We start from the raw sequence: 144,179 nt of genomic DNA, 5'->3' as shown, positions 1-144,179 counted from the left end.
CGTGCTCATTGCGGGCTTTCAGTCACCCTCACCCCTCTTGAGATCTAGTCTTGACCGCCGCGATCGCTACCTTGATTGGTCTGGCTCGTCCAGAGGTTACCCTGTTCCAAGTAATTAGGTTGGCCTTCTGAATTTCTGCGCCACCAGGACAGAGTTCAGAAATCCGTCTTAACACATCTCATGCTATAGGAAGGGTCTCAGGTTTGGTAGAAGCATTGAGATATCACATCTCATGCTATAGGAAGGGCCTCATGATTGGAATGGGAAGGAGTTGGATATCACATCTCATGTTATAGGTAGGGACTCAGGTTTGGTATTAGAAGCACTGAGATATCAGATCTCATCCTTTAGGAAGGGACTCAAGTTTGGTATTTGAAGGAGTGAGATAATAAATCTCATCCTATAGGAAGGGTCTCAGGATTGGAATGGGAAGGAGTTGAATATCACATCTCATGCTATAGGAAGGATCTCAGGTTTGGTAGAAGCCTTCAGATATCACATCTCATGCTATAGGAAGGGCCTCATGATTGGAATGGGAAGGAGTTGGATATCATCTCATGCTATAGGAAGGGTCTCAGGATTGGAATGGCAAGGAGTTGGATATCACATCTCATCCTATAGGAAGGGTCTCAGGTTTGGTAGAAGCATTGAGATATCACATCTCATGCTATAGGAAGGGCCTCATGATTGGAATCGGAAGGAGTTGGATATCACATCTCATGCTATAGGGAGGGTCTCAGGTTTGGCATTAATAGCATTTAGATATCACATCTCATGCTATAGGAAGGGTCTCAGGATTGGATGGGAAGGAGTTGGATATCACATTTCATGCTATAGGAAGGGTCTCAGATTTGGTAGAAGCATTGAGATATCACATCTCATGCTATAGGAAGGGCCTCATGATTGGAATGGGAAGGAGTTAGATATCACATCTCATGCTATCGGAAAGGTCTCAGGTTTGGTATTAGAAGCATTGAGATATAACATCTCATGATATAGGACGGGTCTCAGGATTGGAATGGGAAAGAGTTAGATATCACATCTCATGCTATAGGAAGGGTCTCAGGTTTGGTAGAAGCATTGGGATATCACATCTCATGCTATAGGAAGGGTCTCAGGATTGGAATGGAAAGGAGTTGGATATCACATCTGATGCTAAATGAAGGGTCTCAGGTTTGGAAGGGGAAGGATTTGGATATCACATCTCAAGTTATAGGACGGGTCTTTGGTTTGGTATTAGAAGCATTGAGATATCATATCTCATGCTATCGGAAGGGTCTCAGGATTGGATTGGGAAGGATTTGGATATCACATCTCGTTATAGGAAGGGTCTCAGGTTTGGTAGAAGCATTGAGATATCACATCTCATGTTATAGGAAGGGTCTCAGGTTTGGAATGGGAAGGATTTTGATATCACATCTCTTGCAATAGGAAGGGTCTCAGGTTTGGTATTAGAAACATTGAGATATCTCATCTCATGGTATAGGAAGGGTCTCAGGATTGGAATCGGAAGGAGTTGGATATAACATCTCATGTTATAGGAAGGGTCTCAGGTTTGATATTAGAAGCACTGAGATATCAAATCTCATGCTAAATGAAGGGACGCAGGATTGGAATGGGAAGGAGTTGGATATCACATCTCATGCTATAGGAACGGTCCAACTTTGGTATTAGAAGCATTGAGATAGCACATCTCATGGAAGGGGCTCAGGATTGGAATGGGAAGGAGTTGGATATCACATCTCATGTTATAGGAATGATCGCAGGTTTGGTATTAAGAGCATTGAGATATCACATCTCATGCTATAGGAAGGGTCTCTGGATTGGATCGGGAAGAAGTTGGATATCACTTCTCATGCTATAGGAAGGGTCTCAGATTTGGTAGAAGCATTGAGATATCACATCTCATGCTATAGGAAGGGCCTCATGATTGGAATGGGAAGGAGTTGGATATCACATCTCATGTTATAGTAAGGGACTCAGGTTTGGTATTAGAAGCACTGAGATATCAGATCTCATCCTTTAGGAAGGGACTCAAGTTTGGTATTTGAAGGAGTGAGATATCACATCTCATGCCATCGGAAAGGTCTCAGGTTTGGTAGAAGCATTGGGATATCACATCTCATGCTATCGGAAGGGTCTCAGGATTGGATTGCGAAGGAGTTGGATATCCCATCTCATGCTATAGGAAGGGTCACAGGTTGGAATTCGAAGGAGTTGGATATAACATCTCATGCTATCGGAAGGGTCTCAGGATTGGAATGGGAAGGAGTTGGATATCACATCTCATGCTATAGGGAGGGTCTCAGGTTTGATATTAGAAGCATTGAGATATCACATCTAATGCTATCGGAAGGGTCTCAGGATTGGATTGGGAAGGAGTTGGATATCACATCTCATGCAATAGGAAAGGTCTCAGGTTTGGAATGGGAAGGAGTTGGATATCACATCTCATGTTATAGGAAGGGTCTCAGGTTTTGTATTAGAAGCACTGAGATATCAAATCTCATGTTGTATGAAGAGACGCAGATTTGGAATGGGAAGAAGTTGGATATCACATCTCATGCTATAGGAAGGGTCTCAGGTTTGGAATGGGAAGGATTTGGATATCACATCTCTTGCAATAGGAAGGGTCTCAGGTTTGGTATTAGAAACATTGAGATATCTCATCTCATGGTATAGGAAGGGTCTCAGGATTGGAATCGGAAGGAGTTGGATATAACATCTCATGTTATAGGAAGGGTCTCAGGTTTGTTATTAGAAGCACTGAGATATCAAATCTTATGCTAAATGAAGGGACGCAGGATTGGAATGGGAAGGAGTTGGATATCACATTTCATGCTATAGGAACGGTCCAACTTTGGTATTAGAAGCATTGAGATAGCACATCTCATGGAAGGGGCTCAGGATTGGAATGGGAAGGAGTTGGATATCACATCTCATGTTATAGAAATGATCGCAGGTTTGGTATTAAGAGCATTGAGATATCACATCTTGTTAGGAAAGATTTCGTAATCGTAGGTAATTTTCCTTCCATGTGGCAACCCCTAAACTTTTTGCTGTTGTTTTTCACCTTGTTCTTGACTTTGCCAGAGAAGTGCAGCCTTCTGCCGCACTCCTCTGGGCTTTCGCTCCTTTTCTTACGGGGAAACTGACATGCCCTTAAGACAGTCAGTACCGGGGAACGCTGTTTCCCGTAGTTTCTTTTATCATGTTGCGGCTTTAGTGCAACATGACACAAGAGGGCACTGTAAGCTAAGTTACAGCTCTCTTGGGTCTCTAGCCTTCTACAGGCCCTAGATACTCGTTTAGGATTGTATTTGATCGGTGCAAGTGATTCAGGGACGGGAATGGTGGCAGCGATCGTTTCTTTATATTTTGAGCTCCTTTTGGCGTTCTAAGCACGTTTTCTGCGCTTAACCCAAAATGGTGGCCTGGCTCCCAAAATGGCCAGACCACGAGGCTCCTTTGTCCTGTCCACTGACCGTCTTGCTCCCTTCACCTTCCCCAGGTCGAGCGACCCGGGGCCTTCCTTATTTGGGCATGTACTTTCCCGCGAAACACGGATGCTTTCGCGGGCTTCTACATGTCTTTGGTGTGCCTCCAGGGTGTGGGCTGGGATGTCTGGTCCCAATACACATCCTGGGTGCCAGAGAGTCTAGGGTGGTGTGAATGCCTGGGACCACCGTGGTCCGTGATTGGTCCACGAATGGTGTGAGTGTTGATGAGCGGATCTCCCATTGGGTCCCCTCCGTTTTGGCGCGAAGGGAACCGTGGATAAGAGGGGGCTGAAAACACCACTACCATGTCGATCTCCTGAGTTCTCACGAACGAAGGAATACAGGAGCCAAGTATCCTGCAACCAAGAGGCTGGACCGAGGAATCGCTGGGGACCCGCTGAAGGACTCCTCCTTTGCACTGCTGTCGTCCTGTGAAACCCTTTCCTCCTTTGATCGAACCAGAAGGCCTGTACTGGTGCTTCGACCTTTGGAATAGCAGGAACAGCTATTCTCGGCGACTTCATCATCTCCTGCCAGTAAGCCTTCGGAAGCGTCTCTGGGCCATCCAGTTGACTGACCAGCTTACACGGGAGTCCTGCTCTGTAACCGCCGCCAGGTCGTGTTGTATTTCGAGTCCTTGTCACTCTCACACGCTTAGTACACTTGGCGTTCCCAAGTCTGAAGTGAGTAGTGTACATTTGGCTCAGATACACACGGCCGCTCCGTTGCCCTGCTGTGGTGACAAAACTGTGCAGGTTTCTTCGATTGGGACGTCTTTTTTCTCTACACGACGACGAGGCATTCCCGGCTCTTCTGAACCTGCCAGCTGCTGAAACTAACGTGGAGAAGCCTGGGTCTGCTTGCATCGGGGACCGGTGAGTAGTTTAGCTAGGATCTGGTCGCCCTCCTGCAGGAGCCCATTGCTTTTCCCCGCTGTGTAAAACAGCACCCTTTTGCCGTACTCGCGCTCTGCTTCTGCCCACAGTGGGGGCTGCGCTTGAGTCGCGGAACTTGTTCTCCTTCATTTGTGCACTGAACTGAACTGCCTGAGTTCCTTAGAAGAGACTCTCCTTTTGCCCGTTGGCACCAGCGTGTGCAGGTACTTTTGAGCACAAGGCTCCACTCTTCGCAGGGATCGGACTTCCATCTAGTTAGGTGCCTCTGAAGGCGAACTGAGTCTAAAGCATTGTATCGCACTGCCTGTTTTCCTTCCCTTGCAGGTGGACTACACATTTCGTGCATATAACGCTTGCGACTGTCGTATTTGTATATATATTGTGTTGATATGGTATGTGTTGGCTTAATATTGTGATACTGTGATTTTCTCGCTGCGGTCATTGTTTTAAAGGCCTTAAAATAAATGTGTATATATTTTTAATATAACAACTGTTTGGAGTAGTTTGTAAGTGATCTTGCTTTGCGTGCTCATTGCGGGCTTTCAGTCACCCTCACCCCTCTTGAGACCTAGTCTTGACCGCCGCGATCGCTACCTTGATTGGTCTGGCTCGTCCAGAGGTTACCCTGTTCCAAGTAATTAGGTTGGCCTTCTGAACTTCTGCGCCACCAGGACAGAGTTCAGAAATCCGTCTTAACAAATTGGTGTACAGCGGTGGGATACGACTGAAGGTATCCAGTCTTGCGCACGAACTAAGGCATTTCAGGTTTTTCCAACCAGGACACGTAGTGAATTGTTGTAGTATAACTTTAAAAAGGCCATAGTCCTATCTAACAGTATGGAAACAAATACCTTGTTAACTTTAAATGCTTCCAAATCAGAAACATTGAAGAAGATGTGTGCGGAGAGAGGTGTTTCCTCTCAAGGCACGAAATTGGAAATGATCCAAAGAATCGTGGCGTGGCAAGAAGCGCAGCTTGACGCTATAACTTCTGAGGACAGTGCAGAAGGTGGTGGGGCTGCTCTCACTGGTAGAACTGACGGTTCTGCCGCTGCACTGATCCATCGCGACCACGAGGACAGGGAGGACGAGATGTCGAATGTTTCCTCTGCCAGTGCTGATGGGGAGGCTATGCTTGAATTCAAGAAGCAAGAGCTGCGGTTTAGGCAGCAGGAGCTTGAATTCAGCATAGCCAAACTAAAAATCGAACAGGCAGAAAAACAAAAAGACAGGGATCACCAGTTGGAACTGGCCAAGCTTCAGTTTGCAAATGGGTCCAAGGGTCCTGGACATGGGTCTGGGGCTTCCTCTCATCCACGGTTTCCGAAAGATCTGCTCAGTGTGTATGAAGAAAGGAATGACATTATGGACTGGCTGAATGCGTTTGAGTATGCATGCGAAGTTCAACAAGTTGACAATGCTGATAAAATAGCATGGTTACTCAGCAGACTGCCCCATTCTGGCTGTAGTGCCATTATGGAAATGTCGAAGGCTGAGCGAGCTGATTTCGCAATGTTAAAGCAAACTCTCATTTTAAAGTTTGGGAAGACTCCGGCCCAATATTTGAAACGTTTCAGAGAGTATAAGAAAAAGGAAGGTGGTACTTGGGTATCTTATGTTACTGAATCCTTGAAAAACTTAACTGGCTGGGTCGAAGGTTATAAGGTTTCTACCTTCGAAGGCATGATAAATCTTGTCATGCTGGAACACATTTTTGCTTCTTCTTCCCCGGAGCTTAAGCAGCATTTGGCCGATTCGAAGGAGATAGATCCTAAGAAGCTGGCCATTGCAGCAGACTTATGGGTGTCACATCGAGTGTCCCATAAGGACAAAACTTATCCTGGTAAGCAGGAGGAAGGGAAAAAGTCCAAAGATATGGAGGGTGGAGAATCTGCTAAATCTTCTTCTCATAAGGGCCACAAAAAGAAAAATAAGGGTAAGACACAAGAGAACTCACAGGGTAGTGGAGGACAGCCTCCGAAACAGAACTCTGGTTACAATAAGCCTCCCTATGTAAACAGACCCAATGGATCTTGTTTTGCTTGTGGAGCAACTGACCACGTGAAGGGGGATCCCCGTTGTAAGGTTAGACCTTTGGGGGTCCACTCCGCTAATCTGGCCTTCTCCTCCTACGAGGAAGAAGAGATTACAGGAGCATCCTTCTCCTCAGACTCATTTCCCAGCGGGATAGAGGCTGAGGTAGTTTTAGTGTCCCTGGGTTCCTGGGAGCCTAAAGTCGCAGAGGCTTATGCTAGGATTCCGGATAATACCAAGCACTACTTTAAATACAGTGTGCTGATCAATGGAGTAGATACTCCAGCTCTTAGGGATAGTGGGTGCAGCCGCACTGTAGTGGATTCTACCTTGGTAGACTCAGAGGAAGTTGCCAGAGCTACTCTGATGCCCACTAAGTTGGCTGACGGCCCCCTCCGTATGTTTCCCGTAATACCTGTAAATCTTACTTTAAATGGTACAGCAGTCAGGATTCCAGTGAGCATTCAGAGAAACGTCCCGGGAAAGGTCTTGTTAGGTAATGATCTCAGAGCTTTAGGGCTCGTAGGAGACACTGCCGAAAGACCCTACACACGGTCTCAAGCACGGGCAGCATTGGCCAAGTCCAATACGCCGCCCCAGCCGAAGGGGAAACCCAAGGCGAAAGGAGTTGACAAGTCAAGACGAGGGAAAGAGAATATTCCCCCGAGCTCGAATACCACTGCGGTGGAGGAAGTTGGTCAATCGCCCGGGCCTGACGAGGAGGTGGCGATGCCTGAAGTATTCGACCCCAACGATCATCCTGAACTAAAAGACTTGTTAGTTGAAGGAGGTCCTGATAGGGACGAATTCAGTAAAGGCCAACGTGAGTGCCCATCTCTGGAAGGCCTAAGGAGACAGGCCTGCTCCCAGCTTGAGGGTGAACCTCCTGGGACGCATAGGATTTATTGGGAAGGTGGACTCCTGTATAGTGAGCCCACAGAGTCTACAGAAGGAGACCATAGGAGGTTGTGGTTCCCCTTGCTGTTAGGCCCTTCCTCCTGCAGTTGTCGCATGAAGTTCCCCTTGCTGGTCACCTTGGTATGAAGAGGACCAAGCAAAGGTTATCCATGCACTTCTACTGGCCCAAGATGGGGGTGCAAGTAGAAAGTCACTGCAGGAGTTGTACCTCCTGCCAGTTGTCTGGTAAGGTTGGCGCGACAATCCAAGCTCCGTTGGTACCGCTCCCAGTTGTGGGGGTACCATTTGAAAGGGTAGGGATCGACATCATTGGTCCCCTTGACCCGCAAACATCCTCAGGCAATAGGTTTATCCTGGTGCTGGTCGACCATGCAACCAGATATCCTGAGGCCATCCCATTGAAAACTGTAACTGCCAAGTCAGTTGCAGAAGCTTTACTCGGCATATTTACTAGGGTTGGCTTCCCTAAAGAAGTTGTGTCGGATCATGGCAGCAACTTTATGTCGAAGTATAGGCAGGCTATGTGGAAAGAATGTGGGGTCACCTACAGGTTCTCTTCTGCATACCTTGGTCTGGGGGGCGTTTCAACAGGACGTTAAAGAGCATGATTGGGGCTCTGGAGGAGCCTCAGAGAAGAAAATGGGATCTTCTTGTTTCATGCTTACTGTTTGCCTACCGAGAGGTACCACAGGAGGGTGTTGGCTTCAGCCCCTTCGAACTTCTGTTCGGTCATCCCATACGGGGAACCTTAGCCATTGTCAAGGAGGGATGGGAGATGCTCACTCCCCCTGTTACTACCAACGTAGTTGATTATGTGCTAGGGCTCAGAAAACGGATGGTACTTCTTATGGGCTTGGCTAGTGATAAATTGAAGGCAGGGCAAGCGCTGGTGAAACATTGGTACGACCAGAAAGCTTCCCTCATCAACTTTACACTTGGTCAGCAAGTCCTGATCATGAATCTCATAAGGCCTCGAGCTTTCCAGGACAAATGGTCAGGCCCTTACCCAGTGGTGGAGCCCCTGGGTGAGGTTAACTATTCAGTGGACCTTGGAAGGCCTGAACAGGCTCCAAAAGTGTTTCACGTGAATAGGCTGAAGGCTTTCGTCCCAAGCGTCAAAATCGCAGCACTGCTACTGGCTTCAGATGTTGAGGAAGAGGAGTCTGAACCTCTCCTCGACCTGTTCCCAAGCAGTCCTTCAGATAGCTCTTTTGAGGGTGTCCGAGTGGCCCCTCACCAAAATGGACAAGGCTCAGTGGTTTACCTTGGACATGAAGTAGGTGGAGGGAGGATACAGCCTCTTCCCAGTAAAGTACAAGCAGTACAAGACTGGCCTACCCCCACTACGCAAACCCAAGTGAAAGCCTTCTTAGGACTCACGGGGTATTACCGCAATTTTGTGGCAGACTATGGCACCATAGCTGCCCCTCTGACTGCCCTCACAACTCCGAAGAAACCCAAGAAGGTAACTTGGACCGAAGAGTGTGAGAAGGCCTTCAATGGCTTAAAAGACTCCTTGTGCCAGGCCCCTGTCCTCAGGGCCCCTGATTATCAAAGACCTTTTATCGTGCAGACGGACACCTCTGACACTGGGATAGGAGCTGTACTATCACAAGTAGATGAGAAGGGTAAGGAACACCCTATCGGTTTTATTAGTCGCCAGCTTAAGGACAGAGAGCTCAGATGGTCCACGGTAGAGAAAGAATGTTTCTCTGTTGTGTGGGCCCTAAGGAAGCTGAGGCCCTACCTCTATGGGACCCACTTCACTGTGCAGACTGACCATAAACCGTTAAAGTGGCTAATGAACATGAAGGAGGAGAATCCAAAGTTGCTTAGGTGGTCCATAAGTCTACAAGGCTTCGACTTCACTATTGAGCATAGGCCAGGTGTCCAACATAGCAATGCTGATGGGTTGTCCAGAATGTTTAACCGACCTGAACAAGAGACTCATCCAGAGGTGGATTAGTTCCCCCTGTCCATAGTCTGGGAGGGGCGAGTGTTAGGAAAGATTTCGTAATCGTAGGTAATTTTCCTTCCATGTGGCAACCCCTAAACTTTTTGCTGTTGTTTTTCACCTTGTTCTTGACTTTGCCAGAGAAGTGCAGCCTTCTGCCGCACTCCTCTGGGCTTTCGCTCCTTTTCTTACGGGGAAACTGACATGCCCTTAAGACAGTCAGTACCGGGGAACGCTGTTTCCCATAGTTTCTTTTATCATGTTGCGGCTTTAGTGCAACATGACACAAGAGGGCACTGTAAGCTAAGTTACAGCTCTCTTGGGTCTCTAGCCTTCTACAGGCCCTAGATACACGTTTAGGATTGTATTTGATCGGTGCAAGTGATTCAGGGACGGGAATGGTGGCAGCGATCGTTTCTTTATATTTTGAGCTCCTTTTGGCGTTCTAAGAACGTTTTCTGCGCTTAACCCAAAATGGTGGCCTGGCTCCCAAAATGGCCAGACCACGAGGCTCCTTTGTCCTGTCCACTGACCGTCTTGCTCCCTTCACCTTCCCCAGGTCGAGCGACCCGGGGCCTTCCTTATTTGGGCATGTACTTTCCCGCGAAACACGGATGCTTTCGCGAGCTTCTACATGTCTTTTGTGTGCCTCCAGGGTGTGGGCTGGGATGTCTGGTCCCAATACACATCCTGGGTGCCAGAGAGTCTAGGGTGGTGTGAATGCCTGGGACCACCGTGGTCCGTGATTGGTCCACGAATGGTGTGAGTGTTGATGAGCGGATCTCCCATTGGGTCCCCTCCGTTTTGGCGCGAAGGGAACCGTGGATAAGAGGGGGCTGGAAACACCACTACCATGTCGATCTCCTGAGTTCTCACGAACGAAGGAATACAGGAGCCAAGTATCCTGCAACCAAGAGGCTGGACCGAGGAATCGCTGGTGACCCGCTGAAGGACTCCTCCTTTGCACTGCTGTCGTCCTGTGAAACCCTTTCCTCCTTTGATCGAACCAGAAGGCCTGTATTGGTGCTTCGACCTTTGGAATAGCAGGAACAGCTATTCTCGGCGACTTCATCATCTCCTGCCAGTAAGCCTTCGGAAGCGTCTCTGGGCCATCCAGTTGACTGACCAGCTTACACGGGAGTACTGCTCTGTAACCGCCGCCAGGTCGTGTTGTATTTCGAGTCCTTGTCACTCTCACACGCTTAGTACACTTGGCGTTCCCAAGTCTGAAGTGAGTAGTGTACATTTGGCTCAGATACACACGGCCGCTCTGTTGCCCTGCTGTGGTGACAAAACTGTGCAGGTTTCTTTGATTGGGACGTCTTTTTTCTCTACACGACGACGAGGCATTCCCGGCTCTTCTGAAACTGCCAGCTGCTGAAACTAACGTGGAGAAGCCTGGGTCTGCTTGCATCGGGGACCGGTGAGTAGTTTAGCTAGGATCTGGTTGCCCTCCTGCAGTAGCCCATTGCTTTTCCCCGCTGTGTAAAACAGCACCCTTTTGCCGTACTCGCGCTCTGCTTCTGCCCACAGTAGAGGCTGCACTTGAGTCGCGGAACTTGTTCTCCTTCATTTGTGCACTGAACTGAACTGCCTGAGTTCCTTAGAAGAGACTCTCCTTTTGCCCGTTGGCACCAGCGTGTGCAGGTACTTTTGAGCACAAGGCTCCACTCTTCGCAGGGATCGGACTTCCATCTAGTTAGGTGCCTCTGAAGGCGAACTGAGTCTAAAGCATTGTATCGCACTGCCTGTTTTCCTTCCCTTGCAGGTGGACTACACATTTCGTGCATATAACGCTTGCGACTGTCGTATTTGTATATATATTGTGTTGATATGGTATGTGTTGGCTTAATATTGTGATACTGTGATTTTCTCGCTACGGTCATTGTTTTAAAGGCCTTAAAATAAATGTGTATATATTTTTAATATAACAACTGTTTGGAGTAGTTTGTAAGTGATCTTGCTTTGCGTGCTCATTGCGGGCTTTCAGTCACCCTCACCCCTCTTGAGACCTAGTCTTGACCGCCGCGATCGCTACCTTGATTGGTCTGGCTCGTCCAGAGGTTACCCTGTTCCAAGTAATTAGGTTGGCCTTCTGAATTTCTGCGCCACCAGGACAGAGTTCAGAAATCCGTCTTAACACATCTCATGCTATAGGAAGGGTCTCAGGTTTGGTAGAAGCATTGAGATATCACATCTCATGCTATAGGAAGGGCCTCATGATTGGAATGGGAAGGAGTTGGATATCACATCTCATGTTATAGGTAGGGACTCAGGTTTGGTATTAGAAGCACTGAGATATCAGATCTCATCCTTTAGGAAGGGACTCAAGTTTGGTATTTGAAGGAGTGAGATAATAAATCTCATCCTATAGGAAGGGTCTCAGGATTGGAATGGGAAGGAGTTGAATATCACATCTCATGCTATAGGAAGGATCTCAGGTTTGGTAGAAGCATTCAGATATCACATCTCATGATATAGGAAGGGTCTCAGGATTGGAATGGGAAGGAGTTGGATATCATCTCATGCTATAGGAAGGGTCTCAGGATTGGAATGGCAAGGAGTTGGATATCACATCTCATCCTATAGGAAGGGTCTCAGGTTTGGTAGAAGCATTGAGATATCACATCTCATGCTATAGGAAGGGCCTCATGATTGGAATGGGAAGGAGTTGGATATCACATCTCATGCTATAGGGAGGGTCTCAGGTTTGGCATTAATAGCATTTAGATATCACATCTCATGCTATAGGAAGGGTCTCAGGATTGGATGGGAAGGAGTTGGATATCACATTTCATGCTATAGGAAGGGTCTCAGATTTGGTAGAAGCATTGAGATATCACATCTCATGCTATAGGAAGGGCCTCATGATTGGAATGGGAAGGAGTTAGATATCACATCTCATGCTATCGGAAAGGTCTCAGGTTTGGTATTAGAAGCATTGAGATATAACATCTCATGATATAGGACGGGTCTCAGGATTGGAATGGGAAAGAGTTAGATATCACATCTCATGCTATAGGAAGGGTCTCAGGTTTGGTAGAAGCATTGGGATATCACATCTCATGCTATAGTAAGGGTCTCAGGATTGGAATGGAAAGGAGTTGGATATCACATCTGATGCTAAATGAAGGGTCTCAGGTTTGGAAGGGGAAGGATTTGGATATCACATCTCAAGTTATAGGACGGGTCTTTGGTTTGGTATTAGAAGCATTGAGATATCATATCTCATGCTATCGGAAGGGTCTCAGGATTGGATTGGGAAGGATTTGGATATCACATGTCGTTATAGGAAGGGTCTCAGGTTTGGTAGAAGCATTGAGATATCACATCTCATGTTATAGGAAGGGTCTCAGGTTTGGAATGGGAAGGATTTTGATATCACATCTCTTGCAATAGGAAGGGTCTCAGGTTTGGTATTAGAAACATTGAGATATCTCATCTCATGGTATAGGAAGGGTCTCAGGATTGGAATCGGAAGGAGTTGGATATAACATCTCATGTTATAGGAAGGGTCTCAGGTTTGATGTTAGAAGCACTGAGATATCAAATCTCATGCTAAATGAAGGGACGCAGGATTGGAATGGGAAGGAGTTGGATATCACATCTCATGCTATAGGAACGGTCCAACTTTGGTATTAGAAGCATTGAGATAGCACATCTCATGGAAGGGGCTCAGGATTGGAATGGGAAGGAGTTGGATATCACATCTCATGTTATAGGAATGATCGCAGGTTTGGCATTAAGAGCATTGAGATATCACATCTCATGCTATAGGAAGGGTCTCAGGATTGGATCGGGAAGGAGTTGGATATCACATCTCATGCTATAGGAAGGGTCTCAGGTTTGGTAGAAGCATTGAGATATCACATCTCATGCTATAGGAAGGTCCTCATGATTGGAATGGGAAGGAGTTGGATATCACATCTCATGTTATAGGAAGGGACTCAGGTTTGGTATTAGAATCACTGAGATATCAGATCTCATCCTTTAGGAAGGGACTCATGTTTGGTATTTGAAGGAGTGAGATAATAAATCTCATCCTATCGGAAGGGTCTCAGGTTTGGTATTAGAAGCATTGAGATATAACATCTCATGATATAGGACGGGTCTCAGGATTGGAATGGGAAAGAGTTAGATATCACATCTCATGCTATAGGAAGGGTCTCAGGTTTGGTAGAAGCATTGGGATATCACATCTCATGCTATAGGAAGGGTCTCAGGATTGGAATGGAAAGGAGTTGGATATCACATCTGATGCTAAATGAAGGGTCTCAGGTTTGGAAGGGGAAGGATTTGGATATCACATCTCAAGTTATAGGACGGGTCTTTGGTTTGGTATTAGAAGCATTGAGATATCATATCTCATGCTATCGGAAGGGTCTCAGGATTGGATTGGGAAGGATTTGGATATCACATCTCGTTATAGGAAGGGTCTCAGGTTGGTTATTAGAAGCATTGAGATATCACATCTCATGTTATAGGAAGGGTCTCAGGTTTGGAATGGGAAGGATTTAGATATCACATCTCTTGCAATAGGAAGGGTCTCAGGTTTGGTATTAGAAACATTGAGATATCTCATCTCATGGTATAGGAAGGGTCTCAGGATTGGAATCGGAAGGAGTTGGATATAACATCTCATGTTATAGGAAGGGTCTCAGGTTTGGTATTAGAAGCACTGAGATATCAAATCTCATGCTAAATGAAGGGACGCAGGATTGGAATGGGAAGGAGTTGGATATCACATCTCATGCTATAGGAACGGTCCAACTTTGGTATTAGAAGCATTGAGATAGCACATCTCATGGAAGGGGCTCAGGATTGGAATGGGAAGGAGTTGGATATCATATCGCATGTTATAGGAATGATCGCAGGTTTGGTATTAAGAGCATTGAGATATCACATCTCATGCTATAGGAAGGGTCTCAGGATTGGATCCGGAAGGAGTTGGATATCACATCTCATGCTATAGGAAGGGTCTCAGGTTTGGTAGAAGCATTGAGATATCACATCTCATGCTATAGGAAGGGCGTCATGATTGGAATGGGAAGGAGTTGGATATCACATCTCATGTTATAGGAAGGGACTCAGGTTTGGTATTAGAAGCACTGAGATATCAGATCTCATCCTTTAGGAAGGGACTCAAGTTTGGTATTTGAAGGAGTGAGATAATAAATCTCATCCTATCGGAAGGGTCTCAGGATTGGAATGGGAAGGAGTTAAATATCACATCTCATGCTATAGGAAGGATCTCAGGTTTGTAGAAGCATTGAGATATCACATCTCATGCTATAGGAAGGGTCTCAGGATTGGAATGGGAAGGAGTTGGATATCATCTCATGCTATAGGAAGGGTCTCAGGATTGGAATGGCAAGGAGTTGGATATCACATCTCATCCTATAGGAAGGGTCTCAGGTTTGGTAGAAGCATTGAGATATCACATCTCATGCTGTAGGAAGGGCCTCATGATTGGAATGGGAAAGAGTTGGATATCACATCTCAGGCTATCGGAAGGGTCCAGGATTGGAATGGGAAGGAGTTGGATATCACATCTCCTGCTATAGGGAGGGTCTCAGGTTTGGCATTAATAGCATTTAGATATCACATCTCATGCTATAGGAAGGGTCTCAGGATTGGATGGGAAGCAGTTGGATATCACATTTAATGCTATAGGAAGGGTCTCAGATTTGGTAGAAGCATTGAGATATCACATCTCATGCTATAGGAAGGGCCTCATGATTGGAATGGGAAAGAGTTAGATATCACATCTCATGCTATCGGAAAGGTCTCAGGTTTGGTAGAAGCATTGGGATATCACATCTCATGCTATAGGAAGGGTCTCATGATTGGAATGGGAAGGAGTTGGATATCACATCTCATGCTAAAGGAAAGGTCTCAGGTTTGGAAGGGGAAGGATTTGGATATCTCATCTCAAGTTATAGGACGGGTCTGTGGTTTGGTATTAGAAGCATTGAGATATCATATCTCATGCTATCGGAAGGGTCTCAGGATTGGATTGGGAAGGAGTTGGAAATCACATCTCATGTTATAGGAAGCGTCTCAGGATTGGAATGGGAAGGACTTCGACATCACATCTCAAGTTATAGGAAGGGTCTCAGGTTTGTTATTAGAAGCATTGAGATATCACATCTCATGTTATAGGACAGTCTCAGGTTTGATATTAGAAGCATTGAGATATAACATCTCATGATATAGGAAGGGTCTCAGGATTGGAATGGGAAGGAGTTAGAAATCACATCTCATGCTATAGGAAGGGTCTCAGGTTTGGTAGAAGCATTGGGATATCACATCTCATGCTATAGGAAGGGTCTCAGGATTGGAATGGAAAGGAGTTGGATATCACATCTGATGCTTAAGGAAGGGTCTCAGGTTTGGAAGGGGAAGGATTTGGATATCACATCTCAAGTTATAGGACGGGTCTGTGGTTTGGTATTATAAGCATTGAGATATCATATCTCATGCTATCGGAAGGGTCTCAGGATTGGATTGGGAAGGAGTTGGATATCACATCTCGTTATAGGAAGGGTCTCAGGTTGGTTATTAGAAGCATTGAGATATCACATCTCAGGCTATCGGAAGGTCTCAGGATTGGAATGGGAAGGAGTTGGATATCACATCTCTTGCAATAGGAAGGGTCTCAGGTTTGGTATTAGAAACATTGAGATATCTCATCTCATGGTATAGGAAGGGTCTCAGGATTGGAATCGGAAGGAGTTGGATATAACATCTCATGTTATAGGAAGGGTCTCAGGTTTGTTATTAGAAGCACTGAGATATCAAATCTTATGCTAAATGAAGGGACGCAGGATTGGAATGGGAACGAGTTGGATATCACATTTCATGCTATAGGAACGGTCCAACTTTGGTATTAGAAGCATTGAGATAGCACATCTCATGGAAGGGGCTCAGGATTGGAATGGGAAGGAGTTGGATATCACATCTCATGTTATAGGAATGATCGCAGGTTTGGTATTAAGAGCATTGAGATATCACATCTCATGCTATAGGAAGGTCTCAGGTTTGGTAGAAGCATTGATATATCACATCTCATGCTATAGGAAGGGCCTCATGATTGGAATGGGAAGGAGTTGGATATCACATCTCATGTTATAGGTAGGGACTCAGGTTTGGTATTAGAAGCACTGAGATATCAGATCTCATCCTTTAGGAAGGGACTCACGTTTGGTATTTGAAGGAGTGAGATAATAAATCTCATCCTATCGGAAGGGTCTCAGGATTGGAATGGGAAGGAGTTGAATATCACATCTCGTGCTATAGGAAGGATCTCAGGTTTGGTAGAAGAATTGAGCTATCACATCTCATGCTATAGGAAGGGTCTCAGGATTGGAATGGGAAGGAGTTGGATATCATCTCATGCTATAGGAAGGGTCTCAGGATTGGAATTGCAAGGAGTTGGATATCACATCTCATCCTATAGGAAGTGTCTCAGGTTTGGTAGAAGCATTGAGATATCACATCTCATGCTATAGGAAGGGCCTCATGATTGGAATGGGAAGGAGTTGGATATCACATCTCAGGCTATCGGAAGGGTCTCAGGATTGGAATGGGAAGGAGTTGGATATCACATCTCATGCTATAGGGAGGGTCTCAGGTTTGGCATTAATAGCATTTAGATATCACATCTCATGCTATAGGAAGGGTCTCAGGATTGGATGGGAAGGAGTTGGATATCACATTTCATGCTATAGGTAGGGTCTCAGATTTGGTAGAAGCATTGAGATATTACATCTCATGCTATAGGAAGGGCCTCATGATTGGAATGGGAAGGAGTTAGATATCACATCTCATGCTATCGGAAAGGTCTCAGGTTTGGTATTAGAAGCATTGAGATATAACATCTCATGATATAGGACGGGTCTCAGGATTGGAATGGGAAAGAGTTAGATATCACATCTCATGCTATAGGAAGGGTCTCATGTTTGGTAGAAGCATTGGGATATCACATCTCATGCTATCGGAAGGGTCTCAGGATTGGAATGGAAAGGAGTTGGATATCACATCTGATGCTAAAGGAAGGGTCTCAGGTTTTGAAGGGGAAGGATTTGGATATCACATCTCAAGTTATAGGACGGGTCTGTGGTTTGGTATTAGAAGCATTGAGATATCATACTCATGCTATCGGAAGGGTCTCAGGATTGGATTGGGAAGGATTTGGATATCACATCTCGTTATAGGAAGGGTCTCAGGTTGGTTATTAGAAGCATTGAGATTTCACATCTCATGTTATAGGACAGTCTCAGGTTTGGTATTAGAAGCATTGAGATATCACATCTCATGGTATAGGACAGGTCTCAGGATTGGAATGGGAAGGAGTTGGATATCACATCTCATGCTATCGGAAGGGTCTCAGGTTTGGAATGGGAAGGATTTGGATATAACATCTCTTGCTATAGGAAGGGTCTCAGGTTTTTTATTAGAAACATTGAGATATCACATCTCATGCCATAGGAAGGTCTCAGGTTTGGTAGAAGCATTAAGATATCACATCTCATGCTATCGGAAGGGTCTCAGGATTGGATTGGGAAGGAGTTGGATATCCCATCTCATGCTATAGGAAGGGTCACAGGTTGGAATTGGAAGGAGTTGGATATCACATCTCATGCTATCGGAAGGGTCTCAGGTTTGGAATGGGAAGGATTTGGATATAACATCTCTTGCTATAGGAAGGGTCTCAGGTTTTTTATTAGAAACATTGAGATATCACATCTCATGCCATAGGAAGGTCTCAGGTTTGGTAGAAGCATTAAGATATCACATCTCATGCTATCGGAAGGGTCTCAGGATTGGATTGGGAAGGAGTTGGATATCCCATCTCATGCTATAGGAAGGGTCACAGGTTGGAATTCGAAGGAGTTGGATATCACATCTCATGCTATCGGAAGGGTCTCAGGATTGGAATCGGAAGGAGCTGGATATGACATCTCATGTTATAGGAAGGGTCTCAGGTTTGGTATTAGAAGCACTGAGATATCAAATCTCATGCTAAATGAAGGGACGCAGGATTGGTATGGGAAGGAGTTGGATATCACATCTCATGCTATAGGAACGGTCCAACTTTGGTATTAGAAGCATTGAGATAGCACATCTCATGGAAGGGGCTCAGGATTGGAATGGGAAGGAGTTGGATATCACATCTCATGTTATAGGAATGATCGCAGGTTTGGTATTAAGAGCATTGAGATATCACATCTCATGCTATAGGAAGGGTCTCAGGATTGGATCGGGAAGGAGTTGGATATCACATCTCATGCTATAGGAAGGGTCTCAGGTTTGGTAGAAGCATTGAGATATCACATCTCAAATTATAGGAAGGGCCTCATGATTGGAATGGGAAGGAGTTGGATATCACATCTCATGTTATAGGAAGGGACTCAGGTTTGGTATTAGAAGCACTGAGATATCAGATCTCATCCTTTAGGAAGGGACTCAAGTTTGGTATTTGAAGGAGTGAGATATCACATCTCATCCCATCGGAAAGGTCTCAGGTTTGGTAGAAGCATTGGGATATCACATCTCATGCTATAGGAAGGGTCTCAGGATTGGAATGGGAAGGAGTTGGATATCACATCTCATGGCAAAGGAAAGGTCAGGTTTGGAAGGGGAAGGATTTGGATATCACATCTCAAGTTATAGGACGGGTCTGTGGTTTGGTATTAGAAGCATTGAGATATATCTCATGGTATAGTATGGGTCTCAGGATTGGAATGGGAAGGAGTTGGATATCACATCTTATGCTATAGGAAGGGTCTCAGGATTTAAATGGGAAGGACTTGGACATCACATCTCATGTTATAGGAAGGGTCTCAGGTTTGTTATTAGAAGGATTGAGATATCACATCTCATGTTATAGGACAGTCTCAGGTTTGGTATTAGAAGCATTGAGATATCACATCTCATGGTATAGGACGGGTCTCAGGATTGGAATGGGAAGGAGTTGGATATCACATCTCATGCTATAGGAAGGGTCTCAGGATTGAAATGGGAAGGAGTTTGATATCACATCTCATGCCATAGGAAGGTCTCAGGTTTGGTAGAAGCATTAAGATATCACATCTCATGCTATCTGAAGGGTCTCAGGATTGGATTGGGAAGGAGTTGGATATCCCATCTCATGCTATAGGAAGGGTCACAGGTTGGAATTCGAAGGAGTTGGATATCACATCTCATGCTATCGGAAGGGTCTCGGGATTGGAATGGGAAGGAGTTGGATATCACATCTCATGCTATAGGGAGGGTCACAGGTTTGATATTAGAAGCATTGAGATATCACATCTAATGCTATCGGAAGGGTCTCAGGATTGGATTGGGAAGGAGTTGGATATCACATCTCATGCAATAGGAAAGGTCTCAGGTTTGGAATGGGAAGGATTTGGATATCAAATCTCTTGCAATAGGAAGGGTCTCAGGTCTGGTATTAGAAACATTGAGATATCACATCTCATGGTATAGGAAGGGTCTCAGAATTGGAATCGGAAGGAGTTGGATATCACATCTCATGTTATAGGAAGGGTCTCAGGTTTTGTTATTAGAAGCACTGAGATATCAAATCTCATGTTGTATGAAGAGACGCAGGTTTGAAATGGGAAGAAGTTGGATATCACATCTCATGCTATAGGAAGGATCTCAGGTTTGGAATGGGAAGGATTTGGATATCACATCTCTTGCAATAGGAAGGGTCTCAGGTTTGTTATTAGAAGCACTGAGATATCAAATCTTATGCTAAATGAAGGGACGCAGGATTGGAATGGGAAGGAGTTGGATATCACATTTCATGCTATAGGAACGGTCCAACTTTGGTATTAGAAGCATTGAGATAGCACATCTCATGGAAGGGGCTCTGGATTGGAATGGGAAGGAGTTGGATATCACATCTCATGTTGTAGGAATGATCGCAGGTTTGGTATTAAGAGCATTGAGATATCACATCTCATGCTATAGGAAGGGTCTCAGGTTTGGTAGAAGCATTGAGATATCACATCTCATGCTATAGGAAGGGCCTCATGATTGGAATGGGAAGGAGTTGGATATCACATCTCATGTTATAGGTAGGGAGTCAGGTTTGGTATTAGAAGCACTGAGATATAAGATCTCATCCTTTAGGAAGGGACTCAAGTTTGGTATTTGAAGGAGTGAGATAATAAATCTTATCCTATCGGAAGGGTCTCAGGATTGGAATGGGAAGGAGTTGAATATCATCTCATGCTATAGGAAGGGTCTCAGGATTGGAATGGCAAGGAGTTGGATATCACATCTCATCCTATAGGAAGGGTCTCAGGTTTGGTAGAAGCATTGAGATATCACATCTCATGCTATAGGAAGGGCCTCATGATTGGAATGGGAAGGAGTTGGATATCACATCTCAGGCTATCGGAAGGGTCTCAGGATTGGAATGGGAAGGAGTTGGATATCACATCTCATGCTATAGGGAGGGTCTCAGGTTTGGCATTAATAGCATTTAGATATCACATCTCATGCTATAGGAAGGGTCTCAGGATTGGATGGGAAGGAGTTGGATATCACATTTCATGCTATAGGAAGGATCTCAGGTTTGGTAGAAGCATTGAGATATCACATCTCATGCTATAGGAAGGGTCTCAGGATTGGAATGGGAAGGAGTTGGATATCATCTCATGCTATAGGAAGGGTCTCAGGATTGGAATGGCAAGGAGTTGGATATCACATCTCATCCTATAGGAAGGGTCTCAGGTTTGGTAGAAGCATTGAGATATCACATCTCATGCTATAGGAAGGGCCTCATCATTGGAATGGGAAGGAGTTGGATATCACATCTCAGGCTATCGGAAGGGTCTCAGGATTGGAATGGGAAGGAGTTGGATATCACATCTCATGCTATAGGGAGGGTCTCAGGTTTGGCATTAATAGCATTTAGATATCACATCTCATGCTATAGGAAGGGTCTCAGGATTGGATGGGAAGGAGTTGGATATCACATTTCATGCTATAGGAAGGGTCTCAGATTTGGTAGAAGCATTGAGATATCACATCTCATACTATAGGAAGGGCCTCATGATTGGAATGGGAAGGAGTTAGATATCACATCTCATGCTAACAGAAAGGTCTCAGGTTTGGTATTAGAAGCATTGAGATATAACATCTCATGATATAGGACGGGTCTCAGGATTGGAATGGGAAAGAGTTAGATATCACATCTCATGCTATAGGAAGGGTCTCAGGTTTGGTAGAAGCATTGGGATATCACATCTCATGCTATAGGAAGGGTCTCAGGATTGGAATGGAAAGGAGTTGGATATCACATCTGATGCTAAATGAAGGGTCTCAGGTTTGGAAGGGGAAGGATTTGGATATCACATCTCAAGTTATAGGACGGGTCTTTGGTTTGGTATTAGAAGCATTGAGATATCATATCTCATGCTATCGGAAGGGTCTCAGGATTGGATTGGGAAGGATTTGGATATCACATCTCATTATAGGAAGGGTCTCAGGTTGGTTATTAGAAGCATTGAGATATCACATCTCATGTTATAGGACAGTCTCAGGTTTGGTATTAGAAGCATTGAGATATCACATCTCACGGTATAGGACAGGTCTCAGGATTGGAATGGGAAGGAGTTGGATATCACATCTCATGCCATAGGAAGGTCTCAGGTTTGGAAGAAGCATTAAGATATCACATCTCATGCTATCGGAAGGGTCTCAGGATTGGTTTGGGAAGGAGTTGGATATCCCATCTCATGCTATAGGAAGGGTGACAGGTTGGAATTGGAAGGAGTTGGATATCACATCTCATGCTATCGGAAGGGTCTCAGGTTTGGAATGGGAAGGATTTGGATATCACATCTCTTGCTATAGGAAGGGTCTCAGGTTTTTTATTAGAAACATTGAGATATCACATCTCATGCCATAGGAAGGTCTCAGGTAACAAACCTGAGACCCTTCCTATAACATCAGATGTGATGTCCAAGTCCTTCCCATTCCAATCCTGAGACCCTTCCTATAACATGAGATGTGATACCCAACTCCTTCCCATTCCAATCCTGAGACCATTCCTATAGCATGAGATGTGATATCCCAATGCTTCTACCAAACCTGAGACCTTTCCGATAGCATGAGATGTGATATCCAACTCCTTCCCATTCCAATCATGAGGCCCTTCCGATAGCATGAGATGTGATATCTCAACGATTCTACCAAATCTGAGACCCTTCCTATAGCATGAAATGTGATATCCATCTTATTCCCATCCAATCCTGAGACCCTTCCTATAGCATGAGATGTGATATCTCAATGCTTCTAATACCAAACCACAGACCCGTCCTATAACTTGAGATGTGATATCCAAATCCTTCCCCTTCCAAACCTGAGACCCTTCCTATAGCATGAGATGTGATATCCCAGTGCTTCTACCAAACCTGAGACCTTTCCGATAGCATGAGATGTGATATCCAACTCCTTCCCATTCCAATCATGAGGCCCTTCCTATAGCATGAGATGTGATATCTCAATGCGTCTACCAAATCTGAGACCCTTCCTATAGCATGAAATGTGATATCCAACTTATACCCATCCATTCTGAGACCCTTCCTATAGCATGAGAAGTGATATCTCAATGCTAATAATACCAAACCTGAGACCCTCCCTATAGCATGAGATGTGATATCCAAATCCTTCCCATTCCAATCCTGAGACCCTTCCGATAGCCTGAGATGTGATATCCAACTCCTTCCCATTCCAATCACGAGGCCCTTCCTATAGCATGAGATGAGATATCTCAATGCTTCTACCAAACCTGAGACCCTTCCTATAGCATGAAATGTGATATCCAACTTATACCTATCCATTCTGAGACCCTTCATATAGCATGAGATGTGATATCTCAATGCTCTTAATACCAAACCTGGGATCATTCCTATTGCAAGAGATGTGATATCCAAATGCTTCCCATTCCAAACCTGAGACCCTTCCTATAGGATGAGATATGATATCCAACTCCTTCCCATTCCAATCCTGAGACCCTTCCTATAGCATGAGATGATATCCAACTCCTTCCCATTCCAATCCTGAGACCCTTCCTATAGCATGAGATGTGATATCTCAATGCTTCTACCAAACCTGAGATCCTTCCTATAGCATGAGATGTGATATTCAACTCCTTCCCATTCAATCCTGAGACCCTTCCGATAGCATGAGATATGATATCTCAATGCTTCTAATACCAAACCACAGACCCGTCCTATAACTTGAGATGAGATATCCAAATCCTTCCCCTTCCAAACCTGAGACCTTTCCTTTAGCATGAGATGTGATATACAACTCCTTCCCATTCCAATCATGAGACCCTTCCTATAGCATGAGATGTGATATCCCAATGCTTCTACCAAACCTGAGACCTTTCCGATAGCATGAGATGTGATATCTAACTCTTTCCCATTCCAATCATGAGGCCCTGCCTATAGCATGAGATGTGATATCTCAATGCTTCTACCAAATCTGAGACCCTTCCTATAGCATTAAATGTGATATCCAACTGCTTCCCATCCAATCCTGAGACCCTTCCTATAGCATGAGATGTGATATCTAAATGCTATTAATGCCAAACCTGAGACCCTCCCTATAGCATGAGATGTGATATCCAACTCCTTCCCATTCCAATCCTGGACCCTTCCGATAGCCTGAGATGTGATATCCAACTCTTTCCCATTCCAATCATGAGGCCCTTCCTATAGCATGAGATGTGATATCTCAATGCTTCTACCAAACCTGAGACCCTTCCTATAGGATGAGATGTGATATCCAACTCCTTGCCATTCCAATCCTGAGACCCTTCCTATAGCATGAGATGATATCCAACTCCTTCCCATTCCAATCCTGAGACCCTTCCTATAGCATGAGATGTGATATCTCAATGCTTCTACCAAACCTGAGATCCTTCCTATAGCATGAGATGTGATATTCAACTCCTTCCCATTCCAATCCTGAGACCCTTCCGATAGGATGAGATTTATTATCTCACTCCTTCAAATACCAAACTTGAGTCCCTTCTTAAAGGTTGAGATCTGATATCTCAGTGCTTCTAATACCAAACCTGAGTCCCTTCCTATAACATGAGATGTGATATCCAACTCCTTCCCATTCCAATCATGAGGCCCTTCCTATAGCATGAGATGTGATATCTCAATGCTTCTACCAAACCTGAGACCCTTCCTATAGCATAAGATGTGATATCCAACTCCTTCCCGATCCAATCCTGAGACCCTTCCTATAGCATGAGATGTGATATCTCAATGCCTCTAATACCAAACCTGCGATCATTCCTATAACATGAGATGTGATATCCAACTCCTTCCCATTCCAATCCTGAGCCCCTTCCATGAGATGTGCTATCTCAATGCTTCTAATACCAAAGTTGGACCGTTCCTATAGCATGAGATGTGATATCCAACTCCTTCCCATTCCAATCCTGCGTCCCTTCATTTAGCATGAGATTTGATACCTCAGTGCTTCTAATACCAAACCTGAGACCCTTCCTATAACATGAGATGTTATATCCAACTCCTTCCGATTCCAATCCTGAGACCCTTCCTATACCATGAGATGAGATATCTCAATGTTTCTAATACCAAACCTGAGACCCTTCCTATTGCAAGAGATGTGATATCCAAATCCTTCCCATTCCAAACCTGAGTCCCTTCCTATAGCATGAGATGTGATATCCAACTTCTTCCCATTCCAATCCTGCGTCTCTTCATATAGCATGAGATTTGATATCTCAGTGCTTCTAATACAAAACCTGAGACCCTTCCAATAACATGAGATGTGATATCCAACTCCTTCCGATTCCAATCCTGAGACCCTTCCTATAACATGAGATGTGATATCCAAATCCTTCCCATTCCAAACCTGAGACCTTTCCTATTGCATGAGATGTGATATCCAACTCCTTCCCATTCCAATCCTGAGACCCTTCCGATAGCATGAAATGTGATATCCAACTCCTTCGAATTCCAACCCGTGACCATTCCTATAGCATGAGATGGGATATCCAACTCCTTCCCAATCCAATCCTGAGACCCTTCCAATAGCATGAGATGTGATATCTTAATGCTTCTACCAAACCTGAGACCTTCCTATGGCATGAGATGTGATATCAAACTCCTTCCCATTTCAATCCTGAGACCCTTCCTATAGCATGAGATGTGATATCCAACTCCTTCCCATTCCAATCCTGAGACCCGTCCTATACCATGAGATGTGATATCTCAATGCTTCTAATACCAAACCTGAGACTGTCCTATAACATGAGATGTGATATCTCAATCCTTCTAATAACAAACCTGAGACCCTTCCTATAACATGAGATGTGATGTCCAAGTCCTTCTCATTCCAATCCTGAGACCCTTCCTATAGCATGAGATGTGATATCCAACTCCTTCCCATTCCAATCCTGAGACCCATACTATACCATGAGATATATCTCAATGCTTCTAATACCAAACCACAGACCCGTCCTATAACTTGAGATGTGATATCCAAATCCTTCCCCTTCCAAACCTGACCTTTCCTTTGCCATGAGATGTGATATCCAACTCCTTCCCACTCCAATCCTGAGACCCTTCCTATAGCATGAGATGTGATATCCCAATGCTTCTACCAAACCTGAGACCTTTCCGATGGCATGATATGTGATATCTCACTCCTTCAAATACCAAACTTGAGTCCCTTCCTAAAGGATGAGATCTGATATCTCAGTGCTTCTAATACCAAACCTGAGTTCCTTCCTATAACATGAGATGTGATATCCAACTCCTTCCCATTCCAATCATGAGGCCCTTCCTATAGCATGAGATGTGATATCTCAATGCTTCTACCAAATCTGAGACCCTTCCTATAGCATGAGATGTTGTTAAGACGGATTTCTGAACTCTGTCCTGGTGGCGCAGAAGTTCAGAAGGCCAACCTAATTACTTGGAACAGGGTAACCTCTGGACGAGCCAGACCAATCAAGGTAGCGATCGCGGCGGTCAAGACTAGGTCTCAAGAGGGGTGAGGGTGACTGAAAGCCCGCAATGAGCACACAAAGCAAGAGCGCTTACAAACTACTCCAAACAGTTGTTATATCAAAAATATATACACATTTATTTCAAGGCCTTTAAAACAACGACCGTAGCGAGAAAATCACAATATCACAATATTAAGCCAACACATACCATATCAACACAATATATATACAAATACGACAATCGCAAGCGTTATATGCACGAAATGTGTAGTCCACCTGAAAGGGAAGGAAAACAGGCAGTGCGATAATGCTTTAGACTCAGTTCGCCTTCAGAGGCACCTAACTAGATGGAAGTCCGAGCCCTGCGAAGAGTGGAGCCTTGTGCTCAAAGTACCTGCACACGCTGGTGCCAACGGGCAAAAGGAGAAGCTCTTCGGAGGAAGACAGGCAGTTCGGGTTAGTGCACAACAGAAGGAGAACAGGTTCCACGACTCAAGCGCAGCCTCCACAGTGAGCAGAAGCAGAGCGCGAGTACGGACAAAAGGGTGCTGTTTTTACACAGCGGGGAAAAGCAATGGGCTACTGCAGGAGGGCGACCAGATCCTAGCTATACTACTCACCGGTCCCCGATGCAAGCAGACCCAGGCTTCTCCACGTTAGTTTCAGCAGCTGGCAGGTTCAGAAGAGCCGGGAATGCCTCGTCGTCGTGTAGAGAAAAAAGACGTCCCAATCGAAGAAACCTGCACAGTTTTGTCACCACAGCAGGGCAACAGAGCGGCCGTGTGTATCTGAGCCAAATGTACACTACTCACTTCAGACTTGGGAACGCCAAGTGTACGAAGCGTGTGACAGTGACCAGGACTCGAAATACAACACAACCTGGTGGCGGTTACAGAGCAGGACTCCCGTGTAAGCTGGTCAGTCAACTGGATGGCCCAGAGACGCTTCCGAAGCCTTACTGGCAGGAGATGATGAAGTCGCCGAGAATAGCTGTTCCTGCTATTCCGAAGGTCGAAGCACCAGTACAGGCCTTCTGGTTCGATCAAAGGAGGAAAGGGTTTCACAGGACGACAGCAGTGCAAAGGAGGAGTCCTTCAGCGGGTCACCAGCGATTCCTCGGTCCAGCCTCTTGGTTGCAGGATACTTGGCTCCTGTATTCCTTCGTTCGTGAGAACTCAGGAGATCGACATGGTAGTGGTGTTTCCAGCCCCCTCTTATCCACGGTTCCCTTCGCGCCAAAATGGAGGGGAGCCAATGGGAGATCCGCTCATCAACACACACACCATTCGTGGACCAATCACGGACCACGGTGGTCCCAGGCATTCACACTACCCTAGACTCTCTGGCACCCAGGATGTGTATTGGGACCAGACATCCCAGCCCACACCCTGGAGGCACACAAAAGACATGTAGAAGCCCGCGAAAGCATCCGTGTTTCGCGGGAAAGTACATGCCCAAATAAGGAAGGCCCCGGCACGCTCAACCTGGGGAAGGTGAAGGGAGCAAGACGGTCAGTGGACAGGACAAAGGATCCTCGTGGTCTGGCCATTTTGGGAGCCAGGCCACCATTTTGGGTTCAGCGCGAAAAATGCGCTCAGAACGCCAAAAGGAGCTCAAAATACACAAAACGATCGCTGCCACCATTCCAGTCCCTGAATGACTTGCACCAATCAAATACAATCCTAAACGAGTATCTAGGGCCTGTAGAAGGCTAGAGACCCAAGAGAGCTGTAACTTAGCTTACAGTGCCCTCTTGTGTCATGTTGCACTAAAGCCGCAACATGATAAAAGAAACTACGGGAAACAGCGTTCCCCGGTACTGACTGTCTTAAGGGCATGTCAGTTTCCCCATAAGAAAAGGAGCGAAAGCCCAGAGGAGTGCGGCAGAAGGCTGCACTTCTCTGGCAAAGTCAAGAACAAGGTGAAAAACAACAGCAAAAAGTTTAGGGGTTGCCACATGGAAGGAAAATTACCTACAATTACGAAATCTTTCCTAACACTCGCCCCTCCCAGACTATGGACAGGGGGAACTAATCCACCCCTGGATGAGTCTCTTGTTCAGGTCGGTTAAACATTCTGGACAACCCATCAGCATTGCTATGTTGGACACCTGGCCTATGCTCAATAGTGAAGTCGAAGCCTTGTAGACTTATGGACCACCTAAGCAACTTTGGATTCTCCCCCTTCATGTTCATTAGCCACTTTAACAGCTTATGGTCAGTTTGCACAGTGAAGTGGGTCCCATAGAGGTAGGGCCTCAGCTTCCTTAGGGCCCACACAACAGAGAAACATTCTTTCTCTACCGTGGACCACCTGAGCTCTCTGTCCTTAAGCTGGCGACTAATAAAACCGATAGGGTGTTCCTTACCCTTCTCATCTACTTGTGATAGTACAGCTCCTATCCCAGTGTCAGAGGCGTCCGTCTGCACGATAAAAGGTCTTTGATAATCAGGGGCCCTAAGGACAGGGGCCTGGCACAAGGAGTCTTTTAAGCCATTGAAGGCCTTCTCACACTTGTCGGTCCAAGTTACCTTCTTGGGTTTCTTCGGAGTTGTGAGGGCAGTCAGAGGAGCAGCTATGGTGCCATAGTCTGCCACAAAATTGCGGTAATACCCCGTGAGTCCTAAGAAGGCTCTCACTTGGGTTTGTGTAGTGGGGGTAGGCCAGTCTTGTACTGCTTGTACTTTACTGGGTAGAGGCTGTATCCTCCCTCCACCTACTTCATGTCCAAGGTAAACCACGGAGCCTTGTCCAATCTGGCATTTACTAGCCTTTATGGTCAAGTGGGCTTTCTGAAGAGCCTGGAGCACAATCCCGAGGTGTTTCACATGGTCTTCCCAGGTGGCACTGAAAACTGCTATATCGTCCAGATATGCAAGACAGAATTCGTCCAACCCATTCAACACATGATTCACAAGCCTCTGGAAAGTGGCAGGTGCATACTTCAACCCGAACGGCATTACCCGGAATTGGTAAAGGCCGTATGGAGTAGAAAATGCTGTCTTCTCCTTGGCATGCTCTGCTAAAGCTATTTGCCAATAGCCAGCAGTGAGGTCAAACGTGCTGAGGTACTTGGAGGCACCCAAAGTATCCACCAGCTCATCTGTTCGAGGCAAGGGGTGTGCATCTGTCTTGGTGACAGCATTCAGAGCCCTGTAATCCACGCAGAACCTCAATTCAGAAGTGCCTGCCTTTGGAACCAAAACCACAGGGCTGGACCAAGGACTACTAGAGGGTTCAATCACCCCAAGGTCTAACATCTTGTTGACCTCGGTCTTAATATAAGACCGTACTTTGTCTGACATCCTGTATCCCCTACTTTTGGTAGGTACACTGTCTCCTGTGTCTATGTTATGTTTGCACCAAGGTGTCAAACCAGGCGACTGTGAAAACAGGGGGGAAAACTGCCTAAGCAAACTTTTCACCTCAGCCTGCTGATCAGAAGTCAGGTGAGGGGCCACTCGGACACCCTCAAAGGAGCTATCTGAAGGACCGCTCTGGAACAGGTCGGGGAGAGGTTCAGACTCCTCTTCCTCAACATCTGAAGCCAGTAGCAGTGCTGCGATTTCGACTCTTGGGACGAAAGCCTTCAGCCTATTCACGTGAAACACTTTTGGAGCCTGTCCAGGCCTTCCAAGGTCCACTAAATAGTTAACCTCACCCAGGGGCTCCACCACTGTGTAAGGGCCTGACCATTTGTCCTGTAAAGCTCGAGGCCTTATGGGATTCATGATCAGGACTTGCTGACCAGGTGTAAAGTTGATGAGGGAAGCTTTCTGGTCGTACCAATGTTTCACCAGCGCTTGCCCTGCCTTCAATTTATCACTAGCCAAGCCCATCAGAAGTACCATCCGTTTTCTGAGCCCTAGCACATAATCAACTACGTTGGTAGTAACAGGGGGAGTGGGCCTCTCCCATCCCTCTTTGACGATGGCTAAGGGTCCCCGTACGGGATGACCGAACAGAAGTTCGAAGGGGCTGAAGCCAACACCCTCCTGTGGTACCTCTCGGTAGGCAAACAGTAAGCATGGTAAAAGAAGATCCCATTTTCTTCTCTGAGGTTCCTCCAGAGCCCCAATCATGCTCTTTAACGTTCTGTTGAAACGTTCCACCAGACCATTGGTCTGGGGGTGGTATGCAGAAGAGAACTTGTAGGTGACCCTACATTCTTTCCACATAGCCTGCATATACTTCGACATAAAGTTGCTGCCACGATCTGACACAACTTCTTTAGGGAAGCCAACCCTAGTAAATATGCCAAGTAAAGCTTTTGCAACTGACTTGGCAGTCACAGTTTTCAATGGGATGGCCTCAGGATACCTGGTTGCATGGTCGACCAGCACCAGGATAAACCTATTTCCCGAGGATGTTTGCGGGTCAAGGGGACCAACGATGTCGATCCCTACCCTTTCAAATGGTACCCCCACAACTGGGAGCGGTACCAACGGAGCTTGGATTGTCGCGCCAACCTTACCAGACAACTGGCAGGAGGCACAACTCCTGCAGTGACTTTCTACTTGCACCCCCATCTTGGGCCAGTAGAAGTGCATGGATAACCTTTGCTTGGTCCTCTTCATACCAAGGTGATCAGCAAGGGGAACTTCATGCGCCAACTGCAGGAGGAAGGGCCTAACAGCAAGGGGAACCACCAACCTCCTATGGTCTCCTTCTGTAGACTCTGTAGGCTCGCTATACAGGAGTCCACCTTCCCAATAAATCCTATGCGTCCCAGGAGGTTCACCCTCAAGCTGGGCGCAGGCCTGTCTCCTTAGGCCTTCCAGAGATGGGCACTCACGTTGGCCTTTACTGAATTCGTCCCTATCAGGACCTCCTTCAACTAACAAGTCTTTTAGTTCAGGATGATCGTTGGGGTCAAATACTTCAGGCATCGCCACCTCCTCGTCAGGCCCGGGCGATTGACCAACTTCCTCCACCGCAGTGGTAGGCGAGCTCGGGGGAATATTCTCTTTCCCTCGTCTTGACTTGTCGACTCCTTTCGCCTTGGGTTTCCCCTTCGGCTGGGGCGGCGTATTGGACTTGGCCAATGCTGCCCGTGCTTGAGACCGTGTGTAGGGTCTTTCGGCAGTGTCTCCTACGAGCCCTAAAGCTCTGAGATCATTACCTAACAAGACCTTTCCCGGGACGTTTCTCTGAATGCTCACTGGAATCCTGACTGCTGTACCATTTAAAGTAAGATTTACAGGTATTACTGGAAACATACGGAGGGGGCCGTCAGCCAACTTAGTGGGCATCAGAGTAGCTCTGGCAACTTCCTCTGAGTCTACCAAGGTAGAATCCACTACAGTGCGACTGCACCCACTATCCCTAAGAGCTGGAGTATCCACTCCATTGATCAGCACACTGTCTTTAAAGTAGTGCTTGGTATTATCCGGAATCCTAGCATAAGCCTCTGCGACTTTAGGCTCCCAGGAACCCAGGGACACTAAAACTACCTCAGCCTCTATCCCGCTGGGAAATGAGTCTGAGGAGAAGGATGCTCCTGTAATCTCTTCTTCCTCGTAGGAGGAGAAGGCCAGATTAGCGGAGTGGACCCCTAAAGGTCTAACCTTACAACGGGGATCCCCCTTCACGTGGTCAGTTGCTCCACAAGCAAAACAAGATCCATTGGGTCTGTTTACATAGGGAGGCTTATTGTAACCAGAGTTCTGCTTCGGAGGCGGACCTCCACTACCCTGCGAGTTCTCTTGTGTCTTACCCTTATTTTTCTTTTTGTGGCCCTTATGAGAAGAAGATTTATCAGATTCTCCACCCTCCATATCTTTGGACTTTTTCCCTTCCTCCTGCTTACCAGGATGAGTTTTGTCCTTATGGGACACTCGATGTGACACCCATAAGTCTGCTGCAATGGCCAGCTTCTTAGGATCTATCTCCTTCGAATCGGCCAAATGCTGCTTAAGCTCCGGGGAAGAAGAAGCAAAAATGTGTTCCAGCATGACAAGATTTATCATGCCTTCGAAGGTAGAAACCTTATAACCTTCGACCCAGCCAGTTAAGTTTTTCAAGGATTCAGTGACATAAGATACCCAAGTACCACCTTCCTTTTTCTTATACTCTTTGAAACGTTTCAAATATTGGGCCGGAGACTTCCCAAACTTTAAAATGAGAGTTTGCTTTAACATTGCGAAATCAGCTCGCTCAGCCTTCGACATTTCCATGATGGCACTACAGCCAGAATGGGGCAGTCTGCTGAGTAACCATGCAATCTTATCAGCATTGTCAACTTGTTGAACTTCGCATGCATACACAAACACATTCAGCCAGTCCATAATGTCATTCCTTTCCTCATACACACTGAGCAGATCTTTCGGAAACCGTGGATGAGAGGAAGCCCCAGACCCATGTCTGGGTCTTGGACCCATTTGCAAACTGAAGCTTGGCCAGTTCCAACTGGTGATCCCTGTCTTTTTGTTTTTCTGCCTGTTCGATTTTTAGTTTGGCTATGCTGAATTCAAGCTCCTGCTGCCTAAACCGCAGCTCTTGCTTCTTGAATTCAAGCATAGTCTCCCCATCAGCACTGGCAGAGGAAACATTAGACATCTCGTCCTCCCTGTCCTCGTGGTCGCGATGGATCAGTGCAGCGGCAGAACCGTCGGTTCTACCAGTGAGAGCAGCCCCACCACCTTCCGCACTGTCCTCAGAAGTTATAGCGTCAAGCTGCACTTCTTGCCACGCCACGATTCTTTGGATCATTTCCAATTTCGTGCCTTGAGAGGAAACACCTCTCTCCGCACACATCTTCTTCAATGTTTCTGATTTGGAAGCTTTTAAAGTTAACAAGGTATATGTTTCCATACTGTTAGATAGGACTATGGCCTTTTTAAAGTTATACTACAACAATTCACTACGTGTCCTGGATGGAATAACCTGAAATGCCTTAGTTCGTGCGCAACACTGGATACCTTCAGTCGTATCCCACCGCTGTACACCAATTTGTTAAGACGGATTTCTGAACTCTGTCCTGGTGGCGCAGAAGTTCAGAAGGCCAACCTAATTACTTGGAACAGGGTAACCTCTGGACGAGCCAGACCAATCAAGGTAGCGATCGCGGCGGTCAAGACTAGGTCTCAAGAGGGGTGAGGGTGACTGAAAGCCCGCAATGAGCACACAAAGCAAGAGCGCTTACAAACTACTCCAAACAGTTGTTATATCAAAAATATATACACATTTATTTCAAGGCCTTTAAAACAACGACCGTAGCGAGAAAATCACAATATCACAATATTAAGCCAACACATACCATATCAACACAATATATATACAAATATGACAGTCGCAAGCGTTATATGCACGAAATGTGTAGTCCACCTGAAAGGGAAGGAAAACAGGCAGTGCGATAATGCTTTAGACTCAGTTCGCCTTCAGAGGCACCTAACTAGATGGAAGTCCGAGCCCTGCGAAGAGTGGAGCCTTGTGCTCAAAGTACCTGCACACGCTGGTGCCAACGGGCAAAAGGAGAAGCTCTTCGGAGGAAGTCAGGCAGTTCGGGTTAGTGCACAACAGAAGGAGAACAGGTTCCGCGACTCAAGCGCAGCCTCCACAGTGAGCAGAAGCAGAGCGCGAGTACGGACAAAAGGGTGCTGTTTTTACACAGCGGGGAAAAGCAATGGGCTACTGCAGGAGGGCGACCAGATCCTAGCTATACTACTCACCGGTCCCCGATGCAAGCAGACCCAGGCTTCTCCACGTTAGTTTCAGCAGCTGGCAGGTTCAGAAGAGCCGGGAATGCCTCGTCGTCGTGTAGAGAAAAAAGACGTCCCAATCGAAGAAACCTGCACAGTTTTGTCACCACAGCAGGGCAACAGAGCGGCCGTGTGTATCTGAGCCAAATGTACACTACTCACTTCAGACTTGGGAACGCCAAGTGTACGAAGCGTGTGAGAGTGACCAGGACTCGAAATACAACACAACCTGGCGGCGGTTACAGAGCAGGACTCGCGTGTAAGCTGGTCAGTCAACTGGATGGCCCAGAGACGCTTCCGAACGCTTACTAGCAGGAGATGATGAAGTCGCCGAGAATAGCTGTTCCTGCTATTCCAAAGGTCGAAGCACCAGTTCGACGCCTTCTGGTTCGATCAAAGGAGGAAAGGGTTTCACAGGACGACAGCAGTGCAAAGGAGGAGTCCTTCAGCGGGTCACCAGCGATTCCTCGGCCCAGCCTCTTGGTTGCAGGATACTTGGCTCCTGTATTCCTTCGTTCGTGAGAACTCAGGAGATCGACATGGTAGTGGTGTTTCCAGCCCCCTCTTATCCACGGTTCCCTTCGCGCCAAAACGGAGGGGAGCCAATGGGAGATCCGCTCATCAACACACACACCATTCGTGGACCAATCACGGACCACGGTGGTCCCAGGCATTCACACTACCCTAGACTCTCTGGCACCCAGGATGTGTATTGGGACCAGACATCCCAGCCCACACCCTGGAGGCACACAAAAGACATGTAGAAGCCCGCGAAAGCATCCGTGTTTCGCGGGAAAGTACATGCCCAAATAAGGAAGGCCCCGGGTCGCTCGACCTGGGGAAGGTGAAGGGAGCAAGGCGGTCAGTGGACAGGACAAAGGAGCCTCGTGGTCTGGCCATTTTGGGAGCCAGGCCACCATTTTGGGTTCAGCGCGAAAAATGCGCTCAGAACGCCAAAAGGTGCTCAAAATACACAAAAGAATCGCTGCCACCATTCCAGTCCCTGAATGACTTGCACCGATCAAATACAATGCTAAACGAGTATCTAGGGCCTGTAGAAGGCTAGAGACCCAAGAGAGCTGTAACTTAGCTTACAGTGCCCTCTTGTGTCATGTTGCACTAAAGCCGCAACATGATAAAAGAAACTACGGGAAACAGCGTTCCCCGGTACTGACTGTCTTAAGGGCATGTCAGTTTCCCCATAAGAAAAGGAGCGAAAGCCCAGAGGAGTGCGGCAGAAGGCTGCACTTCTCTGGCAAAGTCAAGAACAAGGTGAAAAACAACAGCAAAAAGTTTAGGGGTTGCCACATGGAAGGAAAATTACCTACAATTACGAAATCTTTCCTAACAGATGTGATATCCAACTCCTTCCCGATCCAATCCTGAGACCCTTCCTATAGCATGAGATGTGATATCTCAATGCTCTTAATACCAAACCTGCGATCATTCCTATAACATGAGATGTGATATCCAACTCCTTCCCATTCCAATCCTGAGCCCCTTCTATGAGATGTGCTATCTCAATGCTTCTAATACCAAAGTTGGACCGTTCCTATAGCATGAGATGTGATATCCAACTCCTTCCCATTCCAATCCTGCGTCCCTTCATTTAGCATGAGATTTGATATCTCAGTGCTTCTAATACCAAACCTGAGACCCTTCCTATAACATGAGATGTTATATCCAACTCCTTCCGATTCCAATCCTGAGACCCTTCCGATAGCATGAGATGTGATATCCAACTCCTTCGAATTCCAACCTGTGACCCTTCCTATAGCATGGGATGGGATATCCAACTCCTTCCCAATCCAATCCTGAGACCCTTCCGATAGCATGAGATGTGATATCTTAATGCTTCTACCAAACCTGAGACCTTCCTATGGCATGAGATGTGATATCTCAATGTTTCTAATAAAAAACCTGAGACCCTTCCTATAGCAAGAGATGTTATATCCAAATCCTTCCCATTCCAAACCTGAGACCCTTCCGATAGCATGAGATGTGATATCCAACTCCTTCCAATTCCAACCTGTGACCCTTCCTATAGCATGAGATGGGATATCCAACTCCTTCCCAATCCAATCCTGAGACCCTTCCGATAGCATGAGATGTGATATCTTAATGCTTCTACCAAACCTGAGACCTTCCTATGGCATGAATTGTGATATCCAACTCCTTCCCATTCCAATCCTGAGACCTGTCCTATACCATGAGATGTGATATCTCAATGCTTCTAATACCAAACCTGAGATTGTCCTATAACATGAGATGTGATATCTCAATGCTTCTAATAACCAACCTGAGACCCTTCCTATAACGAGATGTGATATCCAAATCCTTCCCAATCCAATCCTGAGACCCTTCCGATAGCATGAGATATGATATCTCAATGCTTCTAATACCAAACCACAGACCCGTCCTATAACTTGAGATGTGATTTCCAAATCCTTCCCCTTCAAAACCTGAGACCCTTCCTTTAGCATCAGATGTGATATCCAACTCCTTTCCATTCCAATCCTGAGACCCTTCCTATAGCATGAGATGTGATATCCCAATGCTTCTACCAAACCTGAGACCCTTCCTATAGCATGAGATGTGATATCTAACTCTTTCCCATTCCAATCCTGAGACCCGTCCTATATCATGAGATGTTATATCTCAATGCTTCTAATACCAAACCTGAGACCTTTCCGATAGCATGAGATGTGATATCTAACTCCTTCCCATTCCAATCATGAGGCCCTTCCTATAGCATGAGATGTAATATCTCAATGCTTCTACCAAATCTGAGACCCTTCCTATAGCATGAAATGTGATATCCAACTCCTTCCCATCCAATTCTGAGACCCTTCCTATAGCATGAGATGTGATATCTAAATGCTATTAATGCCAAACCTGAGACCCTCCCTATAGCATGAGATGTGATATCCAACTCCTTCCCATTCCAATCCTGAGACCTTTCTGATAGCCTGAGATGTGATATCCAACTCCTTCCCATTCCAATCATGAGGCCCTTCCTATAGCATGAGATGTGATATCTCAATGCTTCTACCAAACCTGAGATCCTTCCTATAGCATGAGATGTGATATTCAACTCCTTCCCATTCCAATCCTGAGACCCTTCCGATAGGATGAGATTTATTATCTCACTCCTTCAAATACCAAACTTGAGTCCCTTCCTAAAGGATGAGATCTGATATCTCAGTGCTTCTAATACCAAACCTGAGTCCCTACCTATAACATGAGATGTGATATCCAACTCCTTCCCATTCCAATCATGAGGCCCTTCCTATAGCATGAGATGTGATATCTCAATGCTTCTACCAAACCTGAGACCCTTCCTATAGCATGAGATGTGATATCTCAATGCTCTTAATACCAAACCTGCGATCATTCCTATAACATGAGATATGATATCCAACTCCTTCCCATTCCAATCCTGAGCCCCTTCCATGAGATGTGCTTTCTCAATGCTTCAAATACCAAAGTTGGACCGTTCCTATAGCATGAAATGTGATATCCAACTCGTTCCCATTCCAATCCTGCGTCCCTTCATTTAGCATAAGATTTGATATCTCAGTGCTTCTAATAACAAACCTGAGACCCTTCCTATAACATGAGATGTTATATCCAACTCCTTCCGACTCCAATCCTGAGACCCTTCCTATACCATGAGATGAGATATCACAATGTTTCTAATACCAAACCTGAGACCCTTCCTATTGCAAGAGATGTGATATCCAAATCCATCCCATTCCAAACCTGAGACCCTTTCTATAGCATGAGATGTGATATCCAACTTCTTCCCATTCCAAATCTGCGTCTCTTCATACAACATGAGATTTGATATCTCAGTGCTTCTAATACAAAACCTGAGACCCTTCCTATAACATGAGATGTTATATCCAACTCCTTCCGATTCCAAACCTGAGACCCTTCCTATAACATGAGATGTGATATCCAACTCCTTCCCATTCCAATCATGAGGCCCTTCCTATAGCATGAGATGTGATATCTCAATGCTTCTACCAAACCTGAGACCCTTCCTATAGCATGAGATGTGATATCTCAATGCTCTTAATACCAAACCTGCGATCATTCCTATAACATGAGATATGATATCCAAATCCTTCCCATTCCAATCCTGAGCCCCTTCCATGAATTGTGATATCTCAATGCTTCTACCAAACCTGAGACCCTTCCTATAGGATGAGATGTGATATCCAACTCCTTGCCATTCCAATCCTGAGACCCTTCCTATAGCATGAGATGATATCCAACTCCTTCCCATTCCAATCCTGAGACCCTTCCTATAGCATGAGATGTGATATCTCAATGCTTCTACCAAACCTGAGATCCTTCCTATAGCATGAGATGTGATATTCAACTCCTTCCCATTCCAATCCTGAGACCCTTCCGATAGGATGAGATTTATTATCTCACTCCTTCAAATACCAAACTTGAGTCCCTTCCTAAAGGATGAGATCTGATATCTCAGTGCTTCTAATACCAAACCTGAGTCCCTACCTATAACATGAGATGTGATATCCAACTCCTTCCCATTCCAATCATGAGGCCCTTCCTATAGCATGAGATGTGATATCTCAATGCTTCTACCAAACCTGAGACCCTTCCTATAGCATGAGATGTGATATCTCAATGCTCTTAATACCAAACTTGCGATCATTCCTATAACATGAGATATGATATCCAACTCCTTCCCATTCCAATCCTGAGCCCCTTCCATGAGATGTACTTTCTCAATGCTTCAAATACCAAAGTTGGACCGTTCCTATAGCATGAAATGTGATATCCAACTCGTTCCCATTCCAATCCTGCGTCCCTTCATTTAGCATAAGATTTGATATCTCAGTGCTTCTAATAACAAACCTGAGACCCTTCCTATAACATGAGATGTTATATCCAACTCCTTCCGACTCCAATCCTGAGACCCTTCCTATACCATGAGATGAGATATCTCAATATTTCTAATACCAAACCTGAGACCCTTCCTATTGCAAGAGATGTGATATCCAAATCCTTCCCATTCCAAACCTGAGACCCTTCCTATAGCATGAGATGTGATATCCAACTTCTTCCCATTCCAAATCTGCGTCTCTTCATACAACATGAGATTTGATATCTCAGTGCTTCTAATACAAAACCTGAGACCCTTCCTATAACATGAGATGTGATATCCAACTCCTTCCGATTCCAATCCTGAGACCCTTCCTATACCATGAGATGTGATATCTCAATGTTTCTAATAACAGACCTGAGACCCTTCCTATTGCAAGAGATTTGATATCCAAATCCTTCCCATTCCAAACCTGAGACCTTTCCTATTGCATGAGATGTGATATCCAACTCCTTCCCAATCCAATCCTGAGACCCTTCTGATAGCATTAGATGTGATATCTCAATGCTTCTAATATCAAACCTGAGACCCTCCCTATAGCATGAGATGTGATATCCAACTCCTTCCCATTCCAATCCTGAGACCCTTCCGATAGCATGAGATGTGATATCCAACTGCTTCGAATTCCAACCTGTGACCCTTCCTATAGCATGAGATGGGATATCCAACTCCTTCCCAATCCAATCCTGAGACCCTTCCGATAGCATGAGATGTGATATCTTAATGCTTCTACCAAACCTGAGATCTTCCTATGGCATGAGATGTGATATCCAACTCCTTCCCATTCCAATCCTGAGACCTGTCCTATACCATGAGATGTGATATCCAACTCCTTCCCATTCCAATCCTGAGACCCGTCCTATACCATGAGATGTGATATCTCAATGCTTCTAATACCAAACCTGAGACTGTCCTATAACATGAGATGTGATATCTCAATCCTTCTAATAACAAACCTGAGACCCTTCCTATAACATGAGATGTGATGTCCAAGTCCTTCCCATTCCAATCCTGAGACCCTTCCTATAGCATGAGATGTGATATCCAACTCCTTCCCATTCCAATACTGAGACCCATACTATACCATGAGATATATCTCAATGCTTCTAATACCAAACCACAGACCCGTCCTATAACTTGAGATGTGATATCCAAATCCTTCCCCTTCCAAACCTGACCTTTCCTTTGCCATGAGATGTGATATCCAACTCCTTCCCATTCCAATCCTGAGACCCTTCCTATAGCATGAGATGTGATATCCCAATGCTTCTACCAAACCTGAGACCTTTCCGATGGCATGAGATGTGATATCTCACTCCTTCAAATACCAAACTTGAGTCCCTTCCTAAAGGATGAGATCTGATATCTCAGTGCTTCTAATACCAAACCTGAGTCCCTTCCTATAACATGAGATGTGATATCCAACTCCTTCCCATTCCAATCATGAGGCCCTTCCTATAGCATGAGATGTGATATCTCAATGCTCTTAATACCAAACCTGCGATCATTCCTATAACATGAGATGTGATATCCAACTCCTTCCCATTCCAATCCTGAGCCCCTTCCATGAGATGTGCTATCTCAATGCTTCTAATACCAAAGTTGGACCGTTCCTATAGCATGAGATGTGATATCCAACTCCTTCCCATTCCAATCCTGCGTCCCTTCATTTAGCATGAGATTTGATATCTCAGTGCTTCTAATACCAAACCTGAGACCCTTCCTATAACATGAGATGTTATATCCAACTCCTTCCGATTCCAATCCTGAGACCCTTCCGATAGCATGAGATGTGATATCCAACTCCTTCGAATTCCAACCTGTGACCCTTCCTATAGCATGAGATGGGATATCCAACTCCTTCCCAATCCAATCCTGAGACCCTTCCGATAGCATGAGATGTGATATCTTAATGCTTCTACCAAACCTGAGATCCTTCCTATAGCATGAGATGTGATATTCAACTCCTTCCCATTCCAATCCTGAGACCCTTCCGATAGGATGAGATTTATTATCTCACTCCTTCAAATACCAAACTTGAGTCCCTTCCTAAAGGATGAGATCTGATATCTCAGTGCTTCTAATACCAAACCTGAGTCCCTACCTATAACATGAGATGTGATATCCAACTCCTTCCCATTCCAATCATGAGGCCCTTCCTATAGCATGAGATGTGATATCTCAATGCTTCTACCAAACCTGAGACCCTTCCTATAGCATGAGATGTGATATCTCAATGCTCTTAATACCAAACCTGCGATCATTCCTATAACATGAGATATGATATCCAACTCCTTCCCATTCCAATCCTGAGCCCCTTCCATGAGATGTGCTTTCTCAATGCTTCAAATACCAAAGTTGGACCGTTCCTATAGCATGAAATGTGATATCCAACTCGTTCCCATTCCAATCCTGCGTCCCTTCATTTAGCATAAGATTTGATATCTCAGTGCTTCTAATAACAAACCTGAGACCCTTCCTATAACATGAGATGTTATATCCAACTCCTTCCGACTCCAATCCTGAGACCCTTCCTATACCATGAGATGAGATATCACAATGTTTCTAATACCAAACCTGAGACCCTTCCTATTGCAAGAGATGTGATATCCAAATCCATCCCATTCCAAACCTGAGACCCTTTCTATAGCATGAGATGTGATATCCAACTTCTTCCCATTCCAAATCTGCGTCTCTTCATACAACATGAGATTTGATATCTCAGTGCTTCTAATACAAAACCTGAGACCCTTCCTATAACATGAGATGTTATATCCAACTCCTTCCGATTCCAAACCTGAGACCCTTCCTATAACATGAGATGTGATATCCAACTCCTTCCCATTCCAATCATGAGGCCCTTCCTATAGCATGAGATGTGATATCTCAATGCTTCTACCAAACCTGAGACCCTTCCTATAGCATGAGATGTGATATCTCAATGCTCTTAATACCAAACCTGCGATCATTCCTATAACATGAGATATGATATCCAAATCCTTCCCATTCCAATCCTGAGCCCCTTCCATGAATTGTGATATCTCAATGCTTCTACCAAACCTGAGACCCTTCCTATAGGATGAGATGTGATATCCAACTCCTTGCCATTCCAATCCTGAGACCCTTCCTATAGCATGAGATGATATCCAACTCCTTCCCATTCCAATCCTGAGACCCTTCCTATAGCATGAGATGTGATATCTCAATGCTTCTACCAAACCTGAGATCCTTCCTATAGCATGAGATGTGATATTCAACTCCTTCCCATTCCAATCCTGAGACCCTTCCGATAGGATGAGATTTATTATCTCACTCCTTCAAATACCAAACTTGAGTCCCTTCCTAAAGGATGAGATCTGATATCTCAGTGCTTCTAATACCAAACCTGAGTCCCTACCTATAACATGAGATGTGATATCCAACTCCTTCCCATTCCAATCATGAGGCCCTTCCTATAGCATGAGATGTGATATCTCAATGCTTCTACCAAACCTGAGACCCTTCCTATAGCATGAGATGTGATATCTCAATGCTCTTAATACCAAACTTGCGATCATTCCTATAACATGAGATATGATATCCAACTCCTTCCCATTCCAATCCTGAGCCCCTTCCATGAGATGTACTTTCTCAATGCTTCAAATACCAAAGTTGGACCGTTCCTATAGCATGAAATGTGATATCCAACTCGTTCCCATTCCAATCCTGCGTCCCTTCATTTAGCATAAGATTTGATATCTCAGTGCTTCTAATAACAAACCTGAGACCCTTCCTATAACATGAGATGTTATATCCAACTCCTTCCGACTCCAATCCTGAGACCCTTCCTATACCATGAGATGAGATATCTCAATATTTCTAATACCAAACCTGAGACCCTTCCTATTGCAAGAGATGTGATATCCAAATCCTTCCCATTCCAAACCTGAGACCCTTCCTATAGCATGAGATGTGATATCCAACTTCTTCCCATTCCAAATCTGCGTCTCTTCATACAACATGAGATTTGATATCTCAGTGCTTCTAATACAAAACCTGAGACCCTTCCTATAACATGAGATGTGATATCCAACTCCTTCCGATTCCAATCCTGAGACCCTTCCTATACCATGAGATGTGATATCTCAATGTTTCTAATAACAGACCTGAGACCCTTCCTATTGCAAGAGATTTGATATCCAAATCCTTCCCATTCCAAACCTGAGACCTTTCCTATTGCATGAGATGTGATATCCAACTCCTTCCCAATCCAATCCTGAGACCCTTCTGATAGCATTAGATGTGATATCTCAATGCTTCTAATATCAAACCTGAGACCCTCCCTATAGCATGAGATGTGATATCCAACTCCTTCCCATTCCAATCCTGAGACCCTTCCGATAGCATGAGATGTGATATCCAACTGCTTCGAATTCCAACCTGTGACCCTTCCTATAGCATGAGATGGGATATCCAACTCCTTCCCAATCCAATCCTGAGACCCTTCCGATAGCATGAGATGTGATATCTTAATGCTTCTACCAAACCTGAGATCTTCCTATGGCATGAGATGTGATATCCAACTCCTTCCCATTCCAATCCTGAGACCTGTCCTATACCATGAGATGTGATATCCAACTCCTTCCCATTCCAATCCTGAGACCCGTCCTATACCATGAGATGTGATATCTCAATGCTTCTAATACCAAACCTGAGACTGTCCTATAACATGAGATGTGATATCTCAATCCTTCTAATAACAAACCTGAGACCCTTCCTATAACATGAGATGTGATGTCCAAGTCCTTCCCATTCCAATCCTGAGACCCTTCCTATAGCATGAGATGTGATATCCAACTCCTTCCCATTCCAATACTGAGACCCATACTATACCATGAGATATATCTCAATGCTTCTAATACCAAACCACAGACCCGTCCTATAACTTGAGATGTGATATCCAAATCCTTCCCCTTCCAAACCTGACCTTTCCTTTGCCATGAGATGTGATATCCAACTCCTTCCCATTCCAATCCTGAGACCCTTCCTATAGCATGAGATGTGATATCCCAATGCTTCTACCAAACCTGAGACCTTTCCGATGGCATGAGATGTGATATCTCACTCCTTCAAATACCAAACTTGAGTCCCTTCCTAAAGGATGAGATCTGATATCTCAGTGCTTCTAATACCAAACCTGAGTCCCTTCCTATAACATGAGATGTGATATCCAACTCCTTCCCATTCCAATCATGAGGCCCTTCCTATAGCATGAGATGTGATATCTCAATGCTCTTAATACCAAACCTGCGATCATTCCTATAACATGAGATGTGATATCCAACTCCTTCCCATTCCAATCCTGAGCCCCTTCCATGAGATGTGCTATCTCAATGCTTCTAATACCAAAGTTGGACCGTTCCTATAGCATGAGATGTGATATCCAACTCCTTCCCATTCCAATCCTGCGTCCCTTCATTTAGCATGAGATTTGATATCTCAGTGCTTCTAATACCAAACCTGAGACCCTTCCTATAACATGAGATGTTATATCCAACTCCTTCCGATTCCAATCCTGAGACCCTTCCGATAGCATGAGATGTGATATCCAACTCCTTCGAATTCCAACCTGTGACCCTTCCTATAGCATGAGATGGGATATCCAACTCCTTCCCAATCCAATCCTGAGACCCTTCCGATAGCATGAGATGTGATATCTTAATGCTTCTACCAAACCTGAGACCTTCCTATGGCATGAGATGTGATATCTCAATGTTTCTAATAAAAAACCTGAGACCCTTCCTATAGCAAGAGATGTTATATCCAAATCCTTCCCATTCCAAACCTGAGACCCTTCCGATAGCATGAGATGTGATATCCAACTCCTTCCAATTCCAACCTGTGACCCTTCCTATAGCATGAGATGGGATATCCAACTCCTTCCCAATCCAATCCTGAGACCCTTCCGATAGCATGAGATGTGATATCTTAATGCTTCTACCAAACCTGAGACCTTCCTATGGCATGAGATGTGATATCCAACTCCTTCCCATTCCAATCCTGAGACCTGTCCTATACCATGAGATGTGATATCTCAATGCTTCTACTACCAAACCTGAGACTGTCCTATAACATGAGATGTGATATCTCAATGCTTCTAATAACCAACCTGAGACCCTTCCTATAACGAAATGTGATATCCAAATCCTTCCCAATCCAATCCTGAGACCCTTCCGATAGCATGAGATATGATATCTCAATGCTTCTAATACCAAACCACAGACCCGTCCTATAACTTGAGATGTGATTTCCAAATCCTTCCCCTTCAAAGCCTGAGACCCTTCCTTTAGCATCAGATGTGATATCCAACTCCTTTCCATTCCAATCCTGAGACCCTTCCTATAGCATGAGATGTGATATCCCAATGCTTCTACCAAACCTGAGACCCTTCCTATAGCATGAGATGTGATATCTAACTCTTTCCCATTCCAATCCTGAGACCCGTCCTATATCATGAGATGTTATATCTCAATGCTTCTAATACCAAACCTGAGACCTTTCCGATAGCATGAGATGTGATATCTAACTCCTTCCCATTCCAATCATGAGGCCCTTCCTATAGCATGAGATGTAATATCTCAATGCTTCTACCAAATCTGAGACCCTTCCTATAGCATGAAATGTGATATCCAACTCCTTCCCATCCAATTCTGAGACCCTTCCTATAGCATGAGATGTGATATCTAAATGCTATTAATGCCAAACCTGAGACCCTCCCTATAGCATGAGATGTGATATCCAACTCCTTCCCATTCCAATCCTGAGACCTTTCTGATAGCCTGAGATGTGATATCCAACTCCTTCCCATTCCAATCATGAGGCCCTTCCTATAGCATGAGATGTGATATCTCAATGCTTCTACCAAACCTGAGATCCTTCCTATAGCATGAGATGTGATATTCAACTCCTTCCCATTCCAATCCTGAGACCCTTCCGATAGGATGAGATTTATTATCTCACTCCTTCAAATACCAAACTTGAGTCCCTTCCTAAAGGATGAGATCTGATATCTCAGTGCTTCTAATACCAAACCTGAGTCCCTACCTATAACATGAGATGTGATATCTAACTCCTTCCCATTCCAATCATGAGGCCCTTCCTATAGCATGAGATGTGATATCTCAATGCTTCTACCAAACCTGAGACCCTTCCTATAGTATGAGATGTGATATCTCAATGCTCTTAATACCAAACCTGCGATCATTCCTATAACATGAGATATGATATCCAACTCCTTCCCATTCCAATCCTGAGCCCCTTCCATGAGATGTGCTTTCTCAATGCTTCAAATACCAAAGTTGGACCGTTCCTATAGCATGAAATGTGATATCCAACTCGTTCCCATTCCAATCCTGCGTCCCTTCATTTAGCATAAGATTTGATATCTCAGTGCTTCTAATAACAAACCTGAGACCCTTCCTATAACATGAGATGTTATATCCAACTCCTTCCGACTCCAATCCTGAGACCCTTCCTATACCATGAGATGAGATATCTCAATGTTTCTAATACCAAACCTGAGACCCTTCCTATTGCAAGAGATGTGATATCCAAATCCTTCCCATTCCAAACCTGAGACCCTTTCTATAGCATGAGATGTGATATCCAACTTCTTCCCATTCCAAATCTGCGTCTCTTCATACAACATGAGATTTGATATCTCAGTGCTTCTAATACAAAACCTGAGACCCTTCCTATAACATGAGATGTTATATCCAACTCCTTCCGATTCCAATCCTGAGACCCTTCCTATAACATGAGATGTGATATCCAACTCCTTCCCATTCAATCATGAGGCCCTTCCTATAGCATGAGATGTGATATCTCAATGCTTCTACCAAACCTGAGACCCTTCCTATAGCATGAGATGTGATATCTCAATGCTCTTAATACCAAACCTGCGATCATTCCTATAACATGAGATATGATATCCAAATCCTTCCCATTCCAATCCTGAGCCCCTTCCATGAATTGTGATATCTCAATGCTTCTACCAAACCTGAGACCCTTCCTATAGGATGAGATGTGATATCCAACTCCTTGCCATTCCAATCCTGAGACCCTTCCTATAGCATGAGATGATATCCAACTCCTTCCCATTCCAATCCTGAGACCCTTCCTATAGCATGAGATGTGATATCTCAATGCTTCTACCAAACCTGAGATCCTTCCTATAACATGAGATGTGATATTCAACTCCTTCCCATTCCAATCCTGAGACCCTTCCGATAGGATGAGATTTATTATCTCACTCCTTCAAATACCAAACTTGAGTCCCTTCCTAAAGGATGAGATCTGATATCTCAGTGCTTCTAATACCAAACCTGAGTCCCTACCTATAACATGAGATGTGATATCCAACTCCTTCCCATTCCAATCATGAGGCCCTTCCTATAGCATGAGATGTGATATCTCAATGCTTCTACCAAACCTGAGACCCTTCCTATAGCATGAGATGTGATATCTCAATGCTCTTAATACCAAACTTGCGATCATTCCTATAACATGAGATATGATATCCAACTCCTTCCCATTCCAATCCTGAGCCCCTTCCATGAGATGTACTTTCTCAATGCTTCAAATACCAAAGTTGGACCGTTCCTATAGCATGAAATGTGATATCCAACTCGTTCCCATTCCAATCCTGCGTCCCTTCATTTAGCATAAGATTTGATATCTCAGTGCTTCTAATAACAAACCTGAGACCCTTCCTATAACATGAGATGTTATATCCAACTCCTTCCGACTCCAATCCTGAGACCCTTCCTATACTATGAGATGAGATATCTCAATATTTCTAATACCAAACCTGAGACCCTTCCTATTGCAAGAGATGTGATATCCAAATCCTTCCCATTCCAAACCTGAGACCCTTCCTATAGCATGAGATGTGATATCCAACTTCTTCCCATTCCAAATCTGCGTCTCTTCATACAACATGAGATTTGATATCTCAGTGCTTCTAATACAAAACCTGAGACCCTTCCTATAACATGAGATGTGATATCCAACTCCTTCCGATTCCAATCCTGAGACCCTTCCTATACCATGAGATGTGATATCTCAATGTTTCTAATAACAGACCTGAGACCCTTCCTATTGCAAGAGATTTGATATCCAAATCCTTCCCATTCCAAATCTGAGACCCTTCCTATAGCATGAAATGTGATATCCAACTCCTTCCCATCCAATTCTGAGACCCTTCCTATAGCATGAGATGTGATATCTAAATGCTATTAATGCCAAACCTGAGACCCTCCCTATAGCATGAGATGTGATATCCAACTCCTTCCCATTCCAATCCTGAGACCTTTCTGATAGCCTGAGATGTGATATCCAACTCCTTCCCATTCCAATCATGAGGCCCTTCCTATAGCATGAGATGTGATATCTCAATGCTTCTACCAAACCTGAGATCCTTCCTATAGCATGAGATGTGATATTCAACTCCTTCCCATTCCAATCCTGAGACCCTTCCGATAGGATGAGATTTATTATCTCACTCCTTCAAATACCAAACTTGAGTCCCTTCCTAAAGGATGAGATCTGATATCTCAGTGCTTCTAATACCAAACCTGAGTCCCTACCTATAACATGAGATGTGATATCCAACTCCTTCCCATTCCAATCATGAGGCCCTTCCTATAGCATGAGATGTGATATCTCAATGCTTCTACCAAACCTGAGACCCTTCCTATAGCATGAGATGTGATATCTCAATGCTCTTAATACCAAACCTGCGATCATTCCTATAACATGAGATATGATATCCAACTCCTTCCCATTCCAATCCTGAGCCCCTTCCATGAGATGTGCTTTCTCAATGCTTCAAATACCAAAGTTGGACCGATCCTATAGCATGAAATGTGATATCCAACTCGTTCCCATTCCAATCCTGCGTCCCTTCATTTAGCATAAGATTTGATATCTCAGTGCTTCTAATAACAAACCTGAGACCCTTCCTATAACATGAGATGTTATATCCAACTCCTTCCGACTCCAATCCTGAGACCCTTCCTATACCATGAGATGAGATATCTCAATGTTTCTAATACCAAACCTGAGACCCTTCCTATTGCAAGAGATGTGATATCCAAATCCTTCCCATTCCAAACCTGAGACCCTTTCTATAGCATGAGATGTGTTATCCAACTTCTTCCCATTCCAAATCTGCGTCTCTTCATACAACATGAGATTTGATATCTCAGTGCTTCTAATACAAAACCTGAGACCCTTCCTATAACATGAGATGTTATATCCAACTCCTTCCGATTCCAATCCTGAGACCCTTCCTATAACATGAGATGTGATATCCAACTCCTTCCCATTCCAATCATGAGGCCCTTCCTATAGCATGAGATGTGATATCTCAATGCTTCTACCAAACCTGAGACCCTTCCTATAGCATGAGATGTGATATCTCAATGCTCTTAATACCAAACCTGCGATCATTCCTATAACATGAGATATGATATCCAAATCCTTCCCATTCCAATCCTGAGCCCCTTCCATGAATTGTGATATCTCAATGCTTCTACCAAACCTGAGACCCTTCCTATAGGATGAGATGTGATATCCAACTCCTTGCCATTCCAATCCTGAGACCCTTCCTATAGCATGAGATTATATCCAACTCCTTCCCATTCCAATCCTGAGACCCTTCCTATAGCATGAGATGTGATATCTCAATGCTTCTACCAAACCTGAGATCCTTCCTATAGCATGAGATGTGATATTCAACTCCTTCCCATTCCAATCCTGAGACCCTTCCGATAGGATGAGATTTATTATCTCACTCCTTCAAATACCAAACTTGAGTCCCTTCCTAAAGGATGAGATCTGATATCTCAGTGCTTCTAATACCAAACCTGAGTCCCTACCTATAACATGAGATGTGATATCCAACTCCTTCCCATTCCAATCATGAGGCCCTTCCTATAGCATGAGATGTGATATCTCAATGCTTCTACCAAACCTGAGACCCTTCCTATAGCATGAGATGTGATATCTCAATGCTCTTAATACCAAACTTGCGATCATTCCTATAACATGAGATATGATATCCAACTCCTTCCCATTCCAATCCTGAGCCCCTTCCATGAGATGTACTTTCTCAATGCTTCAAATACCAAAGTTGGACCGTTCCTATAGCATGAAATGTGATATCCAACTCGTTCCCATTCCAATCCTGCGTCCCTTCATTTAGCATAAGATTTGATATCTCAGTGCTTCTAATAACAAACCTGAGACCCTTCCTATAACATGAGATGTTATATCCAACTCCTTCCGACTCCAATCCTGAGACCCTTCCTATACCATGAGATGAGATATCTCAATATTTCTAATACCAAACCTGAGACCCTTCCTATTGCAAGAGATGTGATATCCAAATCCTTCCCATTCCAAACCTGAGACCCTTCCTATAGCATGAGATGTGATATCCAACTTCTTCCCATTCCAAATCTGCGTCTCTTCATACAACATGAGATTTGATATCTCAGTGCTTCTAATACAAAACCTGAGACCCTTCCTATAACATGAGATGTGATATCCAACTCCTTCCGATTCCAATCCTGAGACCCTTCCTATACCATGAGATGTGATATCTCAATGTTTCTAATAACAGACCTGAGACCCTTCCTATTGCAAGAGATTTGATATCCAAATCCTTCCCATTCCAAACCTGAGACCTTTCCTATTGCATGAGATGTGATATCCAACTCCTTCCCAATCCAATCCTGAGACCCTTCTGATAGCATTAGATGTGATATCTCAATGCTTCTAATATCAAACCTGAGACCCTCCCTATAGCATGAGATGTGATATCCAACTCCTTCCCATCAATCCTGAGACCCTTCCGATAGCATGAGATGTGATATCCAACTGCTTCGAATTCCAACCTGTGACCCTTCCTATAGCATGAGATGGGATATCCAACTCCTTCCCAATCCAATCCTGAGTCCCTTCCGATAGCATGAGATGTGATATCTTAATGCTTCTACCAAACCTGAGATCTTCCTATGGCATGAGATGTGATATCCAACTCCTTCCCATTCCAATCCTGAGACCTGTCCTATACCATGAGATGTGATATCCAACTCCTTCCCATTCCAATCCTGAGACCCGTCCTATACCATGAGATGTGATATCTCAATGCTTCTAATACCAAACCTGAGACTGTCCTATAACATGAGATGTGATATCTCAATCCTTCTAATAACAAACCTGAGACCCTTCCTATAACATGAGATGTGATGTCCAAGTCCTTCCCATTCCAATCCTGAGACCCTTCCTATAGCATGAGATGTGATATCCAACTCCTTCCCATTCCAATACTGAGACCCATACTATACCATGAGATATATCTCAATGCTTCTAATACCAAACCACAGACCCGTCCTATAACTTGAGATGTGATATCCAAATCCTTCCCCTTCCAAACCTGACCTTTCCTTTGCCATGAGATGTGATATCCAACTCCTTCCCATTCCAATCCTGAGACCCTTCCTATAGCATGAGATGTGATATCCCAATGCTTCTACCAAACCTGAGACCTTTCCGATGGCATGAGATGTGATATCTCACTCCTTCAAATACCAAACTTGAGTCCCTTCCTAAAGGATGAGATCTGATATCTCAGTGCTTCTAATACCAAACCTGAGTCCCTTCCTATAACATGAGATGTGATATCCAACTCCTTCCATTTCCAATCATGAGGCCCTTCCTATAGCATGAGATGTGATATCTCAATGCTCTTAATACCAAACCTGCGATCATTCCTATAACATGAGATGTGATATCCAACTCCTTCCCATTCCAATCCTGAGCCCCTTCCATGAGATGTGCTATCTCAATGCTTCTAATACCAAAGTTGGACCGTTCCTATAGCATGAGATGTGATATCCAACTCCTTCCCATTCCAATCCTGCGTCCCTTCATTTAGCATGAGATTTGATATCTCAGTGCTTCTAATACCAAACCTGAGACCCTTCCTATAACATGAGATGTTATATCCAACTCCTTCCGATTCCAATCCTGAGACCCTTCCGATAGCATGAGATGTGATATCCAACTCCTTCGAATTCCAACCTGTGACCCTTCCTATAGCATGAGATGGGATATCCAACTCCTTCCCAATCCAATCCTGAGACCCTTCCGATAGCATGAGATGTGATATCTTAATGCTTCTACCAAACCTGAGACCTTCCTATGGCATGAGATGTGATATCTCAATGTTTCTAATAAAAAACCTGAGACCCTTCCTATAGCAAGAGATGTTATATCCAAATCCTTCCCATTCCAAACCTGAGACCCTTCCGATAGCATGAGATGTGATATCCAACTCCTTCCAATTCCAACCTGTGACCCTTCCTATAGCATGAGATGGGATATCCAACTCCTTCCCAATCCAATCCTGAGACCCTTCCGATAGCATGAGATGTGATATCTTAATGCTTCTACCAAACCTGAGACCTTCCTATGGCATGAGATGTGATATCCAACTCCTTCCCATTCCAATCCTGAGACCTGTCCTATACCATGAGATGTGATATCTCAATGCTTCTACTACCAAACCTGAGACTGTCCTATAACATGAGATGTGATATCTCAATGCTTCTAATAACCAACCTGAGACCCTTCCTATAACGAGATGTGATATCCAAATCCTTCCCAATCCAATCCTGAGACCCTTCCGATAGCATGAGATATGATATCTCAATGCTTCTAATACCAAACCACAGACCCGTCCTATAACTTGAGATGTGATTTCCAAATCCTTCCCCTTCAAAGCCTGAGACCCTTCCTTTAGCATCAGATGTGATATCCAACTCCTTTCCATTCCAATCCTGAGACCCTTCCTATAGCATGAGATGTGATATCCCAATGCTTCTACCAAACCTGAGACCCTTCCTATAGCATGAGATGTGATATCTAACTCTTTCCCATTCCAATCCTGAGACCCGTCCGATATCATGAGATGTTATATCTCAATGCTTCTAATACCAAACCTGAGACCTTTCCGATAGCATGAGATGTGATATCTAACTCCTTCCCATTCCAAACATGAGGCCCTTCCTATAGCATGAGATGTAATATCTCAATGCTTCTACCAAATCTGAGACCCTTCCTATAGCATGAAATGTGATATCCAACTCCTTCCCATCCAATCCTGAGACCCTTCCTATAGCATGAGATGTGATATCTAAATGCTATTAATGCCAAACCTGAGACCCTCCCTATAGCATGAGATGTGATATCCAACTCCTTCCCATTCCAATCCTGAGACCCTTCCGATAGCCTGAGATGTGATATCCAACTCCTTCCCATTCCAATCATGAGGCCCTTCCTATAGCATGAGATGTGATATCTCAATGCTTCTACCAAACCTGAGACCCTTCCTATAGGATGAGATGTGATATCCAAGTCCTTGCCATTCCAATCCTGAGACCCTTCCTATAGCATGAGATGATATCCAACTCCTTCCCATTCCAATCCTGAGACCCTTCCTATAGCATGAGATGTGATATCTCAATGCTTCTACCAAACCTAAACTAGGGTGCTTTTTCTCCCCCCGCAGGATTCTCAAACTTAGGTGGCCCTGACCTACTATGCATTACTGCATTGTGTTAAACTAGGGTGTTTTTCTCCCCTCGCAGGATTCTCAAACTTAGTTGGCCCTGACCTACTCTGCATTGTTTTAAACTAGGGTGTTTTTTTCTCCCCTCGCAGGATTCTCAAACTTAGGTGGCCCTGACCTACTACGCATTACTGTTTGCTCTGTATTGTGTTAAACTAGTGCCCTCCACTCAATTCCTGTCTGCATACTTGTGTCGTCCGCCTCCCCTCCTACTCCATGGTGCTCTCTATCTCACCTATCTACTCTAACTGCTTCTCTATTGACTATCCTGCTCTCCTCACTAAATCCGGTAGGAAAAAGTTTAAAAAGGACATCCTGGTCTCCAACCCAGGCCTCCCTATCGCTGACACCCACACGAGCGCCTGCTCCAAGGAAACTCTTACTGACATTCTCTTTTTCGTGCCTTCTCCTGACCTATGGACCCTTCACATGGTCGCTGTGCTCTCTCCTTTCTCCTCCTCTCCCATTAATGGTGGCACCCGTTGGGATGTCCTCTTGGCCCCTTTCCACTCCTCTAAGGCCATCATTAATGTCTATGCTAAACGGGAACGTCTTGGTCCAAGGCCCTCAGGCCAACCTTCACCTCTTTGATAGGCGCCTCCCACGCCTCATCAACTTCCTCCCCGCTCCCGCTGTCCCCCTTCCTCTGTCCTCGGCTACCTTGCCTCTCCCCTCCCTCCCTGCCCCTTCTCTTGCTCCCTCCTCAACTCCTTCTCTAACACCTCCGCAGGGCATACCTCTGATCTGTACCCCTCCCCGGAAGTATTTCAAAGGTGGCAACCTTCTCCACATTGCCACTCTAAATGCTCGCTCTGCCATCAAGCACTCCTCTGATATCTGTCGCCTTCTTGAGGAACTGGACCTCGACGTCCTCGGTCTCACTGAGACATGGTTCACAGCCAGCTCTGCCACCAGCTTCGACACACTCCTACCTGACGGCTACAAGATCCTCTCCGTGCCCAGGCCTAACCGTTCAGGGGGTGGTGTTGCCCTTATCTTCCCCGAGTGGATTCCTGCCTCTGTCACTCCTACGCAGACCTACTCCTCTTTTGAATGCCTTGTCTGCCGACTCTCTCTCTCTCCTAGCCATTCCCTTACCGTGGCTACTATCTATCGGCCACCTGGTCAAATTTCCTCCTTCCTCTCTGAATGGGCTGACCTCTCCTCCTCACTCCTGTCCTCAACCACCCAACTCCTCTTTCTCGGTGACTTCAACATCCACCTCGATGCCTCCTGTCCCCCCACTGGTCTCTTTCGCGAACTCTGCAACTCTCTCTCACTCTCTATTCTCCCGTCTGGGCCTACCCACTCTGCAGGGCACACTCTTGATGCTCTGATCTCTTCTGACCTTCCCCTCTCCCTCCCTCTCTCCACTCCTCTCTCCTGGAGCGATCACTTTCTCCTATCCTCCCACCTCTCCCTCCCTTCCCCACAGGCAAAGCCACCCTCTTCACTGCCACCCACCTTCTCGGTCATCCGACCCATGAAGCGCGTGTCAGTTGAGGCTTTCGCTGCTACCTTCTCGCCCCCTCCTCCCCCCTCGGCTGACTCCCACCCTGACACAGCCCTCTCCATGCTCTATTCCTCTATATCTGATACTCTCGATATCCTTGCCCCCGTCATGAGAATCCGCCTGAAGCCCAAAGCCAAATGTAACTCCTGGTATGACTCGGATCTCGTCACCCTAAAACGCAAGTGCAGGGTGGCAGAGAGGAAATGGCGTGCTTCATGTTCATCCTCTGACAAACTGGCCTGTCGCCTGCTCCAAAGGCAATACCGGCTCTCCGTCCTCACCAAGAAGAGAGCCCTTATCCAAGCCCGCATCTCTGAGGCATCTAACAACTCGGCCGAACTCTTTAAAATCTGCAAGGAGCTGGCCAACCCTGCTGCAGTCTCTACCTCTCCTGTCCCCTCCCAGGCCCTCTGCACTGCACTGGCCTCGCACTTCATCTCAAAAACTCAGGACATCCTGTCCTCGCTCTCCTCCTCTCTCCCCCCTCCCTCTCTTCCCGGCTCTTCCTCTTGCTCTCTTGCAGCTGCCCCTCCGCCCTCCTTCTCTGCTTTTCCACCTTTTTCTGCTGATGAGGTTTCCAGACAAGTCCGATCTATGAAAGCCTCGTCTAAACAGGTTCACCCCTGTTCCTCCAAAACCATCAAGGACCACATCGACTCCCTGGCTCCTGCCCTGGCTGTCTTTTGCAACCACTCATTCGCCTCTGGAGTCTTCCCATCCCCCCTCAAGCACTCCCTTGTGCACCCCCTCCTCAAGAAACCCTCTTCCAACCCCTCCTGCCCGGCCAATTATCGCCCAATCTCCATTACTCCCTTCCTGGGTAAGCTCCTGGAGAAACTGGCCATTTCCCAGCTTAACCTCCATGCTGAATCTGTTGGTAATCTTCATGACCATCAATCCGGCTTCAGAGCGGCCAGAAGCACGGAAACTGCTCTCCTGAACATCCGTGAGGACCTGCTCCTGAACCTCGATTCCAACACTCCCTGTGTTCTCATTCTGCTCGATCTCTCCTCTGCCTTTGACACTGTCAACCATGCCATCCTGCTCAACTGTCTCCGTGATAACCTGGGTATCACTGGTCAGGCTCTGGCATGGCTGACTTCTTTCCTTTCCGGTCGACCCTCCCAGGTCCAAATGGGCTCCTTCCTCTCTGACATCTTTTTCTCCACCTGTGGTGTCCCCCCCCAGGGTTCCAACCTCTCTCCCTGGCTTTTCAACCAGTATCTGGCACTCCTTGCCCACCGCATCGCCGCTCTCTGCCCCTACTTCCAGTGCTATGCCGACGATACCCAGCTCATTTTCAGGCTACCCTCGGCCTCCTCCTCTCCTTCCCTCATCTCCGACTGTCTGTCTGCTATCCAGGAATGGTGTGCCGCCAATGACCTCTGCCTCAACGCCAGTAAGACTGAGATTCTACTCATCGGCACACCCACTCCCTCCTTCCCTGCAGCTCTCTGGCCGGCCTCCCTTGGCCCCCTTCCTGCCCCTACCTGCAAGGCTAAAAACCTCGGGGTCATCTTCGACTCCACACTCTCCTTCTCTCCTCATATATCTGACGTCTCTAAGAAGTCACACTACCAGCTGCACCTCCTCAGAGGTATTCTTCCCTTCCTCTCCTTCCCCCAGAAGCTCACTGTCTCCCGAGCCCTGGTTCTCTCAAGGCTGGACTACTGTAACAGCCTCTATCTTAATCTGCCTGCCTCCACTCTCCGCCCTCTGCAACTTATCCAGAACAGAACTGCGAGACTTGTCCTTGGCCTCAAGCCCAGGGACCGTATCTCTCCAGGACTGAAATCCCTTCACTGGCTCCCAGTGGCTGCGAGGATTAAGTTCAAAACCCTCTGCATTGTCCACAAGGCCTTCTGGGGCCAGGGACCTAAATACCTTCAACTCTCTCTTCCTAAATATCTTCCTTCACGAGCCCTTCGCTCATCCGTCTCCAACTCCCTCATGGTCAGCCGCTTCTCGAAGCAACGAGCTGGGGGTAGATCTCTCTCCGCAGCAGGGGCCTCCCTCTGGAACAGCCTTCCTGCCTCCCTGAAACTTGAGGAGAACCATCTCCGGTTCCGGAAGCACCTCAAAACCTTCCTCTTCGCTTCTGCCTTCTCTCTCCCTCTCCCCTGCTAAACCTGCTTAACCCCCCACTAAATTCAGCACTAAACCTGCATCTGGGCCACTCTCAGCAACCTCGGTCCAGGGCCCAGCCACTCTCCACTTGCACTGCCTCCCTGGCTCCCCGTGCACTGTGGGACTGTCACTGTACCCTACAGCCCCCTTCCCAGCACTTGCTCTGCACTTACCTCGCACTTGCCACCAGCTGGCCCTTTTTATTTATTATTTATTAATTATTATTTCTTACGCTACTTACCTTGTACTGCACTTTCCCCCCCACCTCCTCCCCCTGCACTTCCTCCTTTTCCCCTTACCTCTGCACTTGCGCGATCTGAATGACACCTGGCCTAGTAGGATCGTTTGTCTGTCTTCCCCTTGTTTCCCTCCCTCCCTGCCTCGTCGCGCCTTGAAACACTTGTGTATAGGCGCGTTACAAATACCATATCATATCATATCATATCATATCATATCATATCATATCATTATCATATCATAAACCTGAGATCCTTCCTATAGCATGAGATGTGATATTCAACTCCTTCCCATTCCAATCCTGAGACCCTTCCGATAGGATGAGATTTATTATCTCACTCCTTCAAATACCAAACTTGAGTCCCTTCCTAAAGGATGAGATCTGATATCTCAGTGCTTCTAATACCAAACCTGAGTCCCTACCTATAACATGAGATGTGATATCCAACTCCTTCCCATTCCAATCATGAGGCCCTTCCTATAGCATGAGATGTGATATCTCAATGCTCCTACCAAACCTGAGACCCTTCCTATAGCATGAGATGTGATATCTCAATGCTCTTAATACCAAACCTGCGATCATTCCTATAACATGAGATGTGATATCCAACTCCTTCCCATTCCAATCCTGAGCCCCTTCCATGAGATGTGCTTTCTCAATGCTTCAAATACCAAAGTTGGACCGTTCCTATAGCATGAAATGTGATATCCAACTCGTTCCCATTCAAATCCTGCGTCCCTTCATTTAGCATAAGATTTGATATCTCAGTGCTTCTAATAACAAACCTGAGACCCTTCCTATAACATGAGATGTTATATCCAACTCCTTCCGACTCCAATCCTGAGACCCTTCCTATACCATGAGATGAGATATCTCAATGTTTCTAATACCAAACCTGAGACCCTTCCTATTGCAAGAGATGTGATATCCAAATCCTTCCCATTCCAAACCTGAGACCCTTCCTATAGCATGAGATGTGATATCCAACTTCTTCCCATTCCAAATCTGCGTCTCTTCATACAACATGAGATTTGATATCTCAGTGCTTCTAATACAAAACCTGAGACCCTTCCTATAACATGAGATGTGATATCCAACTCCTTCCGATTCCAATCCTGAGACCCTTCCTATACCATGAGATGTGATATCTCAATGTTTCTAATACCAGACCTGAGACCCTTCCTATTGCAAGAGATTTGATATCCAAATCCTTCCCATTCCAAACCTGAGACCTTTCCTATTGCATGAGATGTGATATCCAACTCCTTCCCAATCCAATCCTGAGACCCTTCTGATAGCATTAGATGTGATATCTCAATGCTTCTAATATCAAACCTGAGACCCTCCCTATAGCATGAGATGTGATATCCAACTCCTTCCCATTCCAATCCTGAGACCCTTCCGATAGCATGAGATGTGATATCCAACTGCTTCGAATTCCAACCTGTGACCCTTCCTATAGCATGAGATGGGATATCCAACTCCTTCCCAATCCAATCCTGAGACCCTTCCGATAGCATGAGATGTGATATCTTAATGCTTCTACCAAACCTGAGATCTTTCTATGGCATGAGATGTGATATCCAACTCCTTCCCATTCCAATCCTGAGACCTGTCCTATACCATGAGATGTGATATCCAACTCCTTCCCATTCCAATCCTGAGACCCGTCCTATAACATGAGATGTGATATCTCAATCCTTCTAATAACAAACCTGAGACCCTTCCTATAACATGAGATGTGATGTCCAAGTCCTTCCCATTCCAATCCTGAGACCCTTCCTATAGCATGAGATGTGATATCCAACTCCTTCCCATTCCAATCCTGAGACCCATACTATACCATGAGATATATCTCAATGCTTCTAATACCAAACCACAGACCCGTCCTATAACTTGAGATGTGATATCCAAATCCTTCCCCTTCCAAACCTGACCTTTCCTTTGCCATGAGATGTGATATCCAACTCCTTCCCATTCCAATCCTGAGAAGCTTCCTATAGCATGAGATGTGATATCCCAATGCTTCTACCAAATCTGAGACCTTTCCGATGGCATGAGATGTGATATCTCACTCCTTCAAATACCAAACTTGAGTCCCTTCCTAAAGGATGAGATCTGATATCTCAGTGCTTTTAATACCAAACCTGAGTCCCTTCCTATAACATGAGATGTGATATCCAACTCCTTCCCATTCCAATCATGAGGCCCTTCCTATAGCATGAGATGTGATATCTCAATGCTCTTAATACCAAACCTGCGATCATTCCTATAACATGAGATGTGATATCCAACTCCTTCCCATTCCAATCCTGAGCCCCTTCCATGAGATGTGCTATCTCAATGCTTCTAATACCAAAGTTGGACCGTTCCTATAGCATGAGATGTGATATCCAACTCCTTCCCATTCCAATCCTGCGTCCCTTCATTTAGCATGAGATTTGATATCTCAGTGCTTCTAATACCAAACCTGAGACCCTTCCTATAACATGAGATGTTATATCCAACTCCTTCCGATTCCAATCCTGAGACCCTTCCGATAGCATGAGATGTGATATCCAACTCCTTCGAATTCCAACCTGTGACCCTTCCTATGGCATGAGATGGGATATCCAACTCCTTCCCAATCCAATCCTGAGACCCTTCCGATAGCATGAGATGTGATAGCTTAATGCTTCTACCAAACCTGAGACCTTCCTATGGCATGAGATGTGATATCTCAATGTTTCTAATAAAAAACCTGAGACCCTTCCTATAGCAAGAGATGTTATATCCAAATCCTTCCCATTCCAAACCTGAGACCCTTCCGATAGCATGAGATGTGATATCCAACTCCTTCGAATTCCAACCTGTGACCCTTCCTATAGCATGAGGTGGGATATCCAACTCCTTCCCAATCCAATCCTGAGACCCTTCCGATAGCATGAGATGTGATATCTTAATGCTTCTACCAAACCTGAGACCTTCCTATGGCATGAGATGTGATATCCAACTCCTTCCCATTCCAATCCTGAGACCTGTCCTATACCATGAGATGTGATATCTCAATGCTTCTAATACCAAACCTGAGACTGTCCTATAACATGAGATGTGATATCTCAATGCTTCTAATAACCAACCTGAGACCCTTCCTATAACGAGATGTGATATCCAAATCCTTCCCAATCCAATCCTGAGACCCTTCCGATAGCATGAGATATGATATCTCAATGCTTCTAATACCAAACCACAGACCCGTCCTATAACTTGAGATGTGATTTCCAAATCCTTCCCCTCCAAACCTGAGACCCTTCCTTTAGCATCAGATGTGATATCCAACTCCTTTCCATTCCAATCCTGAGACCCTTCCTATAGCATGAGATGTGATATCCCAATGCTTCTACCAAACCTGAGACCCTTCCTATAGCATGAGATGTGATATCTAACTCTTTCCCATTCCAATCCTGAGACCCGTCCTATATCATGAGATGTTATATCTCAATGCTTCTAATACCAAACCTGAGACCTTTCCGATAGCATGAGATGTGATATCTAACTCCTTCCCATTCCAATCATGAGGCCCTTCCTATAGCATGAGATGTAATATCTCAATGCTTCTACCAAATCTGAGACCCTTCCTATAGCATGAAATGTGATATCCAACTCCTTCCCATCCAATCCTGAGACCCTTCCTATAGCATGAGATGTGATATCTAAATGCTATTAATGCCAAACCTGAGACCCTCCCTATAGCATGAGATGTGATATCCAACTCCTTCCCATTCCAATCCTGAGACCCTTCCGATAGCCTGAGATGTGATATCCAACTCCTTCCCATTCCAATCATGAGGCCCTTCCTATAGCATGAGATGTGATATCTCAATGCTTCTACCAAACCTGAGACCCTTCCTATAGGATGGGATGTGATATCCAACTCCTTGCCATTCCAATCCTGAGACCCTTCCTATAGCATGAGATGATATCCAACTCCTTCCCATTCCAATCCTGAGACCCTTCCTATAGCATGAGATGTGATATCTCAATGCTTCTACCAAACCTGAGATCCTTCCTATAGCATGAGATGTGATATTCAACTCCTTCCCATTCCAATCCTGAGACCCTTCCGATAGGATGAGATTTATTATCTCACTCCTTCAAATACCAAACTTGAGTCCCTTCCTTAAGGATGAGATCTGATATCTCAGTGCTTCTAATACCAAACCTGAGTCCCTACCTATAACATGAGATGTGATATCCAACTCCTTCCCATTCCAATCATGAGGCCCTTCCTATAGCATGAGATGTGATATCTCAATGCTTCTACCAAACCTGAGACCCTTCCTATAGCATGAGATGTGATATCTCAATGCTCTTAATACCAAACCTGCGATCATTCCTATAACATGAGATGTGATATCCAACTCCTTCCCAATCCAATCCTGAGACCCTTCTGATAGCATTAGATGTGATATCTCAATGCTTCTAATATCAAACCTGAGACCCTCCCTATAGCATGAGATGTGATATCCAACTCCTTCCCATTCCAATCCTGAGACCCTTCCGATAGCATGAGATGTGATATCCAACTGCTTCGAATTCCAACCTGTGACCCTTCCTATAGCATGAGATGGGATATCCAACTCCTTCCCATTCCAATCCTGAGACCTGTCCTATACCATGAGATGTGATATCCAACTCCTTCCCATTCCAATCCTGAGACCCGTCCTATACCATGAGATGTGATATCTCAATGCTTCTAATACCAAACCTGAGACTGTCCTATAACATGAGATGTGATATCTCAATCCTTCTAATAACAAACCTGAGACCCTTCCTATAACATGAGATGTGATGTCCAAGTCCTTCCCATTCCAATCCTGAGACCCTTCCTATAGCATGAGATGTGATATCCAACTCCTTCCCATTCCAATCCTGAGACCCATACTATACCATGAGATATATCTCAATGCTTCTAATACCAAACCACAGACCCGTCCTATAACTTGAGATGTGATATCCAAATCCTTCCCCTTCCAAACCTGACCTTTCCTTTGCCATGAGATGTGATATCCAACTCCTTCCCATTCCAATCCTGAGACCCTTCCTATAGCATGAGATGTGATATCCCAATGCTTCTACCAAACCTGAGACCTTTCCGATGGCATGAGATGTGATATCTCACTCCTTCAAATACCAAACTTGAGTCCCTTCCTAAAGGATGAGATCTGATATCTCAGTGCTTCTAATACCAAACCTGAGTCCCTTCCTATAACATGAGATGTGATATCCAACTCCTTCCCATTCCAATCATGAGGCCCTTCCTATAGCATGAGATGTGATATCTCAATGCTCTTAATACCAAACCTGCGATCATTCCTATAACATGAGATGTGATATCCAACTCCTTCCCATTCCAATCCTGAGCCCCTTCCATGAGATGTGCTATCTCAATGCTTCTAATACCAAAGTTGGACCGTTCCTATAGCATGAGATGTGATATCCAACTCCTTCCCATTCCAATCCTGCGTCCCTTCATTTAGCATGAGATTTGATATCTCAGTGCTTCTAATACCAAACCTGAGACCCTTCCTATAACATGAGATGTGATATCCAACTCCTTCGAATTCCAACCTGTGACCCTTCCTATAGCATGAGATGGGATATCCAACTCCTTCCCAATCCAATCCTGAGACCCTTCCGATAGCATGAGATGTGATATCTTAATGCTTCTACCAAACCTGAGACCTTCCTATGGCATGAGATGTGATATCTCAATGTTTCTAATAAAAAACCTGAGACCCTTCCTATAGCAAGAGATGTTATATCCAAATCCTTCCCATTCCAAACCTGAGACCCTTCCGATAGCATGAGATGTGATATCCAACTCCTTCCAATTCCAACCTGTGACCCTTCCTATAGCATGAGATGGGATATCCAACTCCTTCCCAATCCAATCCTGAGACCTTTCCGATAGCATGAGATGTGATATCTTAATGCTTCTACCAAACCTGAGACCTTCCTATGGCATGAGATGTGATATCCAACTCCTTCCCATTCAGATCCTGAGACCTGTCCTATACCATGAGATGTGATATCTCAATGCTTCTACTACCAAACCTGAGACTGTCCTATAACATGAGATGTGATATCTCAATGCTTCTAATAACCAACCTGAGACCCTTCCTATAACGAGATGTGATATCCAAATCCTTCCCAATCCAATCCTGAGACCCTTCCGATAGCATGAGATATGATATCTCAATGCTTCTAATACCAAACCACAGACCCGTCCTATAACTTGAGATGTGATTTCCAAATCCTTCCCCTTCAAAACCTGAGACCCTTCCTTTAGCATCAGATGTGATATCCAACTCCTTTCCATTCCAATCCTGAGACCCTTCCTATAGCATGAGATGTGATATCCCAATGCTTCTACCAAACCTGAGACCCTTCCTATAGCATGAGATGTGATATCTAACTCTTTCCCATTCCAATCCTGAGACCCGTCCTATATCATGAGATGTTATATCTCAATGCTTCTAATACCAAACCTGAGACCTTTCCGATAGCATGAGATGTGATATCTAACTCCTTCCCATTCCAATCATGAGGCCCTTCCTATAGCATGAGATGTAATATCTCAATGCTTCTACCAAATCTGAGACCCTTCCTATAGCATGAAATGTGATATCCAACTCCTTCCCATCCAATCCTGAGACCCTTCCTATAGCATGAGATGTGATATCTAAATGCTATTAATGCCAAACCTGAGACCCTCCCTATAGCATGAGATGTGATATCCAACTCCTTCCCATTCCAATCCTGAGACCCTTCCGATAGCCTGAGATGTGATATCCAACTCCTTCCCATTCCAATCATGAGGCCCTTCCTATAGCATGAGATGTGATATCTCAATGCTTCTACCAAACCTGAGACCCTTCCTATAGGATGAGATGTGATATCCAAGTCCTTGCCATTCCAATCCTGAGACCCTTCCTATAGCATGAGATGATATCCAACTCCTTCCCATTCCAATCCTGAGACCCTTCCTATAGCATGAGATGTGATATCTCAATGCTTCTACCAAACCTGAGATCCTTCCTATAGCATGAGATGTGATATTCAACTCCTTCCCATTCCAATCCTGAGACCCTTCCTATAGGATGAGATTTATTATCTCACTCCTTCAAATACCAAACTTGAGTCCCTTCCTAAAGGATGAGATCTGATATCTCAGTGCTTCGAATACCAAACCTGAGTCCCTACCTATAACATGAGATGTGATATCCAACTCCTTCCCATTCCAATCATGAGGCCCTTCCTATAGCATGAGATGTGATATCTCAATGCTCCTACCAAACCTGAGACCCTTCCTATAGCATGAGATGTGATATCTCAATGCTCTTAATACCAAACCTGCGATCATTCCTATAACATGAGATGTGATATCCAACTCCTTCCCATTCCAATCCTGAGCCCCTTCCATGAGATGTGCTTTCTCAATGCTTCAAATACCAAAGTTGGACCGTTCCTATAGCATGAAATGTGATATCCAACTCGTTCCCATTCCAATCCTGCGTCCCTTCATTTAGCATAAGATTTGATATCTCAGTGCTTCTAATAACAAACCTGAGACCCTTCCTATAACATGAGATGTTATATCCAACTCCTTCCGACTCCAATCCTGAGACCCTTCCTATACCATGAGATGAGATATCTCAATGTTTCTAATACCAAACCTGAGACCCTTCCTATTGCAAGAGATGTGATATCCAAATCCTTCCCATTCCAAACCTGAGACCCTTCCTATAGCATGAGATGTGATATCCAACTTCTTCCCATTCCAAATCTGCGTCTCTTCATACAACATGAGATTTGATATCTCAGTGCTTCTAATACAAAACCTGAGACCCTTCCTATAACATGAGATGTGATATCCAACTCCTTCCGGTTCCAATCCTGAGACCCTTCCTATACCATGAGATGTGATATCTCAATGTTTCTAATACCAGACCTGAGACCCTTCCTATTGCAAGAGATTTGATATCCAAATCCTTCCCATTCCAAACCTGAGACCTTTCCTATTGCATGAGATGTGATATCCAACTCCTTCCCAATCCAATCCTGAGACCCTTCTGATAGCATTAGATGTGATATCTCAATGCTTCTAATATCAAACCTGAGACCCTCCCTATAGCATGAGATGTGATATCCAACTCCTTCCCATTCCAATCCTGAGACCCTTCCGATAGCATGAGATGTGATATCCAACTGCTTCGAATTCCAACCTGTGACCCTTCCTATAGCATGAGATGGGATATCCAACTCCTTCCCAATCCAATCCTGAGACCCTTCCGATAGCATGAGATGTGATATCTTAATGCTTCTACCAAACCTGAGATCTTCCTATGGCATGAGATGTGATATCCAACTCCTTCCCATTCCAATCCTGAGGCCTGTCCTATACCATGAGATGTGATATCCAACTCCTTCCCATTCCAATCCTGAGCCCCGTCCTATAACATGAGATGTGATATCTCAATCCTTCTAATAACAAACCTGAGACCCTTCCTATAACATGAGATGTTATATCCAACTCCTTCCCAATCCAATCCTGAGACCCTTCCGATAGCATGAGATGTGATGTCTTAATGCTTCTACCAAACCTGAGACCTTCCTATGGCATGAGATGTGATATCTCAATGTTTCTAATAAAAAACCTGAGACCCTTCCTATAGCAAGAGATGTTATATCCAAATCCTTCCCATTCCAAACCTGAGACCCTTCCGATAGCATGAGATGTGATATCCAACTCCTTCGAATTCCAACCTGTGACCCTTCCTATAGCATGAGGTGGGATATCCAACTCCTTCCCAATCCAATCCTGAGACCCTTCCGATAGCATGAGATGTGATATCTTAATGCTTCTACCAAACCTGAGACCTTCCTATGGCATGAGATGTGATATCCAACTCCTTCCCATTCCAATCCTGAGACCTGTCCTATACCATGAGATGTGATATCTCAATGCTTCTAATACCAAACCTGAGACTGTCCTATAACATGAGATGTGATATCTCAATGCTTCTAATAACCAACCTGAGACCCTTCCTATAACGAGATGTGATATCCAAATCCTTCCCAATCCAATCCTGAGACCCTTCCGATAGCATGAGATATGATATCTCAATGCTTCTAATACCAAACCACAGACCCGTCCTATAACTTGAGATGTGATTTCCAAATCCTTCCCCTTCAAAACCTGAGACCCTTCCTTTAGCATCAGATGTGATATCCAACTCCTTTCCATTCCAATCCTGAGACCCTTCCTATAGCATGAGATGTGATATCCCAATGCTTCTACCAAACCTGAGACCCTTCCTATAGCATGAGATGTGATATCTAACTCTTTCCCATTCCAATCCTGAGACCCGTCCTATATCATGAGATGTTATATCTCAATGCTTCTAATACCAAACCTGAGACCTTTCCGATAGCATGAGATGTGATATCTAACTCCTTCCCATTCCAATCATGAGGCCCTTCCTATAGCATGAGATATAATATCTCAATGCTTCTACCAAATCTGAGACCCTTCCTATAGCATGAAATGTGATATCCAACTCCTTCCCATCCAATCCTGAGACCCTTCCTATAGCATGAGATGTGATATCTAAATGCTATTAATGCCAAACCTGAGACCCTCCCTATAGCATGAGATGTGATATCCAACTCCTTCCCATTCCAATCCTGAGACCCTTCCGATAGCCTGAGATGTGATATCCAACTCCTTCCCATTCCAATCATGAGGCCCTTCCTATAGCATGAGATGTGATATCTCAATGCTTCTACCAAACCTGAGACCCTTCCTATAGGATGGGATGTGATATCCAACTCCTTGCCATTCCAATCCTGAGACCCTTCCTATAGCATGAGATGATATCCAACTCCTTCCCATTCCAATCCTGAGACCCTTCCTATAGCATGAGATGTGATATCTCAATGCTTCTACCAAACCTGAGATCCTTCCTATAGCATGAGATGTGATATTCAACTCCTTCCCATTCCAATCCTGAGACCCTTCCGATAGGATGAGATTTATTATCTCACTCCTTCAAATACCAAACTTGAGTCCCTTCCTTAAGGATGAGATCTGATATCTCAGTGCTTCTAATACCAAACCTGAGTCCCTACCTATAACATGAGATGTGATATCCAACTCCTTCCCATTCCAATCATGAGGCCCTTCCTATAGCATGAGATGTGATATCTCAATGCTTCTACCAAACCTGAGACCCTTCCTATAGCATGAGATGTGATATCTCAATGCTCTTAATACCAAACCTGCGATCATTCCTATAACATGAGATGTGATATCCAACTCCTTCCCAATCCAATCCTGAGACCCTTCTGATAGCATTAGATGTGATATCTCAATGCTTCTAATATCAAACCTGAGACCCTCCCTATAGCATGAGATGTGATATCCAACTCCTTCCCATTCCAATCCTGAGACCCTTCCGATAGCATGAGATGTGATATCCAACTGCTTCGAATTCCAACCTGTGACCCTTCCTATAGCATGAGATGGGATATCCAACTCCTTCCCATTCCAATCCTGAGACCTGTCCTATACCATGAGATGTGATATCCAACTCCTTCCCATTCCAATCCTGAGACCCGTCCTATACCATGAGATGTGATATCTCAATGCTTCTAATACCAAACCTGAGACTGTCCTATAACATGAGATGTGATATCTCAATCCTTCTAATAACAAACCTGAGACCCTTCCTATAACATGAGATGTGATGTCCAAGTCCTTCCCATTCCAATCCTGAGACCCTTCCTATAGCATGAGATGTGATATCCAACTCCTTCCCATTCCAATCCTGAGACCCATACTATACCATGAGATATATCTCAATGCTTCTAATACCAAACCACAGACCCGTCCTATAACTTGAGATGTGATATCCAAATCCTTCCCCTTCCAAACCTGACCTTTCCTTTGCCATGAGATGTGATATCCAACTCCTTCCCATTCCAATCCTGAGACCCTTCCTATAGCATGAGATGTGATATCCCAATGCTTCTACCAAACCTGAGACCTTTCCGATGGCATGAGATGTGATATCTCACTCCTTCAAATACCAAACTTGAGTCCCTTCCTAAAGGATGAGATCTGATATCTCAGTGCTTCTAATACCAAACCTGAGTCCCTTCCTATAACATGAGATGTGATATCCAACTCCTTCCCATTCCAATCATGAGGCCCTTCCTATAGCATGAGATGTGATATCTCAATGCTCTTAATACCAAACCTGCGATCATTCCTATAACATGAGATGTGATATCCAACTCCTTCCCATTCCAATCCTGAGCCCCTTCCATGAGATGTGCTATCTCAATGCTTCTAATACCAAAGTTGGACCGTTCCTATAGCATGAGATGTGATATCCAACTCCTTCCCATTCCAATCCTGCGTCCCTTCATTTAGCATGAGATTTGATATCTCAGTGCTTCTAATACCAAACCTGAGACCCTTCCTATAACATGAGATGTGATATCCAACTCCTTCGAATTCCAACCTGTGACCCTTCCTATAGCATGAGATGGGATATCCAACTCCTTCCCAATCCAATCCTGAGACCCTTCCGATAGCATGAGATGTGATATCTTAATGCTTCTACCAAACCTGAGACCTTCCTATGGCATGAGATGTGATATCTCAATGTTTCTAATAAAAAACCTGAGACCCTTCCTATAGCAAGAGATGTTATATCCAAATCCTTCCCATTCCAAACCTGAGACCCTTCCGATAGCATGAGATGTGATATCCAACTCCTTCCAATTCCAACCTGTGACCCTTCCTATAGCATGAGATGGGATATCCAACTCCTTCCCAATCCAATCCTGAGACCTTTCCGATAGCATGAGATGTGATATCTTAATGCTTCTACCAAACCTGAGACCTTCCTATGGCATGAGATGTGATATCCAACTCCTTCCCATTCAGATCCTGAGACCTGTCCTATACCATGAGATGTGATATCTCAATGCTTCTACTACCAAACCTGAGACTGTCCTATAACATGAGATGTGATATCTCAATGCTTCTAATAACCAACCTGAGACCCTTCCTATAACGAGATGTGATATCCAAATCCTTCCCAATCCAATCCTGAGACCCTTCCGATAGCATGAGATATGATATCTCAATGCTTCTAATACCAAACCACAGACCCGTCCTATAACTTGAGATGTGATTTCCAAATCCTTCCCCTTCAAAACCTGAGACCCTTCCTTTAGCATCAGATGTGATATCCAACTCCTTTCCATTCCAATCCTGAGACCCTTCCTATAGCATGAGATGTGATATCCCAATGCTTCTACCAAACCTGAGACCCTTCCTATAGCATGAGATGTGATATCTAACTCTTTCCCATTCCAATCCTGAGACCCGTCCTATATCATGAGATGTTATATCTCAATGCTTCTAATACCAAACCTGAGACCTTTCCGATAGCATGAGATGTGATATCTAACTCCTTCCCATTCCAATCATGAGGCCCTTCCTATAGCATGAGATGTAATATCTCAATGCTTCTACCAAATCTGAGACCCTTCCTATAGCATGAAATGTGATATCCAACTCCTTCCCATCCAATCCTGAGACCCTTCCTATAGCATGAGATGTGATATCTAAATGCTATTAATGCCAAACCTGAGACCCTCCCTATAGCATGAGATGTGATATCCAACTCCTTCCCATTCCAATCCTGAGACCCTTCCGATAGCCTGAGATGTGATATCCAACTCCTTCCCATTCCAATCATGAGGCCCTTCCTATAGCATGAGATGTGATATCTCAATGCTTCTACCAAACCTGAGACCCTTCCTATAGGATGAGATGTGATATCCAAGTCCTTGCCATTCCAATCCTGAGACCCTTCCTATAGCATGAGATGATATCCAACTCCTTCCCATTCCAATCCTGAGACCCTTCCTATAGCATGAGATGTGATATCTCAATGCTTCTACCAAACCTGAGATCCTTCCTATAGCATGAGATGTGATATTCAACTCCTTCCCATTCCAATCCTGAGACCCTTCCTATAGGATGAGATTTATTATCTCACTCCTTCAAATACCAAACTTGAGTCCCTTCCTAAAGGATGAGATCTGATATCTCAGTGCTTCGAATACCAAACCTGAGTCCCTACCTATAACATGAGATGTGATATCCAACTCCTTCCCATTCCAATCATGAGGCCCTTCCTATAGCATGAGATGTGATATCTCAATGCTCCTACCAAACCTGAGACCCTTCCTATAGCATGAGATGTGATATCTCAATGCTCTTAATACCAAACCTGCGATCATTCCTATAACATGAGATGTGATATCCAACTCCTTCCCATTCCAATCCTGAGCCCCTTCCATGAGATGTGCTTTCTCAATGCTTCAAATACCAAAGTTGGACCGTTCCTATAGCATGAAATGTGATATCCAACTCGTTCCCATTCCAATCCTGCGTCCCTTCATTTAGCATAAGATTTGATATCTCAGTGCTTCTAATAACAAACCTGAGACCCTTCCTATAACATGAGATGTTATATCCAACTCCTTCCGACTCCAATCCTGAGACCCTTCCTATACCATGAGATGAGATATCTCAATGTTTCTAATACCAAACCTGAGACCCTTCCTATTGCAAGAGATGTGATATCCAAATCCTTCCCATTCCAAACCTGAGACCCTTCCTATAGCATGAGATGTGATATCCAACTTCTTCCCATTCCAAATCTGCGTCTCTTCATACAACATGAGATTTGATATCTCAGTGCTTCTAATACAAAACCTGAGACCCTTCCTATAACATGAGATGTGATATCCAACTCCTTCCGGTTCCAATCCTGAGACCCTTCCTATACCATGAGATGTGATATCTCAATGTTTCTAATACCAGACCTGAGACCCTTCCTATTGCAAGAGATTTGATATCCAAATCCTTCCCATTCCAAACCTGAGACCTTTCCTATTGCATGAGATGTGATATCCAACTCCTTCCCAATCCAATCCTGAGACCCTTCTGATAGCATTAGATGTGATATCTCAATGCTTCTAATATCAAACCTGAGACCCTCCCTATAGCATGAGATGTGATATCCAACTCCTTCCCATTCCAATCCTGAGACCCTTCCGATAGCATGAGATGTGATATCCAACTGCTTCGAATTCCAACCTGTGACCCTTCCTATAGCATGAGATGGGATATCCAACTCCTTCCCAATCCAATCCTGAGACCCTTCCGATAGCATGAGATGTGATATCTTAATGCTTCTACCAAACCTGAGATCTTCCTATGGCATGAGATGTGATATCCAACTCCTTCCCATTCCAATCCTGAGGCCTGTCCTATACCATGAGATGTGATATCCAACTCCTTCCCATTCCAATCCTGAGCCCCGTCCTATAACATGAGATGTGATATCTCAATCCTTCTAATAACAAACCTGAGACCCTTCCTATAACATGAGATGTTATATCCAACTCCTTCCCAATCCAATCCTGAGACCCTTCCGATAGCATGAGATGTGATGTCTTAATGCTTCTACCAAACCTGAGACCTTCCTATGGCATGAGATGTGATATCTCAATGTTTCTAATAAAAAACCTGAGACCCTTCCTATAGCAAGAGATGTTATATCCAAATCCTTCCCATTCCAAACCTGAGACCCTTCCGATAGCATGAGATGTGATATCCAACTCCTTCGAATTCCAACCTGTGACCCTTCCTATAGCATGAGGTGGGATATCCAACTCCTTCCCAATCCAATCCTGAGACCCTTCCGATAGCATGAGATGTGATATCTTAATGCTTCTACCAAACCTGAGACCTTCCTATGGCATGAGATGTGATATCCAACTCCTTCCCATTCCAATCCTGAGACCTGTCCTATACCATGAGATGTGATATCTCAATGCTTCTAATACCAAACCTGAGACTGTCCTATAACATGAGATGTGATATCTCAATGCTTCTAATAACCAACCTGAGACCCTTCCTATAACGAGATGTGATATCCAAATCCTTCCCAATCCAATCCTGAGACCCTTCCGATAGCATGAGATATGATATCTCAATGCTTCTAATACCAAACCACAGACCCGTCCTATAACTTGAGATGTGATTTCCAAATCCTTCCCCTTCAAAACCTGAGACCCTTCCTTTAGCATCAGATGTGATATCCAACTCCTTTCCATTCCAATCCTGAGACCTTTCCTATAGCATGAGATGTGATATCCCAATGCTTCTACCAAACCTGAGACCCTTCCTATAGCATGAGATGTGATATCTAACTCTTTCCCATTCCAATCCTGAGACCCGTCCTATATCATGAGATGTTATATCTCAATGCTTCTAATACCAAACCTGAGACCTTTCCGATAGCATGAGATGTGATATCTAACTCCTTCCCATTCCAATCATGAGGCCCTTCCTATAGCATGAGATATAATATCTCAATGCTTCTACCAAATCTGAGACCCTTCCTATAGCATGAAATGTGATATCCAACTCCTTCCCATCCAATCCTGAGACCCTTCCTATAGCATGAGATGTGATATCTAAATGCTATTAATGCCAAACCTGAGACCCTCCCTATAGCATGAGATGTGATATCCAACTCCTTCCCATTCCAATCCTGAGACCCTTCCGATAGCCTGAGATGTGATATCCAACTCCTTCCCATTCCAATCATGAGGCCCTTCCTATAGCATGAGATGTGATATCTCAATGCTTCTACCAAACCTGAGACCCTTCCTATAGGATGGGATGTGATATCCAACTCCTTGCCATTCCAATCCTGAGACCCTTCCTATAGCATGAGATGATATCCAACTCCTTCCCATTCCAATCCTGAGACCCTTCCTATAGCATGAGATGTGATATCTCAATGCTTCTACCAAACCTGAGATCCTTCCTATAGCATGAGATGTGATATTCAACTCCTTCCCATTCCAATCCTGAGACCCTTCCGATAGGATGAGATTTATTATCTCACTCCTTCAAATACCAAACTTGAGTCCCTTCCTAAAGGATGAGATCTGATATCTCAGTGCTTCTAATACCAAACCTGAGTCCCTACCTATAACATGAGATGTGATATCCAACTCCTTCCCATTCCAATCATGAGGCCCTTCCTATAGCATGAGATGTGATATCTCAATGCTTCTACCAAACCTGAGACCCTTCCTATAGCATGAGATGTGATATCTCAATGCTCTTAATACCAAACCTGCGATCATTCCTATAACATGAGATGTGATATCCAACTCCTTCCCATTCCAATCCTGAGCCCCTTCCATGAGATGTGCTTTCTCAATGCTTCAAATACCAAAGTTGGACCGTTCCTATAGCATGAAATGTGATATCCAACTCGTTCCCATTCCAATCCTGCGTCCCTTCATTTAGCATAAGATTTGATATCTCAGTGCTTCTAATAACAAACCTGAGACCCTTCCTATAACATGAGATGTTATATCCAACTCCTTCCGACTCCAATCCTGAGACCCTTCCTATACCATGAGATGAGATATCTCAATGTTTCTAATACCAAACCTGAGACCCTTCCTATTGCAAGAGATGTGATATCCAAATCCTTCCCATTCCAAACCTGAGACCCTTCCTATAGCATGAGATGTGATATCCAACTTCTTCCCATTCCAAATCTGCGTCTCTTCATACAACATGAGATTTGATATCTCAGTGCTTCTAATACAAAACCTGAGACCCCTCCTATAACATGAGATGTGATATCCAACTCCTTCCGATTCCAATCCTGAGACCCTTCCTATACCATGAGATGTGATATCTCAATGTTTCTAATACCAGACCTGAGACCCTTCCTATTGCAAGAGATTTGATATCCAAATCCTTCCCATTCCAAACCTGAGACCTTTCCTATTGCATGAGATGTGATATCCAACTCCTTCCCAATCCAATCCTGAGACCCTTCCGGTAGCATTAGATGTGATATCTCAATGCTTCTAATATCAAACCTGAGACCCTCCCTATAGCATGAGATGTGATATCCAACTCCTTCCCATTCCAATCCTGAGACCCTTCCGATAGCATGAGATGTGATATCCAACTGCTTCGAATTCCAACCTGTGACCCTTCCTATAGCATGAGATGGGATATCCAACTCCTTCCCAATCCAATCCTGAGACCCTTCCGATAGCATGAGATGTGATATCTTAATGCTTCTACCAAACCTGAGATCTTCCTATGGCATGAGATGTGATATCCAACTCCTTCCCATTCCAATCCTGAGACCTGTTCTATACCATGAGATGTGATATCCAACTCCTTCCCATTCCAATCCTGAGACCCGTCCTATACCATGAGATGTGATATCTCAATGCTTCTAATACCAAACCTGAGACTGTCCTATAACATGAGATGTGATATCTCAATCCTTCTAATAACAAACCTGAGACCCTTCCTATAACATGAGATGTGATGTCCAAGTCCTTCCCATTCCAATCCTGAGACCCTTCCTATAGCATGAGATGTGATATCCAACTCCTTCCCATTCCAATCCTGAGACCCATACTATACCATGAGATATATCTCAATGCTTCTAATACCAAACCACAGACCCGTCCTATAACTTGAGATGTGATATCCAAATCCTTCCCCTTCTAAACCTGACCTTTCCTTTGCCATGAGATGTGATATCCAACTCCTTCCCATTCCAATCGTGAGACCCTTCCTATAGCATGAGATGTGATATCCCAATGCTTCTACCAAACCTGAGACCTTTCCGATGGCATGAGATGTGATATCTCACTCCTTCAAATACCAAACTTGAGTCCCTTCCTAAAGGATGAGATCTGATATCTCAGTGCTTCTAATACCAAACCTGAGTCCCGTCCTATAACATGAGATGTGATATCCAACTCCTTCCCATTCCAATCATGAGGCCCTTCCTATAATATGAGATGTGATATCTCAATGCTCTTAATACCAAACCTGCGATCATTCCTATAACATGAGATGTGATATCCAACTCCTTCCCATTCCAATCCTGAGCCCCTTCCATGAGATGTGCTATCTCAATGCTTCTAATACCAAAGTTGGACCGTTCCTATAGCATGAGATGTGATATCCAACTCCTTCCCATTCCAATCCTGCGTCCCTTCATTTAGCATGAGATTTGATATCTCAGTGCTTCTAATACCAAACCTGAGACCCTTCCTATAACATGAGATGTTATATCCAACTCCTTCCGATTCCAATCCTGAGACCCTTCCGATAGCATGAGATGTGATATCCAACTCCTTCGAATTCCAACCTGTGACCCTTCCTATAGCATGAGATGGGATATCCAACTCCTTCCCAATCCAATCCTGAGACCCTTCCGATAGCATGAGATGTGATATCTTAATGCTTCTACGAAACCTGAGACCTTCCTATGGCATGAGATGTGATATCTCAATGTTTCTAATAAAAAACCTGAGACCCTTCCTATAGCAAGAGATGTTATATCCAAATCCTTCCCATTCCAAACCTGAGACCCTTCCGATAGCATGAGATGTGATATCCAACTCCTTCCAATTCCAACCTGTGACCCTTCCTATAGCATGAGATGGGATATCCAACTCCTTCCCAATCCAATCCTGAGACCCTTCCGATAGCATGAGATGTGATATCTTAATGCTTCTACCAAACCTGAGACCTTCCTATGGCATGAGATGTGATATCCAACTCCTTCCCATTCCAATCCTGAGACCTGTCCTATACCATGAGATGTGATATCTCAATGCTTCTAATACCAAACCTGAGACTGTCCTATAACATGAGATGTGATATCTCAATGCTTCTAATAACCAACCTGAGACCCTTCCTATAACTAGATGTGATATCCAAATCCTTCCCAATCCAATCCTGAGACCCTTCCGATAGCATGAGATATGATATCTCAATGCTTCTAATACCAAACCACAGACCCGTCCTATAACTTGAGATGTGATATCCAAATCCTTCCCCTTCAAAACCTGAGACCCTTCCTTTAGCATCAGATGTGATATCCAACTCCTTTCCATTCCAATCCTGAGACCCTTCCTATAGCATGAGATGTGATATCCCAATGCTTCTACCAAACCTGAGACCCTTCCTATAGCATGAGATGTGATATCTAACTCTTTCCCATTCCAATCCTGAGACCCGTCCTATATCATGAGATGTTATATCTCAATGCTTCTAATACCAAACCTGAGACCTTTCCGATAGCATGAGATGTGATATCTAACTCCTTCCCATTCCAATCATGAGGCCCTTCCTATAGCAGGAGATGTGATATCTCAATGCTTCTACCAAATCTGAGACCCTTCCTATAGCATGAAAAGTGATATCCAACTCCTTCCCATCCAATCCTGAGACCCTTCCTATAGCATGAGATGTGATATCTAAATGCTATTAATGCCAAACCTGAGACCCTCCCTATAGCATGAGATGTGATATCCAACTCCTTCCCATTCCAATCCTGAGACCCTTCCGATAGCCTGAGATGTGATATCCAACTCCTTCCCATTCCAATCATGAGGCCCTTCCTATAGCATGAGATGTGATATCTCAATGCTTCTACCAAACCTGAGACCCTTCCTATAGGATGAGATGTGATATCCAACTCCTTGCCATTCCAATCCTGAGACCCTTCCTATAGCATGAGATGATATCCAACTCCTTCCCATTCCAATCCTGAGACCCTTCCTATAGCATGAGATGTGATATCTCAATGCTTCTACCAAACCTGAGATCCTTCCTATAGCATGAGATGTGATATTCAACTCCTTCCCATTCCAATCCTGAGACCCTTCCGATAGGATGAGATTTATTATCTCACTCCTTCAAATACCAAACTTGAGTCCCTTCCTAAAGGATGAGATCTGATATCTCAGTGCTTCTAATACCAAACCTGAGTCCCTACCTATAACATGAGATGTGATATCCAACTCCTTCCCATTCCAATCATGAGGCCCTTCCTATAGCATGAGATGTGATATCTCAATGCTTCTACCAAACCTGAGACCTTCCTATAGCATGAGATGTGATATCTCAATGCTCTTAATACCAAACCTGCGATCATTCCTATAACATGAGATGTGATATCCAACTCCTTCCCATTCCAATCCTGAGCCCCTTCATTGAGATGTGCTATCTCAATGCTTCTAATACCAAAGTTGGACCGTTCCTATAGCATGAAATGTGATATCCAACTCCTTCCCATTCCAATCCTGCGTCCCTTCATTTAGCATAAGATTTGATATCTCAGTGCTTCTAATAACAAACCTGAGACCCTTCCTATACCATGAGATGAGATATCTCAATGTTTCTAATACCAAACCTGAGACCCTTCCTATTGCTAGAGATGTGATATCCAAATCCTTCCCATTCCAATCCTGCGTCTCTTCATATAGCATGAGATTTGATATCTCAGTGCTTCTAATACAAAACCTGAGACCCTTCCTATAACATGAGATGTGATATCCAACTCCTTCCGATTCCAATCCTGAGACCCTTCCTATACCATGAGATGTGATATCTCAATGTTTCTAATACCAGACCTGAGACCCTTCCTATTGCAAGAGATGTGATATCCAAACCTTTCCCATTCCAAACCTGAGACCTTTCCTATTGCGTGAGATGTGATATCCAACTCCTTCCCAATCTAATCCTGAGACCCTTCCGATAGCATTAGATGTGATATCTCAATGTTTCTAATATCAAACCTGAGACCCTCCCTATAGCATGAGATGTGATATCCAACTCCTTCCCATTCCAATCCTGAGACCCTTCCGATAGCATGAGATGTGATATCCAACTCCTTCGAATTCCAACCTGTGACCCTTCCTATAGCATGAGATGGGATATCCAACTCCTTCCCAATCCAATCCTGAGACCCTTCCGACAGCATGAGATGTGATATCTCAATGCTTCTACCAAACCTGAGACCTTCCTATGGCATGATATGTGATATCAAACTCCTTCCCAATTCAATCCTGTGACCCTTCCTATAGCATGAGATGTGATATCCAACTCCTTCCCATTCCAATCCTGAGACCAGTCCTATACCATGAGATGTGATATCTCAATGCTTCTAATACCAAACCTGAGACTGTCCTATAACATGAGATTTGATATCTCAATCCTTCTAATAACAAACCTGAGACCCTTCCTATAACATGAGATGTGATGTCCAAGTCCTTCCCATTCCAATCCTGAGACCCTTCCTATAGCATGAGATGTGATATCCAGCTCCTTCCCATTCCAATCCTGAGACCCATACTATACCATGAGATATATCTCAATGCTTCTAATACCAAACCACAGACCCGTCCTATAACTTGAGATGTGATATCCAAATCCTTCTCCTTCCAAACCTGAGACCTTTCCTTTGCCATGAGATGTGATATCCAACTCCTTCCCATTCCAATCCTGGAACCCTTCCTATAGCATGAGATGTGATATCCCAATGCTTCTACCAAACCTGAGACCTTTCCGATGGCATGAGATGTGATATCCAACTCCTTCCCATTCCAATCATGAGGCCCTTCCTATAGCATGAGATGTGATATCTCAATGCTTCTACCAAATCTGAGACCCTTCCTATAGCATGAAATGTGATATTCAACTTATTCCCATCCAATCCTGAGACCCTTCCTATAGCATGAGAAGTGATATCCAACTCCTTCCCGTTCCAATCCTGAGTCCCTTCCGATAGCCTGAGATGTGATATCCAACTCCTCCCATTCCAATCATGAGGCCCTTCCTATAGCATGAGATGTGATATCTCAATGCATCTACCAAACCTGAGACCCTTCCTATAGCATGAGATGTGATATCCAACTCCTTCCCGTTCCAATCCTGAGTCCCTTCCGATAGCCTGAGATGTGATATCCAACTCCTCCCATTCCAATCATGAGGCCCTTCCTATAGCATGAGATGTGATATCTCAATGCGTCTACCAAACATGAGACCCTTCCTATAGCATGAGATGTGATATCCAACTCCTTCCCGTTCCAATCCTGAGACCCTTCCTATAGCATGAGATGTGATATCTCAATGCTTCTACCAAACCTGAGACCCTTCCTATAGCATGAGATGTGATATCCAACTCCTTCCCGTTCCAATCCTGAGTCCCTTCCGATAGCCTGAGATGTGATATCCAACTCCTCCCATTTAAATCATGAGGCCCTTCCTTTAGCATGAGATGTGATATCTCGATGCTTCTACCAAACCTGAGACCCTTCCTATAGCATGAGATGTGATATCCAACTCCTTCCCGTTCCAATCCTGTGACCCTTCCTATAGCATGAGGTGGGATATCCAACTCCTTCCCAATCCAATCCTGAGACCCTTCCGATAGCATGAGATGTGATATCTTAATGCTTCTACCAAACCTGAGACCTTCCTATGGCATGAGATGTGATATCCAACTCCTTCCCATTCCAATCCTGAGACCTGTCCTATACCATGAGATGTGATATCTCAATGCTTCTAATACCAAACCTGAGACTGTCCTATAACATGAGATGTGATATCTCAATGCTTCTAATAACCAACCTGAGACCCTTCCTATAACGAGATGTGATATCCAAATCCTTCCCAATCCAATCCTGAGACCCTTCCGATAGCATGAGATATGATATCTCAATGCTTCTAATACCAAACCACAGACCCGTCCTATAACTTGAGATGTGATTTCCAAATCCTTCCCCTTCAAAACCTGAGACCCTTCCTTTAGCATCAGATGTGATATCCAACTCCTTTCCATTCCAATCCTGAGACCCTTCCTATAGCATGAGATGTGATATCCCAATGCTTCTACCAAACCTGAGACCCTTCCTATAGCATGAGATGTGATATCTAACTCTTTCCCATTCCAATCCTGAGACCCGTCCTATATCATGAGATGTTATATCTCAATGCTTCTAATACCAAACCTGAGACCTTTCCGATAGCATGAGATGTGATATCTAACTCCTTCCCATTCCAATCATGAGGCCCTTCCTATAGCATGAGATGTAATATCTCAATGCTTCTACCAAATCTGAGACCCTTCCTATAGCATGAAATGTGATATCAAACTCCTTCCCATCCAATCCTGAGACCCTTCCTATAGCATGAGATGTGATATCTAAATGCTATTAATGCCAAACCTGAGACCCTCCCTATAGCATGAGATGTGATATCCAACTCCTTCCCATTCCAATCGTGAGACCCTTCCGATAGCCTGAGATGTGATATCCAACTCCTTCCCATTCCAATCATGAGGCCCTTCCTATAGCATGAGATGTGATATCTCAATGCTTCTACCAAACCTGAGACCCTTCCTATAGGATGAGATGTGATATCCAACTCCTTGCCATTCCAATCCTGAGACCCTTCCTATAGCATGAGATGATATCCAACTCCTTCCCATTCCAATCCTGAGACCCTTCCTATAGCATGAGATGTGATATCTCAATGCTTCTACCAAACCTGAGATCCTTCCTATAGCATGAGATGTGATATTCAACTCCTTCCCATTCCAATCCTGAGACCCTTCTGATAGGATGAGATTTATTATCTCACTCCTTCAAATACCAAACTTGAGTCCCTTCCTAAAGGATGAGATCTGATATCTCAGTGCTTCTAATACCAAACCCGAGTCCCTACCTATAACATGAGATGTGATATCCAACTCCTTCCCATTCCAATCATGGGGCCCTTCCTATAGCATGAGATGTGATATCTCAATGCTTCTACCAAACCTGAGACCCTTCCTATAGCATGAGATGTGATATCTCAATGCTCTTAATACCACACCTGCGATCATTCCTATAACATGAGATGTGATATCCAACTCCTTCCCATTCCAATCCTGAGCCCCTTCCATGAGATGTGCTTTCTCAATGCTTCAAATACCAAAGTTGGACCGTTCCTATAGCATGAAATGTGATATCCAACTCGTTCCCATTCCAATCCTGCGTCCCTTCATTTAGCATAAGATTTGATATCTCAGTGCTTCTAATAACAAACCTGAGACCCTTCCTATAACATGAGATGTTATATCCAACTCCTTCCGACTCCAATCCTGAGACCCTTCCTATACCATGAGATGAGATATCTCAATGTTTCTAATACCAAACCTGAGACCCTTCCTATTGCAAGAGATGTGATATCCAAATCCTTCCCATTCCAAACCTGAGACCCTTCCTATAGCATGAGATGTGATATCCAACTTCTTCCCATTCCAAATATGCGTCTCTTCATACAACATGAGATTTGATATCTCAGTGCTTCTAATACAAAACCTGAGACCCTTCCTATAACATGAGATGTGATATCCAACTCCTTCCGATTCCAATCCTGAGACCCTTCCTATACCATGAGATGTGATATCTCAATGTTTCTAATACCAGACCTGAGACCCTTCCTATTGCAAGAGATTTGATATCCAAATCCTTCCCATTCCAAACCTGAGACCTTTCCTATTGCATGAGATGTGATATCCAACTCCTTCCCAATCCAATCCTGAGACCCTTCCGATAGCATTAGATGTGATATCTCAATGCTTCTAATATCAAACCTGAGACCCTCCCTATAGCATGAGATGTGATATCCAACTCCTTCCCATTCCAATCCTGAGACCCTTCCGATAGCATGAGATGTGATATCCAACTGCTTCGAATTCCAACCTGTGACCCTTCCTATAGCATGAGATGGGATATCCAACTCCTTCCCAATCCAATCCTGAGACCCTTCCGATAGCATGAGATGTGATATCTTAATGCTTCTACCAAACCTGAGATCTTCCTATGGCATGAGATGTGATGTCCAACTCCTTCCCATTCCAATCCTGAGACCTGTCCTATACCATGAGATGTGATATCCAACTCCTTCCCATTCCAATCCTGAGACCCGTCCTATACCATGAGATGTGATATCTCAATGCTTCTAATACCAAACCTGAGACTGTCCTATAACATGAGATGTGATATCTCAATCCTTCTAATAACAAACCTGAGACCCTTCCTATAACATGAGATGTGATGTCCAAGTCCTTCCCATTCCAATCCTGAGACCCTTCCTATAGCATGAGATGTGATATCCAACTCCTTCCCATTCCAATCCTGAGACCCATACTATACCATGAGATATATCTCAATGCTTCTAATACCAAACCACAGACCCGTCCTATAACTTGAGATGTGATATCCAAATCCTTCCCCTTCCAAACCTGACCTTTCCTTTGCCATGAGATGTGATATCCAACTCCTTCCCATTCCAATCATGAGGCCCTTCCTATAGCATGAGATGTGATATCCCAATGCTTCTACCAAACCTGAGACCTTTCCGATGGCATGAGATGTGATATCTCACTCCTTCAAATACCAAACTTGAGTCCCTTCCTAAAGGATGAGATCTGATATCTCAGTGCTTCTAATACCAAACCTGAGTCCCTTCCTATAACATGAGATGTGATATCCAACTCCTTCCCATTCCAATCATGAGGCCCTTCCTATAGCATGAGATGTGATATCTCAATGCTCTTAATACCAAACCTGCGATCATTCCTATAACATGAGATGTGATATCCAACTCCTTCCCTTTCCAATCCTGAGCCCCTTCCATGAGATGTGCTATCTCAATGCTTCTAATACCAAAGTTGGACCGTTCCTATAGCATGAGATGTGATATCCAACTCCTTCCCATTCCAATCCTGTGTCCCTTCATTTAGCATGAGATTTGCTATCTCAGTGCTTCTAATACCAAACCTGAGACCCTTCCTATAACATGAGATGTTATATCCAACTCCTTCCGATTCCAATCCTGAGACCCTTCCGATAGCATGAGATGTGAAATCCAACTCCTTCGAATTCCAACCTGTGACCCTTCCTATAGCATGAGATGGGATATCCAACTCCTTCCCAATCCAATCCTGAGACCCTTCCGATAGCATGAGATGTGATATCTTAATGCTTCTACCAAACCTGAGACCTTCCTATGGCATGAGATGTGATATCTCAATGTTTCTAATAAAAAACCTGAGACCCTTCCTATAGCAAGAGATGTTATATCCAAATCCTTCCCATTCCAAACCTGAGACCTTTCCGATAGCATGAGATGTGATATCCAACTCCTTCGAATTCCAACCTGTGACCCTTCCTATAGCATGAGATGGGATATCCAACTCCTTCCCAATCCAATCCTGAGACCCTTCCGATAGCATGAGATGTGATATCTTAATGCTTCTACGAAACCTGAGACCTTCCTATGGCATGAGATGTGATATCTCAATGTTTCTAATAAAAAACCTGAGACCCTTCCTATAGCAAGAGATGTTATATCCAAATCCTTCCCATTCCAAACCTGAGACCCTTCTGATAGCATGAGATGTGATATCCAACTCCTTCCAATTCCAACCTGTGACCCTTCCTATAGCATGAGATGGGATATCCAACTCCTTCCCAATCCAATCCTGAGACCCTTCCGATAGCATGAGATGTGATATCTTAATGCTTCTACCAAACCTGAGACCTTCCTATGGCATGAGATGTGATATCCAACTCCTTCCCATTCCAATCCTGAGACCTGTCCTATACCATGAGATGTGATATCTCAATGCTTCTAATACCAAACCTGAGACTGTCCTATAACATGAGATGTGATATCTCAATGCTTCAAATAACCAACCTGAGACCCTTCCTATAACTAGATGTGATATCCAAATCCTTCCCATTCCAATCCTGAGTCCCTTCCGATAGCCTGAGATGTGATATCCAACTCCTCCCATTTAAATCATGAGGCCCTTCCTATAGCATGAGATGTGATATCTCGATTCTTCTACCAAACCTGAGACCCTTCCTATAGCATGAGATGTGATATCCAACTCCTTCCCATTCCAATCCTGAGACCTGTCCTATACCATGAGATGTGATATCTCAATGCTTCTAATACCAAACCTGAGACTGTCCTATATCATGAGATGTGATATCTCAATGCTTCTAATAACCAACCTGAGACCCTTCCTATAACTAGATGTGATATCCAAATCCTTCCCAATCCAATCCTGAGACCCTTCCGATAGCATGAGATGCTTCTAATACCAAACCACAGACCCGTCCTATAACTTGAGATGTGATATCCAAATCCTTCCCCTTCAAAGCCTGAGACCCTTCCTTTAGCATCAGATGTGATATCCAACTCCTTTCCATTCCAATCCTGAGACCCTTCCTATAGCATGAGATGTGATATCCCAATGCTTCTACCAAACCTGAGACCCTTCCTATAGCATGAGATGTGATATCTAACTCTTTCCCATTCCAATCCTGAGACCCGTCCTATATCATGAGATGTTATATCTCAATGCTTCTAATACCAAACCTGAGACCTTTCCGATAGCATGAGATGTGATATCTAACTCCTTCCCATTCCAATCATGAGGCCCTTCCTATAGCAGGAGATGTGATATCTCAATGCTTCTACCAAATCTGAGACCCTTCCTATAGCATGAAATGTGATATCCAACTCCTTCCCATCCAATCCTGAGACCCTTCCTATAGCATGAGATGTGATATCCAACTCCTTCCCATTCCAATCATGAGGCCCTTCCTATAGCATGAGATGTGATATCTCAATGCTTCTACCAAACCTGAGACCCTTCCTATAGGATGAGATGTGATATCCAACTCCTTGCCATTCCAATCCTGAGACCCTTCCTATAGCATGAGATGATATCCAACTCCTTCCCATTCCAATCCTGAGACCCTTCCTATAGCATGAGATGTGATATCTCAATGCTTCTACCAAACCTGAGATCCTTCCTATAGCATGAGATGTGATATTCAACTCCTTCCCATTCCAATCCTGAGACCCTTCCGATAGGATGAGATTTATTATCTCACTCCTTCAAATACCAAACTTGAGTCCCTTCCTAAAGGATGAGATCTGATATCTCAGTGCTTCTAATACCAAACCTGAGTCCCTACCTATAACATGAGATGTGATATCCAACTCCTTCCCATTCCAATCATGAGGCCCTTCCTATAGCATGAGATGTGATATCTCAATGCTTCTACCAAACCTGAGACCTTCCTATAGCATGAGATGTGATATCTCAATGCTCTTAATACCAAACCTGCGATCATTCCTATAACATGAGATGTGATATCCAACTCCTTCCCATTCCAATCCTGAGCCCCTTCATTGAGATGTGCTATCTCAATGCTTCTAATACCAAAGTTGGACCGTTCCTATAGCATGAAATGTGATATCCAACTCCTTCCCATTCCAATCCTGCGTCCCTTCATTTAGCTTAAGATTTGATATCTCAGTGCTTCTAATAACAAACCTGAGACCCTTCCTATAACATGAGATGTTATGTCCAACTCCTTCCGATTCCAATCCTGAGACCCTTCCTATACCATGAGATGAGATATCTCAATGTTTCTAATACCAAACCTGAGACCCTTCCTATTGCTAGAGATGTGATATCCAAATCCTTCCCATTCCAATCCTGCGTCTCTTCATATAGCATGAGATTTGATATCTCAGTGCTTCTAATACAAAACCTGAGACCCTTCCTATAACATGAGATGTGATATCCAACTCCTTCCGATTCCAATCCTGAGACCCTTCCTATACCATGAGATGTGATATCTCAATGTTTCTAATACCAGACCTGAGACCCTTCCTATTGCAAGAGATGTGATATCCAAACCTTTCCCATTCCAAACCTGAGACCTTTCCTATTGCGTGAGATGTGATATCCAACTCCTTCCCAATCCAATCCTGAGACCCTTCCGATAGCATTAGATGTGATATCTCAATGTTTCTAATATCAAACCTGAGACCCTCCCTATAGCATGAGATGTGATATCCAACTCCTTCCCATTCCAATCCTGAGACCCTTCCGATAGCATGAGATGTGATATTCAACTCCTTCGAATTCCAACCTGTGACCCTTCCTATAGCATGAGATGGGATATCCAACTCCTTCCCAATCCAATCCTGAGACCCTTCCGATAGCAGGAGATGTGATATCTCAATGCTTCTACCAAACCTGAGACCTTCCTATGGCATGAGATGTGATATCAAACTCCTTCCCATTTCAATCCTGTGACCCTTCCTATAGCATGAGATCTGATATCCAACTCCTTCCCATTCCAATCCTGAGACCAGTCCTATACCATGAGATGTGATATCTCAATGCTTCTAATACCAAACCTGAGACTGTCCTATAACATGAGATTTGATATCTCAATCCTTCTAATAACAAACCTGAGACCCTTCCTATAACATGAGATGTGATGTCCAAGTCCTTCCCATTCCAATCCTGAGACCCTTCCTATAGCATGAGATGTGATATCCAGCTCCTTCCCATTCCAATCCTGAGACCCATACTATACCATGAGATATATCTCAATGCTTCTAATACCAAACCACAGACCCGTCCTATAACTTGAGATGTGATATCCAAATCCTTCTCCTTCCAAACCTGAGACCTTTCCTTTGCCATGAGATGTGATATCCAACTCCTTCCCATTCCAATCCTGAGACCCTTCCTATAGCATGAGATGTGATATCCCAATGCTTCTACCAAACCTGAGACCTTTCCGATGGCATGAGATGTGATATCCAACTCCTTCCCATTCCGATCATGAGGCCCTTCCTATAGCATGAGAAGTGATATCCAACTCCTTCCCGTTCCAATCCTGAGTCCCTTCCGATAGCCTGAGATGTGATATCCAACTCCTCCCATTCCAATCATGAGGCCCTTCCTATAGCATGAGATGTGATATCTCAATGCGTCTACCAAACCTGAGACCCTTCCTATAGCATGAGATGTGATATCCAACTCCTTCCCGTTCCAATCCTGAGTCCCTTCCGATAGCCTGAGATGTGATATCCAACTCCTCCCATTCAAATCATGAGGCCCTTCCTATAGCATGAGATGTGATATCTCAATGCGTCTACCAAACCTGAGACCCTTCCTATAGCATGAGATGTGATATCCAACTCCTTCCCGTTCCAATCCTGAGACAATTCCTATAGCATGAGATGTGATATCCAACTCCTTCCCGTTCCAATCCTGAGTCCCTTCCGATAGCCTGAGATGTGATATCCAACTCCTCCCATTCCAATCATGAAGCCCTTCCTATAGCATGAGATGTGATATCTCAATGCTATTAATACCAAACCCGAGACCCTCCCTATAGCATGAGATGTGATATCCAACTCCTTCCCATTCCAATCCTGAGTCCCTTCCGATAGCCTGAGATGTGATATCCAACTCCTCCCATTCCAATCATGAGGCCCTTCCTATAGCATGAGATGTGATATCTCAATGCTTCTACCAAACCTGAGACCCTTCCTATAGCATGAGATGTGATATCCAACACCTTCCCATTCCAATCCTGAGACCCTTCCTTTAGCATGAGATGTGATATCTCAATGCTCTTAATACCAAACCTTGGATCATTCCTATTGCAAGAGATGTGATATCCAAATGCTTCCCATTCAACCCTGAGACCCTTCCTATAGGATGATATGTGATATCCAACACCTTGCCATTCCAATCCTTAGACCCTTCCTACAGCATGCAATGTGATATCTCAATGATTCTAATACCAAACCTGAGACCCGTCCTATAACATGAGATGGGATATCCAACTCCTTCCCATTCCAATCCTGAGACACTTCCGATAGCAGAGATGTGATGTATCAATGCTTATACCAAACCTGAGACGCTTCCTATAACATGAGATGTGATATCCAACTCCTTCCCATTCCAATCCTGAGTCCCTTCTGATAGCCTGAGATGTGATATCCAACTCCTCCCATTCCAATCATGAGGCCCTTCCTATAGCATGAGATGTGATATCTCAATGATTCTAATACCAAACCTGAGACCCGTCCTATAACATGAGATGGGATATCCAACTCCTTCCCATTACAATCCTGAGACACTTCCGATAGCAGAGATGTGATATATCAATGCTTATACCAAACCTGAGACCCTTCCTATAGCATGAGATGTGATATCCAACTCCTTCCCGTTCCAATCCTGAGACCCTTCCTATAGCATGAGATGTGATATCTCAATGCTTCTACCAAACCTGAGACCCTTCCTATAGCATGAGATGTGATATCCAACTCCTTCCCGTTCCAATCCTGAGACCCTTCCTATGCCTTAGATGTGATATCTCAATGCTTCTACCAAACCTGAGACCTTTCCTATAGCATGAGATGTGATATCCAACTCCTTCCCGTTCCAATCCTGAGTCCCTTCCGATAGCCTGAGATGTGATATCCAACTCCTCCCATTTCAATCATGAGGCCCTTCCTATAGCATGAGATGTGATATCTCAATGCTATTAATACTAAACCCGAGACCCTCCCTATAGCATGAGATGTGATATCCAACTCCTTCCCATTCCAATCCTGAGTCCCTTCCGATAGCCTGAGATGTGATATCCAACTCCTCCCATTCCAATCATGAGGCCCTTCCTATAGCATGAGATGTGATATCTCAATGCGTCTACCAAACCTGATATCCTTCCTATAGCATATGTGATATCCAACTCCTTCCCATTCCAAACCTGAGACCCATCCTATAGCAAGAATGTAATATCCAACTCCTTCTCATTCCAATCCTGAGACCATTCTTATAGCATGAGATGTGATATCTCAATGCTTCTAATAGCAAACCTGAGATCCTTCCTAGGACATGAGATGTGATATCCAATTCCTTCCCATTCCAAACCTGAGACCCTTCCTACAGCATGCGATGTGATATCTCAATGCTTCTAATACCACACCTGAGACCCGTCCAATAACATGAGATGGGATATCCAAGTCCTTCCGATTCCAATCCTGAGACCCTTCCTATAGCCTGAGATGTGATATCCAACTCCTTCCCATTCCAATCCTGAGACCCTTCCGATAGTAGAGATGTGATTTCTCAATTCTTATACCAAACCTGAGACCTTTCCTATGGCATGAGATGTCATATACAACTCCTTCCCATTCCAATCCTGAGACCCTTCCTATAGCTTGAGATGTGATACCCAACTCCTTCCCATTCCAATTCTGAGACCCTTCCTATACCATGAGACTTGATATCTCAATGCTCCTAATACAAAACCTGAGACCCTTCCTATAGCTTGAGATGTGATATCCAACTCCTTCCCATTCCAACCTGAGACCCTTCCTATAGCATGAGATGGGATATCCAACTCCTTCCAAATCCAATCCTGATACCCTTCTGATAGCATGAGGTGTGATATCCCAATGCTTCTACCAAACCTGAGACCCATACTATGGCATGAGATGTGATATCAAACTCCTTCCCATTCCAATCCTGAGACCCTTCCTATAGCTTGAGATGTGATATCCAACTCCTTCCCATTCCAATCCTGAGACCCTTCCTATAGCATGAGATGTGATATCTCAATGCTTATACCAAACCTGAGACCCTTCCTATAGCATGAGATGTGATATCCAACTCTTTCCCATTCCAATCCTGAGACCCTTCCTATAGCATGAGATGTGATATCTCAATGTTTCTAATAAAAAACCTGAGACCCTTCCTATAGCAAGAGATGTGATATCCAAATCCTTCCCATTTAAATCCTGAGACCCTTCCTATAACATGAGATGTGATATCCAACTCCTTCTCATTCCAACCTGAGACCCTTCCTATAGCATGAGAAGGGATATCCAACTCCTTCCCATTCCAATCCTGAAACCCTTCCTATAGCATGAGATGTGATATCTCAATGTTTCTAATAGAAAACCTGAGACCCTTCCTATAGCATAAGCTGTGATATCCGACTCCTTCCCAATCCAATCCTGAGACCCTTCCTATAGCATGAGATGTACTATCACAATGCTTGTAATACCAAACCTGAGACCCTTCCTATAGCATGAGATGTGATATCTCAATGCTTCTAATACCAAAACTGAGACCCTTCTTAAAGCATGAGATGTGATATCCAACTCCTTCCCGTTCCAAACCTGAGGCCCTTCCTATAGCATATGTGATATCCAACTCCTTCCCATTCCAAACCTGAGACCCATCCTATAGCAAGAATGTAATATCCAACTCCTTCTCATTCCAATCCTGAGACCATTCCTATAGCATGAGATGTGATATCTCAATGCTTCTAATAGCAAACCTGAGATCCTTCCTATGACATGAGATGTGATATCCAATGCCTTCCCATTCCAAACCTGAGACCCTTCCTACAGCATGCGATGTGATATCTCAATGCTTCTAATACCACACCAGAGACCCGTCCAATAACATGAGATGGGATATCCAAGTCCTTCCGATTCCAATCCTGAGACCCTTCCTATAGCATGAGATGTGATATCTCAATGCTTCTAATACCAAACCTGAGACCCTTCCTATAACATGAGATGGGATATCCAACTCCTTCCCATTCCAATCCTGAGACCCTTCCGATAGCAGAGATGTGATATCTCAATGCTTATACCAAACCTGAGACCTTTCCTATGGCATGAGATGTCATATACAACTCCTTCCCATTCCAATCCTGAGACCCTTCCTATAGCTTGAGATGTGATACCCAACTCCTTCCCATTCCAATTCTGAGACCCTTCCTATACCATGAGACTTGATATCTCAATGCTTCTAATACCAAACCTGAGACCCTTCCTATAGCTTGAGATGTGATATCCAACTCCTTCCCATTCCAACCTGATACCCTTCCGATAGCATGAGATGTGATATCCCAATGCTTCTACCAAACCTGAGACCCATACTATGGCATGAGATGAGATATCAAACTCCTTCCCATTCCAATCCTGAGACCCTTCCTATAGCTTGAGATGTGATATCCAACTCCTTCCCATTCCAATCCTGAGACCCTTCCTGTAGCATGAGATATGATATCTCAATGCTTATACCAAACCTGAGACCCTTCCTGTAGCATGAGATGTGATATCTCAATGTTTCTAATAAAAAACCTGAGACCCTCCCTATAGCATGAGATGTGATATCCAACTCCTTCCCATTCCAATCCTGAGACCCTTCCGATAGCCTGAGATGTGATATCCAACTCCTTCCCATTCCAATCACGCGTCCCTTCCTATAGCATGAGATGAGATATCTCAATGCTTCTACCAAACCTGAGACCCTTCCTATAGCATGAGATGTGATATCCAACTGCTTCCCATTCCAACCTGAGACCCTTCCTATAGCATGAGATGGGATATCCAACTCCTTCCAAATCCAATCCTGATACCCTTCCGATAGCATGAGGTGTGATATCCCAATGCTTCTACCAAACCTGAGACCCATACTATGGCATGAGATGTGATATCAAACTCCTTCCCATTCCAATCCTGAGACCCTTCCTATAGCATGAGATGTGATATCTCAATGCTTATACCAAACCTGAGACCCTTCGTATAGCATGAGATGTGATATCCAACTCTTTCCCATTCCAATCCTGAGACCCTTCCTATAGCATGAGATGTGATATCTCAATGTTTCTAATAAAAAACCTGAGACCCTTCCTATAGCAAGAGATGTGATATCTCAATGCTTCTAATACCAAACCTGGGACCCGTCCTATAACATGAGATATGATATCCAAATCCTTCCCCTTCCAAACCTGAAACCCTTCCTATAGCATGAGATGTGATATCTCAATGTTTCTAATAAAAAACCCGAGACCCTTCCTGTAGCAAGAGATGTGATATCCAAATCCTTCCCATTTGAATCCTGAGACCCTTCCTATAACATGAGATGTGATATCCAACTCCTTCCCATTCCAACCTGAGACCCTTCCTATAGCATGAGAAGGGATATCCAACTCCTTCCCATTCCAATCCTGAAACCCTTCCTATAGCATGAGATGTGATATCTCAATGTTTCTAATAATAAACCTGAGACCCTTCCTATAGCATAAGCTGTGATATCCGACTCCTTCCCAATCCAATCCTGAGACCCTTCCTATAGCATGAGATGTAATATCACAATGCTTGTAATACCAAACCTGAGACCCTTTCTATAGCATGAGATGTGATATCTCAATGCTTCTAATACCAAAACTGAGACTCTTCTTAATGCATGAGATGTGATATCCAACTCCTTCCCGTTCCAAACCTGAGGCCCTTCCTATAGCATATGTGATATCCAACTCCTTCCCATTCCAAACCTGAGACCCATCCTATAGCAAGAATGTAATATCCAACTCCTTCTCATTCCAATCCTGAGACCATTCCTATATGTTGAGATGTGATATCTCAATGCTTCTAATAGCAAACCTGAGATCCTTCCTATGACATGAGATGTGATATCCAATGCCTTCCCATTCCAAACCTGAGACCCTTCCTACAGCATGCGATGTGATATCTCAATGCTTCTAATACCACACCTGAGACCCGTCCAATAACATGAGATGGGATATCCAAGTCCTTCCGATTCCAATCCTGAGACCCTTCCTATAGCATGAGATGTGATATCTCAATGCTTCTAATACCAAACCTGAGACCCTTCCTATAACATGAGATGGGATATCCAACTCCTTCCCATTCCAATCCTGACACCCTTCCGATAGCAGAGATGTGATATCTCAATGCTTATACCAAACCTGAGACCTTTCCTATGGCATGAGATGTCATATACAACTCCTTCCCATTCCAATCCAGAGACCATTCCTATAGCTTGAGATGTGATACCCAACTCCTTCCCATTCCAATTCTGAGACCCTTCCTATACCATGAGACTTGATATCTCAATGCTTCTAATACAAAACCTGAGACCCTTCCTATAGCTTGAGATGTGATATCCAACTCCTTCCCATTCCAACCTGAGACCCTTCCTATAGCATGAGATGGGATATCCAACTCCTTCCAAATCCAATCCTGATACCCTTCCGATAGCATGAGATGTGATATCCCAATGCTTCTACCAAACCTGAGACCCATACTATGGCATGAGATGAGATATTAAACTCCTTCCCATTCCAATCCTGAGACCCTTCCTATAGCTTGAGATGTGATATCCAACTCCTTCCCATTCCAATCCTGAGACCCTTCCTATAGCATGAGATATGATATCTCAATGCTTATACCAAACCTGAGACCCTTCCTGTAGCATGAGATGTGATATCTCAATGTTTCTAATAAAAAACCTGAGACCCTTCCTATAGCAAGAGATGCGATATCCAAATCCTTCCCATTTGAATCCTGAGACCCTTCCTATAACATGAGATGTGATATCCAACTCCTTCCCATTCCAATCCTGAGACCCTTCCTATAGCACGAGAAGTGATATCTCAATGCTAATAATACCAAACCTGAGACCCTCCCTATAGCATGAGATGTGATATCCAACTCCTTCCCATTCCAATCCTGAGACCCTTCCGATAGCCTGAGATGTGATATCCAACTCCTTCCCATTCCAATCACGAGTCCCTTCCTATAGCATGAGATGAGATATCTCAATGCTTCTACCAAACCTGAGACCCTTCCTATAGCATGAGATGTGATATCCAACTCCTTCCCATTCCAATCCTGAGACCCTTCCTATAGCATGAGATGTGATATCTCAATGCTCTTAATACCAAACCTGGGATCATTCCTATTGCAAGAGATGTGATATCCAAATGCTTCCCATTCCAAACCTGAGACCCTTCCTATAGGATGTGATATGATATCCAACTCCTTCCCATTCCAATCCTGAGACCCTTCCTATAGCATGAGATGATATCCAACTCCTTCCAATTCCAATCCTGAGACCCTTCCTATAGCATGAGATGTGATATCTCAATGCTTCTACCAAACCTGAGATCCTTCCTATAGCATGAGATGTGATATTCAACTCCTTCCCATTCCAATCCTGAGACCCTTCCGATAGGAGATTTATTATCTCACTCCTTCAAACACCAAACTTGAGTCCCTTTCTAAAGGATGAGATCTGATATCTCAGTGCTTCTAATACCAAACCTGAGTCCCTTCCTATAACATGAGATGTGATATCCAACTCCCTCCCATTACAATTATGAGGCCCTTCCAATTCATGAGATGTGATATCTCAATGCTTCTACCAAACCTGAGACCCTTCCTATAGCATGAGATGTGATATCCAACTCCTTCCCATTCCAATCCTGAGACCCTTCCTACAGCATGAGATGTGATATCTCAATGTTTCTAATAAAAAACCTGAGACCCTTCCTATAGCAAGAGATGTGATATCTCAATGCTTCTAATACCAAACCTGGGACCCGTCCTATAACATGAGATATGATATCCAAATCCTTCCCCTTCCAAACCTGAAACCCTTCCTATAGCATGAGATGTGATATCTCAATGTTTCTAATAAAAAACCCGAGACCCTTCCTATAGCAAGAGATGTGATATCCAAATCCTTCCCATTTGAATCCTGAGACCCTTCCTATAACATGAGATGTGATATCCAACTCCTTCCCATTCCAACCTGAGACCCTTCCTATAGCATGAGAAGGGATATCCAACTCCTTCCCATTCCAATCCTGAAACCCTTCCTGTAGCATGAGATGTGATATCTCAATGTTTCTAATAAAAAACCTGAGACCCTTCCTATAGCATAAGCTGTGATATCCGACTCCTTCCCAATCCAATCCTGAGACCCTTCCTATAGCATGAGATGTAATATCACAATGCTTGTAATACCAAACCTGAGACCCTTCCTATAGCATGAGATGTGATATCTCAATGCTTCTAATACCAAAACTGAGACCCTTCTTAAAGCATGAGATGTGATATCCAACTCCTTCCCGTTCCAAACCTGAGGCCCTTCCTATAGCATATGTGATATCCAACTCCTTCCCATTCCAAACCTGAGACCCATCCTATAGCAAGAATGTAATATCCAACTCCTTCTCATTCCAATCCTGAGACCATTCCTATAGCATGAGATGTGATATCTCAATGCTTCTAATACCAAACCTGAGACCCTTCCTATAACATGAGATGGGATATCCAACTCCTTCCCATTCCAATCCTGAGACCCTTCCGATAGCAGAGATGTGATATCTCAATGCTTATACCAAACCTGAGACCTTTCCTATGGCATGAGATGTCATATACAACTCCTTCCCATTCCAATCCTGAGACCCTTCCTATAGCTTGAGATGTGATACCCAACTCCTTCCCATTCCAATTCTGAGACCCTTCCTATACCATGAGACTTGATATCTCAATGCTTCTAATACCAAACCTGAGACCCTTCCTATAGCTTGAGATGTGATATCCAACTCCTTCCCATTCCAACCTGAGACCCTTCCTATAGCATGAGATGGGATATCCAACTCCTTCCAAATCCAATCCTGATACCCTTCCGATAGCATGAGATGTGATATCCCAATGCTTCTACCAAACCTGAGACCCATACTATGGCATGAGATGAGATATCAAACTCCTTCCCATTCCAATCCTGAGACCCTTCCTATAGCTTGAGATGTGATATCCAACTCCTTCCCATTCCAATCCTGAGACCCTTCCTATAGCATGAGATATGATATCTCAATGCTTATACCAAACCTGAGACCCTTCCTGTAGCATGAGATGTGATATCTCAATGTTTCTAATAAAAAACCTGAGACCCTTTCTATAGCAAGAGATGCGATATCCAAATCCTTCCCATTTGAATCCTGAGACCCTTCCTATAACATGAGATGTGATATCCAACTCCTTCCCATTCCAACCTGATACCCTTCCTATAGCATGAGAAGGGATATCCAACTCCTTCCCATTCCAATCCTGAGACCCTTCCTATAGCACGAGAAGTGATATCTCAATGCTAATAATACCAAACCTGAGACCCTCCCTATAGCATGAGATGTGATATCCAACTCCTTCCCATTCCAATCCTGAGACCCTTCCGATAGCCTGAGATGTGATATCCAACTCCTTCCCATTCCAATCACGAGTCCCTTCCTATAGCATGAGATGAGATATCTCAATGCTTCTACCAAACCTGAGACCCTTCATATAGCATGAGATGTGATATCCAACTCCTTCCCATTCCAATCCTGAGACCTGTAGGGTATTTTGTGGAGATTTGGGCCTGACGGTATTTTATTACCGCCGAGAAATAACTTAGCAATAATCACTCTTTGTATTCAGATTTGGCCATGTGCAACAATAATACAATGGACATGCATTATTTCAGCACCCAGACCTGCATATTTGGTATACGTGGTTGGTGGTATTTTGGTGAGCATAATTCCCTTGTTTTATTTGTGGCCCCAATGTCCAGAATCCCTTATCTTCGCTTAGATTTTTCGTGTGATCACTAGAGAGACCTCAGACCTGCATTCTAGGGAAACCACAATTTCCAGGGATAGTGTTGGTGCGCCACCATGGGCAAACTCACTGACTTATTTACGACAGAGAGCTATATGTGGTAGTCTTGTGGTAATTTCCACTACCTTATATACGGTAGGGAGCTATGTTCAGAGAGTCTCTCTTCCCGTTGGCTCATGTACCTCCAACAAGTTATACTACAGTCACTCACAATTATTCATACTGATTCTGACATACACACATCTGTCTTAAAATGACCATTGCACTGTTTAAAAATCTCCCCACATCATTGGCATTGTAATGGTAAATAGAAAATAAACCACCCGTCTGTTTTCAAATATTTTCTGTATTATAAAATTTGCATTTAGACATGATCTCATTCTTTACAGCAATAAAAAGGAACAATCAAAGCATTTTCAATGACACACTGCAATTATAGTGGCGGAGAACAGAACTTAAATTGCAACATTAGCACTTGATTAAGACACGCACGGGACTTTCATTTTTCTACACTGACTGCATACTTTCGTGCACACACGCAGCTCCCCCAGTTAGGTAATTACCTTATCTGTTCAGAGGATTCTCTCTGTGAATGTGGCTCTCTTGGCTTAACTCCAACAAAAAGGAACGCTTGCCTTCTCAAGCCGGGGTCATTGCCTGGAATTCTCAGCTTTTTCAGATAGGACTGCCTCTGCCATTGGAAAGGTAATTCTTTCAGCTTTCCCCAGTCTCGACTGCAGCAGGACACCCCCACAGCCAGGTCTTCTCCCCAGTAGTGCAGAAAGATGTCTGCCTGTCTTTTTCCCTGCTACTGCCCACTAAAACTTTCCTCTCAGCCCTCTTTATGACGTGTTCCAATGAAATCCATCATCTCTCATCCTCCTACTTTTAAACAATAGCTTCGCTTATACATTTGCAATTGTTGCAAATCTGACTTCCTTCCTCCTGCAGTTACTGTGCACAACAACACGGATAATCAGGCAGAGAAGAGAGGAAAAATCTGCACACTCATTTAACTGGTTTTCAAAGTATGCCTAATTCTGCAGTAGAGAACACATTTTATTAGTGAGTTATATTAAAATAAGGTTTTATTAGTCAGGTTAATGGTTAATATGTTAGCTGTTAATTTTCAAATGTGTCTCTAGCAATATAGGCATTTCAGGTGAAAAATAGTGTGCATTTTTAAATGAACACGTGTGCTTTTAACTGTAAAAATAGCTTTGCATCTTATATGTTAAAATCGTTTTTTGACTGAATAGCCTGTCTTTCCTTGTTAATCTGCTAACCCATATAGCAATGCACCGCACCCTTGTGGTGGTGCTGCAAAAAAAAAAATGCTACTTGTGCAGTAGTGCTGTAATGCTACTTGTGCAGTAGTGCTGTAATGCTACTTGTGCTGTAACATGCCAAATATCCTTACATATACCCTCCTTTTGTTTTTAGAACTTGGCTATAATCCAAGCCAATCTCTAAAAACAACTTGTTCTATTTTTTTTTTTTTACAATATAGCAATCCAACAAAATGAATATTCATGTGCATCAATGAAAATTTTCAATTAACATTTCATCTGAGTCCATCAGTTCATAAAATGTTCCACATTTGCCTTCTCAGTGGAAGTGGCATTACTTTAAGTTTAAATTTTCCAAGTCAATTAAAAACAATGAAATAAAACAACTAACTAAAACAAATAAGTAATATAACAAGTTAAAATAAATAATTAAAATAATAAATACGTGGAACTTCATATGCCGGAACTTTTGCTTTGTCTCTTTTGGTATGTCCCGACCAGCGATGTTATTCGGTTCATTCGAGTACTCTTTCATCTTGGCAATCTTGAATCCACAGTATTCATCTCTTTTGGCATTCCGGTTATTTTGTCTTCACCTCCACCTGGAGGCAGGCATCTTTTGGTCTTCATCCAGGGGACTCCAGGACTCCATCGTCTCCCGTGGCCTCTGATCCCGGAACCTCCGATCAAATAATGTTAATCGTCTAAATCAAAATAGAAAATAAACAGATTAAGTACATAGCACAATACTAACTTCATCCTTTTGCCAAAAATAAAACATGCTTGGTAAAAATACTTCGTTTTTTTTTTTTTCTTTTTTCTGAAATTAAACACAAGTTAAAAGAAAACAAACACATATAAAACAGCATTCAATATTTAATACACTTTCTCTCTGCACACCAACCACGAGCTTCCGTTATATGTGCATTTATTTATTTATTTATTTATTTATTTATTTATATTATATATTTTCACATATATTACAGTGTTTATGTGCCATCATAACAATCAACTTTTTTTTAACTTCTTTGTCACTGCCTCCTGATCACACCCATTTATTTTCTCAAGGGACTCTATCCGTTTCCACATGCTCAAGCTGCCTGATCTCATGTCTGGGATGGCATGGTTTGATTTGATTTACATGGACAAACTGCTCTATTGCTGTTTCACCTTCATTTTTCAAAATTTTATACACTACAGGAGAGACTTTATCTATAATTCGGAATGGCCCCTGCCAGGCTGCCAGAAATTTAGAATTTTTCTGTTTACTTTTTCCAAAATGAAACTTGTACACCTGATCCCCTACATTGTATCCCTTTACTGATGTCTTTTTGTCATAATATGACTTAGCACTGTCAGCAGCTCTTTCCAGATTTCTCTGCACAAAAGCAAATGCATGTTGCAAATGCCTCCTCAGTTCATCAATATATTCATGAACTGTGGATGCACTCACTAGAGTTTGCTCATGTGTTCTTTATAGTAGGTGTTGTGGTAACACCATTTTCCTACCTGTTAAGACCTCATGGGGGCTAACACCTGTTGCTTTGGCAGGAGTCGACCTGATTGCCATCAAAACCAATGGTAAACGCAAATCCCAGCTGGAACCTGCTTCTGCCACAAATTTCTTTAAAATGTCCACAACAGACCTATTGCTTCTTTCAACTGTACCTGAAGACGCCGCCCGATATGCGATATGTAGTTTCCTTTTCACACCTAGTATTTGCCATACCTTACTCATTAGAGTACTTGTGAAATGACTTCCTCTGTCTGACTCAATTCTTTGTGGCAACCCAAACCTTGAGAACACATGGTTCACCAGCAATGTGGCTGCTGTTTGCGCACTACAATCTGGTGCGGGAATGCACTCAATCCACTTTGACATCAAACATACCACACTCAAAATATAGCGGTGTCCCCTGCTCGACCTTTTTAAAGGACCTACATAGTCTATTTGCAAATCTGACCATGGGAGAGTTAGGCCTCTTTTCATCAATGGTGCTCTATGCATTGGTGAAGCAGGTTTAAATTGGGCGCATACTAGACATCCTCTAGTATATAATTCCACATCTTGGGACATATGTGGCCAGTAAGCATAATCTTTTAGTATTTCTAATGTCTTTTGTGAACCTCTATGGCCTGCAGTTATGGCATCGTGTGCATGGTGTAGCATTAGTCCTCTGAATGAAAGGGGTACTACCCACTGTATTTGCCCTGTTATGGACTCTCTAATCATGAGTCCATCCTGTAATCTAATTCGTGTTTTGTTCTTTAATAACACCCTCAATTCTTCTTTTCCCATGCAATCATTTTCTGTTAAAGGATTTTGTTCAGGATCTATCAAATGATTATAATAGATTCCCAAAATTTGATCATTCTTTTGTGCCTCAATCAAATCTTGGTCTGGCGTGTCATGACTCCACTGCACCACCGGTTGATCTACCTCCTTTGGTGCTTTAGAACGTGTGACTGCATCAATTTGTATTTCACCCATTAAATAATCAATAGGTAGCAATTCTCCCATCACAGCCCCAATCTTAGCCAGATGGTCTGCCTTATCATTTCCCTCCTTATCCTCTCCTGGTGTTTTTAAATGCCCACGAATTTTTCTCCAGTATATTGTTAAATTATTTTCTGACACCAATTTGTCTATGGCTTGTATCATTTTTCCATGTTTAAGTGGCTTTTTGTTGTATGTAACCATGCCTCTTGCTTTCCAACCAGGCAAATATTCCACAAAGCTATTCCGTGCATAGTCAGAATCAGTCACCAGGACAATTTCACTGAACTTTTTATCAACTGCAGTCGCAATTGCTTTATAGATGGCTGCCAATTCCGCCACCTGACTGCTCCTATCTCCAATCCTCATCCCTATACTAGGAACGCCTTCACATTTCAACCAGACATTTCCTATTCCTGCCACTAATTGTTTATTACTGTCATTTTCAATGTGAAAAGCACAACCATCCACATATACAGTTGGCAAATCCTTGCATGTTTTTTCATCAAAAGCTTTGTGTGGTGATTGTTCAAATTCCTGTAAACTAGCTTCCACATCCATTTCATTTGTTATTTGTTCAGCTGCACAGTCATGTAAGTCAGCTAACCCTTGAGCTATTGGGCTCTTTTTATTTTGTCCATATCTTACTTCTACGGGAAAACCTTGTAATGCCAGCGTCCATGAAGTGATTCTGGATTGCGCTAGATTGCCTGATCTAATTCTTTTACTCTCTAAAAATTGCAAAGGTTGATGATTTGTTTCAATAATCACCTTTTCTCCCTGAACAATGGGGCGGAAATGTTGTAGCGCCCACACAGTGGTTAATAGGGCCTTTTCGCATTCATTAAATTTCATTTCAACTTGGGAAAATGCCTTACTTGCATATGCAATGGTTTTGTGATTCAAATCGTGTTTTTGTGATAACACTGCTGACATACAATGTTCAGAAAAGCCTATTTCTATAAAGAAATCCCTGTCCTTTATGGGGTATGCTAAACATGGTGCCTTTACAAGACATTCCTTCAATCTAGCCACTGCATCAGACTGCTCTCTTTCCCATCTCCAGGGAGTATTTAGTTTAAGCAGTTTAGTCAATGGTTGAGTGATTTCGGCATAATTCTCAATGAACTTTCTGTTATAGCCTGTCATCCCTAATAAACTTTTTACTCCTTTCACATTTTTAGGATCTTTTAATCTTTGTATGGCCTCTATTTTCTTCCTTTGTGGATTTAGCCCATGTTCAGTCACTTCATGCCCTAGAAAGTTCACTTTTTTCTTGCACCATTGTGCTTTTTGCAAAGATACTTTGGCGCCTGCTTTCTGCAATTGGCCAAGCACATGTCTTATTTCATCAAAATGGCTTTTAAGGTTTTCATTTTTTATCAAGACATCATCCACATAAACTATTGTCCCTCTTTCCGCTGCATCCGGCATGGCCTTTCTCAAAAATATGCCAAATTCACTCCCACTATTGATGTACCCGAACGGAGCTCTAAGCCAGGCATATTGAGTCCTGTCAAATGTAAAGGAAAATAGGTGTTGTATCTCCTCTGCCAATGGCACACACCAATATCCAGATGTGAGATCTAACGTGGTAAATACATTTGAACCATGTATCTGAGCTAGGCCCTGATCAATGAATGGTAGTGGCCATCTAGATACTGGTACTCTTTTATTTAACTCTCTTAAGTCTGCACACAGCCGCCATTGACCATTTGGCTTTAACACACCTAAAATAGGCGTATTGGATGTGCTATGAATGGGCCTAATTATTCCCCGTGATTCCAAATTTTTAATAATCTCTGCCAATGATTCTAAACATGCCAGCGGTAGTCTATACTGGCGTACAAACACTGGATTTCTGCTACAACCTTCTGGTAGTGTGGCCACATGTAAATCAGTTAAACCACAATCATAAGCATCTTTTGCAAATACATCCTTAAACTCCATAAATATTTCCCTCAGATTGCGTCGATCCTCATCGCTGTTACATGCATCCGCTAAGGAGATCTGCTCTTCTACCATTCTGGAAAATTCTGGAAACTCTTCTGGTAAAGGAATCTCAGCGCTTTCCTCTAACTGTGTGGCTGTGTCTTTTTGTAGGGCTGCCACTTTCAAATATTTTGGCATATCAGCTTCCACTTCAATGGGCTGATTTCCTGTTTCATTTTCATTTAAATTAAATATTATGCAATCCTCTTGATGGCAGCACACTGTCTCATTTGAATCATAAGGATACACAGAATGAATTTTAAATATTCCTTTGGGCTGAGAGTCCAGGTGTTCTGGCAACTCGCCCTTGGCATCTACATATTTTTCAGGAATATTCCCAATCACCATGTTATTTAAATCTGCCGTATAATGTGATTTTTGTATGGCCATTCCTAATGGGGAGTTTTCCTCTAAATGAACGTCCTGACAACCTTTATTATTTACCATGATTTTTACAGATCCCTCACCAATGTCTACCAATGGAATGTATTCATAATCCAGGCCTTGCTGTTTTATGGATTCATTCAGGCATACAAATGCATCAGAGCCTTTCATCTGCTGTCCATTTTTGCATTTCAGTGTTATTGCAAACTGTTTTGTAAATGCAGGAACAATAGTATTTTTCCTCATCTGTAATTCGACTACATAAGGAACTAGTTGTGCACAATGATAAGCCCTTCTTTTGTCTTCAAATTCAGGCGCCGGCCCACCTAGGCGTGACCATATTTTTTGATTAAGGAAATCTAACACCATACACATTCTGTGCATGATGTCATTGCCCATGTAAAATTCATTTTGTGCTCCACTCACTATCCATACATTATGGTAAATTGCTTTCTGCCCAATGCTAATTTTAAGCATGCATCTGCCTGTAATTCGGTTTTCAAAATCTGGACTGTCCAACCCAGAAACATATTGGTTTTTAATCCTAAATTTCGGGATTTCTTCCCTCTCCATAATTTTTTGCAACAATTTCTCATTAATGAAACTCCTTTCATGTTCAAGCGCTAAAGTGGCTTTTATTGTTTTAAGATAATCATTTATACCAGCGTGAACCCATGGTTGCTCATCTTCCATGTGTATCTCTGCCAGAGTGGTAATGTGTTTTTCTGAATCTGTTTTAGGAACAATATTCTGTTTGCATGTATTCTCTTTTAAATAGAAACGTAATGTGTGTTCGTCTATGGCAGTCTGCCAATCTTTCCTTGGGTCCAAGTATATTTGTACAGGTAGTTTTTCATTGTCGCTCTGATCTTTGTCTTGACACCTTAATATAACAGTGACACTAGGTATGCAGCTATTCTGGAGATATACCTCCACAGCATCATTTGTTTTGGCAACGGTGTGACATTCTTTTATATTGCTGTTTTGTGATTTTAGTTTCTTAGGCCTCAATGGTTTTTTGGTTAAGGACCACAGCACTCCATTCACCCCATCTATGAGAGGAGACAATCTTTTCAGGCAATCTGTCCCCATCAGAAATGGAATTTCACAAATAGATGTGATCAATACCTCTTGTTTCATTCTGTGCTTTCCTATTTTTATGTCAACCTCAGTTACACCTATGATGGGCACCTCCTCCCCATTAAAGTTATGCACTGGGCCTTGATTTGCCTTCACTGTGATCTGACTCTGTGGAGGCCTCCCTTCATTGATACTCTTTACCAGCTCCTTGGACATAATTGTGGCCTGTGCGCCAGTGTCAATCATAGCAAAGGTGTGGCATTTTTCTTCTACAGTGATGGGTGCATAATATCTGTCCTCAACTTCCTCTAATACACATAAGAAATGTGAATTCTTACTGATTTCAGGGCTCACCTTTCTCAGGTCTTTTTCACTTTTGGCTAAGCACATTGGTAAATGAAAAGACATTTTTCCCTCCTTTTTACCCATTTCTGTGCGAGATATTTTATTCATTTCTCCATGTTCAGAGGTTTTTTGGAGTGTGGCCACCGTTCGCCCATCCATCTGGGTAACATCAGAGACCACATTACAACCTTCCAACTGAACATGTGTCACAACATCATTCAGCAATTTGTCATTTTTTAATTCTGTGCATTTGTGATCATTTAGTGTAATACCAGCCCTTTCAGCCTCTTCAAAAATATGTGGCTCAAAGAATTTTTCAGGTGATTGACTTGTACCCTCCTTGTGAGTATTTCCTTTTTCTGTCTGTGTTTGGTCATTGTTTTGCTTGCCCAGGGAAGGAGCTATGGCATCCCCACTTACTCCCTGTTCACTGGTATTCCCCATGCATGAGTCATTTTTCTTAAATCTGTCCCTTTGTTCTTTTGGAATTCCTAATGTTTCTTTTTCATTTGTGCAAATCTTTAATGTTTTATTTAGCTCTAAGTTAAACCGTACCTCTTTTTTAGAAGTATTTACACTTTCCATCACAATTTCATTTACTGGTACTTTCATTTTTAATCCATTAGTCATCTCAGAGTCGTTATGCAAAGTTATATCAGAGCAATCTGTCATTTTGGCACTGCAGTTATCATGAGTACTTAGTCACTTTTCGGAAGCCCCCCGGTCATTGCTATGGCCATCAGCCCCCTCTTTGGAAGGTTGTTTTTGTGCTGTATAGAGCTTTCCTATTTGCTCAGCTAACATTTTCACTTGGGCCTCAAGGCATTGGAACCTTTCCACCTCTCTAGGATCCTCTTTCTGTGGCCTAGGTCGATATTGGTTGTTTTCCCCCTGATTGGATCTATTCTGATACCTCTCAGGTGATTGATACCGGTTGGGATGGTTTCTGAACTCTTGATTCATTTGTGGAGGGGAGCGGGTTGCACCCATCCTTTGATTATAGTCCCCTGGTGGGGAATCATTGTACTGGCGTGGACTGTAGTTCACGTTTTGCTTCATGTCCTGTCTCTCAGATTGTGGGTACTGGCCCCTATATTGATTTCCATTATCAGTAAATCGATCCACATATCGGGGCCTATCCTGATTACCATATATCATGGTGCTGGGATCAAATCTGCTCTGTGTCCCCAATGACTGGTAGGGACCATCATTTCTTTGATCTTGATTTTGTCTCTGGTTATTGTTCATACCTGCCATATCAGACCGGTATCTTACCCGGGGTCTATCTCCTAAATATCTAGGGCTGATGTAGCTCTCTCTATTACTAGGATCATGTGATTGGAACATTGGTACAGTAAATGGCGATCTTTGTTGATTACCCCTTTGTTCAGGTGTCACATTATTTTTACCTTGGCTTTGAGCAGACTCAAGGGACATTTTGGCTGACCTGATTTCCATTACTGTGGCTGAGGGTTCTTTAGATTTAGGCCTAGTATCTTTCATTTTATCACTTTCTCTACCCTGACAATAGAGTACCTCATATAGCTTGGTGCTTTGATGTACAATCCATTCAAGGGACTTGTCACGGTCAAATTCACGGACCAATTGGGATATGATGTCTTTCTGTAGCCCATAGAAGTATGCGGTTTTAAACTCATTGGAATTTGAGTCAAAAGATACATCAAAGCGAGAGAATGCTCTTTTTAAGTCTTGTAAAAATTGGCGAGGTGATGTATTAGGTCCAGCAGTAATAGTGTACGCAACTTTCTTTGCCTCCTGCAATGACTGAAAAGGAGAAAAATGACGCCTAATTTCTTTTTCAAACTCCAGCCATGTCATATTCTGCTGTTCATTTAATCCCCTTATGATGCTGGCCGTCGGGGCATCTAAAGTTAAATGAAAATATTGTCTGTACTGTTCCTTAGGTATCTGGAGCGCTTTAAAAATGTCATGCACCGCTTCTAAGTGATCCTCAATGCAGCATTCACCTCCCTTTTTAAATGGTTTGATCAGGGCTTTAATGGATTTCATTATTTTTATGGGGCTACTTGTTGCAATGCATGGAATTGCACTATTTTGTGATTCAATCCTGTTTTCAGGTGTATGAGATTGGTGGCTGCCCCCAATGGGAGTATCAAATCCCCCAAGGGCACTGCAACCAAGTTCAGTCACCGGCCCAGTCACTGGGGCACTAGCTCTTTGGGCAGAGCTAGAATTCACCTCCACTCCATTGAATGTGGTACCCTGCCGCCTCTCCTGGGACCTGGGAATGCACATTTGCTGTTCTAAGTCCTTACACTTTTTAAGGAGTCTGTTGGCTTCATCATGCAAATAATTATTTTCATCACTCATTTTATTAATTGCCTCCTGCATATCGCACATTTGCATTTGGCATTCATTGAACTCTTTACTTCTCTTGTCTCTTTCTTGGATCATTTTAATCATTTCTTGTTCTACACTCTGGAGATCACCTTCTTTTTCGCAATGTTCTTTTTGTAAAATCTGCATTTCTGAAACAACCTCATCTTTATCCTGCCTAATGTGATCCACTAAGGCTTTTAAGTGTGTCAATTCTTGCTCACTATCTTCAAATTGTTTCTTGCTTTTGGATAACTGAGTATCAAAGTCTCTGCATTTTAATTGCATGTCTTTTTGGCATACATCCAATTCTGCTCTCAACATTTCCTGATTTTTACTTGCCCCATCTAATTCAGTCTTTAACCTGTTAATTAGCTGAGTATCATTCTCTTGCATTCGCAGTGACTTGTTTAAAATAAACCATATTTTGCCGCATAGCCGTATTAAACAGTCTTTCTCTGCACTTTTATCGGCTGCATTCAATAATCTTGTAAGGCAGACCTGAATTATGCTGCCTTCTGCAAAAATATTGTCTAGTTTTTCTTTCTGCACCTCACCCTGAATGCGGTTACTCCATTCTAAGGTACTGTTCGAAGACCAATTCCCATGTGCAAATAACTTTGCCTCTAAATATTGTACTACATCTGAGAATGTGGTTTCCCTTTGTGACATTCTGAAATTCGTTTTTAGTGGCACACTGCTATTATAAAATGGGTTCCCTTTAATGTGTAAATGGCAGTGTGAGACACGCTTGCCACGCCCAGTAGGTACTCTGTGATCACTTTCCCGGCCAACGCACCATAAATATGTAGGGTATTTTGTGGAGATTTGGGCCTGACGGTATTTTATTACCGCCGAGAAATAACTTAGCAATAATCACTCTTTGTATTCAGATTTGGCCATGTGCAACAATAATACAATGGACATGCATTATTTCAGCACCCAGACCTGCATATTTGGTATACGTGGTTGGTGGTATTTTGGTGAGCATAGTTCCCTTGTTTTATTTGTGGCCCCAATGTCCAGAATCCCTTATCTTCGCTTAGATTTTTCGTGTGATCACTAGAGAGACCTCAGACCTGCATTCTAGGGAAACCACAATTTCCAGGGATAGTGTTGGTGCGCCACCATGGGCAAACTCACTGACTTATTTACGACAGAGAGCTATATGTGGTAGTCTTGTGGTAATTTCCACTACCTTATATACGGTAGGGAGCTATGTTCAGAGAGTCTCTCTTCCCGTTGGCTCATGTACCTCCAACAAGTTATACTACAGTCACTCACAATTATTCATACTGATTCTGACATACACACATCTGTCTTAAAATGACCATTGCACTGTTTAAAAATCTCCCCACATCATTGGCATTGTAATGGTAAATAGAAAATAAACCACCCGTCTGTTTTCAAATATTTTCTGTATTATAAAATTTGCATTTAGACATGATCTCATTCTTTACAGCAATAAAAAGGAACAATCAAAGCATTTTCAATGACACACTGCAATTATAGTGGCGGAGAACAGAACTTAAATTGCAACATTAGCACTTGATTAAGACACGCACGGGACTTTCATTTTTCTACACTGACTGCATACTTTCGTGCACACACGCAGCTCCCCCAGTTAGGTAATTACCTTATCTGTTCAGAGGATTCTCTCTGTGAATGTGGCTCTCTTGGCTTAACTCCAACAAAAAGGAACGCTTGCCTTCTCAAGCCGGGGTCATTGCCTGGAATTCTCAGCTTTTTCAGATAGGACTGCCTCTGCCATTGGAAAGGTAATTCTTTCAGCTTTCCCCAGTCTCGACTGCAGCAGGACACCCCCACAGCCAGGTCTTCTCCCCAGTAGTGCAGAAAGATGTCTGCCTGTCTTTTTCCCTGCTACTGCCCACTAAAACTTTCCTCTCAGCCCTCTTTATGACGTGTTCCAATGAAATCCATCATCTCTCATCCTCCTACTTTTAAACAATAGCTTCGCTTATACATTTGCAATTGTTGCAAATCTGACTTCCTTCCTCCTGCAGTTACTGTGCACAACAACACGGATAATCAGGCAGAGAAGAGAGGAAAAATCTGCACACTCATTTAACTGGTTTTCAAAGTATGCCTAATTCTGCAGTAGAGAACACATTTTATTAGTGAGTTATATTAAAATAAGGTTTTATTAGTCAGGTTAATGGTTAATATGTTAGCTGTTAATTTTCAAATGTGTCTCTAGCAATATAGGCATTTCAGGTGAAAAATAGTGTGCATTTTTAAATGAACACGTGTGCTTTTAACTGTAAAAATAGCTTTGCATCTTATATGTTAAAATCGTTTTTTGACTGAATAGCCTGTCTTTCCTTGTTAATCTGCTAACCCATATAGCAATGCACCGCACCCTTGTGGTGGTGCTGCAAAAAAAAAAATGCTACTTGTGCAGTAGTGCTGTAATGCTACTTGTGCAGTAGTGCTGTAATGCTACTTGTGCTGTAACATGCCAAATATCCTTACATACCCTTCCTATAGCATGAGATGTGATATCTCAATGCTCTTAATACCAAACCTGGGATCATTCCTATTGCAAGAGATGTGATATCCAAATGCTTCCCATTCCAAACCTGAGACCCTTCCTATAGGATGAGATATGATATCCAACTCCTTCCCATTCCAATCCTGAGACCCTTCCTATAGCATGAGATGATATCCAACTCCTTCCCATTCCAATCCTGAGACCCTTCCTATAGCATGAGATGTGATATCTCAATGCTTCTACCAAACCTGAGATCCTTCCTATAGCATGAGATGTGATATTCAACTCCTTCCCATTCCAATCCTGAGACCCTTCCGATAGGAGATTTATTATCTCACTCCTTCAAATACCAAACTTGAGTCCCTTTCTAAAGGATGAGATCTGATATCTCAGTGCTTCTAATACCAAACCTGAGTCCCTTCCTATAACATGAGATGTGATTTCCAACTCCTTCCCATTACAATCATGCGGCCCTTCCTATAGCATGAGATGTGATATCTCAATGCTTCTACCAAACCTGAGACCCTTCCTATAGCATGAGATGTGATATCCAACTCCTTCCCATTCCAATCCTGAGACCCTTCCTACAGCATGAGATGTGATATCTCAATGCTCTTATTACCAAACCTGGGATCATTCCTACAACACGAGATGTGATATCCAACTCCTTCCCATTCCAATCCTGAGCCCTTCCATGAGATGTGATATCTCAATGCTTCTAATACCAAAGTTGGACCGTTCCTATACCATGAGATGTGATATCCTACTCCTTCCCATTCCAATCCTGCGTCCCTTCATTTTGCATGGGATTTGAGATCTCAGTGCTTCTAATACCAAACCTGAGACACTTCCTATAACATGAGATGTTATATCCAACTCCTTCCGATTCCAATCCTGAGACCCTTCCTATACCAGCAGATGAGATATCTCAATGTTTCTATTACCAAACATGAGACGCTTCTTATTGCAAGAGATGTGATATCCAAATCCTTCCCATTCCAAACCTGTGACCCTTCCTATAGCATGAGATGTGATATCGAACTTCTTCCCATTCCAATCCTGCGTCTCTTCATATAGCATGGAATTTGATATCTCAGTGCTTCTAATACAAAACCTGAGACCCTTCCTATAACATGAGATGTGATATCCAACTCCTTCCGATTCCAATCCTGAGACCCTTCCTATACCATGAGATGTGATATCTCAATGTTTCTAGTACCAAACCTAAGACCCTTCCTATTGCAAGAGATGTGATATCCAAATGCGCCCCATTCCAAACCTGCGACCCTTCCTATAGGATGAGATGTGATATCCAACTCCTTCCCATTCCAATCCTGAGACCCTTCCTATAGCATGAGATGATATCCAACTCCTTCCCATTCCAATCCTCAGACCCTTCCTACAGCATGAGATGTGATATCTCAATGCTTCTACCAAACCTGATATCGTTCCTATAGCATGAGATTTGATATTCAGCACCTTCCCATTCCAATCCTAAGACCTTCCGATAGCATGAGATGTGATATCTCAGTGCTTCTAATACCAAACCTGAGACCCTTCCTATGGCATGACATGTGATATCCAACTCCTTCCCTTTCCAATCCTGAGACTCAGATCTCCCTAACTTCTCACCACTCCTAGCTCCCGGATTGATCCTGTTCGCTGTCTCGTCTCTCCCTTCTTCGGCTTTCTTCTTCCATTACCCTACAGGTTCCTGACCTGGACTATTAACGAAATCTGCAACTCTGGCCCTACACACTCTGCAGGGAATACTCTGGATTTTCTGGTCTTGGACCTCTAATTTAGACGCAAGTTCCCTGCCTTCTCTCCTCTTCCCGCTACCTTCAAAACAACACATGAGCTCCAAAAGATACACAGTGCTCAGAATGCTTTATAACACCCATTATTCAACTTATAGCCGTAACCCGCTAGACGTATTGGAACGTGCTAAAAACTAGCAAAAACAGCTAGAAAATGTACTTTCCTCGCGGTTTGGTAAATGCTAATTCTGTTGCGTTTCCTGTTTGTAGTGTCCGTGCGTTAGTTCAGTTGAACCTGATGTTTTTAACCACTCGTCTCCCATACAAGGAGGATCAAAATGTACTTACAGGCTGAAGGTATACTGCTGAAATCTTCAATGCATTAGCCGCTATCCTGACTGTTCTGGAACGTGTATTTGCCATCTGTTAATCCGATCACCATCGTCCCTTCTAGTTAACAGGCTGCGCTCCCCTGGTGATCCCGTTCTCGCCAAAGTAGGCTAATCCAGTTGCTCCTCCTCAGAGGCATTCTTCCTCTCTGATTTGCCCTCTGCATCGTTACGCGTTGCAAACACTCGCTTCCCTGCTCTCTGGTTTAGACGCTGTTCCTCCTCAGAGGTGTTCTTCCTTTCTTTTCCTGTTCCCTGCAGTTTCGCGTTGCAAGTGCTCGCTTCCCAGCTCTGGTTTAGACGCGTGTTCCCTGACTTCTCTCCTCTTCCCGCTGCCTTCAAAACAACACATGAGCTCCAAAAGATACACAGTGCTCAGAATGCTTTATAACACCCATTATTCAACTTATAGCCGTAACCCGCTAGACGTATTGGAACGTGCTAAAAACTAGCAAAAACAGCTAGAAAATGTACTTTCCTCGCGGTTTGGTAAATGCTAATTCTGTTGCGTTTCCTGTTTGTAGTGTCCGTGCGTTAGTTCAGTTGAACCTGATGTTTTTAACCACTCGTCTCCCATACAAGGAGGATCAAAATGTACTTTGTTTACAGGCTGAAGGTATACTGCTGAAATCTTCAATGCATTATCAGCTATCCTGACTGTTCTGGAACGTGTATGTGACATCTGTTAATCCAGTCGTCCCTTCTAGTTTACAAGCTGCACTTTATGAGCTCATTTGTTGATTTGAAGGCAGCGGGAAGAGGAGAGAAGGCAGGGAACACGCGTCTAAACCAAAGCTGGGAAGCGAGCCCTTGACACGCGAAACTGCAGTGAACAGGAAAAGAAAGGAAGAACGCCTCTGAGGAGGAACAGCGTCTAAACCAGAGAGCAGGGAAGCGAGTGTTTGCAACGCGAAACGATGCAGAGGGCAAATCAGAGAGGAAGAATGCCTCTGAGGAGGAGCAACTGGATTAGCCTACTTTGGCGAGAACGGGATCACCAGGGGAGTGCAGCCTGTAAACTAGAGGGACACATGGTGACTGGATTAACAGATGGCAAATACACGTTCCAGAACAGTCAGGAAAGCTGATAATGCATTGAAGATTTCAGCAGTATACTGTAGGGTATTTTGTGGAGATTTGGGGCCTGACGGTATTTTATTACCGCCGAAAAATAACTTAGCAATAATCACTCTTTGTATTCAGATTTGGCCATGTGCAACAATAATACAATGGACATGCATTATTTCAGCACCCAGACCTGCTTATTTGGTATACGTGGTTGGTGGTATTTTGGTGAGCATAATTCCCTTGTTTTATTTGTGGCCCCAATGTCCAGAATCCCTTATCTTCGCTTAGATTTTTCGTGTGATCACTAGAGAGACCTCAGACCTGCATTCTAGGGATACCACAATTTCCAGTGATAGTGTTGGTGCGCCACCATGGGCAAACTCACTGACTTATTTACGACAGAGAGCTATATGTGGTAGTCTTGTGGTAATTTCCACTACCTTATATACGGTAGGGAGCTATGTTCAGAGAGTCTCTCTTCCCGTTGGCTCATGTACCTCCAACAAGTTATGCTACAGTTACTCACAATTATTCATACTGATTCTGACATACACACATCTGTCTTAAAATGACCATTGCACTGTTTAAAAATCTCCCCACATCATTGGCATTGTAATGGTAAATAGAAAATAAACCACCCGTCTGTTTTCAAATATTTTCTGTATTATAAAAGTTGCATTTAGACATGATCTCATTCTTTACAGCAATAAAATGGAACAATCAAAGCATTTTCTATGACACACTGCAATTATAGTGGCGGAGAACAGAACTTAAATTGCAACATTAGCACTTGATTAAGACACGCACGGGACTTTCATTTTTCTACACTGACTGCATATTTCCGTGCACACACACAGCTCCCCCAGTTAGGTAATTACCTTATCTGTTCAGAGGCTTCTCTCTGTGAATGTGGCTCTCTTGGATTAACTCCAGCAAAAAGGAACGCTTGCCTTCTCAAGCCGGGGTCATTGCCTGGAATTCTCAGCTTTTTCAGATAGGACTGCCTCAGCCAGTGGACAGGTTTTTCTTTCTGCTCTCCCCAATGTCGACTGCAGCAGGACACCGGAATTTGCATTCAGTCAGGACCCCACAGCCAGGTCTTCTCCCCAGTAGTGCAGAAAGATGTCTCCCTGTCTTTTTCCCTGCTACTGCCCACTAAAACTTTCCTCTCAGCCCTCTTTATGACGTGTCCCAATGAAATCCATCATCTCTCCTCCTCCTACTCTTCAACAATAGCTTCGCTTATACATTTGCAATTGTTGCAAATCTGACTTCCTCCTTCCTGCCGTTACTGTGCACAACAACACGGATAATCAGGCAGAGAAGAGAAGAAAAAAAAAATCTGCACACTCATTTAAATGCCTAATTCTGCAGTAGAGAACACATTTTATTAGTGGGTTATATTAAAATAAGGTTTTATTAGTCAGGTTAATGGTTAATAGGTTAGCTGTTAATTTTCAAATGTGTCTCTAGCAATATAGGCATTTCAGGTGAAAAATAGTGTGCATTTTTAAATGAACACGTGTGCTTTTAACTGTAAAAATAGATTTGCATCTTATATGTTAAAATCGTTTTTTTACTGAATAGTCTGTCTTTCCTTGTTAATCTGCTAACCCATATAGCAATGCACCGCACCCTTGTGGTGGTGGTGCTGCAAAAAAAATGTTGCTACTTGTGCAGTAGCGCTGTACTCTGTGCTGTTTGCTAAGTATCCTTACATATACCCTCCTTTTGTTTTTAGAACTTGGCTATAATCCAAGCCAATTCCTAAAAACAACTTGTTCTATTTTTTTTTTTACAATATAGCAATCCAACAAAATGAATATTCATGTGCATCAATGAAAATTTGCAATCAACATTTCATCTGAGTCCATCAGTTCATAAAATGTTCCACATTTGCCTTCTCAGTGGAAGTGGCATTACTTTAAGTTTAAATTTTCCAAGTCAATTAAAAACAATGAAATAAAACAACTAACTAAAACAAATAAGTAATATAACAAGTTAAAATAAATAAATAAAATAATAAATACGTGGAACTTCATATGCCGGAACTTTTGCTTTGTCTCTTTTGGTATGTCTCGACCAGCGATGTTATTCGGTTCATCCGAGTACTCTTTCATCTTGGCAATCTTGAATCCACAGTATTCATCTCTTTTGGCATTCCGGTTATTTTGTCTTCACCTCCACCTGGAGGCAGGCATCTTTTGGTCTTCATCCAGGGGACTCCAGGACTCCATCGTCTCCCGTGGCCTCTGATCCCGGAACCTCCGACCAAATAATGTTAATTGTCTAAATCAAAATAGAAAATAAACAGATTAAGTACATAGCACAATACTAACTTCATCCTTTTGCCAAAAATAAAACATGCTTGGTAAAAATACTTCGTTTTTTTTTTCTTTTTTCTTTTTTTTTTTTTTTTTCTGAAATTAAACACAAGTTAAAAGAAAACAAACACATATAAAACAGCATTCAATATTTAATACACTTTCTCTCTGCACACCAACCACGAGCTTCCGTTATATGTGCATTTATTTATTTATTTATTTATTTATTTATTTATTTATTTATTTATTTATATTATATATTTTCACATATATTACAGTGTTTATGTGCCATCATAACAATCAACTTTTTTTTTTTTTTTTACTTCTTTGTCACTGCCTCCTGATCACACCCATTTATTTTCTCAAGGGACTCTATCCGTTTCCACATGCTCAAGCTGCCTGATCTCATGTCTGGGATGGCATGGTTTGATTTGATTTACATGGACAAACTGCTCTATTGCTGTTTCACCTTCATTTTTCAAAATTTTATACACTACAGGAGAGACTTTATCTATAATTCGAAATGGCCCCTGCCAGGCTGCCAGAAATTTAGAATTTTTCTGTTTACTTTTTCCAAAATGAAACTTGTACACCTGATCCCCTACATTGTATTCCTTTACTGATGTCTTTTTGTCATAATATGACTTAGCACTGTCAGCAGCTCTTTCCAGATTTCTCTGCACAAAAGCAAATGCATGTTGCAAATGCCTCCTCAGTTCATCAATATATTCATGAACTGTGGATGCACTCACTAGAGTTTGCTCATGTGTTCTGTATAGTAGGTGTTGTGGTAACACCATTTTCCTACCTGTTAAGACCTCATGGGGGCTAACACCTGTTGCTTTGGCAGGAGTCGACCTGATTGCCATCAAAACCAATGGTAAACGCAAATCCCAGCTGGAACCTGCTTCTGCCACAAATTTCTTTAAAATATCCACAACAGACCTATTGCTTCTTTCAACTGTACCTGAAGACGCCGCCCGATATGCGATATGTAGTTTCCTTTTCACACCTAGTATTTGCCATACCTTACTCATTAGAGTACTTGTGAAATGACTTCCTCTGTCTGACTCAATTCTTTGTGGCAACCCAAACCTTGAGAACACATGGTTCACCAGCAATGTGGCTGCTGTTTGCGCACTACAATCTGGTGCGGGAATGCACTCAATCCACTTTGACATCAAACATACCACACTCAAAATATAGCGGTGTCCCCTGCTTGACCTTTTTAAAGGACCTACATAGTCTATTTGCAAATCTGACCATGGGAGAGTTAGGCCTCTTTTCATCAATGGTGCTCTATGCATTGGTGAAGCAGGTTTAAATTGGGCGCATACTAGACATCCTCTAGTATATAATTCCACATCTTGGGACATATGTGGCCAGTAAGCATAATCTTTTAGTATTTCTAATGTCTTTTGTGAACCTCTATGGCCTGCAGTTATGGCATCATGTGCATGGTGTAGCATTAGTCCTCTGAATGAAAGGGGTACTACCCACTGTATTTGCCCTGTTATGGACTCTCTAATCATGAGCCCATCCTGTAATCTAATTCGTGTTTTGTTCTTTAATAACACCCTCAATTCTTCTTTTCCCATGCAATCATTTTCTGTTAAAGGATTTTGTTCAGGATCTATCAAATGATTATAACAGATTCCCAAAATTTGATCATTCTTTTGTGCCTCAATCAAATCTTGGTCTGGCGTGTCATGACTCCACTGCACCACCGGTTGATCTACCTCCTTTGGTGCTTTAGAACGTGTGACTGCATCAATTTGTATTTCACCCATTAAATAATCAATAGGTAGCAATTCTCCCATCACAGCCCCAATCTTAGCCAGATGGTCTGCCTTATCATTTCCCTCCTTATCCTCTCCTGGTGTTTTTAAATGCCCACGAATTTTTCTCCAGTATATTGTTAAATTATTTTCTGACACCAATTTGTCTATGGCTTGTATCATTTTTCCATGTTTAAGTGGCTTTTTGTTGTATGTAACCATGCCTCTTGCTTTCCAACCAGGCAAATACTCCACAAAGCTATTCCGTGCATAGTCAGAATCAGTCACCAGGACAATTTCACTGAACTTTTTATCAACTGCAGTAGCAATTGCTTTATAGATGGCTGCCAATTCCGCCACCTGACTGCTCCTATCTCCAATCCTCATCCCTATACTAGGAACGCCTTCACATTTCAACCAGACATTTCCTATTCCTGCCACTAATTGTTTATTACTGTCATTTTCAATGTGAAAAGCACAACCATCCACATATACAGTTGGCAAATCCTTGCATGTTTTTTCATCAAAAGCTTTGTGTGGTGATTGTTCAAATTCCTGTAAACTAGCTTCCACATCCATTTCATTTGTTATTTGTTCAGCTGCACAGTCATGTAAGTCAGCTAACCCTTGAGCAATTGGGCTCTTTTTATTTTGTCCATATCTTACTTCTACGGGAAAACCTTGTAATGCCAGTGTCCATGAAGTGATTCTGGATTGCGCTAGATTGCCTGATCTAATTCTTTTACTCTCTAAAAATTGCAAAGGTTGATGATTTGTTTCAATAATCACCTTTTCTCCCTGAACAATGGGGCGGAAATGTTGTAGCGCCCACACAGTGGTTAATAGGGCCTTTTCGCATTCATTAAATTTCATTTCAACTTGGGAAAATGCCTTACTTGCATATGCAATGGTTTTGTGATTCAAATCGTGTTTTTGTGATAACACTGCTGACATACAATGTTCAGAAAAGCCTATTTCTATAAAGAAATCCCTGTCCTTTATGGGGTATGCTAAACATGGTGCCTTTACAAGACATTCCTTCAATCTAGCCACTGCATCAGACTGCTCTCTTTCCCATCTCCAGGGAGTATTTAGTTTAAGCAGTTTAGTCAATGGTTGAGTGATTTCTGCATAATTCTCAATGAACTTTCTGTTATAGCCTGTCATCCCTAATAAACTTTTTACTCCTTTCACATTTTAAGGATCTTTTAATCTTTGTATGGCCTCTATTTTCTTCCTTTGTGGATTTAGCCCATGTTCAGTCACTTCATGCCCTAGAAAGTTCACTTTTTTCTTGCACCATTGTGCTTTTTGCAAAGATACTTTGGCGCCTGCTTTCTGCAATTGGCCAAGCACATGTCTTATTTCATCAAAATGGCTTTTAAGGTTTTCATTTTTTATCAAGACATCATCCACATAAACTATTGTCCCTCTTTCCGCTGCATCCGGCATGGCCTTTCTCAAAAATATGCCAAATTCACTCCCACTATTGATGTACCCGAACGGAGCTCTAAGCCAGGCATATTGAGTCCTGTCAAATGTAAAGGAAAATAGGTGTTGTATCTCCTCTGCCAATGGCACACACCAATATCCAGATGTGAGATCTAACGTGGTAAATACATTTGAACCATGTATCTGAGCTAGGCCCTGATCAATGAATGGTAGTGGCCATCTAGATACTGGTACTCTTTTATTTAACTCTCTTAAGTCTGCACACAGCCGCCATTGACCATTTGGCTTTAACACACCTAAAATAGGCGTATTGGATGTGCTATGAATGGGCCTAATTATTCCCCGTGATTCCAAATTTTTAATAATCTCTGCCAATGATTCTAAACATGCCAGCGGTAGTCTATACTGGCGTACAAACACTGGATTTCTGCTACAACCTTCTGGTAGTGTGGCCACATGTAAATCAGTTAAACCACAATCATAAGCATCTTTTGCAAATACATCCTTAAACTCCATAAATATTTCTCTCAGATTGCGTCGATCCTCATCGCTGTCACATGCATCCGCTAAGGAGATCTGCTCTTCTACCATTCTGGAAAATTCTGGAAACTCTTCTGGTAAAGGAATCTCAGCGCTTTCCTCTAACTGTGTGGCTGTGTCTTTTTGTAGAGCTGCCACTTTCAAATATTTTGGCAGATCAGCTTCCACTTCAATGGGCTGATTTCCTGTTTCATTTTCATTTAAATTAAATATTATGCAATCCTCTTGATGGCAGCACACTGTCTCATTTGAATCATAAGGATACACAGAATGAATTTTAAATATTCCTTTGGGCTGAGAGTCCAGGTGTTCTGGCAACTCGCCCTTGGCATCTACATATTTTTCAGGAATATTCCCAATCACCATGTTATTTAAATCTGCCGTATAATGTGATTTTTGTATGGCCATTCCTAATGGGGAGTTTTCCTCTAAATGAATATCCTGACAACCTTTATTATTTACCATGATTTTTACAGATCCCTCACCAATGTCTACCAATGGAATGTATTCATAATCCAGGCCTTGCTGTTTTATGGATTCATTCAGGCATACAAATGCATCAGAGCCTTTCATCTGCTGTCCATTTTTGCATTTCAGTGTTATTGCAAACTGTTTTGTAAATGCAGGAACAATAGTATTTTTCCTCATCTGTAATTCGACTGCATAAGGAACTAGTTGTGCACAATGATAAGCCCTTCTTTTGTCTTCAAATTCAGGCGCCGGCCCACCTAGGCGTGACCATATTTTTTGATTAAGGAAATCTAACACCATACACATTCTGTGCATGATGTCATTGCCCATGTAAAATTCATTTTGTGCTCCACTCACTATCCATACATTATGGTAAATTGTTTTCTGCCCAATGCTAATTTTAAGCATGCATCTGCCTGTAATTCGGTTTTCAAAGTCTGGACTGTCCAACCCAGAAACATATTGGTTTTTAATCCTAAATTTCGGGATTTCTTCCCTCTCCATAATTTTTTGCAACAATTTCTCATTAATGAAACTCCTTTCATGTTCAAGCGCTAAAGTGGCTTTTATTGTTTTAAGATAATCATTTATACCAACGTGAACCCATGGTTGCTCATCTTCCATGTGTATCTCTGCCAGAGTGGTAATGTGTTTTTCTGAATCTGTTTTAGGAACAATATTCTGTTTGCATGTATTCTCTTTTAAGTAAAAACGTAATGTGTGCTCATCTATAGCAGTCTGCCAATCTTTCCTTGGGTCCAAGTATATTTGTACAGGTAGTTTTTCATTGTCGCTCTGATCTTTGTCTTGACACATTAATATAACAGTGACACTAGGTATGCAGCTATTCTGGAGATATACCTCCACAGCATCATTTGTTTTGGCAACGGTGTGACATTCTTTTATATTGCTGTTTTGTGATTTTAGTTTCTTAGGCCTCAATGGTTTTTTGGTTAAGGACCACAGCACTCCATTCACCCCATCTATGAGAGGAGACAATCTTTTCAGGCAATCTGTCCCCATCAGAAATGGAATTTCACAAATAGATGTGATCAATACCTCTTGTTTCATTCTGTGCTTTCCTATTTTTATGTCAATCTCAGTTACACCTATGATGGGCACCTCCTCCCCATTAAAGTTATGCACTGGGCCTTGATTTGCCTTCACTGTGATCTGACTCTGTGGAGGCCTCCCTTCATTGATACTCTTTACCAGCTCCTCTGACATAATTGTGGCCTGTGCGCCAGTGTCAATCATAGCAAAGGTGTGGCATTTTTCTTCTACAGTGATGGGTGCATAATATCTGTCCTCAACTTCCTCTAATACACATAAGAAATGTGAATTCTTACTGATTTCAGGGCTCACCTTTCTCAGGTCTTTTTCACTTTTGGTTAAGCACATTGGTAAATGAAAAGACATTTTTCCCTCCTTTTTACCCATTTCTGTGCGAGATATTTTATTCATTTCTCCATGTTCAAAGGTTTTTTGGAGTGTGGCCACCGTTCGCCCATCCATCTGGGTAACATCAGAGACCACATTACAACCTTCCAACTGAACATGTGTAACAACATCATTCAGCAATTCGTCATTTTTTAATTCTGTGCATTTGTGATCATTTAGTGTAATACCAGCCCTTTCAGCCTCTTCAAAAATATGTGGCTCAAAGAATTTTTCAGGTGATTGACTTGTACCCTCCTTGTGAGTATTTCCTTTTTCTGTCTGTGTTTGGTCATTGTTTTGCTTGCCCAGGGAAGGAGCTATGGCATCCCCACTTACTCCCTGTTCACTGGTATTCCCCATGCATGAGTCATTTTTCTTAAATCTGTCCCTTTGTTCTTTTGGAATTCCTAATGTTTCTTTTTCATTTGTGCAAATCTTTACTGTTTTATTTAGCTCTAAGTTAAACCGTACCTCTTTTTTAGAAGTATTTACACTTTCTATCACAATTTCATTTACTGGTACTTTCATTTTTAATCCATTAGTCATCTCAGAGTCGTTATGCAAAGTTATATCAGAGCAATCTGTCATTTTGGCACTGCAGTTATCATGAGTACTTAGTCACTTTTCGGAAGCCCCCCGGTCATTGCTATGGCCATCAGCCCCCTCTTTGGAAGGTTGTTTTTGCGCTGTATAGAGCTTTCCTATTTGCTCAGCTAACATTTTCACTTGGGCCTCAAGGCACTGGAACCTTTCCATCTCTCTAGGATCCTCTTTCTGTGGCCTAGGTCGATATTGGTTGTTTTCCCCCTGATTGGATCTATTCTGATACCTCTCAGGTGATTGATACCGGTTGGGATGGTTTCTGAACTCTTGATTCATTTGTGGAGGGGAGCGGGTTGCACCCATCCTTTGATTATAGTCCCCTGGTGGGGAATCATTGTACTGGCGTGGACTGTAGTTCACGTTTTGCCTCATGTCCTGTCTCTCAGATTGTGGGTACTGGCCCCTATGTTGATTTCCATTATCAGTAAATCGATCCACATATAGGGGCCTATCCTGATTACCATATATCATGGTGTTGGGATCAAACCTACTCTGTGTCCCCAATGACTGGTAGGGACCATCGTTTCTTTGATCTTGATTTTGTCTCTGGTTATTGTTCATACCTGCCATATCAGACCGGTATCTTACCCGGGGTCTATCTCCTAAATATCTAGGGCTGATGTAGCTCTCTCTATTACTAGGATCATGTGATTGGAACATTGGTACAGGAAATGGCGATCTTTGTTGATGACCCCTTTGTTCAGGTGTCACATTATTTTTACCTTGGCTTTGAGCAGACTCAAGGGACATTTTGGCTGACCTGATTTCCATTACTGTGGCTGAGGGTTCTTTAGATTTAGGCCTAGTATCTTTCATTTTATCACTTTCTCTACCCTGACAATAGAGTACCTCATATAGCTTAGTGCTTTGATGTACAATCCATTCAAGGGACTTGTCACGGTCAAATTCACGGACCAATTGGGATATGATGTCTTTCTGTAGCCCATAGAAGTATGCGGTTTTAAACTCATTGGAATTTGAGTCAAAAGATACATCAAAGCGAGAGAATGCTCTTTTTAAGTCTTGTAAAAATTGGCGAGGTGATGTATTAGGTCCAGCAGTAATAGTGTACGCGACTTTCTTTGCCTCCTGCAATGACTGAAAAGGAGAAAAATGACGCCTAATTTCTTTTTCAAACTCCAGCCATGTCATATTCTGCTGTTCATTTAATCCCCTTATGATGCTGGCCGTCGGGGCATCTAAAGTTAAATGAAAATATTGTCTGTACTGTTCCTTAGGTATCTGGAGTGCTTTAAAAATGTCATGCACCGCTTCTAAGTGATCCTCAATGCAGCATTCACCTCCCTTTTTAAATGGTTTGATCAGGGCTTTAATGGATTTCATTATTTTTATGGGGCTACTAGTTGCAATGCATGGAATTGCACTATTTTGTGATTCAATCCTGTTTTCAGGTGTATGAGATTGGTGGCTGCCCCCAATGGGAGTATCAAATCCCCCAAGGGCGCTGCAACCAAGTTCAGTCACCGGCCCAGTCACTGGGGCACTAGCTCTTTGGGCAGAGCTAGAATTCACCTCCACTCCATTGAATGTGGTACCCTGCCGCCTCTCCTGGGACCTGGGAATGCACATTTGCTGTTCTAAGTCCTTACACTTTTTAAGGAGTCTGTTGGCTTCATCATGCAAATAATTATTTTCATCACTCATTTTATTAATTGCCTCCTGCATATCGCACATTTGCATTTGGCATTCATTGAACTCTTTATTTCTCTTGTCTCTTTCTTGGATCATTTTAATCATTTCTTGTTCCGCACTCTGGAGATCACCTTCTTTTTCGCAATGTTCTTTTTGTAAAATCTGCATTTCTGAAACAACCTCATCTTTATCCTGCCTAATGTGATCCACTAAGGCTTTTAAGTGTGTCAATTCTTGCTCACTATCTTCAAATTGTTTCTTGCTTTTGGATAACTGAGTATCAAAGTCTCTGCATTTTAATTGCATGTCTTTTTGGCATACATCCAATTCTGCTCTCAACATTTCCTGATTTTTACTTGCCCCATCTAATTCAGTCTTTAACCTGTTAATTAGCTGAGTATCATTCTCTTGCATTCGCAGGGACTTGTTTAAAATAAACCATATTTTGCCGCATAGCCGTATTAAACAGTCTTTCTCTGCACTTTTATCGGCTGCATTCAATAATCTTGTAAGGCAGACCTGAATTATGCTGCCTTCTGCAAAAATATTGTCTAGTTTTTCTTTCTGCACCTCACCCTGAATGCGGTTACTCCATTCTAACGTGGTATTCGAAGACCAATTCCCATGTGCAAATAACTTTGCCTCTAAATATTGCACTAGATCTGAGAATGTGGTTTCCCTTTGTGACATTCTGAAATTCGTTTTTAGTGGCACACTGCTATTATAAAATGGGTTCCCTTTAATGTGCAAATGGCAGTGTGAGACACGCTTGCCACGCCCAGTAGGTACTCTATGATCACTTTCCCGGCCTGCAACGCACCATACATATGTAGGGTATTTTGTGGAGATTTGGGGCCTGACGGTATTTTATTACCGCCGAAAAATAACTTAGCAATAATCACTCTCACCCAGACCTGCTTATTTGGTATACGTGGTTGGTGGTATTTTGGTGAGCATAATTCCCTTGTTTTATTTGTGGCCCCAATGTCCAGAATCCCTTATCTTCGCTTAGATTTTTCGTGTGATCACTAGAGAGACCTCAGACCTGCATTCTAGGGATACCACAATTTCCAGTGATAGTGTTGGTGCGCCACCATGGGCAAACTCACTGACTTATTTACGACAGAGAGCTATATGTGGTAGTCTTGTGGTAATTTCCACTACCTTATATACGGTAGGGAGCTATGTTCAGAGAGTCTCTCTTCCCGTTGGCTCATGTACCTCCAACAAGTTATGCTACAGTTACTCACAATTATTCATACTGATTCTGACATACACACATCTGTCTTAAAATGACCATTGCACTGTTTAAAAATCTCCCCACATCATTGGCATTGTAATGGTAAATAGAAAATAAACCACCCGTCTGTTTTCAAATATTTTCTGTATTATAAAAGTTGCATTTAGACATGATCTCATTCTTTACAGCAATAAAATGGAACAATCAAAGCATTTTCTATGACACACTGCAATTATAGTGGCGGAGAACAGAACTTAAATTGCAACATTAGCACTTGATTAAGACACGCACGGGACTTTCATTTTTCTACACTGACTGCATATTTCCGTGCACACACACAGCTCCCCCAGTTAGGTAATTACCTTATCTGTTCAGAGGCTTCTCTCTGTGAATGTGGCTCTCTTGGATTAACTCCAGCAAAAAGGAACGCTTGCCTTCTCAAGCCGGGGTCATTGCCTGGAATTCTCAGCTTTTTCAGATAGGACTGCCTCAGCCAGTGGACAGGTTTTTCTTTCTGCTCTCCCCAATGTCGACTGCAGCAGGACACCGGAATTTGCATTCAGTCAGGACCCCACAGCCAGGTCTTCTCCCCAGTAGTGCAGAAAGATGTCTCCCTGTCTTTTTCCCTGCTACTGCCCACTAAAACTTTCCTCTCAGCCCTCTTTATGACGTGTCCCAATGAAATCCATCATCTCTCCTCCTCCTACTCTTCAACAATAGCTTCGCTTATACATTTGCAATTGTTGCAAATCTGACTTCCTCCTTCCTGCCGTTACTGTGCACAACAACACGGATAATCAGGCAGAGAAGAGAAGAAAAAAAAAATCTGCACACTCATTTAAATGCCTAATTCTGCAGTAGAGAACACATTTTATTAGTGGGTTATATTAAAATAAGGTTTTATTAGTCAGGTTAATGGTTAATAGGTTAGCTGTTAATTTTCAAATGTGTCTCTAGCAATATAGGCATTTCAGGTGAAAAATAGTGTGCATTTTTAAATGAACACGTGTGCTTTTAACTGTAAAAATAGATTTGCATCTTATATGTTAAAATCGTTTTTTTACTGAATAGTCTGTCTTTCCTTGTTAATCTGCTAACCCATATAGCAATGCACCGCACCCTTGTGGTGGTGGTGCTGCAAAAAAAATGTTGCTACTTGTGCAGTAGCGCTGTACTCTGTGCTGTTTGCTAAATATCCTTACAATACCTTCAGCCTGTAAACAAAGTACATTTTGATCCCCCTTGTATAGGAGACGAGTGGTTAAAAACATCAGGTTCGACTGAACAAACGCACGGACACTGCAGGAAACGCAACAGAATTAGCATTTACCAAAACGAGAGGAAAGTACATTTTCTAGCTGTTTTTGATAGTTTTTAGCACGTTTCAATACGTCTAGCGGGTTACGGCTATAAGTTGAATAATGGGTGTTATAAAGCATTCTGAGCACTGTGTATCTTTTGGAGCTCATTTGTTGTTTTGAAGGCAGCGGGAAGAGGAGAGAAGGCAGGGAACTCGCGTCTAAATTAGAGGTCTGAGACCAGAAAATCCAGAGTATTCCCTGCAGAGTGTGTAGGGCCAGCGGCATAAAGAGTTGCAGATTTCGTTAGAGTCCAGGTCAGGAACCTGTAGGTTAATGGAAGAAGGAAGCCTAAGAAGGGAGAGACGAGACAGCGAACAGGATCAATCCGGGAGCTAGGAGTGGTGAGAAGTTAGGGAGATCTGAGTCTCAGGATTGGAAAGGGAAGGAGTTGGATATCACGTCATGCCATAGGAAGGGTCACAGGTTTGGTATTAGAAGCACTGAGATATCACATCTAATGCTATAGGAAGGATATCAGGTTTGGTAGAAGCATTGAGATGTAACATCTCATGCTATAGGAAGGGTCTCAGGATTGGAATGGGAAGGAGTTGGATATCATCTCATGCTATAGGAGTGGTCTCAGGATTGGAATGGGAAGGAGTTGGATATCACATCTCATCCTATAGGAAGGGTCTCAGGGTTGGAATGGGAAGCATTTGGATATCACATCTCTTGCAATAGGAAGGGTCTCAGGTTTGGTATTAGAAACATTGAGATATCACATTTCATGGTATAGGAAGGGTCTCAGGATTGGAATCTGAAGGAGTTGGATATCACATCTCATGTTATAGGAAGGGTCTCAGGTTTTTTATTAGAAGCACTGAGATATCAAATCTCATGCTAAATGAAGGGACACAGGATTGGAATGGGAAGGAGTTGGATATCACATCTCATGGTATAGGAACGGTCCAACTTTGGTATTAGAAGTATTGATCTATCACATCTCATGGAAGGGGCTCAATATTGGAATGGGAAGGAGTTGGATATCACATCTCATGTTATAGGAATGATCCCAGGTTTGGTATTAAGAGCATTGAGATATCACATCTCATGCTATAGGAAGGGTCTCAGGTTTGGTAGAAGCATTGAGATATCACATCTCATGCTACAGGAAGGGCCTCATGATTGGAATAGGAAGGAGTTGGATATCACATCTCATGTTATAGGAAGGGACTCGGGTTTGGTATTAGAAGCACTGAGATATCAGATCTCATCCGTTAGGAAGGGACTCAAGTTTGGTATTTGAAGGAATGAGATAATAAATCTCATCCTATCGGAAGGGTCTCAGGATTAGAATGGGAAGGAGTTGAATATCACATCTCATGCTATAGGAAGGATCTCAGGTTTGGTAGAAGCATTGAGATATCACATCTCATGCTATAGGAAGGGTCTCAGGATTGGAATGGGAAGGAGTTGGATATCATCTCATGCTATAGGAAGGGTCTCAGGATTGGAATGGGAAGGTGTTGGATATCACATCTCATCCTATAGGAAGGGTCTCAGGTTTGGAATGGGAAGCATTTGGATATCACATCTCTTGCAATAGGAATGATGCAAGGTTTGGTATTAAGAGCATTGAGATATCACATCTCATGCTATAGGAAGGGTCTCAGGATTGGAACGGGAAGGAGTTGGATATCACATCTCATGCTATAGGAAGGGTCTCAGGTTTGGTAGAAGCATTGAGATATCACATCTCATGCTATAGGAAGGGCCTCATGATTGGAATGGGAGGAGTTGGATATCACATCTCAGGCTATCGGAAGGGACTAAGGATTGGAATGGGAAGGAGTTGGATATCACATCTCATGCTATAGGGAGGGTCTCGGGTTTGGTATTAATAGCATTGAGATATCACATCTCATGCTATAGGAAGGGCCTCATGATTGGAATGGGAGGAGTTGGATATCACATCTCAGGCTATCGGAAGGGACTCAGGATTGGAACAGGAAGGAGTTGGATATCACATCTCATGCTATAGGAAGGGTCTCAGGTTTGGTAGAAGCATTGAGATATCACATCTCATGCTATAGGAAGGGTCTCAGGATTGGAACGGGAAGGAGTTGGATATCACATCTCATGCTATGGGAAGGGTCTCAGGTTTGGTAGAAGCATTGAGATATCACATCTCATGCTATAGGAAGGGACTCAGGATTGGAACGGGAAGGAGTTGGATATCACATCTCATGCTATAGGAAGGGTCTCAGGTTTGGTATAAGCATTGATATATCACATCTCTACTATCGGAAGTGTCTCAGGATTGGAATGGGAAGGAGTTGGATATCCCATCTCATGTTATAGGACGGGTCTCAGGTTTGGTATTAGAATCATTGAGACATCACATCTCATGCTATAGGAAGGGCCTCATGATTTGAATGGGAGGAGTTGGATATCACATCTCAGGCTATCAGAAGGGACTCAGGATTGGAATGGGAAGGAGTTGGATATCACATCTCATGTTATAGGAAGCGTCTCAGGTTTGGTATAAGCATTGATATATCACATCTCTGCTATCGGAAGTGTCTCAGGATTGGAATGGGAAGGAGTTGGATATCCCATCTCATGTTATAGGACGGGTCTCAGGTTTGGTATTAGAATCATTGAGATATCACATTGCATGCTGTAGGAAGGGTCTAAGGATTGGAATGGAAAGGTGTTGGATATCACATCTCATCCTATAGGAAGGGTCTCAGGTTTGGAATGGGAAGCATTTGGATATCACATCTCTTGCAATAGGATTGATCCAAGGTTTGGTATTAAGAGCATTGAGATATCACATCTCATGCTAAAGGAAGGGTCTCAGGATTGGAATGGGAAGGTGTTGGATATCACATCTCATCCTATAGGAAGGGTCTCAGGTTTGGAATGGGAAGCATTTGGATATCACATCTCTTGCAATAGGAATGATCCAAGGTTTGGTATTAAGAGCATTGAGATATCACATCTCATGCTATAGGAAGGGTCTCAGGATTGGAACGGGAAGGAGTTGGATATCACATCTCATGCTATAGGAAGGGTCTCAGGTTTGGTAGAAGCATCGAGATATCACATCTCATGCTATAGGAAGGGCCTCATGATTTAAATGGGAGGAGTTGGATATCACATCTCAGGCTATCGGAAGGGACTCAGGATTGGAATGGGAAGGAGTTGGATATCACATCTCATGCTATAGGTAGGGTCTCAGGTTTGGTATTAATAGCATTGAGATATCACATCTCATGCTATAGGAAGGGCCTCATGATTGGAATGGGAGGAGTTGGATATCACATCTCAGGCTATCGGAAGGGACTCAGGATTGGAACGGGAAGGAGTTGGCTATCACATCTCATGCTATAGGAAGGGTCTCAGGATTGGTAGAAGCATTGAGATATCACATCTCATGCTATAGGAAGGGTCTCAGGATTGGAACGGGAAGGAGTTGGATATCACATCTCATGCTATAGGAAGGGTCTCAGGTTTGGTAGACGCATTGAGATATCACATCTCATGCTATAGGAAGGGCCTCATGATTGGAATGGGAGGAGTTGGATATCACATCTCAGGCTATCGGAAGGGACTCAGGATTGGAACGGGAAGGAGTTGGATATCACATCTCATGCTATAGGAAGGGTCTCAGGTTTGGTAGAAGCATTGAGATATCACATCTCATGCTATAGGAAGGGCCTCATGATTGGAATGGGAGGAGTTGGATATCACATCTCAGGCTATCGGAAGGGACTCAGGATTGGAATGGGAAGGAGTTGGATATCACTTCTCATGCTATAGGAAGGGTCTCAGGATTGGATGGGAATAAGTTGGATATCACATTTCATGCTATAGGAAGGGTCTCAGATTTGGTAGAAACATTGAGATATCACATCTTATGCTATAGGAAGGGCCTCATGATTGGAATGGGAAGGAGTTGGATATCACATCTCATGCCATCGGAAAGGTCTCAGGTTTGGTAGAAGCATTGGGATATCACATCTCATGCTATAGGAAGGGTCTCAGGATTGGAATGGGAAGGAGTTGGATATCACATCTCATGGCAAAGGAAAGGTCTCAGGTTTGGAAGGAGAAGGATTTGGATATCACATCTCAAGTTATAGGACGGGTCTGTGGTTTGGTATTAGAAGCATTGAGATATATCTCATGGTATAGTATGGGTCTCAGGATTGGAATGGGAAGGAGTTGGATATCACATCTCATGCTATAGGAAGGGTCTCAGGATTGGAATGGGAAGGATTTGGACATCACATCTCATGTTATAGGAAGGGTCTCATGTTTGTTATTTGAAGGATTGAGATATCAAATCTCATGTTATAGGACAGTCTCAGGTTTGGTATTAGAAGCATTGAGATATCACATCTCATGGTATAGGACGGGTCTCAGGATTGGAATGGGAAGGAGTTGGATATCACATCTCATGCTATAGGAAGGGTCACAGGATTGAAATAGGAAGGAGTTTGATTTCACATCTCATGCCATAGGAAGGTCTCAGGTTTGGTAGAAGCATTAAGATATCACATCTCATGCTATCGGAAGGGTCTCAGGATTGGATTGGGAAGGAGTTGGATATCCCATCTCATGCTATAGGAAGGGTCACAGGTTGGAATTCGAAGGAGTTGGATATCACATCTCATGCTATCGGAAGGGTCTCAGGATTGGAATGGGAAGGAGTTGGATATCACATCTCATGCTATAGGGAGGGTCTCAGGTTTGATATTAGAAACATTGAGATATCACATCTAATGCTATCGGAAGGGTCTCAGGATTGGATTGGGAAGGAGTTGGATATCACATCTCACGCAATAGGAAAGGTCTCAGGTTTGGAATGGGAAAGGTTTGGATATCACATCTCTTGCAATAGGAAGGGTCTCAGGTCTGGTATTAGAAACATTGAGATATCACATCTCATGTTATAGGAAGGGTCTCAGGTTTTGTATTAGAAGCACTGAGATATCAAATCTCATGCTATATGAAGAGACGCAGGATTGGAATGGGAATAAGTTGGATATCACATCTCATGCTATAGGAAGGGACTCAGGTTTGGAATGGGAAGGATTTGGATATCACATCTCTTGCAATAGGAAGGGTCTCAGGTTTGGTATTAGAAACATTGAGATATCTCATCTCATGGAAGGGGCTCAGGATTGGAATGGGAAGGAGTTGGATATCACATCTCATGTTATAGGAATGATCGCAGGTTTGGTATTAAGAGCATTGAGATATCACATCTCATGCTATAGGAAGGTCTCAGGTTTGGTAGAAGCAATGAGATATCACATCTCATGCTATAGGAAGGGCCTCATGATTGGAATGGGAAGGAGTTGGATATCACATCTCATATTATAGGTAGGGACTCAGGTTTGGTATTAGAAGCACTGAGATATCAGATCTCATCCTTTAGGAAGGGACTCAAGTTTGGTATTTGAAGGAGTGAGATAATAAATCTCATCCTATCGGAAGGGTCTCAGGATTGGAATGGGAAGGAGTTGAATATCACATCTCATGCTATAGGAAGGATCTCAGGTTTGGTAGAAGCATTGAGATATCACATCTCATGCTATAGGAAGGGTCTCAGGATTGGAATGGGAAGGAGTTGGATATCATCTCATGCTATAGGAAGGGTCTCAGGATTGGTAGACGCATTGAGATATCACATCTCATGCTATAGGAAGGGCCTCATGATTGGAATGGGAGGAGTTGGATATCACATCTCAGGCTATCGGAAGGGACTCAGGATTGGAACGGGAAGGAGTTGGATATCACATCTCATGCTATAGGAAGGGTCTCAGGTTTGGTAGAAGCATTGAGATATCACATCTCATGCTATAGGAAGGGCCTCATGATTGGAATGGGAGGAGTTGGATATCACATCTCAGGCTATCGGAAGGGACTCAGGATTGGAATGGGAAGGAGTTGGATATCACTTCTCATGCTATAGGAAGGGTCTCAGGATTGGATGGGAATAAGTTGGATATCACATTTCATGCTATAGGAAGGGTCTCAGATTTGGTAGAAACATTGAGATATCACATCTTATGCTATAGGAAGGGCCTCATGATTGGAATGGGAAGGAGTTGGATATCACATCTCATGCCATCGGAAAGGTCTCAGGTTTGGTAGAAGCATTGGGATATCACATCTCATGCTATAGGAAGGGTCTCAGGATTGGAATGGGAAGGAGTTGGATATCACATCTCATGGCAAAGGAAAGGTCTCAGGTTTGGAAGGAGAAGGATTTGGATATCACATCTCAAGTTATAGGACGGGTCTGTGGTTTGGTATTAGAAGCATTGAGATATATCTCATGGTATAGTATGGGTCTCAGGATTGGAATGGGAAGGAGTTGGATATCACATCTCATGCTATAGGAAGGGTCTCAGGATTGGAATGGGAAGGACTTGGACATCACATCTCATGTTATAGGAAGGGTCTCATGTTTGTTATTTGAAGGATTGAGATATCAAATCTCATGTTATAGGACAGTCTCAGGTTTGGTATTAGAAGCATTGAGATATCACATCGCATGGTATAGGACGGGTCTCAGGATTGGAATGGGAAGGAGTTGGATATCACATCTCATGCTATAGGAAGGGTCACAGGATTGAAATGGGAAGGAGTTTGATTTCACATCTCATGCCATAGGAAGGTCTCAGGTTTGGTAGAAGCATTAAGATATCACATCTCATGCTATCAGAAGGGTCTCAGGATTGGATTGGGAAGGAGTTGGATATCCCATCTCATGCTATAGGAAGGGTCACAGGTTGGAATTCGAAGGAGTTGGATATCACATCTCATGCTATCGGAAGGGTCTCAGGATTGGAATGGGAAGGAGTTGGATATCACATCTCATGCTATAGGGAGGGTCTCAGGTTTGATATTAGAAACATTGAGATATCACATCTAATGCTATCGGAAGGGTCTCAGGATTGGATTGGGAAGGAGTTGGATATCACATCTCACGCAATAGGAAAGGTCTCAGGTTTGGAATGGGAAAGGTTTGGATATCACATCTCTTGCAATAGGAAGGGTCTCAGGTCTGGTATTAGAAACATTGAGATATCACATCTCATGGTATAGGAAGGGTCTCAGGATTGGAATCGGAAGGAGTTGGATATCACATCTCATGTTATAGGAAGGGTCTCAGGTTTTGTATTAGAAGCACTGAGATATCAAATCTCATGCTATATGAAGAGACGCAGGATTGGAATGGGAATAAGTTGGATATCACATCTCATGCTATAGGAAGGGACTCAGGTTTGGAATGGGAAGGATTTGGATATCACATCTCTTGCAATAGGAAGGGTCTCAGGTTTGGTATTAGAAACATTGAGATATCTCATCTCATGGAAGGGGCTCAGGATTGGAATGGGAAGGAGTTGGATATCACATCTCATGTTATAGGAATGATCGCAGGTTTGGTATTAAGAGCATTGAGATATCACATCTCATGCTATAGGAAGGTCTCAGGTTTGGTAGAAGCAATGAGATATCACATCTCATGCTATAGGAAGGGCCTCATGATTGGAATGGGAAGGAGTTGGATATCACATCTCATATTATAGGTAGGGACTCAGGTTTGGTATTAGAAGCACTGAGATATCAGATCTCATCCTTTAGGAAGGGACTCAAGTTTGGTATTTGAAGGAGTGAGATAATAAATCTCATCCTATCGGAAGGGTCTCAGGATTGGAATGGGAAGGAGTTGAATATCACATCTCATGCTATAGGAAGGATCTCAGGTTTGGTAGAAGCATTGAGATATCACATCTCATGCTATAGGAAGGGTCTCAGGATTGGAATGGGAAGGAGTTGGATATCATCTCATGCTATAGGAAGGGTCTCAGGATTGGTAGACGCATTGAGATATCACATCTCATGCTATAGGAAGGGCCTCATGATTGGAATGGGAGGAGTTGGATATCACATCTCAGGCTATCGGAAGGGACTCAGGATTGGAACGGGAAGGAGTTGGATATCACATCTCATGCTATAGGAAGGGTCTCAGGTTTGGTAGAAGCATTGAGATATCACATCTCATGCTATAGGAAGGGCCTCATGATTGGAATGGGAGGAGTTGGATATCACATCTCAGGCTATCGGAAGGGACTCAGGATTGGAATGGGAAGGAGTTGGATATCACTTCTCATGCTATAGGAAGGGTCTCAGGATTGGATGGGAATAAGTTGGATATCACATTTCATGCTATAGGAAGGGTCTCAGATTTGGTAGAAACATTGAGATATCACATCTTATGCTATAGGAAGGGCCTCATGATTGGAATGGGAAGGAGTTGGATATCACATCTCATGTTATAGGTAGGGTCTCAGGTTTTGTATTAGAAGCACTGAGATATCAAATCTCATGCTATATGAAGAGACGCAGGATTGGAATGGGAATAAGTTGGATATCACATCTCATGCTATAGGAAGGGACTCAGGTTTGGAATGGGAAGGATTTGGATATCACATCTCTTGCAATAGGAAGGGTCTCAGGTTTGGTATTAGAAACATTGAGATATCTCATCTCATGGAAGGGGCTCAGGATTGGAATGGGAAGGAGTTGGATATCACATCTCATGTTATAGGAATGATCGCAGGTTTGGTATTAAGAGCATTGAGATATCACACCTCATGCTATAGGAAGGTCTCAGGTTTGGTATTAGAAACATTGAGATATCTCATCTCATGGAAGGGGCTCAGGATTGGAATGGGAAGGAGTTGGATATCACATCTCATGTTATAGGAATGATCGCAGGTTTGGTATTAAGAGCATTGAGATATCACATCTCATGCTATAGGAAGGTCTCAGGTTTGGTAGCAGCAATGAGATATCACATCTCATGCTATAGGAAGGGCCTCATGATTGGAATGGGAAGGAGTTGGATATCACATCTCATATTATAGGTAGGGATTCAGGTTTGGTATTAGAAGCACTGAGATATCAGATCTCATCCTTTAGGAAGGGACTCAAGTTTGGTATTTGAAGGAGTGAGATAATAAATCTCATCCTATCGGAAGGGTCTCAGGATTGGAATGGGAAGGAGTTGAATATCACATCTCATGCTATAGGAAGGATCTCAGGTTTGGTAGAAGCATTGAGATATCACATCTCATGCTATAGGAAGGGTCTCAGGATTGGAATGGGAAGGAGTTGGATATCATCTCATGCTATAGGAAGGGTCTCAGGATTGGTAGACGCATTGAGATATCACATCTCATGCTATAGGAAGGGCCTCATGATTGGAATGGGAGGAGTTGGATATCACATCTCAGGCTATCGGAAGGGACTCAGGATTGGAACGGGAAGGAGTTGGATATCACATCTCATGCTATAGGAAGGGTCTCAGGTTTGGTAGAAGCATTGAGATATCACATCTCATGCTATAGGAAGGGCCTCATGATTGGAATGGGAGGAGTTGGATATCACATCTCAGGCTATCGGAAGGGACTCAGGATTGGAATGGGAAGGAGTTGGATATCACTTCTCATGCTATAGGAAGGGTCTCAGGATTGGATGGGAATAAGTTGGATATCACATTTCATGCTATAGGAAGGGTCTCAGATTTGGTAGAAACATTGAGATATCACATCTTATGCTATAGGAAGGGCCTCATGATTGGAATGGGAAGGAGTTGGATATCACATCTCATGCCATCGGAAAGGTCTCAGGTTTGGTAGAAGCATTGGGATATCACATCTCATGCTATAGGAAGGGCCTCAGGATTGGAATGGGAAGGAGTTGGATATCACATCTCATGGCAAAGGAAAGGTCTCAGGTTTGGAAGGAGAAGGATTTGGATATCACATCTCAAGTTATAGGACGGGTCTGTGGTTTGGTATTAGAAGCATTGAGATATATCTCATGGTATAGTATGGGTCTCAGGATTGGAATGGGAAGGAGTTGGATATCACATCTCATGCTATAGGAAGGGTCTCAGGATTGGAATGGGAAGGACTTGGACATCACATCTCATGTTATAGGAAGGGTCTCATGTTTGTTATTTGAAGGATTGAGATATCAAATCTCATGTTATAGGACAGTCTCAGGTTTGGTATTAGAAGCATTGAGATATCACATCTCATGGTATAGGACGGGTCTCAGGATTGGAATGGGAAGGAGTTGGATATCACATCTCATGCTATAGGAAGGGTCACAGGATTGAAATGGGAAGGAGTTTGATTTCACATCTCATGCCATAGGAAGGTCTCAGGTTTGGTAGAAGCTTTAAGATATCACATCTCATGCTATCGGAAGGGTCTCAGGATTGGATTGGGAAGGAGTTGGATATCCCATCTCATGCTATAGGAAGGGTCACAGGTTGGAATTCGAAGGAGTTGGATATCACATCTCATGCTATCGGAAGGGTCTCAGGATTGGAATGGGAAGGAGTTGGATATCACATCTCATGCTATAGGGAGGGTCTCAGGTTTGATATTAGAAACATTGAGATATCACATCTAATGCTATCGGAAGGGTCTCAGGATTGGATTGGGAAGGAGTTGGATATCACATCTCACGCAATAGGAAAGGTCTCAGGTTTGGAATGGGAAAGGTTTGGATATCACATCTCTTGCAATAGGAAGGGTCTCAGGTCTGGTATTAGAAACATTGAGATATCGCATCTCATGGTATAGGAAGGGTCTCAGGATTGGAATCGGAAGGAGTTGGATATCACATCTCATGTTATAGGAAGGGTCTCAGGTTTTGTATTAGAAGCACTGAGATATCAAATCTCATTCTATATGAAGAGACGCAGGATTGGAATGGGAAGAAGTTGGATATCACATCTCATGCTATAGGAAGGGACTCAGGTTTGGAATGGGAAGGATTTGGATATCACATCTCTTGCAATAGGAAGGGTCTCAGGTTTGGTATTAGAAACATTGAGATATCTCATCTCATGGAAGGGGCTCAGGATTGGAATGGGAAGGAGTTGGATATCACATCTCATGTTATAGGAATGATCGCAGGTTTGGTATTAAGAGCATTGAGATATCACATCTCATGCTATAGGAAGGTCTCAGGTTTGGTAGAAGCAATGAGATATCACATCTCATGCTATAGGAAGGGCCTCATGATTGGAATGGGAAGGAGTTGGATATCACATCTCAGGCTATCGGAAGGGTCTCAGGATTGGAATGGGGAGGAGTTGGATATCACATCTCATGCTATAGGGAGGGTCTCAGGTTTGGCATTAATAGCATTTAGATATCACATCTTATGCTATAGGAAGGGTCTCAGGATTGGATGGGAAGGAGTTGGATATCACATTTCATGCTATAGGAAGGGTCTCAGATTTGGTAGAAGAATTGAGATATCACATCTCCTGCTATAGGAAGGGCCTCATGATTGGAATGGGAAGGAGTTAGATATCACATCTCATGCTATCGGAAAGGTCTCAGGTTTGGTATTAGAAGCATTGAGATATAACATCTCATGATATAGGACGGGTCTCAGGATTGGAATGGGAAAGAGTTAGATATCACATCTCATGCTATAGGAAGGGTCTCAGGTTTGGTAGAAGCATTGGGATATCACATCTCATGCTATAGGAAGGGTCTCAGGATTGGAATGGAAAGGAGTTGGATATCACATCTGATGCTAAAGGAAGGGTCTCAGGTTTTGAAGGGGAAGGATTTGGATATCACATCTCAAGTTATAGGACGGGTCTGTGGTTTGGTATTAGAAGCATTGAGATATCATATCTCATGCTATCGGAAGGGTCTCAGGATTGGATTGGGAAGGATTTGGATATCACATCTCGTTATGGGAAGGGTCTCAGGTTGGTTATTAGAAGCATTGAGATATCACATCTCATGTTATAGGACAGTCTCAGGTTTGGTATTAGAAGCATTGAGATATCACATCTCATGGTATAGGACAGGTCTCAGGATTGGAATGGGAAGGAGTTGGATATCACATCTCATGCCATAGGAAGGTCTCAGGTTTGGTAGAAGCATTAAGATATCACATCTCATGCTATCGGAAGGGTCTCAGGATTGGATTGGGAAGGAGTTGGATATCCCATCTCATGCTATAGGAAGGGTCACAGGTTGGAATTCGAAGGAGTTGGATATCACATCTCATGCTTTCGGAAGGGTTTCAGGATTGGAATCGGAAGGAGTTGGATATAACATCTCATGTTATAGGAAGGGTCTCAGGTTTGGTATTAGAAGCACTGAGATATCAAATCTCATGCTAAATGAAGGGACGCAGGATTGGAATGGGAAGGAGTTGGATATCACATCTCATGCTATAGGAACGGTCCAACTTTGGTATTAGAAGCATCGAGATAGCACATCTCATGGAAGGGGCTCAGGATTGGAATGGGAAGGAGTTGGATATCAAATCTCATGTTATAGGAATGATCGCAGGTTTGGTATTAAGAACATTGAGATATCACATCTCATGCTATAGGAAGGGTCTCAGGATTGGATCGGGAAGGAGTTGGATATCACATCTCATGCTATAGGAAGGGTCTCAGGTTTGGTAGAAGCATTGAGATATCACATCTCATGCTATAGGAAGGGCCTCATGATTGGAATGGGAAGGAGTTGAATATCACATCTCATGTTATAGGAATGGACTCAGGTTTGGTATTAGAAGCACTGAGATATCAGATCTCATCCTTTAGGAAGGGACTCAAGTTTGGTATTTGAAGGAGTGAGATATCACATCTCATGCCATCGGAAAGGTCTCAGGTTTGGTAGAAGCATTGGGATATCACATCTCATGCTATAGGAAGGGTCTCAGGATTGGAATGGGAAGGAGTTGGATATCACATCTCATGGCAAAGGAAAGGTCAGGTTTGGAAGGGGAAGGATTTGGATATCACATCTCAAGTTATAGGACGGGTCTGTGGTTTGGTATTAGAAGCATTGAGATATATCTCATGGTATAGTATGGTCTCAGGATTGGAATGGGAAGTAGTTGGATATCACATCTCATGCTATAGGAAGGGTCTCAGGATTGGAATGGGAAGGACTTGGACATCACATCTCATGTTATAGGAAGGGTCTCAGGTTTGTTATTAGAAGGATTGAGATATCACATCTCATGTTATAGGACAGTCTCAGGTTTGGTATTAGAAGCATTGAGATATCACATCTCATGCTATAGGAAGGTCTCAGGTTTGGTAGAAGCAATGAGATATCACATCTCATGCTATAGGAAGGGCCTCATGATTGGAATGGGAAGGAGTTGGATATCACATCTCATATTATAGGTAGGGACTCAGGTTTGGTATTAGAAGCACTGAGATATCAGATCTCATCCTTTAGGAAGGGACTCAAGTTTGGTATTTGAAGGAGTGAGATAATAAATCTCATCCTATCGGAAGGGTCTCAGGATTGGAATGGGAAGGAGTTGAATATCACATCTCATGCTATAGGAAGGATCTCAGGTTTGGTAGAAGCATTGAGATATCACATCTCATGCTATAGGAAGGGTCTCAGGATTGGAATGGGAAGGAGTTGGATATCATCTCATGCTATAGGAAGGGTCTCAGGATTGGTAGACGCATTGAGATATCACATCTCATGCTATAGGAAGGGCCTCATGATTGGAATGGGAGGAGTTGGATATCACATCTCAGGCTATCGGAAGGGACTCAGGATTGGAACGGGAAGGAGTTGGATATCACATCTCATGCTATAGGAAGGGTCTCAGGTTTGGTAGAAGCATTGAGATATCACATCTCATGCTATAGGAAGGGCCTCATGATTGGAATGGGAGGAGTTGGATATCACATCTCAGGCTATCGGAAGGGACTCAGGATTGGAATGGGAAGGAGTTGGATATCACTTCTCATGCTATAGGAAGGGTCTCAGGATTGGATGGGAATAAGTTGGATATCACATTTCATGCTATAGGAAGGGTCTCAGATTTGGTAGAAACATTGAGATATCACATCTTATGCTATAGGAAGGGCCTCATGATTGGAATGGGAAGGAGTTGGATATCACATCTCATGCCATCGGAAAGGTCTCAGGTTTGGTAGAAGCATTGGGATATCACATCTCATGCTATAGGAAGGGTCTCAGGATTGGAATGGGAAGGAGTTGGATATCACATCTCATGGCAAAGGAAAGGTCTCAGGTTTGGAAGGAGAAGGATTTGGATATCACATCTCAAGTTATAGGACGGGTCTGTGGTTTGGTATTAGAAGCATTGAGATATATCTCATGGTATAGTATGGGTCTCAGGATTGGAATGGGAAGGAGTTGGATATCACATCTCATGCTATAGGAAGGGTCTCAGGATTGGAATGGGAAGGACTTGGACATCACATCTCATATTATAGGAAGGGTCTCATGTTTGTTATTTGAAGGATTGAGATATCAAATCTCATGTTATAGGACAGTCTCAGGTTTGGTATTAGAAGCATTGAGATATCACATCTCATGGTATAGGACGGGTCTCAGGATTGGAATGGGAAGGAGTTGGATATCACATCTCATGCTATAGGAAGGGTCACAGGATTGAAATGGGAAGGAGTTTGATTTCACATCTCATGCCATAGGAAGGTCTCAGGTTTGGTAGAAGCATTAAGATATCACATCTCATGCTATCGGAAGGGTCTCAGGATTGGATTGGGAAGGATTGGATATCCCATCTCATGCTATAGGAAGGGTCACAGGTTGGAATTCGAAGGAGTTGGATATCACATCTCATGCTATCGGAAGGGTCTCAGGATTGGAATGGGAAGGAGTTGGATATCACATCTCATGCTATAGGGAGGGTCTCAGGTTTGATATTAGAAACATTGAGATATCACATCTAATGCTATCGGAAGGGTCTCAGGATTGGATTGGGAAGGAGTTGGATATCACATCTCACGCAATAGGAAAGGTCTCAGGTTTGGAATGGGAAAGGTTTGGATATCACATCTCTTGCAATAGGAAGGGTCTCAGGTCTGGTATTAGAAACATTGAGATATCGCATCTCATGGTATAGGAAGGGTCTCAGGATTGGAATCGGAAGGAGTTGGATATCACATCTCATGTTATAGGAAGGGTCTCAGGTTTTGTATTAGAAGCACTGAGATATCAAATCTCATTCTATATGAAGAGACGCAGGATTGGAATGGGAAGAAGTTGGATATCACATCTCATGCTATAGGAAGGGACTCAGGTTTGGAATGGGAAGGATTTGGATATCACATCTCTTGCAATAGGAAGGGTCTCAGGTTTGGTATTAGAAACATTGAGATATCTCATCTCATGGAAGGGGCTCAGGATTGGAATGGGAAGGAGTTGGATATCACATCTCATGTTATAGGAATGATCGCAGGTTTGGTATTAAGAGCATTGAGATATCACATCTCATGCTATAGGAAGGTCTCAGGTTTGGTAGAAGCAATGAGATATCACATCTCATGCTATAGGAAGGGCCTCATGATTGGAATGGGAAGGAGTTGGATATCACATCTCAGGCTATCGGAAGGGTCTCAGGATTGGAATGGGGAGGAGTTGGATATCACATCTCATGCTATAGGGAGGGTCTCAGGTTTGGCATTAATAGCATTTAGATATCACATCTCATGCTATAGGAAGGGTCTCAGGATTGGATGGGAAGGAGTTGGATATCACATTTCATGCTATAGGAAGGGTCTCAGATTTGGTAGAAGAATTGAGATATCACATCTCCTGCTATAGGAAGGGCCTCATGATTGGAATGGGAAGGAGTTAGATATCACATCTCATGCTGTCGGAAAGGTCTCAGGTTTGGTATTAGAAGCATTGAGATATAACATCTCATGATATAGGACGGGTCTCAGGATTGGAATGGGAAAGAGTTAGATATCACATCTCATGCTATAGGAAGGGTCTCAGGTTTGGTAGAAGCATTGGGATATCACATCTCATGCTATAGGAAGGGTCTCAGGATTGGAATGGAAAGGAGTTGGATATCACATCTGATGCTAAAGGAAGGGTCTCAGGTTTTGAAGGGGAAGGATTTGGATATCACATCTCAAGTTATAGGACGGGTCTGTGGTTTGGTATTAGAAGCATTGAGATATCATATCTCATGCTATCGGAAGGGTCTCAGGATTGGATTGGGAAGGATTTGGATATCACATCTCGTTATGGGAAGGGTCTCAGGTTGGTTATTAGAAGCATTGAGATATCACATCTCATGTTATAGGACAGTCTCAGGTTTGGTATTAGAAGCATTGAGATATCACATCTCATGGTATAGGACAGGTCTCAGGATTGGAATGGGAAGGAGTTGGATATCACATCTCATGCCATAGGAAGGTCTCAGGTTTGGTAGAAGCATTAAGATATCACATCTCATGCTATCGGAAGGGTCTCAGGATTGGATTGGGAAGGAGTTGGATATCCCATCTCATGCTATAGGAAGGGTCACAGGTTGGAATTCGAAGGAGTTGGATATCACATCTCATGCTTTCGGAAGGGTTTCAGGATTGGAATCGGAAGGAGTTGGATATAACATCTCATGTTATAGGAAGGGTCTCAGGTTTGGTATTAGAAGCACTGAGATATCAAATCTCATGCTAAATGAAGGGACGCAGGATTGGAATGGGAAGGAGTTGGATATCACATCTCATGCTATAGGAACGGTCCAACTTTGGTATTAGAAGCATCGAGATAGCACATCTCATGGAAGGGGCTCAGGATTGGAATGGGAAGGAGTTGGATATCAAATCTCATGTTATAGGAATGATCGCAGGTTTGGTATTAAGAACATTGAGATATCACATCTCATGCTATAGGAAGGGTCTCAGGATTGGATCGGGAAGGAGTTGGATATCACATCTCATGCTATAGGAAGGGTCTCAGGTTTGGTAGAAGCATTGAGATATCACATCTCATGCTATAGGAAGGGCCTCATGATTGGAATGGGAAGGAGTTGAATATCACATCTCATGTTATAGGAATGGACTCAGGTTTGGTATTAGAAGCACTGAGATATCAGATCTCATCCTTTAGGAAGGGACTCAAGTTTGGTATTTGAAGGAGTGAGATATCACATCTCATGCCATCGGAAAGGTCTCAGGTTTGGTAGAAGCATTGGGATATCACATCTCATGCTATAGGAAGGGTCTCAGGATTGGAATGGGAAGGAGTTGGATATCACATCTCATGGCAAAGGAAAGGTCAGGTTTGGAAGGGGAAGGATTTGGATATCACATCTCAAGTTATAGGACGGGTCTGTGGTTTGGTATTAGAAGCATTGAGATATATCTCATGGTATAGTATGGGTCTCAGGATTGGAATGGGAAGGAGTTGGATATCACATCTCATGCTATAGGAAGGGTCTCAGGATTGGAATGGGAAGGACTTGGACATCACATCTCATGTTATAGGAAGGGTCTCAGGTTTGTTATTAGAAGGATTGAGATATCACATCTCATGTTATAGGACAGTCTCAGGTTTGGTATTAGAAGCATTGAGATATCACATCTCATGGTATAGGACGGGTCTCATGATTGGAATGGGAAGGAGTTGGATATCACATCTCATGCTATCGGCAGGGTCTCAGGATTGGATTGGGAAGGAGTTGGATATCCCATCTCATGCTATAGGAAGGGTCACAGGTTGGAATTCGAAGGAGTTGGATATCACATCTCATGCTATCGGAAGGGTCTCAGGATTGGATTGGGAAGGAGTTGGATATCACATCTCATGCAAAAGGAAAGGTCTCAGGTTTGGAATGGGAAGGATTTGGATATCAAATCTCTTGCAATAGGAAGGGTCTCAGGTCTGGTATTAGAAACATTGAGATATCACATCTCATGGTATAGGAAGGGTCTCAGGATTGGAATCGGAAGGAGTTGGATATCACATCTCATGTTATAGAAAGGGTCTCAGGTTTTGTATTAGAAGCACTGAGATATCAAATCTCATGTTGTATGAAGAGACGCAGGATTGGAATGGGAAGAAGTTGGATATCACATCTCATGCTATAGGAAGGGTCTCAGGTTTGGAATGGGAAGGATTTGGATATCACATCTCTTGCAATAGGAAGGGTCTCAGGTTTGGTATTAGAAACATTGAGATATCTCATCTCGTGGTATAGGAAGGGTCTCAGGATTGGAATCGGAAGGAGTTGGATATAACATCTCATGTTATAGGAAGGGTCTCAGGTTTGTTATTAGAAGCACTGAGATATCAAATCTTATGCTAAATGAAGGGACGCAGGATTGGAATGGGAAGGAGTTGGATATCACATTTCATGCTATAGGAACGGTCCAACTTTGGTATTAGAAGCATTGAGATAGCACATCTCATGGAAGGGGCTCAGGATTGGAATGGGAAGGAGTTGGATATCACATCTCATGCTATAGGAAGGGTCTCAGGTTTGGTAGAAGCATTGAGATATCACATCTCATGCTATAGGAAGGGCCTCATGATTGGAATGGGAAGGAGTTGGATATCACATCTCATGTTATAGGTAGGGACTCAGGTTTGGTATTAGAAGCACTGAGATATCAGATCTCATCCTTTAGGAAGGGACTCAAGTTTGGTATTTGAAGGAGTGAGATAATAAATCTCATCCTATCGGAAGGGTCTCAGGATTGGAATGGGAAGGAGTTGAATATCACATCTCATGCTGTAGGAAGGATCTCAGGTTTGGTAGAAGCATTGAGATATCAAATCTCATGCTATAGGAAGGGTCTCAGGATTGGAATGGGAAGGAGTTGGATATCATCTCATGCTATAGGAAGGGTCTCAGGATTGGAATGGCAAGGAGTTGGATATCACATCTCATCATATAGGAAGGGTCTCAGGTTTGGTAGAAGCATTGAGATATCACATCTCATGCTATAGGAAGG

This window comes from Ambystoma mexicanum, chromosome 7q, assembly GCF_040938575.1.
Source record: "Ambystoma mexicanum isolate Mex_15411 chromosome 7q, UKY_AmexF1_1, whole genome shotgun sequence".
In the NCBI taxonomy this organism is placed as follows: domain Eukaryota; kingdom Metazoa; phylum Chordata; class Amphibia; order Caudata; family Ambystomatidae; genus Ambystoma; species Ambystoma mexicanum.
The sequence above is the reverse complement of the archived record's forward strand: the minus strand, read 5'-3'. Positions refer to the sequence as shown.